Below are 144,179 nucleotides of genomic sequence, written 5' to 3'. Positions count from 1 at the left end.
AGCAAAGCATTTTAGAGTTCGAGGAGGACAGTAGTCCTCTTGGCCTGGACTTTAACACCCATCTGTTGGAAATAATCCTTGCTGGCAACAAATTAAAATAGTCAAAAGAAGAAGATAAAATTAAGAATTGTACACTATGTTTTACTTAATAGACTGAGAGCCAATGAAATGCAACAGCTTCTCTATCTTGACAGGTTATCAACGCTGCTCTCACTTTGGCTGCCAGACCTCAGAGTAAAGTAGCCCAGGACAATATGGATGTTTTCAAGGACCAGTGGGAGAAGCAAGTCCGCATCTTGACTGAAGCGGTGGATGATATCACTTCTGTGGATGACTTCCTGTCTGTGTCAGGTATAAACCTGTTTAGTGTGGTCACACAAGAGTCATTCGGTTCCACTGAGTGTTATCTCCTCCTCGCCCAAGAAAACCACATCCTTGAGGACGTAAACAAATGCGTCATAGCACTTCAAGAGGGCGATGTGGACACTCTGGACCGGACTGCGGGAGCTATCAGGGGCCGAGCTGCTCGAGTTGTGCACATTATAAATGCAGAGATGGAGAACTATGAACCAGGCGTCTACACTGAGCGTGTGCTGGAGTCCATCAAGCTCCTGTCTGAAACTGGTTAGTACATTACAAATGCACTCGTGTATAATATAAAGTTGTGTTTTTATCTTGGGGAAAAACTGTTTTGGCACAGGTGGTCTTACTTTTTATTATTGTTTTTTTATTATTCATCATCTCGTCTTTTTTGTTTCGATTTTAACAGGGACATTATAAATTCCATAGCAACAACATAAAATACTTTGCACATGTTGCCAAGCAGTGTTCATGGAGGTCAATCATATAGGCTTTATGTGGATTTTTTTTAAATGGCACTGCCAAACACGCCCATTAAGCTGTTTGAAAAAAAAAGAACATGTTCAAAAAACCACAGAAGCACTAAAATTCCAGATATAAAAAATGGTACAGTTTGGAGTTCAACTAAAAATTTCTGAAAAAATATGGCCACTAGTACAAATGCCAATCAAATAGGTGTAATTGCACTTCAGAATGTTTTGTCATTTTGTTTAATTATGCAATGATTAGCTTTAGTTTACTCAGGAATATGATAATGTTGCATTTAAAAATTGTCTGAACAGGTAAACCTTTATTAAAGTTTGAGCCATGAACAAATTAATTCACTTAACATCATCAGTAAAATGAAAATCATAATATTAAAAACAACACCATCACTAAACTGATTATGTTCAAGGTTATGTTGAAAGTTCAGTAAAAATGTCTGAAAAAATATGGCCACTCGTACAAATGCCAATCAAATAGGTGTAATTGCACTTCAGAATGTTTTGTCATTTAGTTTAATTATGCAATGATTAGCTTTAGTTTACTCAGGAATATGATAATGTTATATTTAAAAATTGTCTGAACAGGTAAACCTTTATTAAAGTTTGAGCCATGAACAAATTAATTCACTTAACATCATCAGTAAAATGAAAATCACAATATTAAAAACAACACCATCACTAAACAGATTATGTTCAAGGTTATGTTGAAAGTACTACAGTGCTTTAAAAAAATGACAAGTTCTTGTTACACACTGCTCCGAAGCAGAGCTGCCACTGCTCATATTAGAAATGTTGATGCAAAGACTTTGGCAAATTGTGCATTTGTCAGTCTCCCCGTAACATCAGTAAACACAAAACACTCCTGCATATATATATACATATATATATGTTCAAGTCACATCACAATCTCTGTTTTATTTTTTTAAATGAGCCCTCAGCCCTCTATTTATTTATATTCTTGATTGACAGCCACTTCTTCCTGATCCACTTTCATCTCTCTCATTATTGCCCATTTATTTGCTATATCTATTGTTTCCCTTGTTGCATCCATATGCCCTGATAATTGGTAAGACAATAATTTATTCTTGCAGCTATCTGAGACATTGCAAACAGCATCAGGTGAATCACGTGCTCACACAGATATCTGGCGCTGACAACCCCCCACAATAGACCTCCCGCAGCACTAGTTATATGCTGTCATAGGCACATTCTCTTCTATTATTGCACGATTCTCTTCATTTGATTGAGGTATTTAATTGATAAAGTATAGTGGACACTTAAGGTTAATTTCATCTGACTATAACCTTGTCTCACATTAGGACTATAAAATTCTGCTGCTGTTCCATTAATCCTCCATGAAGTACCAAGCTTGAGTTAGCAGCAACCCACACTCTATATTGTGTTCTGTGAGAATTTTCTTCTTGGTGAGTTGATCATCAATGCACCATGCACTGTATTCCTCGGAGCTTTGACTGAAAAATGTGCTTCGATCCCCATGATATTGATTCTTGAAGTTGTTCAACACACTGTCGTTTAGTACATGGCGTTATGGCCGAGTGACAGTAAAAGTCACAATAAAAGATTCTTGATTTTTTTTTTCTGTTGTTTTCATAGCTGCACTCCACGACGATAAAATACCGCATACCTACTCCAAGTCTTGTTTGCATTATCATCCTGCAAATCTTTGGTTCGAGGAATTTAGGTCCATGAGTCTTATTAATTGCTTGGCAGGGAAACTGTAAACACGATTGTAACATGTTGGTTTTGGGATTTAAAAAAAATACTTTTTGTTTCCCAGTTTGGTGGTTCTTTAAGGGTGACAATGCACAATTGATCTGGACCATGAAGCACTCATTGATCCTTCTGAACTTTTGCTTCCCTCGCTCCCTCAAAGACCTGAAGTCTATGGATTTGATCACAGTCAAGGGGAAATCTATAGCTGAGGGAAAGATGATTCAATGTAGCTGAACAAAGGCAAAGGATGCAGGACCACACACTTTTAGAGGGTACCAAGTCCAATTAACTCGACTCTTCCAGAAAATCAATAGCTGTCACCAATGATTTCACTAAGTGTTTCGAGCTTTTTGTGGAATTCATTGATGTGATGTCCTCCCCAACCCCCCTTTCTTTGTGATGTGCATGCTTCAAACATCTACTCCAGACCATCTCGTGTGTGCGCTGTGGACAAAAGCATAAAAACGTATTTCTTGATTTATTAGACAATCGTCATTAAGACATTCTGGATAATTATATGCCTTCAACTTTGAGGAAACGGGAACAACAAGCCCTGATCCCAATCCCATCCAGCTCGACCTTTGGTTAGGTCCAATGTCATTGACCTCTGACCTCACAAGTTCCCCTCTAAATGAATCAACAAACATTCCCACAGACAGACTACCTAGAATAGCTCTCAGGAGACGTTTGCCAAGGCCTAGCAGTCCTGTCCATGTCCTTCAATAACCTATAACATTAAAATCTAGACTATTCCATGACCTGCAATGGCTGGTCACTGCCCTATTAGGCCCCGATGCAAGTGGACCATGTTGTGAAAAAGTTCTAATGAACTCTTGTATGTTCAGTTTTATCCTGCTTACACGTCCCACCGCTCCAGATGGGAATTGTTTGTGGATGTTATGCTTAATAAATAACCTTTTTTGCTATTTAACGGACTTCCCTTTCTCAGCCTACGTGTATTTAGCTGCATGTTTGTGGCTGCTTGTCATTTGATTTTGTTTGCTCACATCCATGACTACTTCTCCATCTTTGTGGCAAGGGCCACATCAACACTAGGACACTTATCACAACTGCCTGACCTCTGAACCTGTCTCAATTTGCCCATCCTTCCCTCTCGTATATTGAGTGTGATCAGATTAATGGGCCGGCCAAATACTGGCAGCCAAGGCACACAATTCTTGTGTGTAAAGCTGAGCCATAGATTCCTGACAGACAATCTACACATCGGCCCCAGGATTGAATCGTGTCCTTGAGAGGAGGAGAAATCAATAGCGTAATGGGAAAGTGGTTATGGTCAAACTCTTCCTCCCCTAGCCTCTTCCTCCTTTCTTCTTACAAGACACTTTTCTGCCAACTACTGTAACTCCCCATGTTTAAACTAATCTCCTCTGCAAAAAGAGGGTGGTACATTTTAAAGTCAATCATTAATGTGGTGCCTGGAGAGGGTAGATTAAAAAACTGATATATGACCTAACTTAGTGTGCCATTTCAAGAGGTGGGGTAGCATTACTCCTAGTTATTACATTGGGCCATGTTAAATGGGATTTAGTCAGGATTTTATCGTGAGTAATAACATCTCACAGTGGCACACACGTCATGCATGTACGTTTTGGGATTTTCGCAACAGAAGGAAAATCATTACACCAGGTCTGTTAGCTGAAAATGTGCAAAATAGTCCTTCTCTTTTCAAGATAAAAACAAAAAACAAGGCTTTGCAGGATATATTTTTAGGTGATGTTTTTGGAATATACTTTATAAATGATTGAATGCAGTGGTAAGTTGTTTGTCAAGCCATGTGTTATGAGAATTGGTTGTCCTCAATCGACCCATGCACCTTTTTATGATCATATTACTGAGCTGGATGAGTCTCTCTTCAAATTCATGTTTGTTTGTTTTTATTTCTAGGGAAAGTTGTTTTTGTCGAAATGGAAAATAATCACACAACTTGATTGTATCTGAGAGGCCTCTTAAGCAGCACCAGGTTTATAGTGAGTGCTTTAATGGGGCAAATGTGTTTCTTAATGTGACATGTTCTTGTTCAAATATCTGAATGTCATATTTATTTTTACTGCAGGAAGTTTCATAAGTAGGGAAATGTGAAATAATAATACAAAATTAGCCATTGAATACATTATGCCAGCACAGTGAGTTAGTGGTTAACACGTCTGCCTCAGTCAGGAGTTTCGAGTTTGAAAGTCTATTAATTATTCTGTGTGTGAGGGTTTTCAGCTTCACCCTGAACTTGAAGTTGCTCCAGCTTCCTCTCATGTTCCAAAAACATACATGTTAGGTTAATTGAATGCAAGTGCGATGGGTTGTTTGAGCTGTTGACCAGTCCAGAGTTTTAACTCACCTCCCAATCAGTTAAGATAAGCTCCAGTTGCCTAAGTGGACTGAAGACAACAATATTGAATATGGATGCATTAAAATTGTTGTTGGCCAGATTTTAAAAATGTCATTTGTTCTGTACTGTATTTTGTTTCAATTGGGTTTATTTTGCTTCCTTGTTGTGGTGGTCTTCATAGTGTTCTCTTCATAAACCTGTTAGTGAGTAATAAAGCATTGTTCAGATTTAACAATATAAATGCAAGAGACTCCATATGCACCAAGTTATATAGGAAAGAAATTGCTTTGCACTCAGGACTTACGTGTATATGATTAGTTTTGCAGTTCACTAGCAAAACTGTGTTCGTGTAGAATTCAGGATTAGAAAAGAAAAAAAAAGTGCTATTTAGAGCTTGTTAATCACCTCACAGAGGCACGCTATCCCTGCACTTGGGGTTCTTCATTGTTCTTGCATAACTTCCTACTTTAAACTATGCCTAAGCCTGGGGGGGGTGAAAAAAACCATTCCTACATGGTCACATTTAATTCCCTTCATCATTTCTCAACCGGAATGAGTGAAATTGCTCCTCACCATCAGCAACCTCTCTCATTAAGAGCTTGCAGAACATTTAAATATTTCTATTTGAAATGCCTTCCCAGCAATTCTCAAAAGCCTATTTTACGCTGCTCCACTAAGTGGATTAAACTAAATTAAAAATGGAGAAAGTGAGAGATTTTTTGTTGTGCCTTTTACATTTGTTGGAACATAGCTTCTCACCAAAAGAGGCATGCCTCAGATATGTACACCTGTAATGCCTGCTGACTGATTCAGTTTATTCATCCTCGGCCGAGAAGAAGTAAGTAAGTATGAATACAATTGCAGGCTCACTGTTTGAGCCAGCAGTCTTTTTTGTTGTTAACTCTTTTATAACAGTATTAAAACTGCTATTGTTCCGCACATATTTTACGAAACCCTCTTCTGTTATCTCTTAATAGAAAAAAATGTGTACGAAAACACCACTTTACAAAGTGCCTGATTCAAGAAAACAATGAACTCAGACCTGGAAAATCATTAATGAATGGGTTAGAGAAAAGAAGGCAACATTTTTATCATCTATTGATATATTATCACTGAGAAACTATGACATTACTTTGTGCAGTTGGGTTTATACCCAGTGCTGTTTGTCGTAATCAGTCGATGTGATGAGTGGAGTGACATATAATACAATTGCCCAGGTGGATACAAATTATGGGAAACGTGTACTTTTCTTTTGTATGACAGCAACCAGTGCTCTCTGGCTTTATAATTTGTAATTTTAGCACAATTCAACTGTAATTTCAGTACAATCCAACTGAACACATAAGCCTCAATCACCAGTTTTCGATAGGAAAATTGGACTCTTTTTTTGCACTGCTGGGCTTATGTTCCATTCACAATTTTTTCCTCCTCAAGCCTTGTGGTTTGACAGGCTAAGTGGGCTTGTTATCTTCCTTTCACTAAATAACACACAAGCCATGTGAGTGTGCAACACAAACAGGAAACTCAAAACATACCTGCAACTTACAATAATTCAGTGGTAAAACAAGTGATATGTTCCAATGGCAACAATTTCTACCCAAGATTTAATTTTGCACAGTGTGATACTGTCATATTGTTAAGAAAATGGAAAAACAAATTGTCGTTTGTTTTGTTTTTTCTCAGCGGGGGTGCACGATTCTGATGAAAATAGAGAGACTGCTGAATAAAAAATGATCAAAAGCCTTTTAAATATGAGTTTATTTGAATTGGTTATTTTGATTGCATTCTTAGATCTCACCAAGCTTTCAAACAAATTGTGCGTAGAAGACATAGAGTCTTGAGTCCAAATGTTAAGAAGGCAGGTCAGTGGTCTTTGCTCTGGTTTCTGACCGCCAGGATGCTATTTCAAATTTCTCATTGGAAGTTGCATAATGCCAGTTTTCTCTTGTTTGTTATGGCTATTTTTAATGCAGTTGTACAGCGCCTCCATATTTCAGTGTCTATAAATATTCACCTGAAGAAAATTCATGATACCATTACTTAAATCTATGGGTCTTATAGAATGCAAAACAACGTTTTACACATGGTAAATGAAGTATCAAGTTACCCCTTTCTGCAAAGATTCTAAATCTTTTCTTTTTCCACTTCTCTCCTAAAGTCATGCCTCGTTTTGCTGAACAAGTGGAGGTAGCGATCGAGGCGCTGAGTACAAACCCGCCACAGGCCTTTGAGGAGAATGAATTCATCGATGCATCGCGTTTAGTCTACGATGGTGTCCGAGACATCAGGAAAGCTGTCCTCATGATAAGGGTATGTCACTTTTCCTTTCTAGAACATTTTGTAATATCATATTACTTTATTAATCCTCAGCATGGTCATTATACTCCCATACTGTTTAAAACTCACTGGTAGCTTTGTTGTTGTCTTTTTTCAGACATGTAATTTTTATATATTTGAACAACACATACTAAGAGTGTGGAAAAAAAAAAACATTTGATGATAGAAAATAGAAATTGAATGAAAGCCTTCCTCCAGTATCGTATTGTCCTTTAGTTATCCCGTACTTTATGAACCAGTATGTAGTCTAGTCAGAATGGAGAACAATTTTTAACAGTTTAGACTTGACAGTGTTCTGTGATCCACTGCATTCCTTAATTATAGTTACGCCAAGGGACAATTACTAATGCTAATATTCTTATATCATGACTTATTAATGTACCAAATTGGTAGGGTTTAAGTAATTGTTTCTACTTGTGTGGACTACAGAAAATCCAATATAGGTTCAAATTTGTGCTCCCATTTGTTTTTATAATAACTTATTAAAATCCCCAAAGGCTATGCTAATCTTGTCCATGATCAATACAAACTTCTGAAAATAACACTTTTGTTATTTTAGGATTGCAAAAACAATGGGCAGGTGATTGCACAGGACTGTATTTGGTATAAATCTACTGTTTTCAACCTGCACTATTTACGAGACAGTAATATGTCTCTTTCATGCTAATAGATGATTTTGTAATGATTAATAATGAGCTTTTTTTTCCAAAACAGATTTCCGTTCCATCTAAAGCAATACAGTATGACATGCTGTTCACAACTCTTATGAACTCATTTAGTGGAAACGGCATATATTTATGAAAACAGTTGTATTTCTTGGCATCATATTGTCTCCTGGGTCGGGATGAATAGCATTTCAGCCCTGACAAATATTGCATTAATAGATCTCATCTCGGAGACGTCACATCCGCGCAATAAATGTTGCAGGTCATTTAACTGTGCGTCACAATAAGAAGGATGAATAACAACATGATCTTAGCAGCTCTACTAGCTGGCACTCTGAAATGAAACTATCTGCATTCTGTACCCGAGCTGGCCCTTCTCTAGTCACCGTGTAATTCATTTATTCAACTTTATGCAGGCTGGAAGCTTTCCCGGTGCAGCTCATGAAAAAAAATCTAATTATGGAAAATAATTTGATGCTGGTAAATAATGTAAAACAGGCGGCTTTGAACTTCCGTGGACCAGCTGGATTCATAATCCCGTCCATGTTTAAATTCCTCCTACAAGGAAACAACTGACTATCATATCGGTAAAAATGCATATGACAACTGTAATGCTTTATGAACGCATATTGTTATAGGCCTTATTTTGCTCCCACTTAAGCTGAGAAAAAGCTGCTTGGGATTTTTTTTTTTTACTGCAGAGATCTTATGAGCTGCCATTAGATTAAGAAACCAATTTGCCACAGTATTTAGAACTCTGAGGTAGGCATTGAGAAGAGAATGAAAAGTATAATGAAAGTTCCAAAAAACATAAGTCTGCCTTTCATTTTGTCGGTGCACATGCATATAACTGAAAAGCAGAAAAATATGAATATATTAAATGTAAAGCTGTATGGAGTGTTTACACTGTTTCCCGTGGTTATTACCATTTGTCTTGTCTGTCCAATCAATGAGATAAATCACTCAATTAAATATCCATTAAGGCATGCCGTCAAGAAACAGTGAGACCGCCTGCCCCGCTGCAAAAAGTAAAGAATGGCTGACTATTTACAGTTCACTTAACCCACCACCCAAACCATGTTTAGTGCAACATTATCATAATTGCTTTCAAAATTGTCCATAAATCAACTGTTTTACCTTAACAAAAAAAAAAAAAAAAAGGAGGAGCGGTATTGTAACTTATATTGAATGCATAGAAAATGCCAATGTTATTTAATCACAGTTCGGAACAGGAACCAGCTCAAATTTAGGTGTTAAAGGGCAACTTCAATTTAACATGCCTCATTTGTTTTCATTATAGTAAATGAAAAGCTCACTGAAACTGTGAGTCTGCAAGGAGACATCATGATGTTGGCCGTTTTCCTCTTGTTTTTATGATGGTTTTGTGACTGTACCTTCATATCTTGTGTGTTTTTTTGTTTTTTTTTTTGTAAATCTTTGAAATCCATTACAATAAATGTCTTCCAATTTTACAGTCCCGCATTTAACAGTAGAATTACCTCATGTGCCCTGCAAGACAGGGATCAGCAGGTGATGATGTGTGATTATACAACACAGTGCAATGTCACATTACATTGCATTGCACATTGTGGCCCATTTAAATTAATGATGGGGCTGTGGTTTTTCACGCAGTTCTAATGTCCTTCCAGACAGTATTAGTCATCTATTGAGGAGTTTTTGCTGCTGCATAACCCCTGCTGAAACCATTTTTGTATGTATGAGAGCACTAATACTACCAGTTATTGGCATCAGATTCTGTAATTGAATTTAATGGACAGACTGTCAATAAAATAACAGCAGATAGTGAAATGCATGTCCAGAGTTAATCATTTGAAGCTCTTTTAACTTATCTATTGTGAAGTTCGTTGAGGTCCGGAGAAATATTGAAACATTCAAGCACAAATATTGTGAAACTTGGGAAGCATTTTTTTTTTTCTTTCCTCTGCATTTGTTTTCTATTGTGACTTGCACCAACTCAGGAATATATACTTTGAGAATTTCCACTGTATAAAGACAATTTACACAAATAACAGCACTTTACATAACTGTATGTTTTCTGTATGGTTTGATCGTTTTCTGTCTTTCTCTGGTGATTGTCACAGACACCAGAGGAGCTGGAAGATGACTCCGACTTTGAACAAGAGGACTATGACACTCGTAGTAGGACTAGTGTCCAGACTGAAGATGATCAGCTTATCGCTGGACAGAGTGCTCGGGTAAGTAAACGTTCCTTTCTCAATTATTGTGCCACTCAATAGAGTAAATATGCCCTTGCTTGGCCTGGAAAAATTTGTTTAAATAACGCCTGGGCGAAAGTGACTGAGAATAATTCAAATGACAGCAACTGTTTCCTGTCTATTCGATTCATTCAGCTAGATTCAATTGCTTCGTATGAAAGCCAAAATGAATATATCGTTACAAATATGATTATTTCTTGTACACACTTTTGAAAATGTCAGGTGTAAAATAGCATTCATCCACAAAGAAGTCCTAAATTCCTCTCAGATGGTTGACAATGCAGTAGATTACCATGCCGAAGTTGATGCAGGGATCACTGCGATCCGGCTTTTGTGAGCACAACGATTATGTTTCACTCGGGTCCATCTTAACAGCTATTTGGAGGATATCAACACTTGTTCCCCCAAACAGGACAAAAAAACTCTATTGGTGTGTTACATGCTGAATGAATTATAAATGGCCGAGCGTGTGATTTGGCCCTGTGCCTTTTTCTGTGGTGCAGGCCTGCATTATACTGCCTTGGCCTTCATGCTCTGTGCATCAGGTCTATGCACAAAGAACAGACTAATAAATAAAAGGATGGGGCAAACATATTGTAGCTGAGTGGTTTTATACCATATCGTCAGTAAGCATTGTCTCTTATACAACATAATATATTACCAAGGTGGTGACAGGTATGTGATTCTTCCTACTTTAAGTCAATATCCTCTTATCTGAACTAACTAAAGATATACATAAATAATACAACTGGGCTTGTACAATCTGTTTAACTAACTTCTATATTGTTTTAAAATATTGGTTACGATAGCTAACTTCATTGCTGACAAAACAATAAAATATTACTGCAACAGCCCCAGCTAGTCTAACCCCACTCCCGTATCAACGATTAACTTTGATAGTGCCCCATAGACCGTCCACACCTTGTTATTGATCAACTATTGTTGAACGTCACCCCTACCCCCTTTATTGTCGACAATAACATATGGCATGTGAAGACGTTGTCCACACCCCCAATGCACCCAAATTTTGATACCAGTACGTCCCTGATTAGTACCAAATAAATGATGTACTCTTTGCCTGTGATTTAGGGCTATGTAAATAAACTTGACTTTTGACAATTTAAATTCACACTTATTTTAAGTGCATTTGCAGCTTAAATGAAATCACAAAAGAGAGCATATCTTGCTGTCTGGGGCCTGTCAGAGCAACAGACACTTTTTGCAGTTGATTGAAAATGCATCTGCTGTGTTTGGAGTTGTTAATTTAGGTTAAAGATAACATTATCATTTATCCTTTTTTATCATTAGTTGTCTAAATGTTATGTATCTGTGCATGATCAGTTGAGCTGCTGCACCATTGTTGGCTACTGGTGGGTTTTTTTTGCTACTTTTTTGCTACTCACATACACATACTGTGCAGAAACCTCTATACCTTTTGTCATTTAAATAATTTAGTTCAACCAAGGAATCCAAAAACAAAAAGTTTTAAGTTCACCAAGTTAGCAATCCAGCCATGAACCAAGAGAACAGAGGCTGGCATTTGGATCATAAAAGTCGCTCCGGGGAGTCTGCGGGGGTCCGGGGTGTGAAGTGTTTTGAGTCGTTTGTATGTACTGTACACTCCCACTAAGGCCCCTGCAGTGTAACATTGTCGAGCCATCTGAGCTTAAATGCACCAACTCTGCCACGCAAACTTGTTTCACAGCACCGAACTAGTTTTCCTGGCATGCAGCTTTGTTATGAGTGGGCAGCTCATTTTGGGAACAGTCTAAAGTCACAGCATGTCTCTTTGTCATAGCGTGTTGGAGTGAAGGCTGTGATATAAATTGGATGTCCAGTAAGGGTGACGTGGCTCAATACAAAAGCTCTAGACATTGAGGTCTTGACGACATGCCAGCAAGCATTATCAAAAGTAATTTGTGCAATTTAGGATTTAAATGACATTATGCAATGTTTAAAATACTTGCGGCCTTTTACCCCGCATGATACTACCCACCATTAGACACTCTCATGCCCTCAGAGACAAAACATTTACACATGCAGAAGACTTGCACATCCATAAAAGATGTGTTTGCTGCAAACCACCGGTGATGTGCCCAGTTGGCCTCAGCCTGTCATATCAGGACAACACTCCCTGCCCTCTCATGGCAACACTAAGTGGATACCGGTGAAAAGTGTTTGAATTGAAACAGACAAGAGTACACATAATCCCATCCCACCATAGGAACCGACATGCGCCTACTGAGGTTTACAGTCATGATCCTGCTACATCCTGCCAGACATGATATCTTTCTGACGATTTCGCTTGCTGTAGAAATATACTTCCGGGACAGTTCTCAGAGCCTTTATCTGTGGTAATTTAATGTGATTGTCCCCTTGACACTGCTGTTCTACTTATGCGTAATGTGTCCTACAAGTGAAGCTCCATGTATGATGAGATGGAAACACTAATTTATGATAGATGGTTCGGCCTTGTCGGCAGATGCAGTTATACAGTTAACACTGGTATAACTCGGCATGGATAATGCAGAGTGAATCACTTCACCCACCCCGAAAGCACGCTCGCAGCATCACTTAGCACGCTGATTGGATGACAGTGTTGATAGGTCATCCATAAAATTGAACTCACCAGTGTCTGGACAATTTATTTCAAATAAGGCAAAATTAAAGTCATTCTAGGTTACCGCGTTGGGTGAAGAAACCCGGAAAACGCTCTAATCCCTGCAGACATTGACTCGCACTGGCTGGATTTGCAACTATGTTAAGCTCTCGAGGCCCGCTCCTTGTTGTTATCAGTGAAGTCGCGGAAAGGTTTTGAGGATAAGGGAATTCTAGACAGTACAGAAGGAGGGAGCAAGGGGGAGGGTTCCACTGAGGCCGCTCCCTTATGACGTCCCATTTGGTTCATGTTTACCTCACCACTCTTGATTTTTTTTTTCCCAAGCTCATTGCTCATGTCCTCTAGATCCCTAAATTCAAAGAAAGGCTTTTTGCTTCAAATTTCACACTTTCTCCCCTTCCGAATAAGTGCTACTCATGTCATTTGGGATTCTTTTCTTTTTATAGTTATAACTTCACATCTGTGATTCTCAACAGACCACTGCCATTTTGACACCAACATCTCTCTGTTCCGTGTAGAATCATCTGTAAAGTAAATAATTAATGCCAGGAGTTGGTTTCAGCAAAGACTTGAACAGCAAAAGGACGAACCATTGTTCTTCGAATTTGAGGCCACGGTCGATGATGGGAACATACATTTTTGACTGAACTGAACATTACATTACAGTTCATTAAATGATTTGTATTACTGTAGTATTGCTTTAAATGCTATACATGTGCTGTCTTGTCACCAAGGTAAGGATTAGAATCACTTGGGGTTGAATCATTCACAGACTGATACATGTTCATTCATAGTGAACAAATCACGAGACGAGTTCCTTTCTCATCTATTCACTGGCTGCATCATTTACTGAAGACTCACAAATGAGTAACAGAGCGTGGCAGTTCCGGTATGGCATGCTTGAGCTGAGAAAGGAACAAACTAATTCAGGACTATTTCTTTCAATAAATTCACTTAAAACATATCATTTGTGAATCATTCACAAGCGACACACAAGTTACTTACATGCAACACACACCTGATGTTGCAATTATAGCACAAGGGAAAACATAAAAACAGAAAGATGCCAAGTTACTTACATATTTCATGTTTCACGAATGGAACTCATGAAATATGTACTTAAGTAAAAACTCAGGGGCCTGGACATGTATATATAGAGCCACTGGATGGTAGCTCTGAGGTGACAAATGAAATTACCAACACGGACAAAACTGAAAAAAATACAGGACTAGAGCGTCACTGAGTGGGAAATTGATGAGGAATCAATCCCACATCATAAGCCCAAATGTCATCTAATGGAATCGCTACGCTACCGTTGGGCCTCTCTCCAAATATTGTATTGACGTATCATTGGTTACTAATAAAATAAATTCTATATACAAGACTTTTAATTCATTAGCCTGAATGTATATAGACTTCAGGCTCAAGGAATGATTTATCTGAAAAAAATGTATCAAATCAAAAATATTCTGTGATTGATCAGCACACATGCAGGAGAAACAAAGGTGTGCTTTACAGAAAACTGAATGCATGGCATTTGGGCACTTGTGAATAAAAATGATTTCACCTGAACAATAATTGAGACGTGTCGCATCTAATGAAAGGATGGGAGTGTGCATCTGTAGAGCGCTAGATTCTACAAACATGCCATGCAATGTACTTAATGCATGTCAAGATGTAGATTTGAGCAGTTTTCTCACCCAGCATGCTGTTTATAAGGATCACACACTGATGTGTGTTTTGGCATCAGTAATAGCGGAACTCTAAACAGGCCTTGAGGGCCCAATTTTGTTTGTTTGCATTATGCTGTTCTGTCTTTTCCCAGCTAAGCAGTGCGCACACATACTCATCACAGGGCCAGCGCTCAAGGACGCTGCATCTGTTTTACGTATCTTTGTCTGTTCTCTTTTCTTTCTAGCAGCAATTCAAAAAAAAATAATTAAATAAATAAGGCATTTGCTTTTTCCTTGTTTAGTTTTTCTTCCTGACACTTTTGGCAGGCGACATGAACCAAGTGATGCACTTTCTCACTGAGCTCACCCGCCACCCCCACACACCAGCTTTGCTGTGAGGAAATGAAATTGAACGTAGGGTGACTATTTCAGTAAGAGAATACAAAATTTTGCTGGACAGTTAATAATGTATAAGGTTTCAAAAACAAGGCTACCTTTTTTTTCTGTACGATACTCATTTATTTCTGCTTCCTGAGTCAATATAATCGACCTAATGGTAACGAGGGTACTCTCACCTCCCTGGCATACTGTTAAAAAAAAAATGAATTATTCATCCTCTGGTTTAATACGTGAGATAATTATACATTTACCATCCAAATAATACAAGATTCTGTCTGCATCTATGACCTTGCCATGGAATTTATGCCATTTTGGACCTGCCCCTAAAGGCTGCTTGGACAAAAAAAAAAAAAGGCAGGGAAAAAAAGTGTAAGAAAAGACGGATTCGGTCTTTATGACTATAAGATGTCAAGGGTTTTGAAAAGGTCCAATCATTAAATGTAAAGTTTAGAACTTTATTTTATTGTAAAAAGCAGACTTTGGTAAGGTGTATTAACATAAAACATTTGAACAAAAGCTGCTACAGCTGACTTTCCCTCTGTATTATTTTATTTTCACTAATCCCTCTTTTTCACCCTTTTCCTCAATTCTGCTCCCTATTCTTATCGCCCCTCTTCACCTAAATTGTGCTCCTCTGGCATTTTTCTCATTCTAAGCCCGTGTATAAGACTCATTCATTATTGCAGAGGAACCTGTTTTCTGCTTGTCAAGTACTGTTTTTTTTTTCCCTGCAGGCCATCATGGCGCAGCTTCCCCAGGAGGAGAAGGCCAAGATTGCCGAGCAGGTGGAGAGCTTCAGACAGGAAAAATGCAAGCTTGACGCAGAGGTGGCCAAATGGGATGACAACGGCAACGACATTATTGTGCTCGCCAAGCAGATGTGTATGATCATGATGGAAATGACAGACTTCACAAGGTAGCAAGTTACAAGTGAAAGCAATACAATTGAACAGCCCTTCACAGCTCCACACTTTTACTTATTGTTACCTTCACTTGGATTTTTCATTTCACCACGCATGACGTATGTGTCAAGTATTCTACCTGAAGGCTCTAACAAGTCCACTTACTCTTCACTCGCCTTTTGAAGTCAAGGAAATGTGACTATGCTCCCCAGCCCTGCGCGGAAAATGGAGTTTCAATGAAGTCTTTAGACATGCAGACTCAGTTCGGTCTACATTACAAAAGTGGAGATTAAATCCGGCAGATGTTTTTGTTGTAAGGGTAATTACTGAAACCCATACATTGCATTATTATTTTTTTAAAGGGAAATTTTTGTTAAAATCCTATGACATTATTTCAAATAGCATGAAACCTCCAAGGTCGAATGAGGCGCTTGTTAACATCAGATTTCTTCACGGATAGATGTGCTGATTACAAAAATGAAAAATATGTAACAAAAACTAGGCCGATTCACCACTTCAACATGTCTATTGGTGTGATTGTGAGCGTGAATGATTGTCCCTCTACCCTGTGATTGGCTGGTGACCGGTTCAGGGTGTACCATGCCTAGGATAGGCTCCAGCACACCTGCTAGGATAAGCAGTTTGGATGATGATGAATGATTGAATAACATTTTAAGTGGATATTTTTTTTAATTACACGATGGAAATGACTGTTTATCCCACATTGAGATATGCTATATAATTACTTTGCCTAACAGACTTGTATTGGATCAGTGTTTACATAGTAACTCTTGTTGCCTATGTTTGCTGAAAGCTTACAGTTTTTGTTCCCAGGAGCCTCCTATACAGTATATGACGGAACATCAGCAATATAAAACTTCATGAGATTTTCTCTGGATGTTCTCTGAAGCTGCATTTTTTTTTTTTTACTCTATCCAGGGGCAAAGGCCCTCTCAAGAACTCCTCGGATGTGATCAACGCCGCCAAAAAGATTGCAGAGGCGGGATCCAGGATGGACAAACTTGCCCGTGCTGTTGCTGATCAGGTAGCCCTGCAACTCTATTTTTTTATCATTTCCATCAGTCTAAAAGTCCCACTTGACTTATCATCATGGCTGACGGTGATTCAAATATTGCGTTGGAGTAAATGAGCATAGCAATTGGAAATCTTAGATGTGGGAATTGGCATGCCAGACTGTCATGGTGGGCTGTTTTGCTCCATGACTTTGTGTCCCAAAGGGGCCAACATTGAGAGCAAGACAGCAGAACCAAGTTATGTCTCTAATATAATTAGCTCGCAGCTGAGGTGTTGCATCCATTATCAGATGAGTACCTCTCTAAAACGCGCTGACAAACCACTTTCAATATCTAATCAATCAGTGTTGTGCCTTGGGAAGGTGGGAGAGAAATTAAATAGGCGTGTTCACTGTGTATATGTGTGTACAAATGAAGTGGGAAGGCTGTTAGAATGCTGGCACCACTAGAGGTAATGCATAATGTTATTCATTTCATCTACCTCTAATAAGCAGTGAGGAAAAACTTAGGCGCAAGACTAACTGATTTATTAAGGTGAGCTTGTTAGAATTGTAGTAATGGCCTTTAGCAAATAAAGTCTTAGAATACATAATTATTGTTGGTTTCGTGTCACTCTCCTTGCCTGTTTGATTTGTGTCAAAACAAATGATCACGCTAGCGTTAACATTTAAAATGGAAAAAGCAAGATGGATGTTTTGTCAACAAATCTAATGGAATTAAGTAATGGAAAATGTAATATGCAGTATTGCATATGTACATGCGTACATGCGTTCATACATACCAACATGTAGTATATTCACCAACAATTCAAGATGAGTCTGTTGTGGTAAATTAACATTAAAATACAAACAGTAACTCTATTAAAACAATGGGAACAGGAAACATTCTATTACTCAGTTTGAATGAAATTAAATGAATGTTTAGTCAATTCTGCAGGTTCGGGTTCTGCTTATGAGTGCCTCCTCTTTGCACTTTCTGGCCTTTTTCCAAAACAAACCTTCTCCTGTCAGCTCAGAGCAAAATGAATGACCCTTCAAATGGCCTTCGAGTGTGCCGAGCAACTCGACTGGCCTGAGGCAATGCGCGTCAAAAGCGCTGCCGTTCCCCTCATGTCACAATGTCCTGTTTTTCAGAGCATATTACGCTGCAGAAAATAAGCTATCAGGCTTGGAAGCTGATAGTTGTAATGCTCTCTGTAGGTACACATAGAGGCTTACATGTGTAAGGATATTTGTTTCCAATTGCAGGTGTCATTCCCGTCTGTGTTATGTTTACACAGGGTATGCTGTAAATTATAACACCAGGTAGACCTCCCTGTGCTGTTCTGATCAATTGTACGGGTGCTCCTACATGCGTGTGCAAAATAAGACTAGCCTTGGAAAATAGTACAATGGAAGGTTATTCGCGACGTAACAAAGTTAAGCGTAAATGCTGTAAACAGAATAGACCAAAGTGGAACCCAGCAGCTTGTAGTTGTGTTAGTGTGAAGAAGGTGACGTCAGCAGCTTGTAGTTGTGTTAGTGTGAAGAAGGTGACGTCTGATAATGGGTATCATTTGTCCAAATATAGATTTGACATTAAGTGAAAAGAGAAATTGATACAGGAGTTGACTGGATGCTCCACAGGACTGAGGTCCATCCAGACTAGGCAGGTGGGGATTCATCCTCTGTCAGCATCTCTTCCCCCATTAATGATTGGTTTCCAATGCATTAAAATCTGTCTTCAATGGAATGTTCACATCAATCATCGACACACCTTTGCACGCCACTAAGAGGACATGCAATGTCAGGGTGACGGAACACAGACAGCATTTTAAATTTGCTGCCGGTGAATCATTTGAGTTTCATGTATACGAGAAAGACTCAAATAGACATGAACTATCTTACTTGAAATTAAACTTTTATCTGGATTCATGTTTCTTTTTGTTACAAGGTCCAGCTAAATTCACTTCTCAATAGGGACTTCTCATGGAACTGTGCAAAATGTCTCACTTGTCTCACGTTTGAAGGGTCCTTTCTCCAGACTGCATGTTCCATCTCTTTCAACAGATGTTCAATAGAATTTAGATCAGGGCTCACATAAGGCCACTTCTGAACAGCCCAAATGTCCTCAGTGAGAATAAACAGGCCTAACTCAAATGTAATTTCATTCAGATTCACAGGGGTGGTACATTTCTTATGCCATCCCCATCAGAAGCCATGCATACAGTTCATTTAGATTAGCCAGGCTGCGTCTTGTCTGTGCAGACTGTGTCTTCACATAAATGCTCAGCAATGTTGACATTTACACACTTGTAAATGGCGGCTTCCAATCAGACGTGATAGACAACGGGAGAGCTCCTTTTCAGCAACTTGTAACTTGTTTTTATTATTCTATTGCTCTCATGAAAGTGTAAAAATAACCACAATTACTGTTTTAAATAGACAACTGACGTCTTTCTCAGTAAATCATGTGATGCTTAACTGTTCTATGATGTTTATGACTTTGCGTGTCACATCTGTAAAATGGCTATTGGGATTGAACGTAGTGGCGGCACATGTATACACCAGATCAGAAATAGTTCATCAGCTATCTTCAGTTAAAACGACAAATAATGTTTTGACATCTCTTCTCAAAATGCTATCCACAATAATGTTGTGTGGTCCGTCATTATGATATTGCATTAGCAGACTCTCAGTTGCATTCCAAAACAACATGTGGAGCCATTACCCCAAACTATAGGGCAATTTTAGCCAATCAGCCTCAATTGGTTGAATCTGGCAAAAGGAAAAGTGGATTTATGCGAGTGACTTACTGTGAAGTAGATTCCCCCTTGCAGTGAAGAGTGCAAAAAGCAATTTACACAAAGAAAAAAAAATGTCAACAACAGTTCGATTTTATCTAGCATGTTCATGCGTAACTCACAACATGACTTTGATTACTTGTCTTTATTCTATATGTAGACTACATGCATTTTGCATTCACACATTATTGAGGGCAACCTGTGCTTGTTAGTAGCACTGGGCCTTGACAGTTAAAATTCAGCTCCAATGCTTTCAGACAGGTCCCTTAAGTAGCAAACCTTGTCACAATGACTCCACATCAGGCCTATTGATGAGCGTGTCTGAAGCAGTAGGCAATGTTCCAAAGCAAAGGGGGTCTTCCAGAGTCATTTAAGCAGTGCACTTGACATAGAAAAACCTCAAGGGGCAACTCAACCCATTTTACCTTCGCAATGTTGCATTTTCCACTGATTTTCACACTGTTATGCATATTATGTTCCCTTCAGTTAAAGCAACCTTTTCAGACAGAATCTACTAAATGATCAAGTTTACCCTTTTAGAGAGATTAATGGAAAAGAATAGCAATTGGACATAATCATGTAAAAGCCATTTTTAAAAGTACCTTCCAGCACTTGTGGTTAGGATGTGTCTCATTGTTTGTGTGATTGCCCTATGATTGACAAGAAAACAGTCCAGGGTGTAGCACATCTTTCACTCAGTGTAAACTCCAGTTTACTCGTGATCCTTAAGAGAATAAGTGATAAAAAAATATGGATGGACACGTACATCATCCAGGTTCAAATGTACCTGTGTTGTTTCCTGTCAATAGATCAGAGATCAGTCTTTTCCAAAGGATAAAAATGCAGTTGTTGTTTAAACCTAATTTGCAACACTAAGAGTTGTTAATTGTGTCTTTATTGCTATTTTTGGGCTGTTTATGTGGGCCCCAAATTAGACAGTAGGACAGCACGTTTTATAAGAATAATCTGCCAAATATTCATGACGATTAGGAAAAAGCAGTTGATCTTATGTCTAATTGAAGAAGAGAAGACAAAGTTGAGTATCTTGCCTTTTTGAATGAATCAATGCCACTCATCTGTAAAACAAACATATTTTGCAAATAACCTTGCAAGACAAGAATTAAAATATGAATAATGTTGATTAGGAATCATTTTGTACATCGGTGCTTTATTATTTCTCAACTAGGAAGCGAGCCTAATTAATTGCTCATAATTTCAAGTAAAAGTCATGGAGGAATCCAGATGACAATTTAGGAATAATTTCAGTGCACTTGCTTTGAATACTAACATTTAATGTGCATATAGCAATCTGTGAAATGGATCAGTCGATTGGCCGAGCAAATTTCTCATTCAGCACGTCAACAGTTACATGTATACATGGCAAATAAAAACATACAGTGTACAGTAATGCTATGAACATAAATAAACATGTTAGCTTGGTCACTGAAAGTAAAGTTTTGTGCGGACTGCCACTAGACCCATTGTTGTATTATTCATGAGAATTCAGCAGCTTTATTTCTTTAGTGTCAAACATTGAATGGCCGAATCCAAATTCGACCAGCTTTGTTGAATAAAGAAGGTGACATCTCAACGTCACTGCTGTGGTCCAGTCAGCTGGAAGGCATATTTTGTAACTGCGTGTAACATGCACGACTGGGATCTGTCACTATTCTTTCATTTCAAAGACGGCCAACTTTTCTTTAACAACTCTGTAGTTCTTGTGTGCTTTTTTCTTAAGCTTAAATCGGAAGAGAATCATGCAAGACATACAAGCAAATACTATAATAACAGGTGCACAGGAAAGATTCAAACTCATTCAAATTATTCTTTTTTGCAGCCTCCATGTGAGGTGTGGATTTTATTTGACAAGCCGCTGTACTGTGATAGCATGCAGTTGACGTTTGGACACCAAGGTTCACACCATCCTGCTGAATTAAACACCAGGAACACATTTTGTTTGTTTCAGGGGCATTATATAATAAAACAACACATTTACAAAAGGAACATAACTGACGCCTCTCGACTGAAACGAAATAATTCTAGGACATTCAGAGAGGCAGAGTAGTATGAGAAAGCAGCTTACCACACTGCCAACGAGTGCCTGGTTAGTCAATGAGCCATAGTGTTTATTTCAACAGGCAGCCTGTGGTAGAAACGGACTATAAGTCAACAGCACAAACGGGAACAATTGTGTCATGTGTGCATCCGATAGGCCCGAGGCAGTAATGTGTACGTGTGGATGTGTATATGTGCCAGCAGTGTGAAGTGCATTTAGCAGTGATCACGCCCAAGGAGATACTTCCTTTTGCCTCACTGACTGCTCTATGCGATTTAGCTGCACTGCAGGCTACATTCAGACACTTACAAGAAGCTCCGGGCAGCCCCTTGCTTGACTGCTCTCATAGTGGCCGTTGCCACAAACACTGTCAACCGCTCCTTCAAACGACACTTTAAGGTTCAAAAGGAATACACTATGATCTGAATTAAGTTTGTGTTATTCCCCTCAAAGTGAACAGGCAGGAAACTGTTCAGGGAAGGCTATATTCATATCAAAGCAAGGTATTTTGCATCCCCCACTGCCCGAGCGCACAAGTGAAGAACAAAAAGAGCTGAGCCTTTCCCCACCCAGTGGTTCTGAATGCTCTAGTTAGGAACGTTTAATATTAATGTCTAAAAGAAGGCTCTTGTTTCCCAGTTATGCTCAGTGTTGGAGTAGCTGATGCAGTTCTTAACCCACCAGGGGCTTAGTTGGCCGAGATACTGCATACTGTGTGAGACTGAAGTGGTTATTTTCATATTCCTTCTTGTTCAAAGGCCGGCAGGAAAGATCCAAATTATAACCTTCACCAAACAATGTCAGAAGGCATTACTTTAATTGCATTAGTTAGTTTCCACAGAACTTTATGGAGGATAAGTTCTTGAAATTTTGACATCTCAATTGAAATCAAGCTGCATGTAGAAAAAAAATGAAGCAGTCATTGTTACACTCCACTTGCATGGAGGACATGCAGTGCAGTGACCAAGATGGAGCCAGATTTCACGTTATGCTATTCACTTGATTGCTGAATAGAAATCTATTGTATTTGTTAACCTAAAATGTGCTGAAACATCATAAGGGATAAAATGGACGCAAATGTCTGCCGCTTAGCTGCTAATTAAGAGTGCCAAACGATGTTTACTTTAGAAAGCCGTACGCACATTGTTGCTACGGAAACAGGGGACCAGCTGTTGCCCAGTTGTTTGCTAATCTTTATTCATAGTCACAGGACAAATATAGCGGGACATACCACAGGTAATATTGCTCCCGAGCCTTTAGGTGTAAACTGTTGTTCATCAGAATCAGCAGAGATCTGTATTTTACGGTTGTCTTTGTCTCGCTGCAGCAGAACTCCAATTTCCTTTTAAGCTGTCCTTCATCACGTCGCCACCGAAATAAACTGCCTGGCATCAATATCATCTTGACTTCCCTCAGTGTGGTGGACTGCCGAGTTATCATTGACAAAATGATGGACCCGTGTTGTTTTGCTGTCAGCATTGTTTTGTAACTTTCAATTGGACACAACATGGAAACAATTAAACTATACTTCAGAAATTAAAAACAACATGCTGTGTAAAACTGTAAAATAAATAGGTTATGTAACATGTACATGCCTAAATATCGCGCAAAAACATTTAATATGAGATTATTTAGCCTTTTACTGAAGAAAGCATCAAGGACATGATCAGGTTCACAGCAAGATCAACGTTCCCACGAACAAAGTCAACATTTAATTCAATATAACTTAGCCTCCATTTGTTGTGCAGTAGGGAAACCTCTGCATTCCAGCAGCTGAGTGAACAGTCACAGCACACAAGAATAAAACTAAATGATAATCAAATACTGGTTTATGCACCAACAAGACATGAATAATAAATACTATATCTGCATCTCCGAATGGGAAACAGTCCACAAATGCATACACATAACACAGACTAAATCTGAGGAATATTGGACTTTCGGATGCAATTTCACGTTAAACCTAAAGTGAACAGTAACCTTCACAGGGGAATTTAAATTCACCTTCTATAAACTTTGGAATGCACATGTCTGACTGATGAATGCTGCATTGCTTGTGTCACAGCTCTCTCTTCTCAAACAAAGGTGCTAAACAGTAAACCTCACAACAGTTGTTGATTTTTTATTTTATTTTATTTTTTCCTCAAGGGAGTCTATTTCCTCCATGTGCCATTCTATGACTTTTACAGTCTCTCTTTAAACTGTTGGTGATCTACGACCAGTGGTCATTTCCCGTTAAAAAAAGAATGCGGAAAACCCCACGATGTTGAGGTGCTATTGATTGGCTAATGAACCAGGTTCAGTTATTAATGATACACATGTACGTTTTTCAATTTGCAACAAACCACATCATGCTATACGTCATAATAACATCATTGATGTGTGCTTTCAAGATTGATATTCTTTTGGTCATCATGTCATATATGATGACACAGTGACGGGTGACACCACCAGTTATTTTAATTTTTTGACTCTGTTAAATTTAATAGTTATTAGCACAGGGACTGAATATTGGCATAATATCAACAGATGGACTTTAGCCTGCTCAGTTCCAAGCTGCCAGTGTAATACTTTAAGTTCAATATATGTATATTTTTTTTATCATGAGCACTAGTTATTAGACACAATATCACTGACCAGGTTTGTTCAAAAAGTAGGAAAAAAAAGCATGTGAAGCATTGTATGTCATTGTATCATACATAATTATTATTTGATAGCTTTAGCTTTAACGTTAGATTCACCGTTCAACTACACAGGATTTTTTTCTTTTCAGGCAGAGAAAAGGAAGGGCTGGACTGACAGTCAAAACAAGTTTGAACATCGCCAGTCAATCTGGTGATTGGTGGTTGTGTTATTACTTTGGCTGCGAAATGCTATCTTGGTTGACAGTTTAACAGCTGTAATGTCACTCCACTCACCAGATATGCCAACTTCCTCACCATTGTCCAAGCCTGCTCCTTTTTTTGTTTCCATTCCCGACTGCTATTGGAAGCCGGTTGTGTCGTTTACTTCTCAGTCCCACATACGTCGATTATATTGTCCCACATTGTAACGTCAGAAACATGCGGCCAGAAACTCGGCTTGCTGGCCGCCTCATTACATTTCCCATGATTCTTAGACATGAAGGCAGGAAGTTGTTCTAGTTCCAGTACGACAAAAACATGTATGCTTGCTAGTGATTAGTGAAAGTAAACAGGAAGGAATTTCAATTAAAGACGAGGAGCTGAAAAGCCGACATCATATGTAAGGCGCAGCGGATTAAGAAAATTAAAGGATTTTATGTGTGCTTTATGGTCCGAAAAATACAGTAACCTCAATCTCCACCATTTTCTTTGCGCTACCTACACACATCAACACTATCGTGCACAGAACAAGTCAGATGCCATCTCATCCCGCACGCCCCTGCTGTGTAAGAAGCCAGCGGCAACTCATGGCTATTATTAACTCTTTTTTTTCTTTTTACTATCCAGTGTCCCGACTCGGCCTGCAAACAGGATCTCTTGGCCTACCTGCAGAGAATCGCACTGTACTGTCATCAGCTCAATATTTGCAGCAAAGTGAAGGCTGAAGTGCAGAACCTGGGTGGGGAGCTCATTGTGTCTGGGGTAAGTAGGTCCAGATTGTCCACTACTCACTGTCACCTTTGGGCCATCACTACACTTAAGCAGTGTTTTATACTCTATGCTGCAGCCCTCCCACTGCATTCGGTTCAAGGTCAGAGTGAAGGTTAGAGGACCGAGTGATGGGTCTTCCAAATGAAATACTGATGCGGCTCTTTCTGAGCCAATTCCGTCTAATAATACTCACTAAAATGCATGGTAGGCTTTTTATGTCTCATGGACCCTATTATCATTGTTCAACTTAAGTGTCCAATTAGCCTGCATTGCTGTAGCGTGTCTACTATTTATCACGAAAGAACCATTTTAAAGCACATCCGCAAGTATCAGCAAATTCTGCATTTTAGTGGCTACTAAAATCTCAAATATAGCAGGTGCAAAATGGTGTGTTCTCGACAACAGATTGCAAGCGCTGTTGTTGCTGGACTTGTTGTGTGTTGTCATATTTTACTAAGATCAAAAATAGTCATCGATAAATTACATATTCACTCACTTTAAAAGATTGCACGCACTGTTGACAAGTGTTGACAATAATTATTATTTTTTCTTTTTTTTATAAAGTGAAGACAATTTGAAATTGTTTTTCGGGGGGATTGGTTCAGATGTGACCGCTAGGCCTTGAGTTTGACACTTTTCTCTTGGATCAATCAGAAGCTTCAAAATTGCATTGATGATTTGACGCTATGTCACAATAACTTTGTTTTTTGGCATAGCAAAAATGCCTACACAACAGAAAAGATCCGTTCTTCCCGTTGCATCTCATTTTACCAGTGCCTCCTCGTTAAGATTTTGCAGAGCGGTGCAATTTGCACCGCCTTTCAGATGCAGTATTAAAAATCAGCTATCACAATTTGTCTCATGTTTGATAAATCACACCGCACGTGCTCAATTAATTTATTTGCATATGCAGTACTCCTTCCATAATGTACTAAATGACCTGTGTGGCAAGTTTACTGATTTGATAGGTGCAATCCTATGTGTGCCTGGCACTTTCCACATCTGTTTAAAGGAGGAATTAAGTTTGGATGTGATTTTGTTCACATAAAATTCTCATAAATCGGGGCCATAGTCCCGAACTCGCTTCAAACTGTCCTCTGTGAATATGTAATTAAGGAACACATGTATGAAAGTATAAAAGTGTTAAATCTTTTACAATCAGGGTTAAGCAATTATTAAAATTACATGCTGTAAATACAGACAATCTTATATCAGGGGTTTATCAACGTTAAAAAGAAAAAAACGTGGATTCACTCAATTTCTATATTTTTAAAATTTGCTCACATTTGTCCATCAATCGATACCATCTTCCCTCTGACATACAGGAAAGAAAAATGTTGCTGACAAGAAGATCAATTGTTTGTTTTTTAAATAGGTACTAAACGGCTGGAAGGTTTCTAAATATAGCAACAATGTCACAAAGTTGGCCACACCACTGAAGACGCACGTCGTTCCTCTTTCTCGCTTGTTGCATTGTATTCTAAAATAAAAACACTGCTTGGTTTAGCTTTTATTTTGAGTCAGTAAGACTGGACCGGTCAGATGTGGCCTGCAGATATTACAGTGCCCAGGTCTTTAACGACATCTAGTGTAATGTCACTTGTGAATTCTATACGCTACACAGCTCTGAACCTTCTGTCCATTTTGAAAAAGAGACTCATTTATTGCTCTTTGGGGTTCCCATCACCCTCATCATTTTCTCTTTGAACTATTGTATACATGTTTATCCCATGTTGGATGCGTGCAACCCGCTGATATTTGAACCTTTTCATGGTGGTCGACTGGAATCCACACTCATTAAAACCACGCAGTTGACTTGACTCCACATGTGGTCTGAGGAGGCCCACTGGCCGACGACCCTTAAATGTCAGCCAAACAAAACAGACGGAAACAGAGCATACCTGACCCTGCCTCTGCTCATTAGCAGCCGCCAAAGGAAGACGTCACAGAGCGAGCGCTCAGTTTTATCCTGCTTAATTGACAGTTGCGGTGAAGATCTCCTACTTAGCTGCGCTAATGCTTCCTCATGCGCGAAACAAGCCAACGCGCCAAAGACCTGACTCATTTGACGTGACCTTAAGTGTTTCTCTCTCGCAGCTGGATAGCGCCACCTCGCTCATCCAGGCCGCCAAGAACCTGATGAACGCCGTGGTTCTGACGGTCAAAGCCTCGTACGTGGCCTCCACCAAGTACCAGAAGGTGTACGGGACCGCCGCCGTCAACTCACCCGTCGTGTCCTGGCGCATGAAAGCTCCCGAGAAGAAACCACTGGTGAAAAGAGAGAAGCCGGAGGAGTGCCAGACTCGTGTGCGACGAGGCTCTCAGAAGAAACATATCTCCCCTGTCCAGGCCCTCAGCGAATTCAAGGCCATGGACTCGTTCTAAAAAGAGGGAAAATACCCAAGAAAAAGTTCACATTGTGTTAGCCCACCTGTTTTCCCTGCGTGTGTGCACTTCTGCACCTCAGGAGAATGACAGTACATTTTCAACTGCCACACTCGGGCTCCTGTGAAGACTGTGGGTCTCTAACAGCCAACACACACAAGTAACATTATTTATCACTCTTATTGTAGCTTAACGTGAGAGCCAAACTGTGACAAAAATATGCTAAAAATACATATCAGGATGAGGTTTTAAAACAAGAATGTTAGTTGATATTGTAGTCCTATTACACTGGTCAATAGATAATTTTAATCAGAGATTGCTCTTTGTCCAAAAAGTATTTTGTAATGCTGATTTCAAATGTCTTTACTTTTTTCTGTTACATCAGGTTTTTGAGATTTTTTATTTTTTTATTTTCAAGTTTGACCTAAAAAAATCTTGGGCATTTCAGATTTTACTAGGAGTAGTAATTTTAGCTAAAACCTTTAAAAATAAATCCACCTTATGTTCACCCTGTAAAAGTGCATTATTATTATTATTATTATTATTATTATTATTATTATTATTATTATTATTATTATTGATAATAAAATCTGATGTGTTAGAGAAAAAAACAAGGGCAGATTTGGAATCAGCGCCCCAAAAAAATCATCTTGAAAAGTTTACTTGTATCTGATAAAAAAATGTAACATTTATTACCACGGTGCCGACTGGCTGCTTGTATACACATTTAAAATGTCTGAATGGAAATCCTGGATTGTGCTGTAGAGGACAAAATCTTGGGGTTGGTATACCTTTTTCTTTTTTTTCTTCTTTATTGAACATAAAATGTAACAAGTAGTAGTAGGAATAATAACTTCTGTGGAAGATACCCTGAAGTGTCAGCATCTAAGTAGTTTTCCTTGTTCAGATACAGTGTTTTATCCAAAGCATCCAAATTGTGTTGCCTCTTTTTTTTTAAAGATATTTAATGATGACATCACTAACTATGATAACCTTGACTGAAAATTGTGTAGCGTGCAAATATAAACCGAGTGGTTTGACTAGTTGTGGTTTGCTCTGAAAATCCGTGCATACGCTCCCTTTATCTCTAATAAATCCCTCCACTTGGCCCTCAAAGGTTCATGTTTATTTATTAGTGTTGCAGTTGCAGGACACAACACTTCCAATTTGCATCACCAGGCATGCTGTTTGTTGTTGTGTTGCACACTTCACTGGAAATGGGTAGTTTCCTGTCACAAAATAAATCACTTTCTGTGGCTATTTTGAATTTTTGTATTTTGCAAGGTAGGCTACCAGCTGCTATTAAATCCAGCGACAAGAGTGTTTAAACAGGAGTTGGCCTCAACGGTATAGACTAATGCTGAGGTTAAAGGGTGTTATCTGAGCTGCTGACCAACACTGGCTGCTTTATAAACTCACTTAAGAGTGTCGAGAGTGGGTTTTCTCTGTTATCCGCTTCAAATTGGCTTTTTTGTCTCTAACCAAAGGAAAAATAATTAACATTTAAGATAGGGTGAAGAAATACTGAAAGTTGCTGAATCCAATCCTAACTTTTCACTCACTGAAATGTTATCTTAGACTTACTTTAGAATTCTTGTTTGAGAACCAAATTGGAGAAATTGTTCAAATGGATGTGTTGTTCAACATAAATGTCACAGCAGTTTGCAGTAAAACACAAACTTGCACACATTTTGCCACAACATCCCTAACATTTATTCGTGGTTTTTATATCCATCCATTAGGCATCCATCCATTTTCTATACTGCTCGTCCACATTAGAGCAGTGAAATGTGGATAGGAATGTGGCGTACAATTTTTTGACTGGCTAAGTTTAAATCTATATGCAAATACGTTCAAACTTATTTACAAATACATTTGAACGTACTTGAAAATACGTTTAAACTTATCAGCCAGTACATTTTGGCAATACATTTGCAATTATATTTAAACATATTTTTAAATGCGTTCAAACGTCTGATGCTAAAACATTTTTGCCACCGGGTATTGACTTGCCTGTGCATACATTAAGGAATTATGGTAAAAAGTGCTTGGATTTTTGTATTCTGCACACAAGTACATTTGAATGTATTTACAAGTACATTGAAATGTATTTGCCAGTCAAAACTCTTTGCCTCACAGTGGCAGTTCCACGCTTGTGAGAGCAGAGTGTGTCACTTATTTACCATGTTACATTGTCTTTGTTTTATCTAGTTATTTATATCAAGTACTACGCATACTCATTCAAGTACAATAATAGACTGTATAGTACATAATGTTACGGAAGAGAATTCTCACTTTAAAGTCAGAATTCGGAGGAAAAAGTCAGAATCCTGTCACCCCCCGCCTTTTTTTTTCTTCTCTGGCCCTAATCCTCTTCCGTATAATGCTGATGGCTACAACAAAAAAAATAATTCCACATTTGTGCAATATTCAACAGAGCCAAGCATATAAAGCAGTGACGTTAATTGAGTCTGTTGCATCCTGACTGTTGAATGAAGGATTAAAGGATCAAGTGTCATTTTTAAGGATAATTAAAGCTTTAATTGTGGAAAATGTCATTTTAAGACTTTTTTAAGATCCGCAGACTCCCTTTTAATGCATCGAACACTCTCATGCTATCTTACTGCCATCATGTCACACAATTTACGTAGGTCAGTCTGACCAGGATTTAATCAACTACATGGTGATGAAATTAATTGAATAGTATTGGTTGGTGGTGACATTTCTTCGAGGCGATGATCTCAAAAACTAAAACTCAAAAGCTATTCTGCCGGTATTACTACTCATCAACTTTTGTATCTTATGGCCCTTAAATCTACAAAACCTTTCAAAAATCAAGTCATATGTATAAACACTTAGTTTGTTTTAACCACTTCCTGCATAGAATGCCCCTGAGTAACCTCGCAGTCCGCTATGGCGTCTTACTTTCATTGCACGACTGTCTCTTCTACCACAATCTGTATGATGAACAGCATGAGCTACGGCTCATTGGTGTCACGGTCTCAAAGTCAACTGCTGACTATGTCAAGGCCCATAATCTCATTTTGACCAATGAAGTCCTTGTCAATCCCTCTTAAGTCTGTTGGGTTGTTAAGGGCTGGAAGCTAAGAACAGGATGGTTGAAAGGCCGAAAACACCTCCAGTCAGCAAAGGAAGTAATCCAAGGATGTTCATAGCCAGCAGCTCTCCAATACAAGGAAGAACTCTAAGTGCCTGCCTCAAATGAGCTTGTCTGAAACCTGACTGCAACTCCACGCTGCTGTCAATTAGTTCCGTTTGAGAGAGTGTGACACATTCATTTTCCCGTGCGACACCTTGAGGTCTTTGCTGATCTGAAATCAAAAGTATCGATAAGGATGATGTATCATGCGTTTAGCGGAATTCATTGTTCAGTCCCTGGGAATGAATACAGCTGTTTTTGTGTCCTCGTTGTGCTGCTAATGGCTATTAAACACTACATGCATCGGGCATCCGTGCATCACCAAAGTACTCCGTATTTAGGAAACAGGGCCACAAGGGACACATTGTTACACAGTCCAGTTAATGGAGGGATTAATTCCTCTCTGTGACACTGTTGAACAACAATAATCCCTGTGTGCGCACATCTGTGTAGTCTAAATGAAACATGACAGATTGTACTGGGGAAAAAAAGAACCCACCTTTTGTTTCCCGAATTTCCTAGTAGTGAGACAAATAACAACAAACTAGAAAAAAAAAAAAGCTTTATTTGTCCCCTTGGGTACAATTAAGTATATTAATGACATCGGGTTGGAATAATTTAGGGATACTGCTGCTGAGCTGGGGTTTGACACTCTACCCTGGCCTCACCTGTTGGCGGATGATGGAGCCCAGAATTGTCGAGGGGACCCTGTCCATCGACCTTGGGCTTTCACACCATTTCACATCAACCAGAGGTACTTCTAGGTGCCAAATGTGTTTGATGGCTGAATAAGTGTGCGTGTTGCTACCCTGAAGGCAAAATAAGGGCCCCAAAAAGAGGAATTTAATTCTAACGACTCACTTGGGAAGAACAGCCCAACTGAATCTTCGAATCCCAAACTCTTGAGTGTGACTTACATTACATTTTAGATAGCTGATTGTATTCACACAATGCATAGCTATAAAACAATAGAGAAAATTCTAGCATGTTGAGCTATATGGTTTCAGATTTAAGAAGGATCAATGAAAACACATCAATAATTAATTGTCATCAGGGAATCTCTGATGTTTTAGTCCTGATGGAGGTAGTTTTTTAGGGGACTGGTGCTGCTTCTTCTGTTCCTCCATTCCCAAAGGAGAAGATACTGTAGCCCTTCCAAGCGCCCCATTCACCTCATCTTCCTTCCTTTCTTCATTCCTTCCTTCCTTTATTTTCTCTCCTGGTTTCACCTCCATTCTCACAAGATACATGAATGTGCCACCCTGGGGGAGCTGCACTACCTGAGTTACTGAGCATCAGTGGTTAGTGGTGAGAGCGTTCAAAAAAAATAGATAATAAAACAGTAGGAAAGGATCAAATGAGGGAAACAGTTTGCAGCCACAAGCCTCATAATACTTGAATGTGGTTATCTTGGTCATTCCTCCTGTTGATCAAACAACTAAAACATTTTTGTTGTTACACTACTGCTCCTTACTCTTCTTCACTATGAAGTTCTGAAGTTTTTGTGCTGCACTATTAATTTTTAGTCATCACTCAGGATGGGAGCATTGAGTTTTATGAGGCAAACCATGTCCTCTCTGTGAAAGTGGCCTTGTGTGTAACCTGCAGAACAGAAGCACCCCCAAATTTAATGACTTATGCCTTGGCCTTTGTTACACCCGTCAAGGAAGTTGCTTAAAAGCGAGATTTTTGTACTTCACTCGAAGGAAGCCCAAGCCCAGCTGTCCGTCAAGGCCATCCTAAATAGCTTTTTCATTTCGTGTAAAATCGGTAGGTTCACCTTATAATGGTACTTCTCTGCTCACTCACTTATAAAAATAATATCCTGTCATTTTAGCCTTACTTATGACTATTATGCATATAAAACCTGAACTACAAAAGCAACATTTATCAGCGCTCATCAGCCAGACCATTGTAAGGCCAATATTAGGCCTTTTAAATTTTGTACAAATAATACTATTCGGCCAGAGTTCTACCAATTAAAAGTTGACATAATTTTACTTTTTTATGAAACACTAATTGGTCATCATATATTTCAAACTCTCAAACATTATATTTTTCCCCATGATAAATAAATACATAAATAAATATAATAAATAGAATTAACATTTTGTGTCATTCATTTATATCATTCTCTACAGACATTTGGACAAGCACAGATGAGTTGTATCATATAGCAAATATCGGACTAATTGCACATTCGCCTCACAGTTCAGAGGTTACTCGTTCAATTCCACCTCCGCCCCTCACTGTGTGCATGTTCTCTCAGTGCCTACGTGGGTATTCCCCGGGAACTCCGGTTTCCTCCCATAAACATGCTGCTACTCTCTATGCTTTGCTTCTATGCCGGGGGCATATTTTGGGTGCATTCAAATATGATCACCATTCTGCTGTGAGTGGTCCAAAAAAGTAAATTCCTGACTTCTACAGGGCTGAAAATATGTATGATCTGAAACTGTGGCCTTTGCAGTGCTCCATGCTTATAGAAAAAAAATGAAAAGCCCATTGCGTCATTAGCCTTCTCTTATGTAACAGCTTCCAGTCGATCACATCCATTGCCGATTGTGAACGGGAGATAATTAGACCCGGTTGGACGTGCACGCTCCGCTTTCTTTGCTCATTTTGCTTTCCACCAGATGGCACCTTAATGAGCCAACACTGTCTCTGTTTAATTCAGACGGGGCAAGGAATAGAGAGGCAACAGTGGAAAAGTACCCTCTGCAAATATGAACAAGGTCATAATAAAGCGGTCAGCAGATGCCCAAACTGTCTGGAATAACAGCTTGATTTATGTCTGTCTGTAATTGAATGAGGAAGGAGAGCGCGACCTCCTTGTTATGTCCGAGCTTGTGGACGTTCCAAACGGCAATTCTATCATATATAAGGGCCCAAGCTACGTGGTTAGAAGAGTTATTTCTTCCATCATCAACGCTATTATCATCTGAGCAACTATTTCATTAATGTCAGCGTTTAAATGGAGTCTCTTCAATGGAGGAATTTGGCAGAGGAGAACGTGTGGCAAAGGCACACTGACATATCAAGCAGGGAAACTATAAAACTTATATCTCGCAAAACGTATTTTTATATTATATCAACAAGTCTGGAGTGGAATTACTGTTCTGAAGCGTGAATGATTGCTGCATTCTTTGCCACATTTTATTCGGTATTTTATAACAAAACATTTCATTATCAATTTTAAAAATTCATTTTGAGAATGTAAATATGCTTGGATTTGGCTCTGCTTTGCTACATATAGCAAAAGGGTGTCTTGATTCTGTGGATTATGGTATGAATGAAATACCATAGCACTCTGGACTGATTTCACCATTAAATCAATCTTTCAAGTAATTACTGACAAAGCAACACGTTAGATATGAATTTGTACTTGTCAAAATATACTGAGACATTTCATTGTGTAAAATGCAAATTATTTCTGTCTCCATAAGGCTCACAGGAGGAGAGCAAAAACAAATTTATGCTTGGTGTATAATTACAGAGAGTCATCAGTGTGTGTTTCAACACAGACATATTGTATGTATGCTAATTTGTTTATCTAGTTGTGAAAAATGGCCATATCAGCTCTACACCATTTCATTTTTTATTCTCTCCCTTTCTTGCTTAAAGGTAAACAATTTCGCTTGTATAGTGGTTTTCTACCTTCAAGGTACTGTGAGCACGTTCATTCAGTGACCTTATTCCTCTACTGATGATGCAGCATCAAGAGCGACTATGGGTTCAGTATCAAGGAAAATGAGATTGAGAATTTTAAATGAGATAACATAGGTTTATAATTTGTCTATACGGCAAAGAGCCATAATAGGATGACCCACTGGCATCCGCCACAAACATTGTGCCTCTGAGAGTGCCATGCAGAATATGCCCTTGCCTTGCTCCTCATTAAACGAACAACTTATGTGAGTAGCGTGTATGCTTCTGTAGCAACATCCTTAGGCTTTTTGTATCATCACATTAAACTGACCTGTTGAGACTGGTTATGTTGCCCGAAATATTATTTGTATTCACTTTTCCCAGCATGCTGCCATCATGTTACAGAGTGCCTAATTCTATCTAATTGAGTAATGACAACAACTGTGCATGGTGGGACCTCCATGACAAGGTCAAGTCTAAAGCATCAGCAGATTCCCGCAGAGAAACTGAGTCAAGTCTGCATGTACCACAGAGCACACAGTGGGTGATGTTTCCATATTCAATCAATCTTAACTCCAGGTATCACTAGAATACGCGCATGCACAAGTCTTACACACATTTACTGGGTTACCCGTTCACCTATTTTGACTTTGCCATATCTGATCATGGAGCTGTGTTTTTTTATTTTTTTTTATTTAAAGCATTTCAATAAACGGAACAATGTAGTACAACAGTATGACAGATCAGGTTGGATAGAACTCTTGTACTACTCTAACAATGGAGTTGGAACTACAGAATAACGCATTTAACTCGGGCATTGACGTTACAGCAGAATATCTACTGATGGAAAATATCACATTGGCTACACAAAAGACGCATTAGTTGAATGAGAAAGATTCTAACTTACCACTTCTGGGTTGCAAAATTCTGCTAGAAGGGTCTGTTGGATCAGCAGTCAATTGCAAGACTGACAAATGGAGCGTAGTAAACGCCCACGGTCAGCAGAACCTTCTTGCTGTGAGGTGACGATATTGACCACTTTACACCGTGTCAGCCTGAGCTGAACCACTTCAAGTTACAGAAAGAAAAGTGTATGATAAGACGAGAAAACAGAAACAGACACCAGTGTGTGTTCCCTGTAAAATGCAATAGAGGTACAACGATTAATCGACAACCAATTGATCCAATTTTTAAAAATTAATTTATTGTTTAGTGACCTACAAATCCTCAGAATTGATGACAATCGATATCCTGGGAGTTTTTCTATTTTTCCACAAAGAAAGTGTGTTAATTATCGTTGTGTTGTATTAAAATAAGACGGTGACAAATGTCTGCTTTAACTTTGGAAAAGCAATGATCCATATTTAGGTCAATTTTATGACATGTTACAGACCATATCAGTAAATGAATAAAATATTGTTTTGCACTGTCCAAAATTGTCCTGTTTTGAAAAAAGATTTGGAACTGAAAACATATTTTATAACTTGATTAATTAATTGATTAATTGACATATTGACTGATTATTAAAATATTCATTAGTGGCAGCCCTAAAACTCAATAATTACTCGATTGCAATGATGCGATTTGCCTTCAAATGACCAGCGATAGAATGACAAACACATAATGCAATGTGTGTGTGTGTGTGTGTGTGTGTGTGTGTGTGTGTGCGTGCGTGCGTGCGTGCGTGCGTGCGTGCGTGTGTGTGTGTATATATATATATATATATATATATATATATATATATATATATATATATATATATATATATATATATATATATATATATAGAGTCACACTTTGACAGCAGGTTTGACAAACATTTATTGTGACAGTTGTCGATTGGTACCTTGCCGTGTTTTCTGAAGTCTAGTTAAGAACGGGGGTGTCACACAGTGTCACATGGGCTAGGCAGACTGTTGCCCTCGCTGATGGCCTAGAGGTTGGGACTCACTTTCATGTTTTCCTCCTCTTCTGGGTTAAGTACGCTAGGTTGGAATGTTGGAAATAACATATATACTGCATATATACATGAAAAGGTTGTAAAACTGTGACATTCAGAGACCAAAATACAGTAAACTTTTTAAATTAGTCTTTCTGGAACTTCATTTTTTTTCGTGTGTCCTGCAATCATGGAGCCCTAATGTGTCGAGATCATACACAGGGAGCAAAAAGGACAATGGTATCATCTTTCTTTGCCCACTGATGGATTTAGAGTGCTATTTGTTTGCACACCATCCCTTTATGATTCCATTTCAGACGCATTTAATTGCACAGAGAGCTTAGGGTAAGACACTTAGGTGTTCCTTTGATTATAAAAATGTTGGACTACCCATTAAATGCATCTGTAGCATTTTGTAAGTGGTGCTATCAATCAGTATTATGGTTGGTGCCTAGTCCCGCAGAGGCGGGTAATGCTGGATCTATGCTGAACACAGAAATATGGCCCACTTCAAGGCTTCTATGAGCAATGAAAAAGAAAAGTAACTGCAACAAATGAGACTCCAATGAGAAATATTAATCTGGGGGCGAAAAATAAATCCTTGACACATTTCATTAAACCAAACAACATTCTTAACAATTTCAAAATGACATCCTTAAATCCGAACAGATATCTGCACCAAGGTGTCAAAGAAAAAAAAACGAGACGTTTACCTCAAACTGGTTTCCAAGCGATTATGGCATCATATTTGTTTTTCTAAATATGTAGTCAATTTGGTTTACCTACCCAACTACCATAATGACAACCCCTGGGTTATAAATGACGTTGGGCGTAACTCTATCTAGTCTGTTAGGAACAGGCATGGGCCAATTATTCATCATCCATGTCAATATAAGACTCAAATTAAATTACATGTTAATCGATGAATCAGTTTATATCTTCATATAAAAATCCCACTTCAAAATCACATCTCGATCATCTCTGCCTCAGTCCATGGATAGTTTCTCTTTGTTTCTCGATTGAGAATACAATAATTGCCTCCCAGAGCTGCTGTTTGGAGGTATACTGCACTCCACAAACATAGATCTTCCTTTTAAAGGTGTTCTCCAGGTCCACATTATGGTTGAGGTCAAGGGATGATGGTCCCCCACCAGGAACCCCCCACCTTGTATTTTACGGACACAATAATTATTTTTGCCACAGTCGGTATGTTTCTTTTTATATCATGGCAGAAGAATGCCGGTTAATAAGTCCACATATTTTGTTCAGGCCATTTTTACACCGTCAGGCACCCTGAAGGGGCCAAGCATCTCACTGCCTGCTCTATAATCACCACCTCAACTAGCGCTGGGATCTTGCTGGTTGAAGTGGTGATTTTGTCAGAATCCAAAGTCTGGAGCATTTTTGAATTACACACTGAAACTGGACAACTCAATAAAAGCCCTGCCGCTTGTAGGTTATGCTGAGCAGTTCTGAAGTACACCGGTTTGACAATAAATCTGAAATTTCATGCCACAAGTATGGTGGCACAAGTATGGTAAAACTAACAACTATGTAAATACGGAACTGCGATGTAACAGTGAAATGATAATCTTCTCTAATTCAACCCCTGGAATCCAAACACTGAACTGGAATGGTGATTATTTATTTATTTATTTAGAGGCGGCACCGTGGAGCACTGGTTAACACGTCCGCCTCACAGTTAGGAGGGTGCAGGTTGGATTCCACCTCCGGCCGTCCTAATGTGGAGTTTGCATGTTCTCCCCATGCCCACAGGGGTTTTTCTCCGGGCACTCCGGTTTCTTCCCACATCCCAAAAACATGCTTGGTAGGCCGATTGGGCATTCCAAATTTGCCCTTAGATGTGAGTGCGAATGTGGATGGTTGTTCGTCTCTGTGTTCCCTGCGATTGGCTGGCAACCGGTTCAAGGTGTCCCCCGCCTACTGCCCGATGACTGCTGGAATAGGCTCCAGCTCGCCCGCGACCCCCGTGGGGACAAGCGGTATAGAATATGGATGGATGTTTTTATTTATTTACTGGTTAGATACATTTTATTTTCCAGTCACATGCACCGTTTTTTTTGTTACAGCCACAAGCGACTTCAACAACATTTAGGATGTAATATATAAGTACAGAGTCTCATCATTGCTTCCATTAAGCAATACCGATAGATGATATCTGATCTTTTGTTTGTTTGAAATGACTGTTTGAATAGTAATTAACGTCTTCATGAACAGATACTCATATAATCAATTAGTGCATTGTATCACTCGCAAGCCAAGTCGCACATATCTGCGCCTCTCCTAAAGATATTGTCTCTGAATCTATTCTGCATATCGAGATATCTATTGAATTGTCCACATGCCAGTGTCCCAACCTTAGTTTAAGTGTTTCAATGTATTAGCCACTATACATACAGTAAGATGACAGGACTATGAATCCCAAATACCCGCCAAAACACCCTTTAACTCAGAATCTACATTATCAGCCTCAATGGCGTGCAGCTAATGTGTGGTGCGGTAGCGAACGGATTTGTAGGTTTCATCACTGGTTACATTCAGTGCACTAATTGCCAACAGCATCTCATTAGCATGCAAGGCAAAATCAGTGCATTTGCCCGTTTACTGGCAAACCTCCTGTGACTCAAAGGAAAAAATCCGCAATGGGATGCTCTGATGGATGATAATGTACTTGGACATGTCCTGTGGTCAGACAGAAACAGAGGTTTCCACACATTCCTGGCCAAATGTCTCTGATTGACAGAGGAATAGAAGGCAGCCGGTCAAGCACACCAGCGCTAAGCACTTCAGAATGGAGCCTTTCATCTCACCACTGCTAAGAAACGCCATCAATGTCCAAACTGTGAAGCAGACCAAAAAAGACTGAAAGCCCACACCTCCCACAAATGACCTTAATCACGACTCATCTAGATACCTTTATTCTATTGTAGTCTAGAAACATCTGTCCAGGTTGAAAGAATACAAGACTACCAGAGATTTGTTGTATTTATTGCAATGTCACGATTTAAATGGTGCATAAACGGTGTCGACACATTTTGCGCCATCCGTCACATTTTCATGCTGCAGGTGCTCAAAAGAGCAAAAATTATTTTAGTCAGTGCTATTGCTCATTCTTTTTGATGACATTTTCACTTCTTATATAGAAGCATTATTGTATAAACATGAGCATCTATTGAATGGATATCAAGAATATACAGCAGCCTATATGTGTTCACTCTATTCAAGGAAATGTGAAACGCTCATGTCCCCTGTGAGACGAAGCGCAGGAATTCTGCCTTTGATAACAACAGGCTTAACATAGCCACCGGGGTCTTCTTAAATTCCAATTTGGAGTCAAATTGGAAAACAGAGATTGCCTTTTTTGTTCTTGATGTTTTTTGTCATTTACGTGTGATTGTTAGGTCCCAACAGGAAGCTAATGCCTACATTTGCATTGTGTGTGTTTTAGCATTGGATCACTGTGGGCAGCAGTTAGTTGTGCAGTTTCTCTTAAATGCTAGTCTCATCCTCAGAGAGTGCATGCAAAGTAAAGTAAAATAGTCTGTAATTTATCAAACAGGTATCTACTAAGTTGTCTTTATGGTAAATAGTAGTATTTCTTTTCTATGGCTGTATACTGGAGCATGTGCAGTTACAGTGGTAGCACTCATATCCAGGGTGCATTCATTCTATATTTTTCAACTAAAGTCATTCAAACGCTAATGTGATCCAATTCGTGTATTTCTGACTCTATGCTGATACTGCCAGGGATATATTTTGGTATAATAATATGTACAGCTGAACCTCAATTTTACGCATTTCAATTCTATGCGACTTTCTGTTTAACGCGGTTTGGTCATGGACCCCAATGTCTTTTGTCGTATTTTGAATGAACAATATTGTAGAAATTGTAGTGCAAAAAGATAAGAGGAAGTTTCTTGTCAACCAGGAGCATGACTTAGTTGATATTGGTTCACCATTAGTTTTGTTTAGTTTTACCAAGGTACTATAACCAAAGCAACTCCCTGAAGATATAATGTTAATCATAGTTTTTTATTTGCTGTACTTTTCAGGGTGTAAAAATTGTATTATTTTGTCTCAACAACAATATCTTGTCTCTGTAGTAATTCCCAGGAATTAGTCAAAATTGTATATAAAAAAAAATCCAGTAAAAAACATTTAAAATGCTGCTCCTTTAATCGAATGAGTGCAGCAATACTGAAGCACTCCCATCTGGTTTTTCATCTGATGGGGTGTGAGTGTCTTCAGGAGCCGCCTCTTCAGAACAAAAATGACATTCATGAGCACTCTTTAGTCTACACAAATGCTTTCAAGAAAAAAAAGGCTATAGCACAATGCCTCTCTGCATAATTTCTTTTTCCTTTATGTTTTTAAATTACTATAAAACAAGTCCCGAGACACAAATTTATGACAGTGATAGGAGCATTTAGTTCTTTATGCCTGATTTAAAATAAAATTCTTCAGTTACTAATTTCTGACAGTGATAGCAACATTTAGACCGCATTCTCCCTCTGGACGTTGGTAAATAAGGAGGATAGAGAGAAGGCTTCTTCTCTTTTGGCTGTCAGTTGAAGAGGATGGCAGCACTTGAATGAGCTTGGGGGCCCGCACTCTGGATTCTCTTTCGAGCGCTGCCATTCCATGCAAAAAGGAATTTTGAATCTTGCTCCTACATATTTAATACACAACTTGTTTCACAGATGTTCCTCTAGACATTTTATGCCTCATGAAACAGCTTCTATTATTTTTTAATAAGGCAACATCTCCTGTTGTTATGAGGATAGGTTGTGAGACCCATCAGGGCCGCTTTGATGTGAAGGTTGACAGATAGATGCCTAAGTTGGGATGACAGCGTAAAAGGGACGGCAACACAATCCTTACATGCAACTTTGGATGCAGTAATGCATCAGTGTACAACATAAATTTGCTTCTCTGCTTTTCAATATACTTTCTCCATACAGCTGCACAAGAGCTTATATGGGTGGGATAATGCATTCATTTATTCTGTAGCAAAGAGTCCGCAGGTGTTGGAACTCAAAGTGTCCCTGGTGTGTTTCTGTAGGTCTTTACTGGTGTTACTAGTTTCATTTGATGGCCTCCATTCCTGATCTAGTGCAGGGGTTACCAATGTGGCACCAGGTAGCCCTCAAGGACCTGTTCTAAAGATATCTTACCAGTGATGGGAGATTGGGCTTTTCAAGGATTGTTGTAGAACATTGAACATGAACACCTGCTGAGAATTATCAAACAATAATAATAATTTTGTGCGTAATACTAATATTGATCTGTTTTCTAATTATTTTTGGCTTCACATAAATTAATATCATTCCTGTGATAACATGAGCAACTTATTATTATTATTAGTAGTAGTAGTAGTAGTAGTAGTAGTAGTCGTAGTCGTAGTAGTAGTAGTAGTAGTAGTAGTAGTAGTAGTAGTAGTAGTAGTAGTAGTAGTAGTAGTAGTTTGAACCAGACAGAGATCTCCAGTCCGATTAACCAAAATATAAGTAATTGTACATTGTACTATATTAACATGATGAGTGGGGGCAGAGCTGTTCTGAGCCACAAATTAGTATTTTACTTTGAAAGAGAACACTGAATGTGTACCACTCAATCAATCAATCATAAAGACACTAAAAGCCTTTTTTTCACCACCTCATTTAATCATTAAATTGCCAAATTACACTTGTCAATTCATGTTCAGATATGGTGTTCACTGGATTTATTTTCATGGTTTTAGTGGGGCAGCTGGTGTGGTTCAAGTCTAGATGGGGGCAAAAGATTTTAGAATGGCAAACTATCAGGGGTTGAGAGCATTAGAGCATAACCTTATTCGCTATGAAATATGAATACAATTAAGTTCAACATGAGATGATGAAAGTATTTTCCGGGTCAAGTGACTCATTGTGAAACACTGACAGGTTCATTTTGTTTGCACACTGTTAGCCCAAATAATGCACTTTTAATTACTGAGCAACTCATTTCTAACGAATAACCACGAACCCCACAGAGTGCGAATGGAAAGTACTAACCATGTCTAACGAATGTTAACATGCATAATAAGAAGACAATTAGAGGAAACAACATTGCAGTGAAATGTAGCAACATCCAATCCATCCACAACACCTTGTAAATTACACTTTTGTGTGCTTTAGATTTGTAAATATGGAACCTCGTTTCTCTTATAGAGATTATAATTATTATATATATTATATATTACATTCCTCATGGATAAAAACAGATTGTACTAGTTCAGTGAACAACACGATGACTAAGTGGTATACGTGACATAAGCAGGTACTATAGGTCGGGGTCTGTCAGTGTGTCCATGGGCCTGGCAGAGGGCAGCCCAACCAGAGTAAAGGCAAGGTTTAAAAAAAAAAAAGCAAAAGTAATATGTAGTGACCTGACATTTAGTCACTGCTTACAATGATTCAACAAGGCAGGGCAAAAACATCCAACAAATTTCCTCAGGGATCACAAAAATATTAATATTTGTTAAATCACAGGTCTTTTATGAAACGGGAAAGTCCAGCCTGTGCAAATGATAGTGATTGTATCTTCAGAGGAATTCCGATGATGTGAGCACAAAACATTCATTCTAAAATTCATAGATCCTGTGGTGTTTTTATTTGTATAGACAATGATACATGATTAATATTAAGCTATCTTCTGTTATCTATTTTAATATTGTATATCTATCTATCTATCTATCTATCTATCTATCTATCTATCTATCTATCTATCTATCTATCTATCTATCTATCTATCTATCTATCTATCTATCTATCTATCTATCTATCTATCTATCTATCTATCTACTATTCTCTTTCAGTTTCAAGCAAGAAGAAAGAACTTATTATTATTATTATTATTATTATTATTATTATTATTATTATTATTATTATTATAGTAGTAGTAGTAGTAGTATTTGAATGGAGTTTTAAATCCATTATTATGAGAGCCTCCAGTACCCGCTTTTAAGAAAGTGGAATTGTGTTAGATGTGGCAGAGTGAATTGAAACAGAGCTGTGAAAGTGCTGAGACCATAATAGCACAAGCAAGTGTGAATGTTAAGAAACGTACCAGCAGTACCTGCAGCTAAGCGGTAAGTTTGAGTGTGTAGATTCCTTCCTTTCTGTGAATTTCAATGAAAGAACACTCCGGGATTGAGATCAGACAGCCCCTTGGTAGGCTCAGAGAATATCAGCATCTCTCCTTAAAGCAATTAGACTTGTATGAGAATGAAGGAATACAGAAGGCCTCGCTTCGTTACACAGTGGGTTCTGCACCCAGGTCATTAATCCATAATAATCATAAATCAGTTCCACTCGTCTACCCTGTCTCTGAATATTGATATTTGTCAAAGACCTCTTTGCATAAAACAATTCTCACACAGTGCAGTTTAAAAATCCATCTCAGTGCCTTCTATTCCCTTCCTCGAGTGACATTATCCAGAGAATCTGTTGCAGTCAAGTCCCTCAACTTCTGTGATAGATCCAGTCAATCTTTTCAGAACTGGTGTCTCTAAAAATTCTATACACGAAACAACCATGGATTTAGAACTGTGCAATATGGAGACTTTTCAATGGTGAGTAATAGAGTTGCAATTCAAAGAGAAATATCAATGGGACTCAAGATTTCAGTTATCATATTCCGCATGAGACTATAGTAGAGTTGAGTATTTTCACAGTGAAACTGTTTGGCTACAAAAACCCACATAGCTTTCTCTAGGTGCCAACAAGGTTGAAAGAGAAGAATTCTCTCACTTCAATTATTTTTACAGTAGATAAATGGTGCTTTGATGAAATATTGATCTTACGTAATATAGTCTGTGGTATCTTGTACACTGCTCGGAAACAATGTCCAGGGTGCTAAGAAGAACGGTCTTCAGATCTGCTTCCCTGGGGAGCACCTGTGGCTAAAGTGCTTGTTATTGATCTAAGTTGGTAAGAAATGAGAAACAGAGGCCAAACATGGTTGCACCTTTGCCCTTTCCTGGCCTCTGGGGTCTCATTTGACATTTCTCCGTGTCTGTTATCTGCTTTACGCTCTGTCAAAATGAGCAACAAAATAAAAACTTTGGCTCTTAATAGCTACGAGTCTGTCAATAACTTTATAACCTATTTCACTCCAGGGAATTATTTGTTTCAGTCACAACATGTCATTTGTGTTGATTACTGTAAGACATTCTGCGAAAGAAATTCCATTTATTTGTGCAGACCTGGCCTGGCACTTAAAAAAGTAGTTTGTAACCAACATGCCGGATTACTGCATCATTACTTTTCAGTATAGAAGGGAAATTACGTTTAGTTGTTGAATGAAAGTTAACTTGAAAACTCTGACAAAGTACAACATTTCTATGATTAGAGGACGCTGATTAAACAGAAGTAAATATAAAGTTGATTCTGCAGTGTCTCAACCAATATTAACAGCAGGCTGTCAGAAGTCTCCTGGGTAAAGCAAGCATGGTGCATCAAAGATAACATGGCAGCAGGCTCACACTGGGCTCTGGGGATTGTTTTGCCTTTCTACACAAAACACATCAGAAAGTAAGATGATGTAGGCGTCAGTGAAGCGTTCATTTCCTCCATTTACAATGCTTGATTTTCAAGAATTATGAATGTAATACCTGGAGCCGCCCTACAAAGACTGCTGTGGTGACCAAAGTGACAGTTCAGCCAGAAAGAGGTTCTACAAGAAATGGATCACTAACTTTGTTGGCTTACGAGTGGTTCTTTGTGATCCAGACTAAGAGCGCACGAGGAAGAGAATCTGCCAAAGAGGCTGCTACTGACCTTTGGTGACATTATTTAAATAGGAAAGCAGTTCCAATACTTCCAATAACTCCTGAAGTGGGTTACTTCTCAAGTCTGCTTTGCAATTTTATATTGGTGCCGTTATTGCCGAAAATCCCACTTTTTTGCAAAGTTGTTTTGAAAGCTTCATTGATTTGCAAGCATGTCACCTCTTGTTAAAGGGAAACTGCTGTTTTTGCAATTGTTTTCATACATAACTTATTTTTTATGTACAACTAACGCATTTAAAAAGACATTTTGCCTCTTGCTCAGGGCTTTGGTAAAAACCAATCACGGCTCATGTGATGTTTGTAAAATGAGACATGATCGGTCATTTCCCGAGTGCGTCATTTTCAATCGACAGCAACATGTGTTAATTGTACATAAAAAAACAATTAATTAATCAAATGCACTAGAGAAAAATGTATAAGCTTTTTACAGCTGGAAATGGCTAATTTAGTCAAGTATACGTTTAGCACTCTATGCGTGACAGTCACCTGTAAAGACAATCCTGCATTCTCAGTGGGACATCTGATATTGTGTCCTAATGCATGTTTCTTTTTTTTCTTGGGAGTTTTAAGATCATGTGGTTATGGTCTTTCATTTTTTTCATATAAGATCTCCAAAGATGTTTTTTTTTACTTATTTTCTTTAGCTTGATACCACTGCAGTAGTGCACAGTGAATATGCAACAACTGTCTTCTGGTTCCCATTGTGTAGAAGATAATACTTTAATGTTGTGTAGTTTCATTTTGAGTGGATTATGAGAGATAATGAAACCATATAGTCGCCAAATGGGGCCAGATTCCCACCGCATGACTCATGGTTTTATTCTGGAGGGTCAATTAAGGGTCTAAATGCCACATTGGATGGCTGGCTGTGTGACAGGAATCATGCTTCTGACGGAGGGGAAAGGCTGAGAGCCGTCAGCAAAGCCTATTAGCACTCCAGCATGCTTTCGGCTCAGATGTGCTTGTTTGCCAATGTGTTTCTGCATGTGTGGCTTTCCGGTTGAGTGGACATTTTGCTGTTATCTTCATTATGGAGTCCATATTGAAAAACCAGCAATAACCTTTCAATTCACCTTTTTTTACTCAGTTCTTGAATGAGATTAATTCTATCACTTGATCATTGGTGCGGCATTTGTGTGCTTGCATTTCAGGAGACTGCACTGATAAATCTGCATATTTGGATCAAGCCACCCAGTATCTTGGCTGGCTTTAGATGGGATGTTTTAAACATTTAAACATTCACTGCTGTTTGAAGGATAAGACGTCTTGGCCTCGTCATCTTTTGGCATAAAAGAACACAGGGCATTTAGCCAGCTGTTCACTAGATTTATAAAAAAAACAAGTTAAGGTGTAAGTGCTTCTTCTCATTTCAAACTGGCTGAAGTGAAAATAAAATGAAGTCCCTTGGTAGAGAATGCACAGAGCATGTTTGCGAATCTTGACGGTTTTTCTCTAAACCTCAGGCATGTTAAAAACAGCTCCAAGTTATATATGTGTCAAGGCTTCATATATAGCTGTTTTTACCATGGCCTGATATGTAGCCCCTGGCTGAAAAGTCATATTTTCACTTAACAGTTTCTTGCTCATCTTTACATTTGTGCCCCAGTGGGATGAAATGGTATGCTCGGCATCCCAGAATTCATAGTTATTGATTACATATTTTTGAAACTTGTTAGATATGTCATAAATATTCAGTGTGAATAAGAGGAATTATGTTATTAGTCGAGAGATGGGTGGATGGATGGATGGATGGATGGATGGATGGATGGATGGATGGATGGATGGATGGATGGATGGATGGACGGACGGACGGACGGACGGATGGACGAGCGGACGGACGGTAATCAATAGGTCATGCCAGTGTAATCCAATTTAATCCACCAATGAATCAGACAAACAACAATGTTCAGTTAACCAATCAATTTACTCCCTATACCCAAATAATAGAATGTGCTGATTGATCAGCACTTCCACCTGAGTGATGGAAGTTCAATTTTTCCATTTTTTTTGTTAATCCACATCAACAGCAAAGGCTATCACACTTATATGTAAAATTGGAGACAGAGCACATGCCGGTCGCCCATTGTATAGCTATCAGCCCCTAACCCGTAATGTTCACTGCACACTATTTCTGCTCACAGTATTTCAACCTGAACTATAAAATGAGAAAGCAGTGAAAATCCAATAGACATTTACTGTTACCATCGCACAAATAGAATTCTTTTGTGATAAATGAGAATGGATTGTAAACTACACTCTGCAGGCAACAATATCTCCTGACTGCATCAGAAGCTACAGCTGCATTTCTCTGACTGTAGACGAGCAATGCAATTTACACCGCTTTATTCATTTTCTATTGACAGAAATTGTGAAGAGCACAAGGACATTTCATCAACACCAAAAGGATTGTGCTAAGATTACACGTGATTTACATCCAATGTTATCTTTATCTCGTAAATCAACGTACAGTGTTAATTTTAAATTAAACTAGTTAATTAATTTAATAAATAAATTAAATACATTTAAAGTGCAATTAATAAGACTGGTTCGCTACTCTAAAGGTATAAAATATTTTATGATGAAGTCGGACACGTCATGATACACATCTTAATATTTGATATAGTGAACTGTGAAAAAAAAAATAAATTCTTGTGTATGGTACTTCCCAATAAGAAAAATATTTCATTTTTGACAAACATTGGGTTGCTTCCCATGTGCTTTTTCACACGCAAAGGCCACCATATCAGTTGCATACAGACCCCCAAGGATTCATCATATAAGTTATGCACTAACAAACCAGCCACTTCATTTGGAGAACAGATATGCATGGTTTTGTGTTTTAGAACTCAATTACAAACTACGGTGACAAGTACTGCACTGCATTATCGGACTTTTTGTGTCTGCTGTTGAAACGAGAGTGCATTACACTTGTCTGCCTCTCCAGGTTAGAAGATAATGGTGGAGAACACCAGTAAGATACATTGTAATTTGCGCTATTAGTAGCGATATTTCTAGGGATGCTTGAGCCTCCTTAAGCGTTGGCTACATGTGCCCACTTGTTTTTCATGGAAAATGGACAAGTAAATACAGTTTCATTTCATCAAAGAATACAGTCATAATATATATGTCATTTTTATGTGATTTTGTTTGTAGCCAAGCCTTGTAGACACGATAAGAAGAAGAATTATTATTTCATTTCATTTTTATTTTATTTTAAATTTCATGCCTGAGTGATTCTCATAGTCAAGCATTATACTCACCCGTTTTAGGTGAAAGCAGAGGGAGGCCTGAGGATTATGTAAAATTCATGAAGATGTCTGTCAGCAGTATGTATGAGGTAATTGGTTCAATAATAAAAGAAGAACATGTGACACCTCCTTGTGTGGTATTGTGTGGGTTGTTTCTGTTTGTGTGAACAATAATGAAAGTGTTTGATGTTACGACATCCTTGTCAACCTCAGTGTTCTCCCCAGACATTTAGCCATGAAACCTTCCCCTTTTCATTTATCTTTTAACGTGTCTTCCGTGGTTGCCGCTGATGTGCAGTGAAAGTTGCTAAATTATTTGACAAATAACCAACAATTCATAAGGGATGTGAGCAGTGAAATCTCCCAGAGAAACATGAATTCATTTGTTTTATCACGGTCGGGTAATTTAAATTGCATATTCCTGTGTGGCAGTAAGCCAAGGTATTTGTTTCAACATATCGGCTGGCCATACAACAGAGGTGTCATGCAAGGCATTGACAGGCCGGAAATATTGCATTTTATATTCTACAACAAAATGAGTAAAATGGGTATTTTCAAATGGTATCCTGGGAGACATTAGGTTGGATTCAATCCAAGCTTCTTTGGCTAAAGCAGGAAAAAAATGAAGAAAGTAAAAATAATGGGAATAGTAGTTATACAAACCAAGTGACATTTTCAATAGCACATCGATATAAAGACTGCACATATGTTTTAATCCCTTATACAAAAATACTGACTTTAAAGGTGCGATACATGTAATGGGTTAACTAAAGTAATGATGTCCATGTTCTGTCCTATTTAATATCATCTTTGAATGTACAGTGGATTAATTAAAATCTCCATTAAACCTTTGGAAGATGGTGAAAACGTTCATGATTATTTTAAACAGTCCAAGGTGATATGCAAATTGGGTAGGAAGCCCAAAGAGCATCATGACAGCCAATGGAATGTAGCTTCATTATAATATGCCTCTATACTACTTTACATATAGGGATGTCTGTCAAGTTTAAAAATGCTTTTGGCTTTTTTCCCATTGTGACATTTCATTTGTACCTGCCGTATGCATAGTATACACACACTGGGTCAATGGAAATGTGCCAGATATGCACTTTGCCTTCCTGCACACGCCCCCTCCACTTGATTTGGGTGGTTGTTTCATGGATGCAGTACATCTGATGGTTGGTCAGTGTACAATGGGTCACAACAGGCTGCTTTCAGGTGCAGCGCTCTGTACTTTGTCCTGATATGTTTACTAAAGATTAAGTAAGTAAAAGTGTCTTATCTCATTAAGCAAAACAAATATGAGAATATCATGTGAACTGAACATGTTATGCTTGCTCACTTGTGACCCACATTAAATAAGAAGGTGCAGAGGCATCCTTATTGCTTATTTGTGTGTTGGGATTAGGCAATGGCAACCACATTACAATTTTGATGTCTTTAAATTGTGACCTCTATACCACCAGTAAACTGTATATAGAAACAGCAGTGGAAGCAGTATAGAAGCTGTCTTGTGCATTTTTAATTCTTGGCCCACTTTGTGTTTTTTGGCCTCGATGACTCCACAGTAATGCTCTTTTTAGCAAACACTTAACATTGCAGTGTAATAAAAGCTATTAAAACGCCCCTTATATGCATGCATGTATTTTTTTATGTACACTTTTATTAATATAATAACACAAATAAAATGGGTACTGACATTGTAAATATATGCATCTCTAATATTTCAGTTATGTAGCGCTAATTTATACCAAGTCCTTATTATTTTGAAGAGCTTATGTAACTAAATGAGATAATCAAAAAGGTAGACATACAACCAAAAATATAAACAAACGTGTCATTAGAATACCATCTCTCAAAAGTAAGCATTACTTTGTAAAGACAGAAATATAGCTCAATCCCCACTTCAATAAAATTTATCCCTTAGCTAAACTTTTCAGCATTTCATTTTTTCTTGAAAAAGAACAAGTTGTTCAAAATTATCACTTCACATGTACAACATTGACGATAGGCAATAAATTCCTTTTCAGGTACAATGTGTTTTTTGGGAACCCGATAAATCTAAACAAGTGTCAAACATTTAAAAATCCTCAACATATTTAGATAGAAAAGAAGCTACCCTGTGCAGAAAAAAGTAAATGCAGGTTTTTGTCATTGTACCCTCGACTCTTTTTGTACACATGTGCTGTGTGTGCTGCTGCATGATGCGACTGTAAGTCACACGGCTGACAGCACAACACAAGTAGTGTAGCGGGGGGCAAATTGTGCCTGTTGGGGGTTGAAACAGAAGCAGAAAGTAAAACAACCTGGCTGTCTCCTGTTTGAAGAAACTGCAGCCGTGTATACAGATGTGAAATTGAAACTTCGGTCTCCATTCTCATTGCGATTGAATTGACTGACTTGGTATCAATATGTATATAGACCTAAAATAGACGTCTAAATTAGGTTATTTTATAGAAGTCTATATTAGGTTATTTTAGGATATTTTATAGACATCTAAATCATGTCTACATATAGACCTAAAATAAACATCTATATTAGGTTGTTTTATAGATGTCTATATTAGGTTATTTTAGGTAATTTTATAGATGTCACCATGTCTGTGCAAAAAAAAAAACATTAAAAAGGCATAACACAGTCAAGTGTTCCTGGTAATGGCACCAAAGCATGCTGGGAAAGCTTCCCTTGATTCTCTATTGCTGAAACTTCAGGGCTGAAAATGAGTCCCACTGCAGCCTTTAAAACATTTGAATTCGATATCTAAAGAGAGACCGTATGAGACCAGAGACTAACATTTCCACTTTTATGTCCAAGTACAGTATTTACACTTAGATGTTGATACACTATAAAATGCATTTGGAACAATAAAGAGAAAAAGTATAGAAGCAGATGGTTTCATGACACTAGTATTCTCGTGTTGCTTTTGCTCAGACTTTCATCGAAGCCTTTTTCACTTTTTTGTGCGGATTACTGCAAACAGTTTGAAAACAAAATACTTGCTGTGTGTAGGGTTTAAGACTTTGGTGTACTGGTTTTAGCCCATGTTTGGCTGGTAAACAAAACACACCTGGCAGTCGTACGTATGTTCAAAAGGTTTTGCTCACATGAAAAAAGTGTGGCGATAGAAAGCTGAAATGTTGATCATTCATCTTATATTTGTTTTTTTATGTAAAACTGAAACTATTTTATTTTACGGTTAGAGAGAAAAAAAAGAAGAGAAACAAAAAGAAAGTGGCCTACAACTTACAGCTACCAAATAAATAGTTCATCTCAAGGTTTGAACTGTGCAAGATTATCAAATCAAGCATGCTTTGCAATCGTGCATCTGTGCATGCATTTGTCAAAAGTATGGATTGCAAATGTCTAGTCATTTGTAACATAGTTAATAAATTCTCGGAATCTGTCAACAGTGCAGTCACTGATGCTCTAATGGTTGACTCGCCTGAATAGTTATCTTGGGAATGGATGAATGTTAACAGTGCACCTAAAGCATTTACATACATACAAATGTACCTACTGTATAATTAAACATAGTACCGCGTTGTCATCTAACACTGCACTTGCTAATTCTGCCTAACTTGATCAGATGTTTGCACACTAGCATTTCCTCCAGCTTGCACATGCAATTCTTTCAAATCTAGGATAAAGCATTTGTGTGCCAGCACATAACTTAGATGCTCCCAAAAAGGAGGGCATCATTACACAACCCACTCAGGCACTCGTGCTGCTGTTTACCGCCTCTCTGGTCCTCACAGCTCTGTACTGATGACCTGAATGTCACAGAGGCAGCAGGAGACCTCATCTTAAATGACCTTAACGACTTCTGAATCCGACCTCGCTTCCCCCGGCTTCCTCATAGCACCTCTCCCTCGCACTCTCACACTCCACGTCTACCTCAATCTTCCTCCTGTCTCACACACGGCCTATTAGCATAGCGCTATCTTTAACCTACCTCTTTGATTCATTAATGAAGCAAGGGAGTAGCTGAAGCGCATTTAATGAATTTAATGAAATCAGAGCATGACCAGCCCTCCTAAATCATTGGTGCAGGTTAAAGAGCAAAGGAGTCTTTCCACTTTATAATGCAAAGCAAGTTTCCACACAGCCTTTAAATAAGCTGCCAGAATCAAACGTAACATTGTTGTCTGGTGAAAAGCCTGTATGTCTGCTTAGTGACTTTTTCATATAAGGTTAAAATTACAGCTAGGACTTCTCAAAATAATTATTTAGACAAAATAGATTATATTTATAATTGCACATATAGTATAACAATAGTTCTTGGGGCTTGTCCCATTGGTCGTTGCCACCACTGGATGCTCTTGCTGTTGCAAATTTTTTCAATTTTTTTCCCATCTGGTGAAGCTGGTTGAGAATTGATCATGCACCGAAGAAAGCATTATTTAACGTTATGCGAAAAGTGCATTTTTATGTCTAGGGTATTGTGTTTTATTCAACTTACTATATTTATGTTATTTCTTGTACATTGTAAAGATTTTAAACAATGACTGGATTTTATGTTTCTATTCTTTAACTTTTTGGGAACTAACTCATCAAAAAATATTGATGTTTGAATTAGCTCCTACAGTTTCCACGTATTAATTGTGATTTTCTAAGAATGTGTGCCCTAGTTTGGGAAATTTTGGGGTATTTGCCCAGGGCGGGCTTTTTGATGAACATGTCAAAGTTGTAACCTGATCCTGCTGTTTACACCACATAAAGTTATTGGAACTGAGTTCATAATAAAAATCTAAAGTTAAAAAAAAAAAGGTCAACTTGGTGGTTAAGTGCTGTCATCACCGAGGAGGCCGTCAACCTGCCAGTGCTTAGTTTCTCTCTGTAAGTCATTTTTCCCCATTTGCTGAAGCATCTTTCCACAGTATAAAAATATGCAGTATAAGTTAATTGATGACTTTTAATTGCCAGTAAGTGCGGATGTGAGTGCGAATGGTTGTCCCCTACTGTTAGCCTTGTGTGAAACTTGTGATCTTTCCAGGGGTTATAAGGTCTGCTTTGCTGGCTTGGCTTCATCCCCAGCACTATCCTCTGCAGGATGGGCATTATTGCCACACTAATGAATCAATGAATGTTTTGGTGGGGTGAGAGACAGTAAATGAAGGATGAGTCACTTGAGGGAGGATCTTAAAAGAGTCGACTGAGTGGTTGACGTTGCCTCGTGGGAAGGGAGGACTGATGGATGGATGGACGGATGGATGGATGGATGGATGGATGGATGGATGGATGGATGGATGGATGGATGGATGGATGGATGGATGGATGGATGGATGGATGGATGGATGGATGGATGGATGGACGGACGGATGGACGGATGGACGGATGGACGGACGAATGGATGGACGAATGGATGGACGGACGAATGGATGGACGGATGGATGGGTATTTTATTAGTAAATTCATCTAAGATTATAGAGATGATTTCAAAAAACTATTCAAGGACATACAACAAAAACAGCAAATACACGTCCTTGGACACACTAGCTGAAGTCCAAGGAAATCAAACCTTTCTTACATTTCAAGAAAATCCCAATGCAGTTTAGTCCTTAATTCAGTTGTGTCCCATTTTATGTTTTTCTCTGGTATGTCCGTCATACCAAGCCAGCTACTATTTTTTCCTCGAAGTATGCTAATGTCATGAAAAAGACAGCTGCCTCTGCTGGGTCTAGACCCAATGCTAATGGACCACACAAACACACACACAGAGTAAACTCCTATATCATCACACATCATTTTTTGGGGATTAGGGGACCAAACATTTACGGGTATAATCCTATGAACAAGTAAAACCAATTACAAAATAATTTGAAAACCTTTTATTGAATATCAAAGACATAGCTGCATAGATTGCATTAAAACATGAATTTATGTGCTGAACAACGTTTTTTTAATGCTATGTGTATGCGCCAAGAAAGCCACAGGCAGGTTTAATGAGCTGAACTTATAGTGGATAGTTAAATGCACTGTTAACCTTATACAATTACCATAACAAGCGACACATTCTCCCCTAAACTTGGGTCTGATTTGGACCACCTAGAGCTCATCTGTGTACTGCCCATAAAGCACATTGCTGCATCCGAGTGCTAAGTGTGTTTAGGGAAGAGGCACATGATGCTGGAGTGGTTATTTGCAGTCAGTCATCGTTGTGACATAAAAATCCATGGAGAAGAAGAGTTGCCTCTCTCTCCCAGGCTGGAATTGACCACCAATCGATGCGCTGGGAAATTGCTCGCTGGTGCAGAGCTATGAGGTGTGAAGCAGATGGGAGGGGTTGAAACTCTTTGGTGACGCATTAGCTAAAAATTATTTATGACCAAACATATATTTTCTGCTGACACATTGGCAGTTAAGCCTCAGATTACAGGCTCTTCATTACATGCCAAATGTCTCCATTTTCTTATTCCAAATGGCACACTTGTAATTGTATCTCTTGTCACATGGTTATTCTGTGATTACATGCCGGAGTCCAAATGAGGATCATTTACTCATCTTCATTGTCTCGCTCAGGTCCTCAAGCCTGAATGTCTTGTGCTAGCTTTGTTGTTTTCTCATTTTATCTCTCTATCCTGTCTTATTCCGCACCCCGCAGCCCCTCACCGCACCCCCTCAGCCCACCAGCCAACCTCGCTCGCCGCCTTCCATCATTTTTCTGGCTCCACTGCACTCATTTCCTTCTTTCGTTCATTTTCTCATTTTCATTTTCTCTCCTTTTTTCCCTAGCACCACATACACTTGGAGATGAGCTTATCACTTTCTGCATCGCGGAGCCAAGCTGTCATGTTGGCTCTGAGTAAGCGTGTACGTGTGTGTGAGTGCGTATGTGTGTGTATTAGTGGTGAACAGCTTGTGAGTGTAGGTAGGCTCAAGAACAATGACTGATTTTGCTTAAAACTTGTCACTGACTCAATCTACTAATGTCATGATACAAACCCAAATTCCAATGAAGTTTAGACATTATGTATAACATAAATATACATTGAATTCAGTGATTCGAAAGCCAAGGGTGGATTTAAGTTCACCACATTGTAAATAACTGTGTGAGCAAGAGGCCAAGCAGTTTAAAAATGTTTCTCGGCGTACAATTGCAAGGAGTTTAGGGATTTCATCGTCTATATAGTCCATAATAACGTCCAAGGATTCGGTGAATGTGGAGAAAGAACCGACATTGAATGCTTGAGATCGTTAATCCTTCAGGCAACACTGCATTGAAACCAACATCATTGTGTAAAAGATATTGCCATGTGGGCTCAGGACCACTTCAGAAAACCATTGTCCGTTTATAGCTTGTGACTACATCTACAAATGCAACTTGAGACTCTACCAAGCAAAGTGAAAGCCATAAATCAACATCATCTAGAGTCGTCACCAACTTTTCTGACTCAGGGCTCATTGAGATGGAAACTGTGCTGTGGTCTGACGAGTCCACATTTCTGGAAATCAGTTTATGGAAATCATGAATGTTTTGTTCTCAGGGCCAAAGAGAAAAAGGGACTGGATTGCTTTCAGTACTAAATTCAAACAGCTGCATCTCTGATGGAATGGGGTGGTGTCTTCTGTGTTTATTTTCATTTGCCAAAAAAGTCTCTGGTGTTTGTATGTTTCATGTATGTTCACATTTGCTGCTTTGTTTCCATACATACCATGACTTTTTTCCCCTTCAGCTCCATTTTTCCTTGTTCTATACCACTTGCCTCAATATGGGTATTGGAAGACCCCGAGCCAATCACAGCTGACTTTAGGATTGAGACAGGGAACATCCTCCACATATACGTAGACAAGTATTCAGACAAAAAAATTCACACTAGTGGAAAGTTTAACAATCTCTATTAATCTTAAGGCATCGCATTGGAATGTTGGACCAAGAGCCACTTAATTGTGGAGTAGACACAGCTAACCTCCATGTCACTATGAATTAATCTTCAATGTGCAAATCACTGGCCTGTGCTCGTGCAAAAAAATGAATCAATAAATTGTGTGTTCTATCATTGTCCAGCTGACTGCTGTTAATCTAGAATTTTCCCATTACTGCAATAGTAAAGATGTATTGCATTTTACTCTTCCAGTCAAATAATTTCCTCAAGTGTCAAGTGTATCAAGTGTCTGAAGATCTGATCATGCGTGTTTCCTTGTATGGGTGGCTTTGCACAAAGAGAAATATAAAAGATATTAACTGAAATTCTGACTGTACATCTTTTATGACACCATAATATCTCATTGACGGAATCACTGGTTTGAGATGACCCCACTTGTGGATAGTGTCAATATTTTCATTTGTATTTTTTCCCTCATGTCCAATTGTGGCTACACAACTTATTTAGTGCCTTCTTGACTGTGCCCCATACTGTGATATTCTAATTAGTTTGTCTATTCAACTACTGGCCAGCGGGCAAGTCTTCAATAATATAAGAGACATTACAAAGGATGAATAATTCATTGAGTTACATGGAGGAACGAGGTTTTGTCATTAGGGCAAGGTGTTATGAGCTATGTTGGATGAAGACGTTGCATTAGATTTGCAGAAAAATAACTTTCTCAGAGATCTGGTCCTTTCAGTTATGCGAGACGATTTGTGATCGACCCTCTTTGCTACCACTAATAATGATGCGAACCGTGTCTTCTGTTGTTAATTTTGGCAGCAGTGCCCTGCATCTCATGGGACTCTTAAGTCATAAGTTTGCCACTTTTAAGGAAGCCTGTTTTTAGAAACAGTCATATGTGTTTGAATAAAGAGTAAATAGATGCACAAACAACTATTTTTCACACGGTGCTGTCAGAGGTGACTCTGAGCAATCAGAAAAAAGTAATTAAAAAAAAGCAACTGCTGACAAAATAACATTGATATGGCCTTTGACTCTAGCAGCCTTTTGGATCTGTTGTCATCATTTGCTTTCCTTTCATGAGTAGAAAAATAATCCACAGACGTTTGACAGAGGTTAAATAAAGACAGAACAGGCACAATTTTCCAGCTCAGGTATCTTTTAAAATTTCTCTAATTATTTTGGAAATAAACCAGTCAGTTGTGAGTTTACAAAATGCAGTGCATGTAAAACTGTACTGATGTGATCATAAACACACACCTACACGATCCCCATCTGGAGTTAGATGTTATTTAAATTGAAGTCATTGCTCCGTATCCGTACCACAGTCAGTATGAACTCAGCATTACTGTAGCCTAACAAGCGGAGTACTTGAGTATTATGACCCAGAAGTTCAATTAGTTTGCTGCAAAATACGGTGTTAACGTCTTTGTTTTTTTTCTACAACAACAACAAGCGTGACGTTCTTTTTATTAAATACTATTTTTCCCTAGTCAACCAAGGTAATTTAGTAAACCACCCATCTCAAACAGCAACATCTGGATGATGTTCTGCTTGACATTAAAGGGATGTTGATATCCCTTGAACCACACTGTAAATAGCACGGTCATTTACATGTGAGCCCAACATGCTCTGGGGTAATCTATGAGTGGATAAATACGTCTGACAATTAAATGATGAATGGCTGTTAATGAGGATCCAGTGAAGCACAGCAGAAACAAGCCGACATGCCCTAAAAGATGACAACCGATATCAGATGTCAACATCCTGTGATTCACCCTCGGCCTTGCGCTTCTATATACAATTAATAATCACCATATTGGCACATCAAGAGTTCCTACTTTCAGCATAGTCCGATGTGACAAACATGGGTTGCAGCCACAGTGATTCACACTCATGTTAACACCTAAGGACAACTTAGTCTACAATAACCCTAACATGAGGCCAAAGCCAGAATACCCAGAGAACATCTATATAAGCACGAGTTGAGCATGCAAGCAAGAAGACCGGAATCTGGATTTGAACCCCCAACTTCAAAATTGTGGTTGCCACACTGTGACCTGAAGTGGTCTCTAGTGAGAGAGGGCTACTTTGTTCTGTCCTGTCATTTTGTTTCGCTCTTCACTGTTTGTTCTTGCCAGTGGATTAATTCTCTTACATCTTCTTAAAGCTGACAGGCACGCCGGACAAATGACGATGTTTTCTCTTTGATCCAATTCTTGGTGGACCTAGCCTGGGGGCCTGGTGAATAACCGCATACCTGAACTTGCTGACAAGAGACCTTGTCCATGCTTTGATTAATTTATCAAGCAAGACCCCAACAACGGTTCACAAAAAAAGGGTGAGTAAATTATACCAAGAATGAAAAATTACTATGAATTCATGCTTTATTTCATAATTTGGTTTTCATGTATTAACAACTGATTCAACCAAAATAAGACTACAGATAGTCTCAATCAACATAACAGTCTCAATCAGCATAATCAACAAGTTTTTTATGTGTATGAATATGTGGACATGCCCTGAGAACAAACCTTTAAATAAGAAAAATAAAATAACAAAAGGTAGTTTATGTATGCCAAACCGCAAATATCTGAGGCTTTATTGTAGTTCTGAAAAAAGTAAATGTTGGCCAACATTACTAAATGGAAGAACATGCAAGGCACAAACCACAAATGACAACAAAAACCTTTCAACTAGGATTTGATTCTTAAAATTAGTCTGTATTCAGTGCTATGCCTCATGCTTTCTTGTCGGTTCCTTCTACAAAATCAGTAATCGTAAACCATGTAAACGATTTGCCCAGGTAACAATGTGAGGCTATTTTGGAAAAAATCAATAATCGCACCATACAATCTGTCTGTCACCGCAGCACAAAAGCAACACACAATCTCACAAGAATGGCCATATTCACATCTCAGCAGTTCACAGAAAGAACACCATTAAATCATCCTTTTATGGAATAAAGTAAAATAGGTTTCCTTATATGTGTGGTACTTCCAAGCAACCATGCAACACTTTGCTGTCTTTGTACTTCAGAAGTGCTTGACTTGAAATCATAAATTCTGTAAACCCCAATTATAAAATCACCCAAGTTTTTGGTATAACAGCATGTGTGGTGATTCGCAGCAAATAGCTGTGACTGGAAGGAAAAGCCTCGATCGCGAAGGACCCAATCGACCCAGGTGAAAAGTCTAGGCAGGCAGAAAAGGTTATGTGAAGCAGTTGTGGAAGGAATAAAGAAAGGTAGCGGGAGGTAGGGAAGATAAAGAAAGCTGGAGTTCAGCTAAGAAAGAAAAGCCGGACTTAGTAGAATTGACAGGAATTAAATTTAATGAAGGGGAAGGAGGCACAGTTCAAGGTGAGGAGACAGTTGACCTAACAAAAATACAAATAATTATGAGACAAAGCATTCCGAGGCAGGGTTACAATAGTTTGGGATTTTTTTTTTAGAACCTTATAATCAGTGTGGAGATATTTGAATCAACAGTCATGAGGCAATGCAAGGATTTGTGTGCATGTCACGTCTTGCAGCTAGGGCGAGTGGGACATTATTGGCTTTCCCTTCTTAATGAGTTGCTTGAAAAATGAAATCAAACTTTGTCCAAGTTCTTTTATGTGGATTACTTTGCAAGAGTCACCCCAGTTAGCGGCCCTCGGGTAAGAGATTATTTCTGTACGGTTCCAAAAGCACTTGAGTGTTAGAGATAGGTGTGATTGCGATAGTCACTCACAAATTTATTTGCTATCAATTTTCTTAAACAATGAATTTAACAATTAAACATTGTAGTTTGCTTTGATTACTTTTAACTTTAACCCTATGTAAGGGGTATGTATTGATTTGGTCCATGTTACGAGGAGTCACATCAAGCATGAATGTGCAATGCATATTCAGAAAGCACTTTTACCTTTGCGTGTGTTGAGATAAAGACAATGCTTGTGTTGCTCTGTTACTTAATCCAGATTCTGATAACAATGGAATTTTAACATGACTCACCAGGTGAGATTAAAATCACATCCATTTGTTCATTGCCTAACTCAGACAATGGGTTTAGTACTGTTTACTTAACATTTTGCTGAAGTAATTATGTAAAATTGCTATGGGTGAATATGCATAAATTTTCAGAAGTCCGAACAACTTGATTAGTAAGCCTCTTACATTGTTATTGTTGTTGCAACTTTTCCTTTTCCCATTCAGGGTCACGATTTACTTCCTACTTACTCTGTTTTGGGATAATGACTGAGAAGTAAAAGATAGAAGGGATTAAAGTGGGATTTTTTTTTTCTGTTTTCACCCCCAATAGATGAATTTAAATTGAAATTCTGCGGCTCAAAGTACTTTAAATAGATAAGAAAACGATGTATACATAGTTTGCCTTTGCTTGACAGTTTTGTTCATATTTGCTTTAGTTTTGTTATATATTCTAATGTAGTTAATTGCATGCAGTTCATTGGGTATAAACGACCAAATTTGAGTTGAGTTGTTATGACCACGATCAAGGTACAAATTAAACCCGGATCTCATGTCACTGCTGTATTTGTAATTTGCCGATAAGCATAGTCATATTTTAACACTACCGATGAAATTGAATGAATTGTAGAAAATCCCCAAACTGTTTTATCACCATCCCTGGCTAGTTATTTCACATCAGCCTGCACATGAGCACGTTAATTACTTACTTAGCTAGTACTAGTCATTGCACATCCACAACAGTAGATGGCAGTGTAGCTCTCACTGTCAGAGAGTGAGGTGGGAGTATTTGTGCTCAAGTGTAAGGGGGATACTTTTGCACCAAGCATGTGCACACGCATTACTGATTAGCAGAGAGACAAAAAACAGTGTTAATGCAATGTTAATTTAAAAATTTAATGTAGGGTGATTTTAAACATCTTGCTCATTATCAGCAGAATCAATAGTAGAAAAGCACAGATAAATTTGAAAATCTACGATAGTACAATATCTTAAATTGCAGTTTGTTTGAAGTAAAACACATTAGATGTTTCCTTTATATATTCTCAGTGAGTATTTGCATTGATTACTTTGAGACAAATGGTGGGTGATGCCTATTAAAACCATTAAAGATGCTGTGATGAACATCGCTTTTGGCTGCATGAGAAGCCTCTTGCAAGGCCGGATGCTTTTTCACGCTCCTTTTAATCCTCAAGAATGTGATGATTAATTATGTATGGACTAACATCACCATGAAAGCGCAGCAGTCTTTGTTTATTTTGCCTCTGGTCACATTGCCCTGTGACTTGCTGTGCTCGATGTCTTCTCATAGCCTCTTTATTTTGTCGCTGCTTTTCCCTCAAGGAGGCTCACAGCAGAATGAGAGGAGAAGGCATGAACAACATCATGGGTCATCTGTTGGAATCAGGATGACAGGTCACCAGAAAAAGCCCCATAGAGGCAATGACAATGACAAATTAACTGTTCAAAAATTGCTTTTTTGTTTTTACCACACTTTCATTTATTTGTTTTTTATTTCCTAATTTGCTTATTTATCTTTACTTTAACATTTAAAATACATCTACTGTACATCAAACCAAACCTTCTGGATCTATGGTGTTCAGTGTTTCCATTTGAAACGCATAAAAACTAATTTATTGAATTCCCATTTCTTTACTGGATTGAATCCTACATCGTGTGGTCTAGATTTAACACTCAGTAATTCTTTTTGCTTTGATGTTTAAGTTGCATGTTATATTCTAGTTTTCCTTAAGAGAGATTTAATGCTTTACTCCACTCCAATGCAGAAATTGAATTTAGATTTTTAAGAAGTGAAAATACACTCTGGAAGACATTTTTTAATTCAATTACTGGACACCCGTTTTGCCGGCTTGGGAATGACTGTACTATCAGCAATACAGACACATAACTGAATGCAGAAAACTAGATTTTCAGTACTGAGATTAATCTATTCATTCTCCAGCCAGAAATCTTTCCAGCAACTTCTGATTGAATTTAGCCACCATATATTAAACAAAGCTATAACCACAGAATTACATTCACTCTTGAACCCCTTTAATCATCCTCAGACATTTTTTTTTCTTCTTCACATTGATTTGCATTTTGACCTTTTTTAAATGTGACTTTTATTGGTCAAATTACAGGCAAATCTATGTCTGGCAAAACAGGCATTGAAAAAGGAAATATGTGCAATTACACAACCAGCAGGTACAGTTTGGATTTACATAGCAATCTTTGTTGCATTGATCTGTTGACAGCCGGTGACGTTTTATGCCAGTTCAGTGAACCTCACTGAACAGTTACACTTTGCCGGTGTGCTGCACTGAAAATGTTAGAACGAGTGTTTTTTTTTTTTTTTTTATGAGCACCACGATCTAATGTCTGTAAAACAATATAGAATGCAAAGAATAGCAGCAGGCTAAAACAATTTCACATTTTACTGTAGAATTTTTTTTATTTGAATTCATTTTAAAATCCTAACACTAGTTTTAAACCCTAGTTTGAATCCGTAACCTTAGTTTGAAACCCTAACCCTAGTTTGAATCCCTAGTTTGAAACCCTAACCCTAGTTTGAAACCCTAGTTTGAAACCCTAACCTTAGTTTAAACCCTTATCCCTAGTTTTAAGCCCTCGTTTGAATCCCTAACCCTAGTTTGAAACCGTAACCTTAGTTTGAAACCCGTTTGAATCCCTGATCCTAGTTTGAAACCCTAAACCCAGTTTGAACCCTTAGTTTGAAACCCTAACCCTAGTTTAAAACCCTAGTTTGAAACCCTAACATGAGTTTTAAACCCTAGTTTGAAACCTTTCCCTAGTTTTAAACCAGAGTTTGAAACCCTAACCCTCGTTTAAAACCCAAGTTTGAAACCCTAACCCAAATTTGAAACCCTAACCCAATTATGAAACCCTTACCTGAGTTTGAAGCCCTCATATGAAACCCTAGTTTGAAACCCTGACCCTAATTTTAAACAGTGACACGAAATGTAGCCATTTAGCTGAGTAAAATCTCATCAATTCCTAAACATACAAAAGCTGTAAATTTGATATGGCAAAATTCAGTAACAGCAGTTGTACGTCCAACACATATGGTGTAATATTATCCTTTTATCACAGCATTTGATCTCTACATACTGCTCAGGGAACTCGCCAGCATATTTGCTGCTATATGCAAGATGCCAGCTTTGTCTGGCTCATGTGAACTGCTGAGTAGGTTAGCAGGTTAATTTAGCTGAAAACAGCAGGCTACTCTCATGGCTGTGGTTTAGACTTAGAATGAACCCAAACTGTATACATAGTTTGTGATCATAAAAGCAAAACAGTGAGGCAAATAATGCTGAAATGTTTGGGTGGGGGGGGGTTAGATTTAATTTAAAAATAATAATTATTTAATCCAAGCAGGATGAGAAAAGGATGAAAATATTTTAAATTCTTGAAAAAATAATTAACAAGCAAGGCTTTTTAGGTGGGTGGTGGGGTTAATTTTTAATTAATTAAATAGAAATTGAACAGACAATCATTTGTCAGCTCATCCTATAAGAAGAATATAAACAAATATATGGTAATTAAATTATTCAATTTCCAATCATGAACGATTTATGATGTGTATTACATTTGGTCAATTTATCAAAAGTGAAGGACTTCTTAGATTTTTTTTTTTCCCTCTTCAGCACCTTTGTATTCTTTGGTACAGCAAATTCCCAAAGGGCATTTTTATTCATGAAGTGTTCTCCTATATGGTTCACTTGATAGTATGATAAATGAGAAGGAGATGTACCAAGGGACGTTAGACTTGAATCCTTTGAGACAGAAGAATTCCAAACCACCTTCCTTACCTTAACTTTGATCCCTGAAGAAATAAGTGACTAATGCAGTCACAAAGTTTAGACACGTAACCGGTCCGTGGAGCAAAAAAGGTTCGGGACCACTGATCTATTTGCTTGTGAGCTGCTCTATAAAACCATATATATTCCATGCAATGTGAGTGAGGATTCCATAGTGTAGTGGTTAGTACTCTGTACTCTCACCCCAGAGACCCAGGTTCGAATCCCAATGGTACCTAAATTATTTTATCATAGAAAAATTTGCAACACAGTTGCTCGTGTGCTACCCTTTATAACCATTTGCTTGTGAGCTGCTCCATAAAACCATATAGATTCCATATAACATAAGCGAGGGTTCCATAGTGTAGTGGTTAGTGCTCTGCACTTTCACCCCAATGACCTGGGTTCAAAATCCAGTGAGACCTATAACATTTTATCATGGAAAAATTTGCAACACAGTTTCTCGTTTGCTCCCCTTTATAACCATTTGCTTGTGAGCTGCTCCATAAAACCATATAGATTCCATGTTACGTAAGCAAGGGTTCCATAGTGTAGTGGTTAGTGCTCTGGACTCTCACCCCAGCGACCTGGGTTCAAATTCTAGTGAGACCTAAAATATTTTATCATAGGAACATTTGCAACATAGTTGCTTGTGTGCTGCCCCATACAACCATTATATATGGTTGTATGGGGCATTTGCTTGTGAGCTGCTCCATAAAACCATATAGATTCCATGGTACATAAGTGATGGTTCCAGAGTGTAGTGGTTAGTGATCTGGACTCTCACCCCAGCGACCTGGGTTCAAGTTCCAGTGAGTCCTGCAATATTTTATCATAGAAACATTTGCAACATAGTTGCTTGTGTGCTGCCCCATATAACCATTATAACTATTTGCTTGTGAGCTGCTCCACAAAACCATATATATTCCATGCAATGTGAGTGAGGGTTCCATAGTGTAGTGGTTAGTGCTCTGGACTCTCACCCCAGCGATTTGGGTTCAAATCCCAGTGAGGCCTAAAATATTTTGTCATAGAACAATTTGCAACACAGTTCCTCGTGTGCTGCCCCATATAACCATTATAACTATTTGCTTGTGAGTTGCTCCATGAAACCATATATATTCCATATAATGTAAGCGAGGTTTCCATAGGGTAGAGAGTCCGTGTGATTCCCTCGTTAAGTGCACCTGCGTGAAAAGTTTTAGCTCCTGCAGAACGTGAAAATGACCAAAAACTTTTCACGCAGGTGGACTTAACGAGGGAATCTTGGAAAACATGTTGGAATGCAGCCCCGAGGACTAGAGCTTGACACCTGGGACCTTTGACCATGATATTTCCCTAATAAAGTGGCCTGTTATTAGGTACACTTGAAAATGGCGGTGTACCTAATGGAGTGTCCGTGTGATTCCCTCGTTAAGTGCAGGTGCGTGAAAACTTTTAGCTCCTTTTGAACGTGAAAGAAGCTAAAACTTTTCACGCACCTGCGCTTAACGAGGGTCACGGAAAACATGTTGGAATGCGGCCCCGAGGACTAGAGCTTGACACCTGTGACCTTTGACCATGATATTTCCCTAATAAAGTGGCCTGTTACTAGGTACACTTGAAAATGGCGGTGTACCTAATGGAGTGTCCGTGTGATTCCCTCGTTAAGTGCAGGTGCGTGAAAACTTTTAGCTCCTTTTGAATGTGAAAGAAGCTAAAACTTTTCACGCACCTGCGCTTAACGAGGGTCACGGAAAACATGCTGGAATGCGGCCCCGAGGACTAAAGCTTGACACCTGTGACCTTTGACCAGGATATTTCCCTAATAAAGTGGCCTGTTATTAGGTACACTTGAAAATGGCGGTGTACCTAATGGAGTGTCCGTGTGATTCCCTCGTTAAGTGCAGGTGCGTGAAAACTTTTAGCTCCTTTTGAATGTGAAAGAAGCTAAAACTTTTCACGCACCTGCGCTTAACGAGGGTCACGGAAAACATGTTGGAATGCGGCCCCGAGGACTAAAGCTTGACACCTGTGACCTTTGACCAGGATATTTCCCTAATAAAGTGGCCTGTTATTAGGTACACTTGAAAATGGCGGTGTACCTAATGGAGTGTCTGTGTGATTCCCTCGTTAAGTGCACCTGCGTGAAAAGTTTTAGCTCCTGCAGAACGTGAAAATGACCAAAAACTTTTCACGCAGGTGTGTTTAACGAGGGTAACTTGGAAAACATATTGGAACGCGGCCCCGAGGACTAGAGCTTGACACCTGTGACCTATGACCATGATATTTCCCTAATAAAGTGGCTTGTTATTAGGTACACTTGAAAATGGCGGTGTACCTAATGGAGTGTCCGTGTGATTCCCTCGTTAAGTGCACCTGCGTGAAAAGTTTTAGCTCTTGTAAAACGTGAAAATGACCAAAAACTTTTCACGCAGGTGCGCTTAACGAGGGACTCTTGGAAAACATGTTGGAATGCGGCCCCGAGGACTAAAGCTTGACACCTGTGACCTTTGACCAGGATATTTTCCTAATAAAGTGGCCTGTTATTAGGTACACTTGAAAATGGCGGTGTACCTAATGGAGTGTCCGTGTGATGCCCTCGTTAAGTGCACCTGCGTGAAAAGTTTTAGCTCCTGCAGAACGTGAAATGAGCTAAAACTTTTCACGCAGGTGCTCTTAACGAGGGTAACTTGGAAAACATATTGGAACGCGGCCCCTCGAGGACTGGAGGTCGACACCCCTGGTTTAAGTGAAAAGTGCCACACCCGCCCTCACCCACCCGCCCTCACCCACACTTTCTGATTGGCTGTTTGATCTGTGACGTCACTTGGACACTCCATCAGGTACACCGCCATTTTCAAGTGTACCTAATAACAGGCCAGTTCATTATCATTTGAACAAAAATTTTGAGTGAACCGATTCTAAAGATTCAATTCACTTGAGAACTGGAATGCACATCACTAGTACAAAACAGTGCAGACGACCATGGGTTACCAGGTCGAATAGCTGACTGGTTAGTGAACCGGGCTCTTACTCAGTAAGAGCTTGGTTCGATCCCAGTTTGAGAATGTACTATAATGTGCTTTTATCGTGCAAGTAACCCCTTATTTATTTATTCTTGTTTTTTTTACCTCGCGTAGTGTACCTATTGAAGTGTCCATTAAGTGTACCTACACATATTGTCATATAAAGCAGTTAACCAAATGTCAGATTTTTATGTTTTAATTGGCGAATATAAAAACAAGGAATAAAACACCAGACAGGTTTTATCATAAATGTTTATTAAAAATAATAACATTATTAAAAGTAAATTATAAACCAGCAATCCAATGTGGAAATGCAGTAGATGTATTGGATAGCAATATTTAGGCGTATATATGCATACACGTTATTTAAAAACTACTATAAGTGTTATAAAATCAAGATGACCCAAAGAGAAGCATAATCTCCCCGTTGTTGCATAACGGGGCATCCCTTCATGCAATAAAGTTAGCCGTTAGCTCGGAGAAAAAGTGGTGTTTCAGTGAGTGGTTCTTTCTTTCCTTGGCAAATTGTAAATCTACATTCTGGCTTACATAGTTCACGCCAGGAGGGAGACGCAACACGTTCACTGACTGATCCGTTGATGCACGGGAAGGAAGGCAGTTGACCCATTGACTCGTTCGCGAACGGGAAATTCAGGATTCGTTCCCTCACTGATCTGCTCTCGCGATGAACTGGAAATGCGCATCACTCACTCACTGATTCGTTCACTCACAAGATTCGTTTGTTGGTAAACGGGAAATGCACTTCACGACTCGTTTGTAAACAGGAAGTTACGTCATTTTCTTCTTCGTTTTGTTTTACGGTGAGGTGGCACCAGCTTCAATGGGCGTTACTGACACCTACTGGTTGAAGTCATATGACCTGAATAAAGAACGAATCACTTTAGGAAGTATATTGTATTGTATTGATGTGTATGGGTTGTAACAGAAAAAATAACAGATCAGTGTGTGTGTGTGTGGGGGGGGGGGGGATTCGTTGTTGAACGATTAGTTTGAACGAATCTATTGAGTGAACTGCTTCAAAAGATGCGATCACCTAAAAAAACTGGAATGCACATCACTATCTCTCATGCTATATTTTCTCTTATGTATTCTCCCAGAGGTTGGCCATTTCACGTTAATCTCAGACACAATTCAAGTAATGGTTGAAATTTGCTTCACTGGCTGACTGGTGAACATGCATATGTGAAAATACTGGTGAGCCAAGCTGGTACCACACCTAATTAGACGGCCAACACTAAAAGAGTCCCTCGAGGGCCACTGCATATGCCAGTCCTTTTCAGATTTGGACCTGAATACAATTGCCTAGAAATGGGCTCCAATTTTAGAATCACTGGGGAATGGAGACAGCTTTGGAGAAAAGTAGAATGTCTGATGGATTCAGAATATTTGAAGGCCTTTTAGCATTTGACAGAAATAACTCAAGCTTGAATGCAAAATGTTCTTTCAACAGTATTTGTGGCATTTACTGGTACATATACATAGAATTAAAAATGGTTAAAATGAGTATACAATTTCAACCTCCACTTAGAGCTCAACATCCTGTAATATCAAAAATAACTAATTTGACTATTTTTTGTGGTATCCATGCTTTTGGTGAGAATACTATATGCTTATTTCATTCCGCCCTTTGAGACTTCACGCTTCATACCATTTTTCGTTTTTACTTTGTTACTTTTCTACACGTGGGTGTACAAAAAGCCCAATATTTATTTTTTAGTTTTTGCTCGGAATCTTTTGTGTTGATGGCGCAAGATTCATTCCACCTTGACCTTTTTAGTTTCACACTAGATCGGTTACATATTAAAAGTACTTTTAAACTACTTTATAGCATGGATTTTAAAACCATCCCGTTACTGTAACATGAATAACAAATAACTATGGTTGTACTTTCACACATGCACATGATTGAAGTGATGTGTGTGTATTCATGCATCCCATCATGTCACAAGGTTGCTCAAGCATCACATGCAGAAAAGATCATTTGATTAACCTTTAAACTGCAGAAACATGCACCATCCAACAGAAAGGCGCACACGGTAGCTTTGCTGAATATGTAACTGTTAATTAAGCATTTGCAAGATGATCAGTTGCACCAAGCGATGAAGTGAAACAAAGATTGAGTGAGCACGGGCATACCGCTCAGTTGGGACAAGGAAGGTTTACGTAAGGGCTTGTAGAAATCAAATACAGTTTGATTATAATATTAAGAAAGAAAGAGGAGTCACTTACTCTGTTTGTATTTTTCCCTCATTGTTTAAATATATTGATTGGCCTTTGATACTATATTTGATGGAATACTATGGAAAATTTCAGAATCATCAATAGTTGGTCGAGTGCAAAACAGAGACTGATGTCCTTACAAAGAATAAAACTTTGTTTTTAAGGTATTATATACCAGCATTTCTTAAACATGCAGTCCTGCCTGAGTGATGCTCATATTATAGTTTTAATGAATGAAAGGATTTAATTGTGTTAGTGTACTTATTTCCATGCAACAAAACCAATTTTGACAGCACAAGCCACATCGTCATGCAGCACATTAGATGTATGCATTATTCCACATCAAATGTTATCAACATGTACACATGAACCCTGAATCACTATTCAAAATTTGATTTATCTCTTTAACAAAATTATATCAGTCAGAGGAAGGCAGCATGCATCGTGTGTGCGCGTGGGTGTGCTTGTGTGGGTGCATCAACTCTTGTCATAGGGCATTTTGTGCTCCCCTTTGATGGGAAAACTGTTTTACATTAAAGCTAAAGCATTGCAGCGTGCTCAAAAATATTTCTCATCAAGACAAACATAACTTTAGATGTGGACAGAAAACAAGACCCACAATAATTTTGTACTGCAGCATTTTTACACATATAGTGTCCTAAAAAGTGAGTATAGTTGTCTAAAACAGTAAGTCCAAAGTGTTAATTAATCAGTGTGCCAATTCTGATCTTCATTGAAACATTAAATCAACCAATTGCTACTTTAACATGTGTCATTTTTAGTGTTCCTATACGGATTCTGACTTATTTAATGAACCATTTGTGATGCATCTTTAATTTGGTGAAAGTGTTAATCAGGCAAACCTTTATGATATAAAAATGGGGACCAACTGCTTGATTATCTTTGTATATTGGTGCAAAGGCTAGTTTGAAAGATGTTCAAGATCATTCATTGCCAGTCAGGGACTGAGCACAGCTAAAGAGCTGCGTGAACAAAAAAATGTTTACTTATGTTTGTTTTAACCTCCTCTGTGCTTATCTTAAATAGGTCAAAGTCATCTATATTGCACATGTATCCTGTTCAACACAAAACATCAGAGAGATAAAAGATAACTTGGAATCAAAAGCAGATTTGAACAGTTTAAATTAATAATGACATTTTTAACATACATGAATTTTAATTCACACCAAGTGGAAATTTATGCACATTCTAATTAATACATTCTTTTTCATCTTTGTTCATTTCAAGGTGTTAAGCACTTAGCATTTTATTTAATAGTAAGGAAAAATGTGACACGCCATTTTATTTTTCAAATTACATTGACCTTTATCAAGTGTTAGAACATAGTGTAAAAATGAGCATTTGTTTTCCAGATTTCCTTTGAAGACTGCAAAAGAGGCTTTTACTATTGTCATGTGAAAATTGTGGAGCTAATTATAATTATGAACGCTTAAATGGAAATTTTCCAATTTTCCTAGATTTATTCAAGTCATTCTCACTTGATAGAAATGTTTTGACAGGCCTTCATTACAGCCACAAGGCAGAGTAGTGCTGATGGGGATTACAAGGGCATCTAGTTAGAACGTGGAAGTCTCCTTTGGGACGTGTTCCGAGGGTGTTCCACATAAAGCTACCTCTGAGGAAAATATGCTGCTGGACCGTCGTTAGTGGTGTTTTCTGACTTTGTAGCCCTTTTCAAATGAATCTCTTTGTTTTCAATTATATATTTTATTCAGCCTGGTGATTATCCTTAATAGCTGCAGTCATATTTACTAGATGTCTTGATTATGCACCGGTGCAAGACGCTGGTCACAAAAGGCCATACTAAGCAAATTGTAAAAAAGAACCAGTGAAGGAGTATCAACTAGACTTCAGACTCTCTAAGGATGATCACATTTCTATTAATGAAAGATGTCTATGGGGCATTGAGGGGGTTGGATTCTGACATCTGTTTCTGAAAAGAAGACATAATTTTGCTCAAGTATTGGCTGTTCTTCTGCATCATGGAGACATTTCTGAACATTCCATAGAAACTATCCATGTCTAACCTGGGAAAGCTGTTATTGGTATCTTTGTGTAATCTTCTGGTCTTATGTGATACAGTGTGGATGACGTGTGGGAGACACACCATTTTTGTCAGAGCGTGGCATTAAGGCATTTTTTAGCATTCCTCCAGAGATTTGTAACTTCACACTATAAAATATGACTTTGCTATGAGTTCCTGCTCAATGCCAGAGCGACTGTGTCTGTCTAATCTCCTCATCGTTCCCCTGAGGGCATTACCCACACTCTTTTTCATCAACATTTCTTGGTGAAATGAACACCAGTTCTTCTTCAAGTCCTATTTACTAAACTCCCTTGGGTACCCCGTCTCTACCTTGGGAGTGCATATAGGCCTATTGAATCAAATGTGAATTTTAATGTGATGTGCACTCATGCTTAAAGCGTACAAAGTGACATTTTCTGGAACAAATGATGGCTTGGAAAAATGAGTATAAAAGCATCATCTCAGCAGTATAACAACATACTGAAATGTGAGAACAAGAATAAAAGGATGAATACATTACAGGACCCTAAAATTCAAGTCAGTGCAATTAATTTTTTAATGTAGTTGTGTATGTGAAACCAGTGAATAACTATTATTATTAGTAGTAGTCGTAGTAGTGATTTTCTAGTACTGACAAGCTCCTACATTTCAGCCCATTTGTCAGTAGTATTGTAAAAATGAGTGGAAGTGTGAACATTTACATAAGTTGAATTACAGTGTGCACCCCTGAAATGTAAGGTTGGGGCCCCTGTGCTCATAAAAAAAAGTTAGTCTGTAATGCCTGCATATAAAACTTGTATAGAAGTTCATCTTTGTTTTATATGTCATTGTAAAGCGCAATGTGCGCTTCTCGAAGAATCCTGCTGAAAGCTAAACATTTAATTAGATTAAAAATTGTCAGACTCATACCAAATCGCCATCTTATCATCTCAATTGAAATTCATTTTTCAGAGCCTTTTCTACATATGAATGTCTTATTATGTCACTGCAGTCTATATTTAGGTATGCAAAGATGGATAAGAGGCCATTTTGCTGACGACAGAGGTAGACACAGAGCCGGACATCATTAAAAAGAAGTGGCACTCCGTGAAAGCACTTGTGTCTCGAGACTTTGCTCTTCTTATATTTGGAACAATGACTAACTATTCAGTTATGAAGCAGTTATGGCGTCTTGATTTGGAACAGGACTTGTGAGTTTTCTTGAATATCTCAGTCTTCTGGATTGCAACTGTATTTTGTTTGTCATAAGAAGCTATACAGAAAGCATTTAATGCATTTCACTGATTCCACTAAATGACCCTTGTACCAAAATTGATTTAATTATGTCCCTCCCCTCAGAATCCTGCACTAAACATCCCATAATCCCAATATATTTCTTTATAGTTCATAAAAAATAAACTAAAAAAATCACATCCTTCGCCATGAAGGTCTATTCTTTTTTCACTGATCACTCTTGAAATGTTTCTACTACGTACTTAATTTAAGTACATCGCCGGGAAATTAAGATGATTAAACTTTAAAGAACTTTATAGAATTTCCTGTAGTTTTACAGTGCATTTCTGAGCACAAAACAAACATAAAGTTAAAGGGATTGTGTGTAGACATCAGAAGCAGGACTGTCTCTAGGCATAGATCTGGGGATGGTAACAGAAAAAAAGAGAGCTGATTTTAAGTCCCACTGAGCACAGTAGCCTCTATCATCCATAAAAGGATGTTTGTGACCACCAGGACACTTCCTGGAGCTTGCTGCCTGTCTAAACTAAATGACAGAGGGAGAAAGACTTTAGTGCAGGAGGTGACTGATGGTGACTCTGTCAGAGTTCCAACATGCCTCAGGGGAAAGAGGAGAACAGTATGGGGGAGTGGCCCCATGAGAACACTTTGCTCAGCAATGGGCACATAGCAACCCACCTGGCAGTTACCCAAAGGTACCTGAAGAACTCTCAAAACACAAGCGACAAAATTCTTAGTGATGATGAGACAAAGATTGAACTCTTTGGCTGGAGTGCCAGAAGTCAATTTGGGAGGAAACCAGGCGCCACTCATCACATGGCCATTGCTATCCCTACTGAGAAGCATATGGCAGCATCATGGTGTGAGGATGTTTTTTTTTTTTTTTTCACTGGTGGGATGTGAGATTAGCTTGTGCAGCAATCTATAGAATCATGCTTGATGAGAACCTGCTCCTGAGTATGCATGACTTCAAATTAGGGTGACACTCCGTATTTCTGCAGGATGACGATGATCCTAAGCACACAGACGTGACATCAAACAAGCAGCTTCATAGCAACTCTGTGAATGTCCTTGAGTGACTCAGCCATAGAACATCTCTGAAGGGCTCTAAGAATGGATGTGCCAAAACATGCACCCTCTAAAAAGATTACGCTTAAGGGACTGCAAAGAAAAATAATTGAAGGACAGATTTGGCATTCTATTTAGAAAAAAATGTATTTTCTTCGAAAATATTGAGCAAAGTCTGTTTATACAGATGATTTCTGTCTTTCTTTTTTAATGTGAATTCATTTATTCAATTTGGAAATATAAGCTGAATGGGATAAAGAGTAGAAAATGAATAGATGGATGGTCAGATATTTTTGGGAATGATAATGCAAGTGTGACAATTAAGCCAGGGCTCCAAAGCGTTGTCGTCATGTGCTGATACAACTAACAAAGCAGACGATTTATGTCCTGGAAAGTTGGAAAAGTCACTAAATGACTTGGTCTTGCCCTTCCTGTCCTGTTTGCTCCCACTCAGGTCTGATTTGGTAGATAAGAATCTGTACTTGAGAGGAGCCAAGCCATGGCACATTAGACAGATGTAAGCCCAAAGTAAGGTCACGATCAAACTTAAGTGGCCGAGACTGTGAACCTGCACCCTGCTCATTGTAGAGGTTAATAGGCTTTAACAAAGAATGGCTCCCCTGAGGAGAGGATGTGGAGTTGCTTGTTTTCAAAACTGAGCGTAGTCTTGTCATGTAGGAAAAAGATGTGCCAGGGGTCATTCCTGCCACGCGCATTCTCGTAAATGTATGACTGTGCACATTTGCACAAGCAATATGGTGGAAATAAGTGCATCAAGCTTACAGTATGTGAGCAAGGAAAGATTAATAATGGTAAGATAATAGACTTGTAGCACTTTGGGCTGGGTCAGCATTCTCCACCTCAGGATAATGAAGAGACTGATCTGCTTTCCAAGGCATGATTAAAGACAATTCATCAACCCTTAAACTTGATTAACAATACACCTTATCTAATAGCTGGGTGGACAAAGTCCAATACATAAAACTTGCTCGTTAACTCATTGATGTGTTTGCAGAGCTGTTCTGATTTTGATAGTTGCTCAAAATTATCGGGAAACACTTCTGGGGTTGCCAATTTCAATTGTGCAAACGCAATCTCCGTACGAGCATGCAGTTTGGATTTTTTCCAAAATATTTGCAAAGGGATTTCAGGGGGAGCGCACTACAATTTGAGAGATTACGAACTAGGTTGATTTGAAAAGTTGCCGACTCGACATTATGTAACTGTCACGTTACAATTCTACAAGATCTATACCATGTGTATATTTGAATGGGATAATGAAAAATGCAGTCTCTGTTGGAAAGTGATGTACAACAAATGCTGAGCACAGAGTGAAAATCGCTCTTAAAAAAAGCCCCAATATATATTTTCTTCCGCTTCCCCTCTTTACGGCAACCAGTTTCTTCCTTGACAATAAAACTACATTTTTGTGGTTAAATAAAAGTAATAAAGTACAATATACTGTATGTGAAGCTTCAAAACCTGGTACAGGGGACAGTTTCTTGTGGCAGCAAATCATTTGGCTGTGAGTCCCCAACTTTTATCAAGCTGGTCAATTCCAGTCTAGCACAATGTGCAGAAAGCAAATCAGAGAACACAGATTGATTGGTTTAGGTATGTTGTTAAAAATATGTGTCTGTTTTCAACAGTGTTTCATTGTGTGCAAGTAATAACAGTAAGATAATAGTTACATAAGTGTAATCTTTACTTGAAGTAGGATCACTGCAAGATGAGGTTGCCTTGAGGTTCTTGTTTTCTCTGGAATTGGATATAATACAAAACAATTTGACTTTAATTGAAAAACATTTGTTTTAATAGTGTTTAATTATTGCATCAATCAATTTTACAATGTTAAGAAAATGTGATAGAATAAAAACACCATCTATTAGAGACACAATTAAACATCAGCAATGCAGTACATGAGGGATAAAACCCGTATATTGGGGATTTAAAGACTGTGTGATAGGGCTTCCGCCAACTGCCTACGTCGACAATTAATGTGTGCGTATTCGCTGGAGGCGCTGAAAGTGCAATTTCTCTCTTCCCATCTCGGCAATGTTTTTGAACAGAAAATACGCAAATTCAGCTCCTTCATTCATTTTAATGATGAAATCATTGACTTTGTTGAAAAATCAATGTAAAGCACAAACCAGTAACTAAAATGGAAAAAAAGTATTATTATTATTATTATTATTATTATTATTATTATTAGAGTCTTCAATTTGCATGTTTTTAGAACATGGGAGAAAACAGGAGTACCTGGAAAAAACACAGGAAGGCTGGAGCCTGGAATTGAACCAATGACCTTTGCACTGTGGTGGATGTGCTAATCCGTCGATCATTATGCCACTCACTATTTTCATATCTTTGTATAATTATACCACTCACTATTTTCATATCTTCGTATAATTAATTATTGTATCAGTTTCACATGCAAGGGGTAGCCGTAACCTCTGCCTGATCATACATCTCTGTTGCTCTCCTTCCCTGCAGGTGTATGCTGTGGTTCACTGTGTACTGTAATGTTTGTGATTCAAACAACACAGTGAGGAATAATTGGCATAGAACAGAAGAATACACATCCAATGAATAATTGAAATAATATGCTTGTGTGCTTCTTGCAGTTAAGAGTTTTTCTGTATCGTATGCCTGAAAAGAAAGAAATCAATGGTTTTAGAAAATAAAATGAAACCAGAGGCATGCCAGAAAATGGCCTGATCTGATTTAATATTCCGCCATTAGAATTTATTGGGCACTGCAAGGTTACTCTCAAAATCACATACAAAATGATGCTTTTGGTTAATCAAGATCATTCAAGTGCGTGACTGCAGCTACAAATGCTCAGGCAGTGAATGTTGTTTCCTATGACGACTGGAAAGAGAGATTAACGGACCAGAAGAAGAAGGTAGCAGGTGGACAACAATGACCACCTGGTCCATCGATTCACAATCCAAGACTCACCCCAACTATTGGAACCATTTGGTGGATATTAATGAGGGTGAACAAGATTAAACGCAGAAATATAGCTGACACATTATATAAACTGTACAATTTTGTTTGTTTACATTGACGATTCACAAAAAAAATGAAATCAGGTTTAAAAACTAACTTCCTGTTGAAATTATAAGGCCAGATGGTGCTGGAGTGGACCATGACATGCTTGTCAAGCTCCTCACTCCCAGCTGCCAGCGGCACAGTCCACTTCCCAGAGCTTTCCACAGGAATCTCGTCACCATGGCCACATCATGACCAGAGAAGTTGTCTAGAGGCCAGCTGGCTCTCCCAGAAACCATGAAGGGCGCACATAGGGACAGGAGAACAACGTTTTGATGCTTGATTAAACAATTATTGGAGATCCTTGTTTAGAAAAGTGCACATCTTTAAGAATTATGGGTTTCATTTGCCTTCTATAAATGTAGATGTTATGGTTGTTGCATTAGTGGTTTTAGTTGGAAATTAATGGTCTATTAGAACCATTTACTTTTAAGACAAGAGACCTTTTATTGTGCATCGCATTTCTTTAATTGTGGTCCCAAAGGACAACACAGCTCTTTCATCAATTATAAAAAAAAAAACCACATTTGTTATTTAATCCTGCTAATGCACTTTTTAAGGTGATGGTCCAACGTGCACTTATCAAGTCAACACTTAACGGCATGATCATCTAAAGTTTAACGTCCAAACTTGAACACATTATTCTGAATTCTGTGAAGCTGGACAAATTAAAGGGAATGGAAAAAAAGTTTTTATTTACAGTTTTTATATACAGTTTCTATTTATTCATTTTGTTTATTTATTTATTGACGCTTTGAATTTTTTATCAGAGCATAAATTCAAATAGGTCATTGCGGTTTTAAATGCATTAGTGTGAAATAAAATAAAATTAGGTATCAATTATTCTCATAGTTCACATGCAATTAACGAATGAATGGAATGATTTAACTTTTTTTTTGCACTGGAACTGTAGTTAAGGTTGTCAGACCAAAGCTAAAAGCAAGTCTAAATGATGAACCAAGAGAGTATTATTTTGAGGGAACACTAGCTTGTAAATACTGATAATGATTCGATGAAACACAGCTTTAAAAGTTGTGTAGAACGTGCCTTTTCTCTAAATAACCGCTACTGGTCACTCATCAATTAAGATTTGTCGTTAACCGGTTTCAATTTCAGCCTTTTTGTTTGGGTAACCTTTTTTTGTCTTGATTATCATTAATGACTAAACATCCCCTTCTTTTTCCTCTACCTCTTTCCTTTCCATCATTTACTTTTACTTACCTATTGCCTATTGCGCTACCCTCCCCCCTTACTTCACCACTCCATCTTCATGCCGGTGCAGGCAGAGAAATGCGACTTGGCTGTGACTAATCTGCTGGCAAAGCCTCCGAGAGCCCCTTGCGGTGGTGCCTCTTTGCGGAGGATACGTGATTGATTGGACCGAGGGAAAACTTTGTCAGGTCGGCCTTCATGACTGGATCTCTTGCCTGATAATAAATTCCCTCCTCCTCCTCCCAAGTACTGTGTGGAGACACATTATGAGACACATTTCCATGAGACATGTTGCCCTGGACTATTACAATCCAACTCGTTGCCATATTTTCTACTTTCTCTTGGACAAACAGGCTTGACTCTCCATAGCCACCATGTTCAGCGTGCAGTATGCTGATTAGTTCTGAAAGATGAGCTTGAAGCATGTGGGAGTGTGTCCCAAAATGGATGCGCAGGGCTTGTATTTGGTGCGCATATCAGATAAAAGCTGAGGGGAGAGAAGGGGGGGATTACTTCTATCGGCAAAGTGTCATGACAAATTGATTTTCTTGCTCAAATCCCAGACAATGGACAAGACAGAACAGGTTGATAGTTTCTCTCCCTAAATGGCACATTTTCTGTTTCCTTCACACATCAATGCCATGATTCATTAAAAATAGGGAGGTAGACCCGTGAGCCCAAAGAAGAGGAGCTAAAGCTTAGATATTTCCTCTCTCTCTGTTCAATTCCCTCATCACAGCGCCCCACATATTCATTTATCAAGTTTGTGAGTGATGACTCTGCAGCACTAGTCCATGTCCTCCATCACAGGCTCAGTCACCCATTGGAAAGACGAGAACGGTGTCTTCGTGAGCTCTCCGCCTCTCTCGCTCACTCACCCGTTCGCTCAAAGATACAGCACATCTTAGCTGAGAGGTAGATAAAAGATGGTGCAAAAGTTCAAAAAAGGATTGTGGGTCAGGAATAACTAGAACATGTTCAAGTGCCTGCAAGATATCCGTATTCTTATGAATTTATTTTCAGTCAACTTTTTAGTGGAATAACATAATGACAGAATGAGCTGACAGAATGGAGTCATGCCAGAGAGCAGTAAGTAAAGCTTTGAGTCAAGACAGAGATAGCAAGCGTTGAGTGTGACTGATATCTGGATGGGCAGTTAGCAGAGGCATCCAAATGGGGCGGGAGATTGATCCAATCAGAGCTGTAAATAAGAAAGTGATTGTGAAATATCAGCAGTGATAAACACATCCATTATTGGAGGATCACAGCGCAATACAGAGGAAGTGGTTAGCCAATTCTGTCAAAAGAAAATGGTTTTGTGTCATAACAGTGTCCACATGCTCAATTATATGCGCACGATAAACATTAAAAAGCAATGAAGAGCCACATGCAGAGAAGCAGAGAGGTGAAGAGCACTAAAAAACAATTGCATTTACAAAGAACAAAAAGCAAACAAGATACAATATCAAGATTCAATGGCAAGCTACACACAAGAAGGTCCAAATCCGAATTTGAAAGCAAAAAAATGTGCTACGCTTCCAAAATGAGATTTGTCGTGTGATTCAGTTGTATGTACAATTATTCTTATTATATCATTTTGATTACACTGCATACGAAGGGGAAAATGGCAACTTTTTCTCAATCTGAGTCTTTTCCTGACCAGTTAAATATGGACATCTGGGAAGTATGCTCCAACGCTAAACTGTGCCTATAAAACCTGATTTCAGATCTCAGTCCACTCTAAATATGCTTTGACTGAGTGAAAATTGGTCAAATTAAGACAGAATGAGCAAAAAAAAAAAACTTTTTCTAATGTGAGATCATCCAATCCCTTGAGAACACCAAGATGGAAAAAATGTAAAGAATAATGTCAAAGGCATTTACAGATTTGACCTATCTGTAGTCTATTGATGTCCAATATTGATAAAAATGAATATTGCTCTTCTTTAACTGTACGGCAATAATCCCTGACCGTCTAAAACCAATTGTTTCAGAAATGTAACTTGTAGACTGCTAACAAAGAACCCCCTGCAGACATTTCAGAGTAATTCTGTACTTAATGGCCCATAGTCTCATAAAGCTAAATGTTAACACAAACGGCTGCCCCCTCCCCCCGCTGCCCCCTTTTAGCATTACATACAGTCCATAGTGTAGGGTAAAAAGCATTTTATTTTGTTGTCTTTCTTTCTTTGGTGTTTATCCATTTGTTTTGCAAAGCTGTGACCACATTGTGCTGGTGATATACAAAATGTACCACGATGACCAACCAAAACATATTTGCATAAAAATCACATTGAATGCACCCTAAACCAATATGACGAATAATACATCAATCAGTACCACACAAGCGCAAATTGAAATATTTTCCACACTTCTATGAATCAGCAAACACATTCATGCTCCTTGAAAAGCCACTCATCAAAGCTTATTTGTAAAAACATGAAGCAAAAACCAGAGATAGGAAAAATAAATGTGATTGGCTTGTCATCTCAGTTTCAATCGCTGCACTTCCTGCTTTTCAGACATAACATGGATATGATTTCGTTCAGTGCTATTGAATCGTCATGATGTAAGAAGAAAACCGTAAATCAATGTCAATGGGTGTTTGAAAATTGTTCCTTTGTGCATCGTCAACTCACACTTCACTCAGTATTTGCAAGTTTTGACTGTTTTGGGAATTTTGCATTGGTTTACTATCGCTACTACTACCAGGAAGCACCTGTGCCGTGACGACATGGAATCCTGGTTTTACATCTGTATATTACTCGCCTGAAAAACAATGTTATTTTTCCTGTCATGTAGGGGGAAAAGCCACAAACATGTTTCAGTATCTTATTAATCTGTACTGCTTCATGATTAATTCATAAAACAACAGAGGTGCAGGTTAATGTTTATTCTGGAGGATGAAATCTGGCAGGATAATCTGAGATAAACATGCAACAATGAATGAAGAGGCATGCCGGCATGACAGAAGACTACATTGAGAATACAGATGTTGCATTTTTGCTTAAGATTTGGAGGAAGATGTGCTTGATCAGTATCTGTTATTAGACTGTGGTTAAAAAAATTCTTCAAGCTAGCACTTGTTCTAATAACATTGTTTTAAACCAATGTACGTTTTGGTACTGAAGCAGTCCGGTTTCAAAAAGTATGTCACTCTGCTGTTCATCTACAGTTTTTTTCCCCATCTCACAATCTGAGCTATCAATAATTGGCATTAGTATTATAGTAGTATTTGTTATAGTATATTTCTTTTTTCTTTTTTGATTCCTGATTCCTGCTTACTCGGAGCAAAATCAACAACTCATAGTTTACAATGTTCTAAAACTATTTGTACTTATCAAAACAGTAAGGGAATTAGTGTCACTTTCTGATCCGTGAAAATGTGGTTGGGGTCAGCTGAGGTTGTCTCGTTTATTGCTTCTCCCTTGAAAACATTTCAAGCTGTGCCTCTGTCCAACTTAGAGCTGATATGGCTAAACAATTTGCTAGACACTGAAGGCAACATGGAATAAAAAACAAGTGTTTCACAGCCCGTTTTCATTCCATTATTACTGACAACTGTATGGAGATAGAGATAGCTTCACACATCTGTACTTGCCCACTGTGAAAGTGGTGGTTGAGGGATGTTCTTCGCCACAGCCTGTCATGGCTTTGACTTAGCTTGTCAACATGATCTCACAGATGTTCTCTTGGGGTTCTGTCCGTGATGGCCATCCTGTAAACAAGTCACCCCATGTAAAGCTGAGAAGCTGCCTCCATTTATCAAACACACCATGTTTTGCTGTGTTCTGCCCTGTCCTCCCTGGTGACCAAGGTATAGCGTGTGTCAGAGGGGCATGTTCGTGGAGAGAGGTGTAATGAGCAGAGAGCAGGGTTAGGATCCCTTGTATCAAAGTCCGTGATTGTTTGGTGTGAGAAGGACATTCTGCACCAGTGAGCAGCTCCTTTAAGAGAACTTTTCTTCCTAGGTCACAAGCATTAATCTCGTTCTTAAGGATATATAGATGTATATAAAATTTATAATAATGTACCAACACAAAATGCTGGAGTCTGACCTGTTCTTTTATTTTTGTGAAATCAATGTACTGGAGGTTACACGGCTAGACAATCAGGGTTTACTGGTCATAACTGTGTTGGGGAAAACCAAAGCAAACAGCTTTACTTAATGGAAATGTACCTGAACAGAGGAGTAGCTGAAATCAATAAATCACAGCTGACTCTCAGTGGCACTTACTGTACATTTCAGTGTGCTTCAGATAGCATGTACTGTATAAATAAATTAGATTCAGTTGACCATGAGATAAGTGCACTCCGATACTGTGAAATATTCAAACTGCAACTGCAGACAAATGTGCAGCTAGTTTCAACGGCAAGATGTTGACAGCAACATTAGTGGCCAAAGAAAGTCACCATATATATATATATATATATATATATATATATATATATATATATATATATATATATATATATATATATATATATAAATTTCCCCCCCTATGTCCCATGGAGAATGTTTGACCCATATTGAGTATTTTTACATGATTTCTTTTGGGGGTACATTGAATTAGATACATTTTTTTTTTTTTTTACAAATTTGTAGTTAGTTACTGAGGGTTCGCCATTAAATTATTTTAAAAGCACAACGAATTGGGCGGTAAAAACTATAATGAAACTGATCTATAAAAGCTGTTTATTAAAGAAATTCGATTAAAATGTTCTAGTCTGTTTGTGTGAGGGTGTTGGTTTGTATTTTCCCAGAGTAATGTAGCAACACAATGTACGCCTATGTCCCTTGAGGGGTCATCATAATCACCTCCTGCTCGTTTGACTGGCCTTGAAGATGTTAAAATGAGTGCTCTCGGCAATGGATGTGTCAGGAAACTAGGAAAAAAATGATGGGGAAACTTTGATAAGTCCTCAACAGGGACATGAACTGTCAGCAAGACAGATAACTGGTGTGAAGTGGGGACCTTTCATTAATGTACCAGAATCCCTCGACCATCTGTTTAAGCTGACATGGCTTTTCAAACACTTGCAAAACTCATGTATGAATCACCTTGTGGCATTGTTTGTCATTGACAGTCCTTGGACTCTGCAGGTGATTGAATGTCTGTTTTTGGCAACAATACCCTTGGAGGTGTGAACGGTACTTATTTAATTGTGATTTTGGTAAGTGGTTTAGTAAATATGAAAAACGCCAATGATATGGCTTTTGATGTTTGACTTCTTATGTAAAAACTGGAAAAACAATAACTTTCATGTGCAACAGTATTTAAATTTATAATTTTCATTTTGGTGATCGCAGTTTTTTACCATTATATGCAACGTAAGTTAAGAATTTTAGAATGTACTAATTATCTCAAGAAAATGGTTTGAAGGGCATATTGATTTTGCAGATAAAAAGGGGCCTTGTGTTCATTGGATCTGTTTTAATTTGACCCCACATGTCACCTGGGGAAAAAGAAACAGACTCACAGAGGCAGGTCAAAAAAATCAAAACAATACCAGACAAATGCATCGCTGCACCGTGTGAGTTGAATTTATTACTGTGACATGGGAATTAACTGCGTCACAGCTCCAGCACTCTGACTGATTCCAAGCAATGCATACTGTTTTATTGTTTCATTTAGAATATCACAGGGTAAACAATTGGAATGTTTTTTGCTTTGCACAGTGAGTCACTCTCACCCACGGTGTCAACAATGACTGACCGGATTCAAATAATAATCATTAACACAGGAATTTACATTTAGCCACACTTGAGGTATTCTAATCACAGTATTATTAGATAGATTTTGTGCAGTATTCCATTTTCTGTCAACAATACACAATCAGTACTGAGGGTTATGTGGTACTAAATGATGTGATGAAAGGTTGTCTTTCCAGTCAAGCCAACAGAACTCACAGTTAGTTGATAATGTTTCCACACTGTTTCGAGTCAGTCAGAAAATTGAACAGTGAGTCATAGTTTAATAACAGCTCAAAATGGGGAAATGATTTTGCTGCACTGAGACCCAACTCCTCCCCACTAATTGATGCATTTTTTTTTTGGCAGGAGAATTTAAAAATAAAAAACACAGTCCCTTGAGTGTCTAGCAACATCCCCTGCTCACCCATAGAGAAGAAATAATATATATTTATTTTCATAAACTAAATAAATATAAAATAAAAATATGAACATCAAAAAGAGGAGCTCAGACACAAAAAAAAAGTCAAAGCCCAACTCTAAGTCAAGCCAACACTGAAAAAAGTGTTTTGTTTCTTTTACTTATCAGCAGGTAAACAGCGAATATGAGATACTGTCTTCCCAATGCACAGCAGTATAAATTGCAAGTCACAGGTGAATATATCGGACAAAAGCATTATTATTCCAGCATGTCCACACTATCGCTATGTCCTCCATTTACTATAAGCATTGCCCTCAACAATTATTTTTTGTCCTAAGTCAAACAAAACAGCACAGGCTGGTAGGTGCACCCTTGCTCAGGATTGGACAGCACTGTAATATCCTCAATATTAGTATTCAAAGCATAGGCTAAAGTCCCATTTTCAAAACAAAGCAAATACAGCAGATTGAAGCTCCACTGAAGGCAGATGAGCAAGCTCACTGGAGTGGGCCATGCAGAGGGAGAGCTAATTTTTCATAATCAGTGACAGTTGCACTGATGTCAGGGCAAAGCAATCACTGAGCAGCATGAGTACAACTATCTTCGGAGGTGTCTGACGGCGTGCCAAGGGACCGAGGGCGAGACGGCTGCAGTGAGACAGAGAAAGTACTCAAAGCATGTGACAGGCAGAAAAGGAAAAACAACATTAGGAAACCCGAATGAAGGTAGAGAGAGTAATTAAATTCCAACAGCAAACTAAACATGCAACGATACTGCAAACATGTCTTGTAAAACCGGACTCTCCTTGAATATGTTGCCACTTTATTCTTCATTGTGTGGTGGTCAATGATGACAAAGGTGATGTATACCTGGGGAATGTTGTGAGGAACCTATTTTGATTAGGATCCACGTCTTGCTTCACTTGAAGTTCTTGGATTAATCTTAATTTAGTGAGGCGTCAAACATCCAAAGCAATACATTGGATTTATTGTGCTATTATGTTCTCATCCCAAATTCTTGTCTAAGCATAATGAAGTATCACCCCACCCACAACTCATCTCTCCTTCCTTTAAAAACTTGCACACACAATTGTTTTAAAAGAACAATCATGTTTTATATCACAACAATCAAACATTGCTGGGTTCATATAATTAAGAATTTTGCAGAAAAATATACATTTGAAGCCTGGACCACCTTCCAGCATGCAAGATGCCAGTGAACCTCAAGAGATTTCAATCCAGTGTTCATTGAAGTACTTAGCATTGATAATGCTCTAATAGTAGTAGAGTTTAAATTTGTTTACTACATTCACTCAAAGAGTTCTCAAGGCCCTTCTACCTTTCTGCTTCCTCCACAAAAAAAAATACCTTGGTACACAATTGAGAAGTGACACACTATTGGGCTTTTAATATGCTCAACGCACATCTCCGCACCAATTTTGTGCCCATGTTCATAACATAGTATTTCACTAGAATATATACCTGAATACACGACTGGATAACAAACACACACACACACGCACACACAGATACACTCACACGCAAATGCCCTCACACACAAACAAAAGAAATAAAAGAAGAGCCTGCAAAATAAATGGAGCAAGGCCTATAATCTATCATCTAAACTTTCACTTGGAGCCAAGGATATGAACAGGGGTGAAACTTTATTTTCTTTGCCCTTCTGTTATGAGTCAACTCTTTGAGTAAATGGAGCGGCGAGAAAGGTGTTCAGCTTCTTGCACAGCGGTCGGCAAAGGATGAGTTTGTGTTTCAGACAAGGTTCCATACCACACGGTCATTATGCATCTCTAGATATAGAATGAGATTTGAAAATGAGAACATAAACTGCGACTTCATATGAAAAGTATGCCTGCAGGTATTGCAGAGCTTCTACATGTGCTCTCCAAACAAGTGTCTTATCAATAAGGGCCCCCAAGGGCACCCAACGATGATAGCACTCATCTTGTCGTCTTGCCAGTGATGCATTGCCTTTCGGGAGGTAAACACAGTCATTTTAATCTTTATACCTTATAAAATCTAGGCAAGTGTCCATCAAGCGGTCTGGGATAAAACATAAAGATGACAATCCATCACTTTTTTCCTCGTATAGCTTTTTTTTCAGCATTTAAAGTTCCTGTACAGCTTTTGGCTGCGATGTATGAGGATGTCCATTTGTTTCCTAACTAGGGTGCAAATAGCCAATAGAATCCGTCAATTGATTTTCTCCGCATTCACTGCCTATGCATCTTCATTGTGTGCACTCGGTGTGTAGACACTGATCATCATAAGATTTCACAGATGTAAACAATCTGACACATTTACCGATCTTTTGCTTCACTATCAAAATTACCCATTAAAAATATCCAACAATTTTCCTCACTGCTTTGACGATGTTCAAGTTGCCCTGTAATAAACCTGAGTATCCAATGACCACTCGTTTCTGCTAGTTTTTCCTTTCTGCACATATGTAGATACTGCAATGTATTGCAGATGTGTTTTGTTGCATAATCACAGTGTATCATGTTATTATTATTAACATTAGGATAATAACACAAACTCAGCTACTATGCAAATGACACTTTTGAGACAAACCACACTGTCAAAAAAACTCTCACCAGAGTTTGTTTTAACTGAACCAATCTGATCAAGGCGTGAATGTGTTGAAGGGTAAGTAAGCAGCATGAATAATAGAATGAAAAAATGTCACATGAATAAACAATAGGAGTAAGATACACAGATGTTCAAAACTGTATTTTAAGTCATGTTTAGAACCAATGAGAAAGGGCATTTGGGGAGATGGAATGAGGGAATCAGAGTGACACACCAAAAGCGTTTGAGGGTGAATGAATGGAGCCGAGGGTGTGTCTCTGTTGCTAAACACTGCCTATAATAGAGGCCAAAGATTTGATGGCAAACTTTATACCCCTGCACCCACACACACAGTGCATTCCATCAGCACTTTATCTGGCCTTTTATTTGCTTTTATCGAGCATGGCGGAGGCAGCCCGCTCAGCGTTAACAATGTCGGGCTAAAGTCATTTCACACAACACTACTTGGTCATGTAAGCTGACAACTTTTATATTCCCTTATGTCCTTGGCTTGCTCTGCCGTATGGCTTCTCGGTAGCGGGCAGTGCTGAAACTAGTTGGTTTGCAGCACCGAGATTGCAGAGTGGCGTAAATTGGGCTAATTTCAAGCCTGGAGAAACCATTACAAGGAGGCAAGCATAACTCTTAGTGGCAGACAAAACTGAAAGCAGAAGCGTACATTGCTCATGGATCTAGTACATGCCGCACTGCATTTAACTGTTCAATACAGGTCACTGATGTGCACCAAAGCGTTTCACATGCAATTTATCCCCGTTTGACGACGAGTGCGTTTTTACGCTGTCGGTAGGGGTTCTGCTCAGGCTGCAAAGGGTTCATTCGGCTTAGTCTTTAATTAACCTCATGCCCTGTTTCTATACACACTGCCAAACCTTGGCTGACCTTACAACAATTTATGCTTGCAATAAAAATGACAAGGTTATGGAAATACAGGCTGACGCAAGATGTGACAGAAAGGTTGCTGGGCCAACTGTTAATGGGCTGACAGGCCATTATCCCTGATGCCACGTGAACAGCTCAGTTACCAGCAAAACAAAGGTACTGGTGTTGGATTGAAGAAGATTAAGGACATAGAAGTAGACAGATACTTTAGGGTGGCCTTGGGAATATACTGTACATGGTGGGATGAAAACAAGCTAACAAGAAATCAACACAAACTCTTGTGGAGGCTCTAGACAAGAGGTTCCACATCTGAGATAATTTTAATTGGTGGTCATCACTTTGCTGTGGGCTGGATACTTGACTGATAAAACGAACAAACTCAACAAATTTAGAGGGTTCAGTGTGCTTGACAATTTATCCTTGACACAGTAATTTAATTATTTCTTGAATTCGACAAGTGGTCCTTCATTCAATTTCATACGCCACAGAAAATCACCTTTTTAAGCTACATTTAAGTCGTTTTTTCCTACTTTACAATCTAAATGAAAACTAGTCTTTCCATTTCTGATAAAACACAAGTCAAATTAACACAATGACCTCTTTCAAATTAGAAGAATATTTAAAAGAAAAAGATGTCAAACATGTTTTACATTACGTATACTTAATTAGAAAGGACGTGGACACGCTACCAATAGTGGCACATTTCATAGACTATAATTACCTGTAGAGTACCACGTTTGAAATCAAGGGCAAGGGAAATAATTAAATCCAAGTTTGAATGGCTTCTCGCGAAGCCGATACAGCTGAGCGATGATGTCTGTATTGCTAAATCAATTAAAAAGTCGAATATGGGTCCATTCAGCAGCACAAAATTATCTTGTCATTCCGGGTAATTAGCATGCCATAAGAATTCACACCCACAAAGACACTGCCCATCAAACTGCAGGACAGTTGACGACATAATAGCCTGTTAATGTCATGAAGAAGACTCCCTTACTTCATCACCTGGCTGGCTTTACATTGAAGCAAGTAATGCTAAATCATGACAAAATTTCGTCCCAGATTGAGTTTAGGTGGCATCTCCATTAAGAAACGCATTGTAAAACACAGTTGCAGGGACAGCTCATGTACTGTAACTTTGCCCCCTCAGGGATTTATCAAGACATTGGATGGGCTGCCCAGCCCAACACACACACACACACCATCGATGAACTTTTGCTCTTGTATATATTGCAGCAGACGATATATGTATGTGTGTTATGAATATTTAGTATTAATAACATTTAGTTATTGTTGATAGTTCACTTGCATTTGATGCATCCCCACAATTAGAGAGGATCATATTTTGATTTTTCACAAGTTGTCGTTGACTTTCTTTTCTGTTGTTAAGCAAATAAAGCAATTCAAAAGCAACACAAAAGGACGCTTTGATTTCTCCCACGTCTTTATATCCTCCGCCGAAACACCTAAACTTTTCTATTATCCTAGTTGTTCAGTAAATTTGCATTCAAAAGGATGAATTCACCCAGTGGGACATAACTTTTTTTCATGAATAATTTATTTGCTAGGATTACTTTAAGAATTTCTAACTTGGGCCAGCCCTCCAGCTCTTTAGACTAATTGTTATATCAAAAGGCTTGAAGACATTTTCATTAACTTTATAGAAAATGTGACACAGACAAGAACATACATTATATTCAATATTGCACTAAGCTGGTAGGTGTTTACTTACCATCTACATTGTGAATACTGCAGTAAACATAAGAAACCAGAGCAGTGGTTTGTTTTTCAACTACCCATTAAATTAATTGCTGCATTAGCTAATTAGATATTTAGATTTCACCACTTAAAACCACATGCTATCCGTCTATAAGCCATGATGCTGTACTGGGAAAATCAACACTCGACATTAAGAACCTTTTCATGACAAGATTTGTTGTGATACATGGTGACAGAGAGGCAAGGTCTAAAAAGAAAATCAATTTTAAGTGACAGCGGGAGGTGAGAGGGAACTTCCTTGACATGTTTTAATTGCCACCTCTGCCTGTTGTGTCTCGCCTATGCAGTCACCACAAAGGCTTCTCGGGTAAAGGAGAGGAAGAGCGGGGAGGGGGAACTCAGATCTGCTCAATGCATCAACCGCACTTATCCTCTTTAGTCTCTGACTCTCTATTGCCTTATGGCTCCAGTACACATGACAAACCCACACTACTGCTATGACCTCTCTCTCACAGTACTTGTTACTATACAGTATCTCTTAATTGCCATCTTCAGTCATCGGGGGAAACAGCAGACCTGCGACCAAAGGCCATCACTGCTTTCAGCGTTGAGCAACTAACTCCCTGATAAAGCCAACTTTCTCTTTTCTCTGTGCAGTTCAGTTATGAAAGAGAGACTGAGTATTAATAAAGTCTTGGAAGTCTTGCAGGTGAGCTGATGGATTTGGACCTGTCATGGTCTCTTTCAAATGAAACACAATAGAAGGACAAGCCTAAAGGTTGAGTTTTCAAAAGGTTTGTATCACACAAAGACTCCTGAAATAGCCAACCTGAAAGCTTTGTCATAACCACACTGTTAGGGCGTTGAGCATATGTGTCAATAAACTACTAATGAGAGGAAAGATGATTCAAGCATGTTTATTTTTTTTTTAATCATCGTTTTGTTGCTCTGTCTAACTTTAAGCATGTATTGATCAAATCTCCGACAAAAACAATCAAATGCAAATTGTAAAGCCAGTGGAAAGCAAGTGAACAAACATTTTTTCAATTTCTTTTTTTAAATAGAGTCACACCCTGTAACCATGTTGCAACAACTCAGTACCCAACATCACAGCCACAGATTCACATTTTGCAACCATAATAGATCACTTGTCAACTTCAGCCATCTTATCCAGCGAAGGGGAAAGTTTACATATATTTTCCACAACACATACCTTGCAGGCGGCAGTAAAACTGCATTCTAATGCCTCTCTATATGCTATCTAAAATGGGTACAGATACCAGGCCTTTGTTTACCGCAGGAGAGAAGCTTCATTGACATTCAGAAAGAGACATTTAGACTTTGCAGGTGTCTTTGTTAATACATCATTGTCTATTAAAGGAGCAGCTCTTGGAACTTGCTTGAGGCTAAATGGCAGTCAGGACAGTGACTTACTATTTTAGACATTCAGAAATATTCTGTTACTTAGCTAGCATTGCAAGAGTCATCCTGATTCAAGTTATACATTCCTTTAAATGGAAAACCTGCATAGACATGTTAGTGCAGAGCATTCTGCACAGCAGTCAGTCATTTAAGTTTGAAAATATGCTCTCATCAGTTGCAGGGCTGGATTCATCAATACTGAATGATAAGGGAAGAAACTCATTTCTAAAAGACAATTACATCTTCAATCTCAAGGCAATCAAGAAATCTGTTCATCACTTAAACATATTACATTCTATGTTGTGGACAGAAAATAAACATCCTCAGAAAAGCAATCAAAAAAGTAATGCTTCAGGGAAATATTCCACTCATATTAAAACAGACTTGAAGCCTAATTGAATAACTGAAAAACAGATAACTTTCACAGAACAAAATAAATATATAAACATATCCTTGACAAGAATAGTCATAGCGTTTATAAAAGTTTGCCGACACATAGCTGCAATGTATTCCATGTTCATGTGTGTTTGTGGTTAGTCCAGGACACTTGATATTTCCTTAAACTAAATGTCATGAAGTCATTCAAGTATGAAATGTCAGACTAATTCAGAGCACACGCACAAAATATGAGCTCTCAAAGGACTTTCTCAAACTATGCAGGGTAATTCATCAAAGCATAAAGGTGGCCCGGTGCAGTTGGACCAATGAATGACAAAATGCGGGTTCATTTGAATGGAATGTTCTCTAAAAGGAGCCGCGCATTTCTTCCTTCTTTTAAATCTCTCCGTACAGCCTATGCTGTTGTATTATATCATCATATACTAGGTAGCTGACATGAAATTAGTTAACTAATTATTATGTTTTAATTCGAAGATATATTAAATTAATTAAATAATATGCATGGGGGCCGATTATTGTTTGCTATTGTGATGGATGTGGTATCGAGGGAAGTGAGGGGTGGACTACCATGGGATCTGCTCTACGCGGATGACCTGGTATTGATGGCTCACAGTCGAGAAGACCTAGCTAGGAAGCTAGCAGCCTGGAAGACCTGCCTGGAAGTGAAAGGAATGAAGGTGAATGCGACAAAATCAAAGGTCATGGTCGGTGGTGCTGGCCTGGGAGTGGTACCGCAGTCAGGAGCATGGCCATGTGGAGTTTGCGGGAAGGGAGTGCAAGCTAACTCTATCCGGTGCAAGGGTTGTCAGAGATGGGTACACCGGAGATGCAGCGGAGTAAAAGGCAGCCTACTAGCTGCAAGTGAGACCTTCAAATGCAAGCGGTGCAGGGGAGAAGTCGCCCAAGCAGACCCAGCTGAGCAAGAGGGGCTCATAGTAGATGGGGAGATGTACGAGGTGGTGGACAGCTTTTGCTACCTTGGAGACATGCTTAACGCTGATGGGGGGGTGGACCTAGCAGTGACCACAAGGGTGAGAAGCGGGTGGAATAAATTCAGGGAACTCATGCCCTTCTTAACATCTAAGGCCCCATCCCTGAAGATCAGAGGCCAAGTGTACTCCGCCTGCGTCAGAAGTAGTATGACGTTCGGAAGTGAGGCATGGGCCCTGAAAACAGAACACGAAGACAAACTAAACAGAGCAGAAATGAGGACGATCAGATGGATGTGTGGTGTGTCAATGAGGGAGGAAAAGACCAGTGCAGAGCTGAGAAAGAAGATGGGAGTGGAGGCCATAGTGGATGTGGTGAGGAGAGGCAGACTGCGATGGTACGGACATGTAGTGAGGAAGGACGAGAACGACTGGGTGAAGAAAGTTATGTCGTATAACGTAGAGGGAATAAGACCCAGTGACCGACCTAAAAAGACCTGGCAGACGACCGTGTCAGCCGACATGAAGGCACTCGGCATCAACCACGAGATGGCCATGGACCGTTCCCGGTGGAAGAAAGCCATATCAAGAACCCAGTCCAACCCAGCGGCACCTGGAAAACGGACTTTAAACCGATGATGATGATGATGATGGGGCGTGATTGTCTGCGCCTGAGTCTATGGGTCCGTGCGTGTGTTGTATAATTTTTTGGAGCCACAGGGTAGATTTGACATTAAAAATGGGAACTGTTGAAATTCTCACTGGTTACAAAACCAACGTTTTTCGTTCAGCTTTTATCCAAAACATGTTCACTGAACAACACATTCATTTACACCTGCCATAACATTCATCCTGAAGTGACTCTGACTCAAAGGTCACATCAACAGGTATATTTTTTTATATCATGTTTTTTATATTTTATATCAACAGGTGTATTTTTAATCTTGTAAACCTGTGGGGACACGTTTTTTTTTTCAGTATATCCCATATCTAAATATTCAAAAGGATGCAGGTAATTAAAACATAGTTTAGAATGGCACGTCATCATTAGAAATTATTCTTGTAATTTATGATAATTTACCACATTTATGTATAATTATATATAACTGATATTGGCAAGTCAGATGATGTACACCTTTTTTTTATCTAAAATATGAAATCACTTGTCATTGTGACTTTACAGGCACTAGACGCAAATGACAAACAATACAGTGACTGCCAAATTCATTTAATACTCCAAAAGCAATTTCAACAGGTCTGTGCTTCCGATGCACTTGTGAGACATCCTTTTGGTATTAAGAGTTTTAATAATCATCTAAAATTAAGATCCATCTGCCGAAACCACACCCTGCCTCGGGATTTGTGGAATCAAATATTAATCTCTTTGTAATGAATGTAGCAGATTATAGAAGGGAGTCAAGATCAGATATCACGTCACTACAAACTGGGCAAATACAGGTTCTATTATTTACGCATGATGTTTAATACCTGATCCACAAAGTTGGATTTGTGTAAACCCTGCGAAAATATAAAAAGAGCAGAAACGACTGACAAAAAAAGCAATGCAATGTCGTTTGAGGATCTATAATCTTTAAAAAGAAAAAAGAAAAAGGGGATGGAAAGTTGTTTGCTTTGGCCCGTATCAAGCTGCATTGCTCATTTATAGCAAAAATAATAAATACCAACACAAGCTCTCATGTGATAGAGTTGACGATTACAGCACTTTGAATGACCTCTGTTACCGCTGCAACAGTCAAATTCATACTGCTATTAATATATAATGTGACATTCAAGTACATATGTGTACTATTCAACCAGGAAAAGTGCTGACACAAGAACTGTTCCAGAAAGTGCCAAACATGTTTATATGTTTGTTTTTTCACGAAAGGTTCTGGTGTCTCAATCTGAACACCAGGAGCACCATCTGAGAAGAGTACTGAGGTACATGAGAAAGAAATGTAGATGAGGAAAAAGACTAAATTTTGAATTGTGGGGATATACAAGTAGATTTCTGAATGCCATGCAGCTTTGTGTGCTGGAGTGTAAATGAAGTGAAGAAGACTAACACACCGATCGAACCTCACCGTCTGGAACAGGTGGCCAAACCAGCAACAGATGGCTCGACCCACCCAACCTCTGACAACTCTTAGCAAACTCAGCTATGCGCCGATCAATAACACAGCTAACAGTGAGAACAAAAGGTGAATTAAACATTGCAGAAAATATTGATCATCATCACTCTGAACGCAGCTTGCGGCGCCGGCTACGCTCCACATGGTACAGCCCACCGCGTTACCACAGTAAGCAAATTACAAAACGGAGGAAAAGAACCTGAACAAGATTCCATCAGTGGCAGAAAGTGAAGGACATCTAAATTAATAATATGAATATATAAATAGAGGCTTACATCTTATGGTGGTTGTTTCTATGGCACAGATGGATTCTTAAATTAATACGTCTGACAGTGTCAGTCATCATTGTATTATTACTTTTATAAAGCATTTTTTTTCCCCCACACAGTGCTTGTCTAGCATCTTTTTGAAAATTGTTGAACCGTGGGTGTTTAAAATTCACTCTAAAACATAAATCAGACTTTTTTAATAGACTTGGAGTTCATAAAATATGGATCATAGTATAGTAGGTGTGGAGCTTGCTCTCAGTTGCGTGGTCCAACCTTTTCTTGAATAATGAAAGCATAAGGTCTGATTTCACAGCCCTAACAGCCCCGTATTGGATGTGTCCTAACACAAATCCATTAGGTTATAGAAGACACCTAAAATAAAAAAAAATCATAAAAAAAGCAGAAAGTTACTATTTCTAAAATGACATTTTCTCCAAACACTACAGCCTTTCCCTACTGCCCATCACAGGACTGCACTATTATCATTGTGGCAAACACTGATATTTCTCAGTGACAGCAGCAGTCTGGCATCTTTATAGATCACTGATATTTATGGCATAGCATTGCTGAATCAGGCTTATATTACTGCTACAAATGTCAGCAAAATATCAATACTTCCAGAGAGATGGCGACAGACTGAAATGAGTGAAATGATCAAGAGAAGACGAAGCTTGCTTTCATTAGCAAGTGGATGATAACATCACTTGATTAATCACCATCTCTCTTTCCTGCTGTATGAGCCAGTGGGGGTTGTGTTGCTACCACAATAAAATATTCTCTGTTGTGTAAATCAGTCTCGTGGGCTACAAATCTCAGAAAAATACACTTAAAATGTTTGTTTTCCCCGTGACTGATGTACATTTTTGTTTTTGATGACAATCGTTATGAATGCGTACATTGTTGAAAATGTGGACCATTTAGAAGAGCGCTGTTGTTGCTGTTTGCACAAAATGAAAGCGGGGTGATGCCCCTTTGAAATTTGCTGTTATCCTTGAAACAAAATGCTTCCAGAAAACAACAGTTATACATAATGCATGAAGTTTTGTTCCTGCTCACACATGATTCAAGGATTTTCTAGTCTTTATTTCTGCTGAGGTTACTTGAAAAAGACCTTGCACCAAATAAAAGCATAGTTTTGCTGTGTTTAAAGTGGACTCAGGCATGCAGCTCCCACAACTGCCGTATAGTTGTTAGTTGTTAATCCTCTGACAGTTACAGACTAGCTTGTGGGGGAAATGGCAGTTGAGGCAAAAAACCTGCTTCCTACTCATGGAGAATGTTTGTCTGTTTCTTGTGATTGGCTGGTGACTAGTATGGCGTGCACCCCGCCTTTTGCTTTAACATCAACTGGAATAGGCTCCAGCGCACACGCAACCCTAACAAGGACAAATGTTGGAGATAATGGATGGATGGAGGGAATTCAACACAAGGTGTGAATATTAGTACACCGTGTATACTATAGTATGTAGCCAGAAATGTTACATGGAAGTGTTTGTGTATTCTGTGACTAACCATGACATTTCGGTATGATAAATTGTTGCATTATGCAATACACTCCTTGTAACCTAATCACAGAGTCACTGAATGCAACTGATGGCCAACAAATCTCAGAGCTACGATCAGTGGGACTCGACCTATCTCCAGTTTTCTCTGCCTCTGGTATCTTGATATTCAGATTGACTTCAATATGCTACTATTCAACCAGTAAAATTCCTGACACATGAACTGACGCATGTACTGTACACAACAGCAAAATCAATATTTAGACTACCAATAAATGATACACCCAAAATGTTGAATCGTACATAGAAGTTACAAAACAATAAGGTCGAAATCAAAAAGACAAATGACAAATCTCTTACTTCCTAAAACCTCTCCAAGACCCATGCTTGCAAATTCAGGCATAATCTCTCTCGGTGGAAAATGCCAGCTGAGGCTAACAATGCAACAAAATAAATGTTTCAGCACATTTGCTGACCTTACTGTTGACAGGCACTACCTATATGGCAGTCCAAGTAATTCATATTTGTGTCAAAAAGAGAATTTCTCCAACCAGGAAGCTGCTTATTAAAACTCCTCTGCAAATGTAGAGTGCACTGAGTTTCTAAGCTTGCCACCTGGCTTTTTGGAATAAAGCTCTCAATTTGTTCCGTGCATATTTATAGTATGCAGTGTATCTCTCTAGCTTACTGATTTGTTAATGAGGTTACAAATTGTTGGTTGTAGTACATAATGAAAAAGAACAGGTAAATGAATGACTAATAGAGAGGTTCTTCATCTTTGATAAGCTTGTTTCAAATTATTAAAGCACATGCAGTCAGCCATAAGATCAGATGGGACGTATAAGACAAAGGAGAGGAGCAGGAAAGACTAAACACACATCAGAAACACCAGGAGGCACCACTGAGAAATACGAAAGCACTTGACCTTGGTTACAAAGATGAGCAAGCACTGAAAGGGAAACTAATTACACAAATAAAATAAGGATAATGAGTAACAAGTGAAACCAAATGGGGCAAGTAGGAGACACCCAAATAAGATAAGAATTTGAATTTGCATTGAGTTGCCAGATGACTGCTGGGATAGGCGACCCCGTGGGGACAAGCGGTATAGAAGATGGATGGATGGATGGATGGATGGATGGATGGATGGATGGATGGATGGATGGATGGATGGATGGATGGATGGATGGATGGATGGATGGATGGATGGATGGATGGATGGATGGATGGATGGATGAAACTACATGCACAGCAGAAGCCTGGCTAAGCCGCATCCAAAATGGCCATCATATTTACATGATATCCAATGTTTTTTTTTTTTTACTACTATAGAATTGTGGTACCACAAGCACTATGGTATTGGTTTTGTGTTAAAATATTCTGCTCAGCTAGTTTTTGTGTATCCAGGCAAATGAATTACGAGAGCAGATTCTATTACATCTTTTGTAAATCCCTTTGGATTTAGTCTCATAAAGAAGACATTATGAGGCATTTCTGCCAAGAAAAGAAGATAGAGGAAAGAAAGAAATGCCAACAAATGTCCCAGACTGTCAGCACTGCCGTGCTACAATATTACCGTTTAAAATTTGCACATGAAAATGTGTCTATCATGTGCAAATGAGATATTTCTGTCCAGTCTGTCCGTCGTTGCAATTAGCAGGCTCGCTTGTGTCTACCTAGAAAATGTGTTTTCATTTCAGCTGTCCTGTCACTCAAATTGGCTTTGTGGCTTGGACAAAATATTATTAAAGGATGTTGTATTTTCTACAGGTTGTAAATACAAATGAGGGAATGTCAAACAGATGATTAACGGATGACTGAAAAAAATAGTTTAAAGGCATATCATTACCAATATTTCCATTTTCAGGGGAAAAAAAACTTGGTCCAAGCAAAAACAGTTTCCTCACAGCAACAAAACATTAATGCTACATGTGCGTTTTCTTTTTGATATAAATAAATGAGTTGATTCTGTAGAGTCTGTGCACGCAAGAGTGAGAACACAAACACCCAAAAACAATAAAAATATTATTTTCGCTTTGAACTGTTATAGTTGGACACCATGTTTCAAATTCTGGGTTTCAAATAGACCCAGGCCGGTGCCTGGGTTTTCTGGTGTTCCGGCTCTCACCCATATTCCAAAAATATCAAAGCAGACTATGCGGCAGATGCCTAACATGGCTGTTAGGTTATACAATATTTAACTAAGTGAGCCATTATCTTCAAGGGGACAGGTGGACGTGAAAATGGAGAGATGGATGATTATAGTCTAATTGACGATATGCGACAACAGGCTGGTGTCACATGAATTACAAAACGAGTTTCCTCAACATGTTTAGGATGACTTGGCCTTGGAGGAGGTCCGTGTTGTGGCGCAAGCCAGATTTCTGATATTGGATCTAGTGTCATTGTGCAGGTATACCCATTGTTGTGACCAGTGAGTGCATACATAATCTAGTCAGTGGTTGGAATATAAACTCAATTTTGTGATGCCAGCGGCTCATTTCTTGGAGGTTGGTGCTCTCGCATAGGACAAGGTCAAGGTCTATCCCGCCCACCGTCTGCATCCATGATAAGATCAGCTTTCAGTATCTGTTCCAGTGATAGCTCCAAATTCAGTCTCCTGGCTAAGACACCATTTTCTGGTTGGGTAAGCCCCTTCGATGGGCGAGTTCTTCAACAACTTCTCATGCATGTCTCGCTGTGTTTTTGTCTATTTTCTCCAGGTCACTTCTTCTGTTTTCTAACAGTTGCAGAATTGTGTTTGTAGTGTTTGGAAGTTATGCAGTATGTTTGTTGTTCCTTGACCTTGGTGCCTTGTGGTCTGTTCTTCATTTTTTTATTTTAGGGCAAAAGTGGAATTCTTTTTCAAGATTTTGTTTCCAAGACAACAGTATGTGATCCAAGACAATAGTCTGGACTTAGCCTATCTTATATATTTATTTGTGCAGGAACCAATTCATCTAATTAATTTTAGCTCAAACCCCAGATGGGTGGTGTAATAGATTTTACTTTTTTTAAGTCTTACAGTAGTGTGTTTTATTCGTATCAACTTGTAGTCAAGACTGAAGTCTTTCTCATACTTAGCCAAAAATTATCGTACATATGGTTCAATATATTTCGACTACTTTTTCAAAACTAGTCTGTCTAGGGATAAAACCATTGACATGCAGTGCCTCTCAGAGTGACTTTATTAATTTAGGCAAGTTATAATCGAGCAGAGAGTTAGCAAGAATGTGAAATAAGTATGACTTCCATCTAAAACTTTTTTGCAATAAGTAATGTCTTGTCTTCTCCCTGTTGCATTAGATTTTCTTTTAGTGCCTTAAAAGGCGTGTCAGGGCTTCAGACAGAATGATTGGAGTTAGGGCAGGTCTTTTTTTTAATGATCTGATACAGTAAGTTGTCGAATACAAAATTAAACTGAAACAGGATCCAATTCTATCTCATTAATTTCACCCACCTATACAAAAACAAAAAGCTATTTTTGAGTATGGAGACCCATTGCTCCACATAGCGCTAAAGTTCCAAAATCAAATGCCAAATTTCACTAATAAACCTTCTATTTGTAATGAAAATGACATCCTTTCGTAAAAAGGCTCTGGGCTGGTCATTCTCTACCAGCATTTATTGCTCCTACAATATAAAGATTCCAGCAATTATTGCAAGGGGTAGGAGTTAATAGGGTTTATGAAATATATGAGGGTCACTTTGGTGTGAGAATGCCTTCCATAGCAAGTGCTAATTAACATAGCGGTATGAGTGAGCACTCTCCGAAGCCAAATTCATGTCTGACTCACACATTAAGCCACTATTATATACATATATATTTTTAGTAACGTTCTAAATACACCATATTCGGTATGTTTAGAATTACTCGCTCGAGAGCAGACGTCCATCAAGAACAAATTGTCATCAACAGTGAAACTAAACAGAGTTTCTTTTTAGCGGGACACTTCCTGCCGTAGTGTGTAAAAGTCATTTTTTTTATGTTAATTCACTCTGTTTTAATAAAAAAAACAGACACAGGAGGCATGTCTTCAGCATTAATCACATAAAAAAAAAGAAAAAACATTTACACATTGTTACATTGCATGCAAACAAACGGTGAGGCTACTGTGGTGTCATGAAGTAACTCAAGTGCATCATTTTAAAAAAAAAGAATAGAAAAGTTTCCCCTTGGGGTTTTAATAATGTAATGACTAATGAATATTGAATTTAAAGCTGCAATGGCCAACGATTTGTTGCTGAGTGAACGCGTCAAAGAATGCTGTCTGTTTTTATGCGTGCCAAATTGGATTATAAAGGTGTCGTGACTCTTTTTTTTTTTAGAGATTATATAGGCAGCTACATTCACTCGATTGTGTAATTTTATACTTGAAGGGTTGACCGACTATAACTCTTTGTGTACAAACTTTTAAAATATCCAGAGAAACTTTTCAGAATATGCCCCGTTTGAACTTTTAATAGATAATGCAGAGGATGTGCTCATTGCTTTTAATTTTCTGAGATAAAGACTTCACTAAGTCTCATAGTTAGATGAGCAACAAGCCTAATTTAGTCTATTCTAAACATAATTATAAATTGATCAAATGTATTCACATTCATAGATAGGAAAGAAAATGGAAAAATGTTATTCAAACTATTATCGAACAATGATAACTGTGACAAATAAAATGTTTTTTGTCACAGACAGCCCGGTAAATTAACAAATGAAAAACATTTTGACGATTGAGCTCGCAGTAAATGAACTGTCACAATAAATGCACAACATCACAGTGATGTTACAGAGAACTGTTTATGTGATATGTATTGATTGATAATATTAAAGTTAGCAAAGTAATTCATACTGCACACAGGAGAAGGCCCCAGTGATTTCCATTTCATTCACCAGTTTTTCTCATTCACAGAGTTCAATAATTCATCTGAAATTAATATGTACTATCGTCACTGCACAGTTGTGAATGTTTATAGTGTGAAAAATCTTTTGTTGGAATCATTATGTGCACATAGACAGAATATCTAACAGTGTTTATTGTTTAGATGTTTATGCTGATGTAGCTAAAGGCTACCCACCCTCATTGTGTCCCCTGTGTGCCAAGATCAATGACTCAGTGCTGACTTGCAGTAAAAATGATCAGTCTACTGCTTTGATAAATAATCCCTGTAATCCAAGAGAGCTCTTTTGGAGAGGGAAGGGGGAGGGTGGGTTAACACCAATTTTGACAACAATCTCAACATCACACAATTTGTGGTTCTCAGCAACAATGTTTTGAGGGTGATTGGGTGGATGGGAGGAGTGGGGGCGGTGAATCCTTGCTGGGAACAGCAGATTTGGATCAGGTACTACATCATATGAAGCAAAAAATAAACATGGATGGGATGGAAATAAAACCCTCAATCTCTAACTGAGAAACTTCCTTTCCTTCTTTATACAGGGCAGTATTGGCTTTATTTATTTTGTATTTTTGGGTGTGTTTTTCAATGAAGGTCAAACCGAATATGTGATCGCGAAGCTGTCACTTTTTTATGGCAATCCAAAAGATGTGCAGTAAGTTTTGCCACCAGGTTCGACATTTAACAGTTAAAATAAAAAACAGTTGAGTAGACTCACACATTCATTCACTGGATTTTTCCGACTAGTTAAGACATTAAAAAAGACAAGATAGTGCAGTCCCTGTAAAGAGGTGCCATTTTAGAACAACCTCAAGCTGTTTAAATAGATTCCATAGCTACCTCCACAGTGGCTGGGTTTGAAGATAAATTGCTACCAGTGGACGGCAGAAGGTGATTCATTGTGTCTCTTAATAGTGAGAATGTTATTGTCAGAGTAGTTCATTAAGTCATTACAACTGAGATGAAGAAACGGATCACTAGTACTATGACTCTTGTCAGACTATACAGTCTGTGCTCAGGGCAGAATTCAAAACCTAAATTAAAGAAGAAAAATAATCGTCCATTCTCGCATCACAGGTATCCCCTCTAGATGCTTTAAATCGTTTGAGGCCAAGTGAGAGTTGCTTTTCTTTCAAGTTGCTGTGATTGTATTCCATTCATTAACTCTTATACCTGTGAACTAAATTCTTTTGTCTAGTTTTCGTTCAACAGTGTCATTTTCTTTTCCTCCACTTTGAATTTACAGTAGATCTAGGAGAGTCCACAGACATGTTTGAATTATTATAAATGAAGGATAGTTACTCATATATATCCCATGCCATCACTCTCCTATACTGAAAACATATAGATTGTTTTGTAAATTTTAAAGATTTTATATAATATATGTATATTAATATATATATATATATATATTATATATAACCAGCTCAGTGGCCTAGTAGTAGAGTGTCTGCCCTGAGACTGGAAGGTTGTGGGTTCAAACCCCGGCCGGGTCATACCAAAGACTATAAAAATGGGACCCTTTGCCTCCCTGCTTGGCACTCAGCATTAAGGGTTGGAATTGGGGGGTTAGATCACCAAATGATTCCCGAGCGCGGCACCGCTGCTGCTCACTGCTCCCCTCTCCCCCAGGGGATGGATCAAAATCACATGGGGATGGGTTAAATGCAGAGGACAAATTTCACCACACCCAGATGTGTGTGTGACGATGATCATGGGGACTTTAACTTTTAACTTTATAGGGCTTATACAGAAAACTCAGTCTGGGGCTGTAACATCAGGAAAATCCTAATACAGGAGGAGAATTACTTAACTAGAACTTTAAATGTTTACCGCTGTTTTCATCAGTGTTTTAAAATTTTAGTAGGCCTTTTTTTTTTTTTTTAGGACGCCTTACAGATGATCATGGGTGATGGCAAAGAGGCAGAATGAAAACATGTTTTCTAAAGGTTTAGTTCTAATTTTGATGATCATAAATCAATGTATCAATGGTGGATCAATGTCCCCAAAGACCACAATGCTACTATGGTAGTCCGCCTACCCCAGAGAGAATTGTTATACATATTACGGCTTTAGTGACATTTATGATAGAATTTCATTGGACAGGCTTGTTGTTTCAGTATCACTCACCGCATGCTCATTAAACTGTGACATTAAACTGAGCATTTGGAGTCAAATGGGTATTTCTTCATGGCTTGTTTGATTTTGACTTTGGGTGCATCTTTGGGTGTTATATGACTCAAAACACAATTTTGTTGTTGGAAAAGGGTTCATTAGACAATTAAGATGTTTAGAGGGCATTCGTCAGCATTCTCACCAACAAAGTCTCTTCTCTGGGGTGCCAGAATACTCGGAATGAGTAATTTTTTCCATTTGACTGCCAGCCTGCAACAAAGTCACTTTTAATTGACCAAATGTATTCTGAGAAGCGAATTCAATGGAAGGCACTGTGTGCAGTGCAGCTGAATAGATCTTGAAACCAGATAGATGGCTTGTGGTGTCGTTTTGCTTTTGGTCTCAGTGTGACTTGGTGTTTGGTTTTTCAGATGGGTCACTGCCATTCAGTTTTCCCTCTCTAGCTGCCTTACACAGGCTTGATGTTTGCAGGTTTTGTCTGACAGCCCGCTTATACCTTTATTCCAGCACAATCTGGTTTAGAAAAAGAAAAAAAAAATCTTGTGAAAGCACAGCCTGTAAAGTTTATGAGGTCAGCATAAATTGGACAAAGGGGAATGTGGGGGTTATTTTTTATTTGAATTGGTGTTTATTCAATTATGTATGATCAATTAGCCATACGGTAGTTACCTTTGGATTTGGACGTAACTCACTTCTATAGTTACTTACCAAGACCACACTCTACGGTTGTTTGTATAGTGATGCAAATAATTAGACAAAGCAAACATTATTCACATGTGTCTGCCTGTGATACTGATTTTTGTATCTATCTGTCATTATATGATCTATCAATTTCTGTGTTGAGTAATACAGTAATCGTCAAAATTCATTTGACTACATTAGAATATTAGCATTTGTTTTAAACTACTAAAATGTAGTTGTTTTTGAAACTGTTCCTTTGAGTTAAAGATGTCCTTATGTAATTGTTACTTGGTATCATGTCAACTTGGTTTTTGTTCACTAAGAATTATGACTGCATGAATAAACAGACTTGTGTTTTTGACATTGAATCAACAAGCTTGAGCCTTGCAACTTTACTCATGCATCCATTTCAAACAGCATAGTTCTTTGAATTTCCAAGATCAAGGGGACTTTGTATGCACTCATAACTGACAAGGCTACACACCATACCTGCTTGGCTTAGCTATGCTCGCCTTGGTAACCATTTCAAAAACTCGTACAAACAACGCGTGTTCAATGCAGCGGTCTGAATGAGACACACAATAGTGGAGAGGCATGAAGGCCTTTTTTTGTAAGGAGAATCACGCATGTCAGTGTAGGCAAGGTAACAGGAAAACCTGGCTTTAGAATGTGTGTTACTTGTATAATTTTGTGCCATGTATCCCCAAATGTGAAAAAGATGTAGTGATGACAACTATGCACGATTGATAAGTAACCGGCAGTGGTTTATGTCACTTACTTTGATCAAACCCAAGTGGTTCAGTGAGTGAATCGCGGAGTTTTCAGAGGAGGCCAGGACACACACACTGTTTACCCCAGTCAGTCAGTGATTCGTGATATAATGCAGTGTTTGACCATCACTGGCTACAGGTGATAATGCCACATTGCCAGACCATAATATTTTATTTATTTATTTATTTATCTATCTATCTATTTATCAATTGAGAACATTCCCATTTGTAATGTTGACCTGGCAGGCTAAAAGTAAAGCTCTAATAATGAAAAGAAAATTGGTGTAGTAAACACAACCTAATCCTTTCAAAGTGTGGCAAGTTAAAAACGGAAAACAGGCTATAGGCAAAAACTATTCAGGATTATGGACAATTTAAAAACTTTGTTGAATCTAACATTTTAGATTGTGGCAGCAAGTAGGCAGACAAACTGCATTCAAACTCACAACCTTCTTGCTGTGAGGCGACAGTCCCAACGGATGCACAACTGTGCGGCTAAGATACAGTATGCGTTGCTCATAATCATTCATATTGTGTGAAAGGAGCCCAGAGCTACAGTATTTCAATCCTGCCTATGGTTGGCAGACATATTATCTTAAGAGAGTCGACACTACCACATGGGGCTGAAGTAACTATACTGTATTTCTATTGGACTGCACTTTATTTGGGACCCGACAGAGCTTTTTGATGGTGGATTAATATCGATGGACGTGGTTTGTGTTGGCAGGGGAGACAGTGTTGAATGCTAATTGTTTTGAAGGGCACGGGTTGTTATGGTAACGGGAGACTGCAGATGTGCTGTAGAGAAACGATAAATGAAACAGAAGGGAACGTAAAGATAAGGTGGACAGGCATACTAACAAATATACTGCACAAAGGCACATGAAACACATTCCGTTATACACTATGAATATTCAAACTTAATGCTGGGGAAGTTTGAAGGACATTTATTTTGACAGGTGAATTCACTCTTGACAGTGCCATAACCAGCAATGAACTGAACATATATCATAAACAACCATCAATCGAAGTCCTAATTTTTAAACTGCCAAAACAAGTCAAGTGCATATCATATTCATATCTTGTTTCTTCACCAATTGGACCCTAGAGGAGCTCGAGCCACTGATTTCATTTGTTAAAGTCAAAAACACAAATGCACAAACCAAGATTGAATGATTCATCCTTTAAGGATTGGACTTTTGAAAGAAAATTATATAAGGTTCAAGTAACCAAAGTGAATCGTGAAAGAGTTTTAATCAAACAGCATCTATGAATGTGATCTTTAGATTTTGATGTAGACGCTTTATTGCCATGAGAACAGGATGTTCATTTAACCATGCTGCTGTTTTCAACTTAACAAGACACATCATTATAGTCGTATGTGAATAATTAGTTAATCGTGATTCAACTCACTTACCGGTGCGGGACTCTGTCACTCACCTTCCTGACATTGTCGCTTTCAGCGAGGCGATGCGGGCCCACTTCAGCGTTTACCTCTGTGCACTTCTGACGAGCTGAGCAAAGATTCTGTTGCACCTGCGTTAACATATGGAGAAAAGGTCTCAGAGGAGATGACCACGTTTCTGCCTGGGTTCTCATTTGCAGCCATGTCTGCGGCACAAAACATGAAGTGCATACAAAGGAATAGTAAGGATAGGCACAACCTGTACACACAACTAAAAAGCACTTCCACTTAAAATTGGTCCACAAAATGCATGTTAATAGAAATGTTTTTGTTGAGTTGATACAGTGAGTAAAGAATTTAATTTTGGAACATTTCATCAGTTATCTTTTGCAGCAATGTCAACACTACACAAATACTTGCTGAGTTGCTTGGTAGCCACAAACATTTTTCTGTACTACAAAACCTGTTCAGGGTTGCAAGGCGTTGGGGTCTATCTTAGTTATTAACTTTGTGCAAAAGGAAGCCTGGACTGGTCACAAGCCAATCACAAGGCACTTACAGTAAGAACACAGAGAACCATTTAAACTTAGATAACTGGCAAGTGAACCCACTTACAAAAGTCAGGCATGCAACCCAACACATCGTCAGCGACCACAATTTTTGAATTTGTTCCTCCACATTCACAGTGTATTAAGATATGAGGGGAATTTAATGTGACTATCGGAAATAAAAAAATAATAAAGTGAATAATTTCATTCTACCAATCTGAGAGGGTAAAAAAAAAGTTTGAATAATACAACAATTACAGGACTCTTGATCATGTAAATGTTTGGGAGGGCGGGCAAATTTAGGGAGAGATTTGCATGGGATATTGTTCCCATCTCATTTTGAACAACCCACGTCACGCAAGGACAACAGTTGTTTTGATTGTTCCAAAATTACATTCCTCCCCCCGCAAGCATTCTGCTCTACCATATCCAGAACATTTCTTAAAATTCTTATCAGACTGGACAAAAGCTTCACAGTCATAATGACATTTCAGATGAAATCTACAGTCAGTAAGTTCTTCATTTTCCCACTAACATCCTGATGATATTCAGCACTGATGAGCTAGCACTGCAGTCTATATTCTTGCCAGCTGGAGTCTCTGGCTCTGTTATGCATGAATGATAACAATAATTCCCAATTTTCTCAGTCTTGCACGAAGCTATTGTCGCAGACTACACATTACCTCCAAAATTTAATCACTTTGTGACTTTGAAATATAACAGTCGGCTATATGTTGCAGTTTGGTATTGGCGTTGTCACTGTTTGTTTCATTCAGTTTAATTTCAGAAGGATTCCAGTGAAACCTACCACAGATGTGCACCAGGAACGTGACAATATTTTTAAAAATATGACTGCATGGTGAACATTAGACATAGTTTCACTAACAAGCAGAATATTTCAGGTTGCTAATGATATGTTTTCACTATGGTCCTGGCGGGCATGGCATCCTTGTTTGCACAAAACGCCATGGGGTTATAGCTCCATCTTTCCATTGTCATTTGGGACACTGACAATACACTGTAGCTGTGCGTCATCTGCATCGCCATTACAGCCAACATTGGCGTTCTGAACCATTTGAACCATTGCTAACATACTGACAGAACAAAAGTTTTCCAAGGACTGACCCTTGAAGGATTCCATATGTCATGGTCATTCGATCGGATTCAAAATGTTTCTTGGACTGCTGTGACTATTTTTCAGAGTTTAAAAATCTCCACAGGCAATATTGGCCTGTCACATTTGCTCATCGAGTCCCCCTACGTTTTCACACATCCAGCTGTTTTGTCCACAGTACCCAGAACCTGACTGCTGTAGCCACTGGGCAAATAGTGTTAATGTAGCTATAGGCACCATATGTTTCATATACTATGCAAAAAAATTAAATACCTCATCATTTTTATGATAATTCACATAGAAATCATTTATGGTTAATTGCCAACGCAGATGCCAAATCATGATGTGCATATTCTGTTATTGCTTATCTTCTCAAAACATTATGTTCAAAATGCTGTATTTGATTGAGCAGATGGAGATATTCTTTAAAAGCATAATGTTACAAAATATGTTTCATTGGTTGTTTTGCTGAACATTTTCACAATGCATACGTACGAACATAGAATCCAATAATAAAAAGTTTCAGTTTTGTATTAAGGGAAGAAAGGAGGTTAATGACAACATTTGGCCCTTTATGATAAACACTTTCTTTAAAAAAAACATGCATAGGCCCTTTTGACTTTTACATGATAAATTTTTAATCAGCAGAGTAGTAATTTCCACAATAGGAACATGAGCTGATAAAATCTAGCCAGACATACACCCTCCATAAAGTTTGAAGCATATCCTACAATAGGCCATGCAGAAAATAACCAAGTGTATAAGGTAACAGCCTTGATATGATCATAAATGCACTCCCTTAATATAGCCGTTACAGGCAATACATTTCTCAAATGATCCATGCAGGGTAAATGAATTAGGAGACATAAAATAATCTTGTTTGAAGCCAGTGCTCTCCTCACAAATTCTATCAACATTTCAAGCTGTTGGAGTGTGTTAGTGAATCAGCTAGCAGAACTGGTCAGTTAGGTGCCTTTCCAAACATGTGGCATCCATTTTAACTTCAATTTACAGTTAGGAATAAGGGAACACTTTGACTTTAAAGGTTGAATGGAGGGTGGGAAGAAGGAAAAAATGGTCCCCACCAGTAAACGGTGTATATGAGGAAGCACCGGTGCAAATGCAGTGGAATGATAAAGAGGAAAGCATTGGGAAACCATTTTAAGAGGAAGAGGGAAGGGTTTCTTCTTTAATCCCTGTGAGGCAAAGCGACTTAATGGAAACTCTCTCTTATCGGGCATAGTGCAGAGACCTTACCATTGCCTGTGCTTCACTTTGATGTGTCTGAGAAAGAGACCACTAAACTCGGCTTCGCCACATTTGCGCACACAGAGAAGCTCGCAACCTCTTTCGTAGGTTACACTGTGCAATAGATCTTTGCCTCTCAGATAAGCTGTTTTAGAAGAATTGGCTTTATTTTAGTATCCACCTCCCTTTTAATGTTCATAATATGCTCAAACCAACAGGTACTCCAGAGTTATGTGGATCGGTCCTGTATTATAATCGGTTGTTGCTTCACGGTACGGGATTGAAATGCGGTCTCTATCACATTACAGAAATGATATAGTTGATTTATTACTCTTTAATGGGTTTGGATATATTCTGTTAAATGTCCAATAGTCGACATATTTTAATATTGTAGAATAAATCGATTGAGTGTTTTTTATTCTGGTTTTTGGGCACCCCTACAATTGAGAAATGTAATTTACTTTTATGCTAATAAAATAAAAACAAATAGACTCATACATATGTATATTTGTACCGTAATTCCCTGACTATGAACCGCTACTTTTTGCACAAGCTTTGACCTCTGCATTTTATAGTCTAGTACGCCTTATCAATGTTTTTTTCATTGTTTTTATGATATTATCCAAAGGATTTGTTTTGGTAATAGAAATAACAGGTAATAGAAATGAAGACATTTAATTTAAAACATCTGTGTTTTATAGTCTGGTGAATCTTATATAAGAACAAAAGAGGGTTTTCCTGGTGTGATTTATAGTCCAGATATTACGGTAGTCCAATTATAATCCATTACAGTGGGATGTCTACTTATGGACGCCTATACTTACAAACTTTTTGAGATACAAACCACAGCCTCGTGATTATTTTGCATCTACATCTACTAGGTTTGAAAAAGGAAAAATAAAACGGTTTTGTTTTTCTGTGTGTTTTACAGAGAAATAGGGCAAAAAGCGAGACATTTGTCCGGTGCGCATTATTTGCTTTTACATTGGTCCCTACGGGAAACGTTGCTTCTACTTACAAACCCGATTGTGGACCAATTAAGTTTGTAAGTAGAAGCACCACTGTATAGAGGTTCATAGAATATTAAACCCAAAAAAAGTATTTGCAGAATTGCCAAGGTTACCTGCATTCAAACTTTTCATGTTCTTGTCTCGCCCTTTTCATTCTACACTCAGTCGCGTGGCAACAAGATGATGACGACAATGTCCCAGTTGCCAGCATGCTCGTAACAAGTAAAAAAAGGAGATTTTGCCACTGGAAAGAAGATACATAAACAAGATGTATCAGATAAACAAATGTCAGCTTTAACAATTTCTTTTCTCCTCAGCCACTATGTGTACAGTCGTAGTAGAAAAAGTTACTGCTTGTCATGGCCAACACCATGTCTGCAGTCTCCTTCAAACTTTTATTCACACCCCCAGATCATATCGTCACATCTGTTTACACACATTATGTACTCATCAGCCTTAACAGATAGCACTTGTCAAAAGAGCAATTATTCCTAAAATAAGAGATAAGCTCGACAGCTCGAATGTAAGAATCAAGCAGGCATAATAGCCAAGCATGTAATTTAAGGGGGAAGGACAAGGAAAGACAATGATAAAGCGAGAGTGACTGAGACGTGAGGGCTCATTTGTCATTCAGATGTTACTTTACATATCACGTTTCAGACTTCACGTTGACTCTGATAAGGAACCTGGTTTGTTAGACAAACATTATAAAAAGAAATGAACCTAACTAACAAAACCAATAGACTTATGATCAACATTAGGGTTGATATTATTTTCACACAGACACACAGGCAAATGAACCACTGTGGAAATTATTGTTATATTACAAACAGTAAATGTACTTCTACGTCCTAATGCAATACAATCTAGGAAACCTCACATATGTGAAATTCTAACATCTCAAAGGAAAGAAAGCACTGGCTGGACTGAGGAGTCAGTTGTCATACATATTGCCCACCCTGGCCTATTCCAAGTATTTGCTTCTGCTCTGACTAAACTTAAAATAAGAAATCGGAATGCTTAAACTCACTGGACCTCTTGTTATTCATCACACTGTGGAGAGGGAGAAGACCAAAGAGCGGCTTGAGTGGATTTTCATGAGCCTTATTGCAGCATCGACATGCAAGAGGATACTTGGTGAATTATTCAACCCAAAATAACACATGTTCTCATTTTCGGTTTATGGTGCTGCGATGCTTCAGTGACTAGTGAGCTATGTGAATGGAATTGAAGCTTTTATTGTGTAAAAACAGTCAGCATCATTGAAATAAATAAATGAATAAATAAATAAATTTAAAAATTCAAGATTATTACCTTTATTAATATGTTTCTTTCAAATTCAAACACCCAAACCCTGGACACCCTTAAGTTGAGTCGTTTCCTGGAAAAGACAGCACAAAGCAAAGAGAAGCAATACCCAGTTAAAACACAATGTTGCAATCACATCTTTGGCACAGATGCTTTTCATATATCGTTCAAGATGGATTTCATTTCAGAGGGAAAAAGTCAGGCAGACGGGATTAACTCATAGGTCAAATTTTGTCATTTCATTTGAAATGTAACATGTGACTGTGAAAATGGAATGAGAACTTGAATGTAGACCACATATGTAGTAGTATAATGAAGCAAATTCAGTGATCTTCTGGTGTCTCATTATATGATATCCAATACCCTACTTGCACATAAAATGTAGTTAACTTTTACTGAATTTTTATGTAGTACCATTTAAGGCTAAACTCTAAGTTTTCATCATTAAGACAAGATCAGAACAGGTCATTTTATTCTTGCACGCCTAATTTCTTTTTTTTTTTTTATCTCTGGTATTCTGAACAATCAAACCACGACCTTTATTCTATTCAGATGTCATTGCTATTTCGGAATCAAATCTACGTTACATCCAACCGTGGTTTCCCGGCCGTTACCTTCTCAGACTAATCGATATGCTGAGACTGAGCGTGTTTAATTAGAGTGAGGCCAGAAAATCTGCTCCCATTCTTGTTCAGCAATGTCGGATTTTTGCTGATGCCTCAATCCTCACCTTCTCACCCTGATTTAGCACAGGCTCAGCAGAGGAAACATGCTGTGCCTTCTGTGCTTGCTCCTGAGCATGAGGGACAATCCTCCATTGGGAATCCACACATTAGTGCAATGGCCGGCGGAGGCCAAAGAACACGCTTACTTTCTGCATGGCCAGCTACTGCTTTTCCCTCGCTTTTTAGGTTTCTTCGAGAACATTTGAACAGCTGAAGGTTCTTTGCCTACGGCAGCTTCTGGTGTGAGAACTTACAATGGCAGAGGGAGCATTATCTCTTAAAACCCAGATTACAACTCCGACTTTACGTTATCTACGGTGGTATACTTTATCTAGTGTGGTACATCTTTGCTTGAAACCAATCCTAGAAGTTGGATTCCAGCAAACTATCCAGGTACAGTATCAATCGTGCAAGATATCTTAATGCAACCTTTTTTGATCTAGAGCACTGCTTCCAGGTTCGTCTACAAAAAAACAATTGTTAATCGACATCTGTAGTTTACTGGTAGCTAATTGTCTACCTATCTACAGTCGTAGTACAAGAGCAACTATAGACAGAAAAAAATATAGATAAAATAAAGCAAGTGTGGACATGTTTATTTATTTCTATTATTCATGGGCTGGCACATAATTTGCCCATATTTAGAATGGCATTATTTGCTATACATCCGGTTAGGTGCGCTCACATAGTATTTATTGGGAGTTTTTTAATTAAATGTGACTTGATGATAGAATAGTACAATTAAATCTATTCCAGATAAAAATGGGAAAAAAAAATCTTATCTGTATGAGAGTGACGAGATACACGAGTTTGACTGACACCATTAATCGCACTTTGTATACTTTTGGATAAATTTGTCATTTGCATGGGATTGGTTTCAGTTAAAATGCCCATTTTTCCATCCATCCATGCATTCATTTAGGTGAGCCTGACAGTATATCGGGTGGACTTTTCAATCAGTGCTTGCTTTTCCTAAAGGCAGGCACAGAACCTTGTAATTTACATCTAATTACACATGTTCTCATGCACGAGGTGGTATTCAAATTTCCTTTGTATTCTGTGAATCCATGACACGCAGGTGTATGATCCACGGGTCATTTTATTATTATTTATTTATAGTATTCAGCTTTAGTTGTACTGTGATGTTTTTGCACCCACTTAGGTATACATAAATAAATCATTTCTGCTCTAATTAGGATTGAATACAGTTAATAATTACATTGCCTTCACAGTAGAAGTTTTTTTTTTGTTTTGGGAATGTAAAGCACTATAACGATTGGATTTTAAAAAAAAACTCAAATTTGAGCATCACACCCTCCAGTGTGAACGTAGCCTCATAAAGTAGGGATTATACGTAGCCCAGAATTCAAGAGTGACTGTAGGAAAAAAATCTATTTGATTCTATAAAAACATGGTGGAGGCTTGTGGATAGACTTTATGCCTAAAAGGACACAATTGTATAGCAACGGCCACAATTTATTTAAAGTGTGCATATGTGGTGCAAGGTCAAGCAATCCGATTTCTAATAGGCTCAATGACACAAGTTGGAGAAAATTTTAATTAAATTGCCAAAGTGCACGCTGTATTTTCTATAAACATTGCATATTTCTGATAATGAGTTTACACTACAAAAGGTCACAAGTTATAACAGTGAGGAGGCTTTAACAAGTTTGTTTAAGCGCTTCTTTAATTATTTGGGATTGTGAGGTGGAATGTTAACGAAACACGAGTGAGAAGAAAGAAAGAAAGATTATCGTTGAGAACAGTTATGATTTCATCAAGTTGCAGGGATGGAGTTGAAGGGGTCATGACATGAGGGAGGGAGCGAGAAAAGGGGGGGTCAAGAAAGGAATTAATTACAGGAGGGGGGAATCATTACTGGGCTCTGAGCTCAGGGGAAAGGGATGAAAGCGAACTGGTAAAAAAGCTCCGTGTGGAGGAGGAAGATCACAGTGAGAGAGACACATGACTAATACAGAGCGGCCTTGTGCGCACAAATAAGGCTTCTTTTTTTTTTAAAGTCACAGTAATTATATAATTAGACAGTTCTCTGGTCTCAGTGGGTTGCAAACTCTCTTGAACCCCCGATGACATCCGTTCACATGAGATCTTTATCCTAATGGATTATATGGCTGATGGAATCAATCCTCCTATCAATGAACATTGCACTTATCTTGTGTCTGGTGTGTGATTGTAGCTTTAAGTGGAAAATGGCTGTCAGTGATGGGCATCGTTTGCAATTTTTTTGCAAGCTGTGTCCTGATGCTTGAAAATTGACATTGACTTTCCACACGACTTGCTATATGTCAATTAATATATAAAGTGTAGCGATATCGTATTGAAACTGAGAATCGTGATACCAACTCAACAACTTTCTTCATACAGCAATAACAACCAAAGCTGTAACAATGTGCTGTACATAAGACAGAACATAAAACATAATGAATAAAATGATGATACTGTGGTTACAGTGTCGCTGCGTAGTATGCGCTTATATCATCCTGGAACATAAATTGCTTTTTTGACTACAGTTTTGTTTGTTGGTTTGTTTGTTTGTTCTTTCCCAGACTAAGTGATATTTGAAGTTCAATCCTATGCAGCAAAATTTAGCGAGGGTTAATTTTTTTTTCATTAGGGTTCGTTCAAGGTCGCAAATGGTTGTAAAGACGTTCCACCAACATTCCCCAACCATTTTAACACTCTTCAACAGTTTTTCTTATTGTAGCAGTTCGCAATTGTTTACATTTTGAGAACAAAAACACAACATTCACTAAGTGTGCAAACACTCAGTGAGATAGGAGCTTTAGGTTTTGGAGGAACTCAAGGTTATGCATTGATAGAATGTACATTAATGACATTGCACATAAGTGCTTAGAGCTAGTTTTCAATGTCAGTCAATGAAAAGGAAAAAGTCTTAGAGACTCTACAGCACTTGGATTCTGAAGGAGACATTCTATTACACAAATACACGTTGTCATTTGGCCTTCTTTTTAAGTATCGTCGTCTAGTTTCATGGGAGAAGCGCAAACATTTCACCTCTGCTGATTGATACCGCCTAGTTGAGTGACTTGAATTGCTGTTCTCACCTCAGTTATAAAAACAGTCACCTCAGCAGATAGTAATGGCTCAGCGCTGGAAGGTTCATCGAAGCATTAAGTTATTGGCTTGATTAAAGTTATTAGACATATTAAAGGAGAAACGAAGGTGGGAGAAAGGTCCATTTTAAGAAATACATACTACGTGACAAGAAAACGGAGAAAATAGCTGATCTTTGACCGCATGGCTTTCACAAGAGTCTAGAACAAATCTGTTCAAAACAAAGAAGTATTTGTGTTGCACTGTTACTATGGTGTAGATATGAGGAAAATGTTATAAGGTGGTTAAACTCTAGTAGTTATGAATTACAACAGTTCTGCAGTTGCAAATAAAAACAAGTTATTTTTAAATAGAATAGTAATATTGTAAAATCTTGGAAGTAGAGTTCAAGGTAGAAAGCTTTGTGACCTAACAACAGAATATTATTTTAGAAATATTTTTCTTTTTAAATGGTGAAGCAATTCAGGAAAGAGAAATTTGAAGACAAGGGCTGACCTGCACCAGCCTGAAAGAAAATGTTTTTGTGTTCAATTTTATGAGTTACACGTACCCATCTTTGATGGAGAAGAGCAGAAAACTGAATTCTTCTTGCTGCCCTGAGCACTGATGCTTTATGTGCCCTGAAGGTAGCAGCCTTCAGCAATGCTCTCACTTCGGAATTCAGTCAGAGCTTCAGGTTTGGGTAAAATGTGATGGTTTTGGTGGTAAAGACATCATCAGCACATTTTGAGATGGACCTCAGAATGTCTGGTGTGTCTCTCCCAATCCACTTCTACTCATACTAGATGCTTCCATGAACATTTACCAGTTTGTACACTGAAAACTGACTCTTAACTATGGGTTCATTCACATCATTTGTGTTGAGAAGGCACTAAAAACAGCTTTAAAGGGAATTTGTGAAGCTGCTGCACCACCACTATCTTGATAATCTATGTAATATATAGTAGACTGAAATTTCAATTAAAAGCTCATTCATATAAGACCTGTTGTAAGTTTGTGTTTTCATGCATAGTTGTGGTGTGTGTGAGCAGGAACAGAGGCGACTGGCTAGGGGTCATCACAGCATGAAACACTTTTGGTTTGGGTTCACTGCTTTCAAAACAATCACTGTGACAAGTTCAGTGAAGCTTGACCTGAACGCTCCCCTCTCCTCAATCGAATAAGAGTGGATGTTTGTCCCGTCTGCATCTTTTCCTCTGTGCGGTAAATACAGCAGCTCTATTTTATTTATGGGCAATCAAAACATGTTGATGTGTTTCATCCAGATTAATGTATTTTCCATTTGGAGGTCTGATTGTGATGAAGGAATAACATGCACCTGCTGATACTTCAAATGTCAAACAACAATTTCATATGGACAGCTTAATTCATACAAGGACTGGCTGAAAGCAAATCACTGTTCAGATATTAATAAAAGTAGGGCAACATCAGAGAAAAAGAGTTTGTATAACTGAAATAACTTGAGCCATTCCTGTTTTCCTTTGGTGTTTAATAACAGGATAATTCAAAGACAAGATGACAGTTTTTTAGGGATCTATTTTCATGCCCAGTGCATGTCTACTGCGAGGAGTGGTCTAAATGTGAGCAGGGGTGGGCTAAATGGAGTTTTTGGTATTTTTACAACCGCACACAGCTTGACAAAATTAAAAGTAGGCATTGTGCACCATTGTGGGCCTAAATACGGCCGACTTGATTCGCCGTCAATCGAAGCCATTACTCATATTGAAAGCCTGCCAATAGTACAAAAGGCTACAGCAAGACTCCTGACAAGGGCAAGAAAGTTTGATCTTATTACCCCAATACTGGCCAAGATTGCGTTGCCTCCCAAACCACTTCAGATGCAATTTGAATGGTTTTCTACTTACAAAATATTACACAACCTTCCTATCTTGCTGACTTGGTGGTACCATATGTTCTAGCCCAACACGCTGGTCTTTTAGCGATTCCGAGACTCAAAACAAAGTCTGCACGTTCTAGAACACTCTATTCCGGCTCCTGCAATCTGGAATGCCAAGTCTGCAGGAATTAAAGCCACTACCTCAGTAGAAATGTTGATATCTAGATTTAAGCCTTTTTTTACTCTAGGTTTGGTGGCAACAAATGAATCTGATGCAGTTGCCATACAAATTCTTTACCGACTGACCAGAACAAGATCTGAGCTGTAATTGTTGCTTTTCCGAATTCTGCATCGAATGACTGGGCCTGAGGAGGAATTACTTCCCCAGAGGCGTCTTCATGCAGCCCATCTTATTGAATGGATTTATACGCTGTCCTGTTTAACATTATATAGGGCCACATTATGTGTGCAATGTTGCCGCAGCCTGCTCAACCTCGAAGGGGGAAATCCATCTGTGGTCACTTCTCAGGTTATCTTCTTTTTATTCCCCAGTGGTGGTTTGATTTTTTTTTTCTTTTCCCTGTTGGGAGGTTTAGAGAAGGGGAAATGGATATTTTCTGGGAACTGTGGGCTTGTGGACTGAAGCCCTTTCTTTTGTGATGATGCAAACCAACACACCTCTGAAATAAAATCAGTGATCACACTACATATTCATCATCATGTCTATTAGGGCTTTTACACTGGCAATGGTATGACGCTAGAGTAGATAAATTCAATTTCCTATTGGAAAATGTTTTTAGGAATTAGAACAAAGTTCCATCACGGAACACTATTGTAGTTTTCATTGTATGGAGCCTACCATTTTGTCATATAAAAAAAACTACCGTGTGTTTACCTAATATAAAATGACATTAATCTTCCCTATAGGTGTGTTACATTAGACGTTAAAGATATTCATTGGAGTGACATTTTAGCACTGCCAGACCAGATGGTACCATTGTGTTTGTGTGCTCAATCTTAATGGGAAACAATTAAGTGTCATTTCACATCTTGTGACTTTAAGATATGAGTGTGGATGAACACTTTGTGGATCAATTACACACAACCAATAACATAAAATAGCCTATATATTTGATTTACTATTGTTCGCTCTAACTTTCCCCTCCCTCTCTTTTCTAACTGATAGCAAAACAGTAACAGACAAACAATTAAATTAAATTAATAAAGTTATTTGCTCCTGCAATCAAATTTTGTGGGAACAAATAACCTTGTGTTCTGAAGAGAAGAATCCTAAGACTTTATTCCCATATTCATGCTTGTCAACACTCAAACTCACCTTTGTTAATTTGGCATGATGAGTTAGACAACACTCTGGATGATGGCTCATGATGTGCATCCTTCAAGGCAATTATTCCTTTCTAGCACATGTAATTAAGTAGGAAAATAAAACGTGGTGACTTAATTAGGATTAATGGAACTAATTTGAATGGAAAGATTAAGTGTGATGTTTTAATAGGCTCGTATTTTAACATGGTTTTGTGCCTTTTTTCAATGTCTTGCTCTCCTTCTACATTCATCCGAGTGTCAGTGCGAATGTCCTCACGTCATTCCTTCGAGACCTGAAGGTGAAGACGAGAGGCACACTGACAGCCCTGTTAGCAGCTTCATTTAATTTGATCGTTTCTGGCTCCTCTGTTAGCCCCATCATAAAAAAGGTTTATCCCAACAGGAGGACACTCATTAAGAATTGAGAAGAACAACAGAACCTATCAACACACACACAGAGACGACAAAAAAAGAAAATGTGTCTGAAAACATTCTCCTTACTTGAATCTAATATGTCACAGTGGAATACAATCTGTTGCCTGACACTGGTTGACTTCCAAGTGGCTCTAATTTCAGTGCATTTGTGTCTATAGGAAATCATGAAAAGTGAATGAATTTATTTCAACACCAAATTGTCGGCGACATGAATACTTTATCCCAATCTATGTGTGTGTCTTTGCAGCAACCCGCCCGACACTCTTCTTGTTAGTTTGCAAATACCACGTCCTAAGAATGACAGGCAGACACATGGGAGTGTGAATTAGAATTCACCTCTAATCACTCTAATTCACCTCCTGTCACTCTGCCGGCTCGATCTCAGCCTCGTTTCTGCAACATAAGCTCACAGAATGCTGATGTTAAGACTCTGGGAACTATACGTGCACAGACACACACGCACGCGTGTACTCGTGCACGCACTCACAAAACACACATCATAGGTTAATCAACTGTCTCCAAAAATGTTCTAAAAGTCCTTTATCATTACACCACTTTTTAAAGTTGTGCGTCTCTTTTGCAATAAACAATTTCTCAGTCCGAACGACAAAATCCATTCCTCCAAATTAAGCATTCATCTATGCAGTGTCTTTTTGTTGTCCAAACAAACTCAATAAGTGATAAGTCAGCTTATGTTATGTATATATGCACACTGCAAACAAACTCTGAAAGAAACACAGCATCCCTTCGCCTAGCTTAAGGGTTCTTTTACACCAGCCTATCTTCATCACTTGCACAAAGATCTCCTCCTCTGGTAAGGTTTCAAACAAACCAAAAAAAGACCCCATGGCTGTTTGGTCTTTCCTTGTAATCCTAAACATTGAGATTCTTAGTCGGAGTATACACATAATGTCAGTCGGGCTGTTTTATCCATATTTTGCCCATTCCAGATCAAGGATGTCAAGCGACTGACTATCTTATGTGTAATAAGGTTATTCAATAAGCTTGTTCTTTGGTTTGAGCTCTATTAAGAGTGGTTTTGTCCCAATAGGGCGGTGGGGGGAAAAAAGCATGACTTGGCATTTCAGATGAAAAAGGTCATGCAACAAGAACAGAAGGAGCTCATAAGAGCTAGAAGTGTCTAATGCGGATGGATACTTGAGAGATTCATTGGGTCTTCTGATAGGATCATTCCTCCTTTGTAGCAAGCAGATCGGTGGAGGCAGTTCAAGGTAGTTAACTCCACGTTATTAGTCACCCAAGATTGCAGCTCAACTCGAAATCATTTGTCAAACTGAGATGCTATGTCAAGTGCGGTAAACACAAAGCTTCTATGTCTTTGTCTCTGCATTATCACTGAGATTACTACCATTATTAGCACAAATGCAAAATGGATGTTATGTTTTATGAACGTTTTGAAAAAGGTACGCAGATGGATTGCGGATACTGTACTCTAAGGTTAATGTCAAGTGTTCACTGCATTATTCAAATGAGCATTAAAATGCAGCTCGATGCTTTTCATTATTTCTCAGTCCATTTTACACTCGCTGGATCGTTTATTAGGAACACGTGTACAATGTAATAACATGTATTACAGCACATAATATAACATCCACTAGACTATTAAAAAATGCTCAATGGCTGAACAGCAAATGCCATACTGGAGGCAAAACAAACAGTGCAGGAATTATGATCAGATTGGATTAGATCATCTATCAATCTCTCCAATGTTCAGGAATTAATTTGACTTTGAAACACTTGTTGGTTGTGTTTCCCAGGGTCTATTTTAAGTGAATAATGGCATGAAATAAATGCACAATAATTCTACATTCAACTTTGAAAAACAAGAAAGTCTCTTATGAATGGTGACATACAGTATGGGATGATAAAACTACTGGCAGTTTTTTCTTTTTTCAGTTTGAAACAAACAAAGAACACAAAGTAAGTGCAAACAGCAGGTTGTGTCAACAGGGCATGCCTACTGCTGGCTTGAGGCTTGGGAACTGCTTGCATGAAGAAACACTCGAGGTAAAGTGCAGAAAAATCTCTGCATGTGGGTTTGGTTCCAAAGAAAACACCTCACTATCGCCTTTATAAGTATTTCTTCCAGCTACGCTGAGAAAGAATTTCTGACGTTTCGTAATGGTCGTCTGAAGTATTCAAAAGTGAGTCAAACAGTGGAGTCTGATTCCTGCTGGAACTGTAAGGCACAAAGAGATACCTTAGAAAAGTAAAAGCTCCCCTCCCAGCTTCCATTTGCTCGGGAGAGAACATACCTCACTACATTGTGCTAGTTGCTAAACTTAAATTGGGTAGAAAGTTCTTGTGCTCATGAACTGAGACATCAGTGTTCAGGCGTCATGCACATGATGCACTCCAGCCATCTGTCACATTTGATAAATTTACGCAGAATCACAATGCAGCCGCTGGGAACACTTGTATCTGATTGGCTGTCAGAAGTGTAACTGATAACTGCAGCCACACGAACTGTTGTCTTATGGCCTTTAACGGTCTTGATGACATGCATTCCTGGTAACAAGCTTTTTTTTTGTTGTTCTCCGGTGTGCTTGCCCGCAATTTATGATATCCACTACATATACTTTTGACGACGGCCACATATAGATGATACAAAACAATCAAGGTTTCAATTGACTTTTTTCCCCTACTTTTTACTAAACATGCCAAAAACCAATACGAGCAAAGACACGCTAAGCAATTATACACCAAGTAGTCACTTTACTTGCTGCCTGGATGATAAAATGACACTGGCGGTTTTTGCATTTTTTTGTTAGCACAGAAAAACAACCGTTGAGTGAGCCGGCTAGCAGTCTAGTCTATTCACACAAATCTATCGTGTCAGCAGTATAATCTTTGATTGCATGAATAAATGCCTTGTACATTAAATGTTGACACCCTTTCCTTGGCTTTCGTGATGATCTTTTTCCCAGCGTTCCGGCAACATTTTCCTACTTCAGGCTTAGGCAAAGTACAAACTTCTGGCCCACAGTCTGACCGTGCCTTCCAAAGTCAGTAAAATGACAAAATGAAAATGTTAAACATTCAATGCTTTTATTTTAAAATCATTGCTTTTATTTTGATGCGTATCTAGGAATGACTGATGAGTTAGCAGTCCTCTACAGTACAGGAAACATGATGTATGTTGTGTGGTATGAATTATTTGGTCCCTTGGAAGAGGGAGCTGTAAAAGCTGGAAAAGAGGAATGCTAATTGGCTGTCTCCTGGGCCAACTGGGATCCCAATTCACTTTAACAAGAACTACTAATTATAGGACACAAAGAATTGCTATCTGCTGCCTCGCCGCATACTTTGCAGGCCAGAAACTCAGATGCTCTATGTAAAATCAAAACCAAACGCATCGGGGAAGAGGCCTTAATTAGCCTTCCCTCACCAAAGCCTGGATGTAGAAAAATGTGCTGAGCTGGTATGTTACATGAAAAGACGGCAACTCGGTCTCCAGAAAAAGTTTTATGCATTATCTCGCATTGGCATGTACCCTCACAGAAACTAAAAATATCAAAGACAGCCAGAGTGAATACAACAATTGACAAGTTCCTTTACCCCGCATATGACAGATTCAACGAGGAGAGATGCCGAGGTGCACGACTGCACTTAACTGTTGTCGCATCATATTATGTATTTCAGTTATTGAAGTTGTTATTCCACTGCTTTGTTTTTGTTGGACTTGAAGCCAGCTGTCAATTCCAATTGATAATGTCCAGAATTAATTTAATTGTCATTGTCAGTGAAAGGTAAATTCTCAACAAGGATTTTTTTTTTTTTTACTTCTTACTATGCACGCTTTGATCTTCTGCATGGACTCTAGAGAGTTTATTTCTGCTTTCGTCATAAGAAAATATGGAGAGTCCCTCATTTTGCTCCACTTCAGAATACTTCAGAAATGAGTGGTTTTCGATTAAAAAAAAAAAAAAGATGTATTATTTTGCCTGCTCTTGAAAGGAAAACAAAACACTGTGAGGGTTTTTTCCCCCCCATTCTTTCCCATTTGGTAAGAGACAATGATTTATTTTTATTCCAGCCTGTGAGAATCTTGCCTCTGGCTGACATAACCATGTCCAGAAATTAATCTACTGTAAAATATGGGGAAAGAATCCTAACAGACGGTGAGAACTGCTGTTCACTGGACAGTTCCTCTTTTTTGGCTCATTTTCTATAAAGCCAAAAGATGGCTGCGTGTGAAAGTCCCAGAAGATCAGCAGGTTTTTAATTACTCAAACTAGCCCATCTGGCACCAACAACTGAGCTGCAATGAAAGTCACTTAAATACCCTTTTTTCCCAATTCACTTGTTTGATTAGAAAAATGTATAGCCCAAATACAGTTGGTTATTTGATATTATTCAACAGTTCAAGTGGTGCACATTTACAGGGTTTGGATGAACAGATCAAGAGCAATTATACAAATGTTTTATGTTGTAAAGGAAGGCAACTGGAATATAATAGCTTTTACCTTTGAAACGAATAAATTCATCATCATCATCATCATCATCATCACCTCAGTAAGATAGATGCATGTTCTTATTCTTTGTTGTGGCTTTTGTTTCTGTTTCCGAAAGAACTTAATTTGTGAAAGTAGGCACCGGGTAAAAATATATTAGGAAAAGTGAAAATGGGCAAAAATGTTTTGTTCATTGCATGTGCATCATACCACAATGATTATTATGTCAAGAGTTATTATAAGTTAGGTAAGTGTATCTGTTTTAATTATTGCTATTTCACACATGATATTCTCGAGATTAATAGAAAACAAACAGAACGTTCCAGGTTCACGCATATCCAGTATGTCCGAACAACTGACCTTTCTTGAACACACGGATGGAGCTGACTGAGATGGAGGAACTGCTGTAGCCACATTAAGCAGCCTGTTGTTGTTCAGCCACACTGTATTGTGTTTTCACGCTATATCATGTTTCACTCCACTTTAGTATTTCTGCTGCTTTGCGTTAAATAACCTGTCAGGCATACACAGGTTGTCTTTATGTTACATATTCATGCCACATTTACAGGGTTGTTGCTATCTAAGAATGCTACTGTCTCAAGCAAAACTGAAACGGTATCGTGTTTTTTTTTTTGGTTTAATCATAATATTTTTTCGGTAAATATATTTTGGGGGGATTTTTCCAGGACTGACTGTATTAAACATCATATTTATGAACACAGACTATTTGTATGTGAACTGAATATGTCAAACAATACTGTTTTAATAAATGCAGTATGCAGCATCGATGATGACTCCTTTTCATAATCTACCAAAGAGAGACTGCTGCCTATCTACATTTCTAAAACTCCATGGGGTCATGTTTTCACTCTCATGTTGTGATGCCTGGTAATGCTGCTTTAAAGATTGTGGCTAATCCTTGCTTTTGGCAGAAATTGATGAAGATCCAAGTAAAGTCTGCAGGCAACCATTCCAGGTGTGCCCCACTTCTCACCAATTTTCAAGTGGTAGATGATCTAGCTAGAGCACACCTGCAACCCTAACATGGACAAGCTCTATAGAAAATGCATGGATGGATGTTTACAAAGTCACACTGGAAGCAACAAAATGGGCGGTGAGTCGTTACTGTTAGTCCTCTAATGCAGTAGTTGCACCCATTTTGAATATGTGTCTAAAACTAAAAAAATCTCTAGAGTTTAAACTCCCTGCAAAAGGCTTTGAAATCCTAACACAGTTTCCACTAAGGTAAGATCAGAAGCCTTTATTGTCGTTGTATGGTGAGATACAACGAAATTGGGGAGCAACTCCAAACAATAAAATAAGTGAAACATCGAGCGTATAGCAGTATACAGTGCAATAACTCAAAGTGCAGAACAGATGAATAATTTATGTGCAATTTGTGTGCACTAAGCTAAACATTTAGAAATACAAACTGATGCTAAACGCTCAATATCACAAATGCTTGCCATTCTACAACGGTGTAGAATAGCTTAGCAGAGTGTAATCACAGAGGTGGGCTTGGTCATTTCCCTGTGGAAGGAACAGCTCAAGTGATAATAACCTCGCCACATGGCAAGGTTACTCTTCTGAATCCCACAGGAATGAGTAGGACATGCAGGGTTTGCATAATCGTGACTCATTTATCGAGATAGTGAGACTTTAATTCCTTAGGTCGGTCCGGTAATTGCATTTGGACTCTATCTGGGATCAACCCACCCTTTTACCTCTACATCACAAGACCTGTGGCAAGTCGGGCAGAACTTATTGCCACAGGTTCGAGCCCTTGATGGAGGCTGAAGGTCTGAGTGAAATTACACTATCCAGACACCTGAGCCTGCTTTGAATGTCAGCGATTGACTGGCTCATGAAAAGTGCACGGGCAATGTGGAGTTAAATGTCAAATATTGCTTTTTACAATAATTGCCTTCAGCGTCCTTGGAGGAGATGCTGTATGTCGAGGCTGATTAGGAATGGCAGCTTCTTGAATCTGAGCAGCTGATGAGCAGATGGGTGTTGAAATCCAATGAGTACTCAAACAAAACTGTTGCCAGGAAGGTCAAACCAAGCTGGAAGGTCATTTTACGATGAAGCGCATTCTTTTTAAAAATTCTGTGCCCACCACAGTTTGATTCCAAACTGTCAGTATGTGCACATGAAGGCTTTCATTTATAGGAAATCTGAAGAGGAAAGTTCTCTATGCTTGTATTGTATGAATAATGAATGAAGGTTAATGTAACTATCAACGATAGGGTGTTGCATCTTCTGAAAATTAGCATTTACGGCACTGCGTGAACCAAGAGCATCGATGTAAACAACACTGCACATTGCACTGTATTACGACATACACAAAAACATGGTACATTACTTGATAGTTTTACTGCTAGATATTTTGAGTGGCAGTTTTTCTCTGAATAGTTGTTTTGTTGTAGCTCACTTTTAACCTACTGTATTTTTCGCTCCATAAGGCGCACTGGATTATAAGGCGCACCCTCATTGATTTTTTTTATTTTAGAAATTATTTCATATATAGGGCGCACCGCCTAATAGTGCGGAAAATACGGTATTCAATAAATGTTCTTATTTTAATTTAGAAAAAAACATAAATATATATTCATACATAATGACATAAAAGGCATTCTATTCTATTCTATTCTATTCTATTCTCCGGGAGATCTGACATGAATATCAGGCTGTCTGTCAGGCAAGTCAAAACTGCATTAACATGCAAGCAATTGCGTCTTCACCTGGTTGTCTTTATCGCAACAGAGAAACTTGTTTATATTTGTGCAAATGAATGAATACACTAGAAGCTTAATCAACTTGTGATCCTCTCCAGAGCTTCAGTAGAAGCTCATTTTCGTGGCGTTATAATTCCCCTCCCACAAACATACACACACATACGGAAACGCATGCGCACACACAGACACACACACATTTATACTCTTGATATTGCTCGCTCTTTTATAAGCACATCTTTCTTTCAGTGAATACGCAATATAGGTTTATGAACAGGGGTTCAAAATCAAATTGTTTGCACTCACAAGCACTAAACAACATAAACATCTTTTATATGCACTAAACTACTGATTGACTGAAATGACGTCCACCTCCCAATGTATTGTATATAGGCTCCAATAGTTTTTACCAGATACTTTTTAGTGTGCTCAACAGAATAGGATTACAAAAAGAGGGCTTTAAACTTGATAAAAAGGTTTAGGCATTTAGGCCTTAATAACTTTTTTATAATACTTAATTTGAGTGAAGAAAATCATAAAAAACTAAAAAAGAGCTTCTCAGGACAGTGCAGACCTCAACCAAGGCCAAGTGACAAAGAATCGTGAGTCAGCATCATAACCAAAACACCTAGAACTCATGAATCCAATAAGGTCAAGTTGGTCTCAATGACCCCTGGCTGCCGACAATGCTTAATGGCTCTCCTCGCTCGGTGCTACTGGGGTGAGCAGTCATTGAAGCACACATGCGGCTTCACCATCTGGAAAGCATCTTAACATAGGCAAACACCATCTCGCGGAAGATAGACCCCAATCCCTGCTGCTGCAGACCTTGAACCACTTCCAAGATTTTTTTTCTTGAGGGGATATATTTCTCTAGGCTAGACTAAAGGCAGTTACCACCTGCACAACTGCATGAACTGCAGCACGCCATGAGAAGTCAGGAAGGAGGTCCATCATGTTTGTTGGCCATACCCGGAGGGTACAGATATAAAAAGCTGCAAGAAACATGAGGAAAGTAAGACCTTCAACTTTTACCATTTACTCTCTGGAGAGGTGCCAAAACAGCAGAAAGTGCTCTTAAGCCAGCCACAAGTCATCTCTTCACTTACTCCAATGCAATCTGGATCACTCAACTACAGCATCTTTTACACCTATAAATGTGTATCTGTATGTAATAGAATTGTATCTATAGTAGGCATGAGTACGAAAGAAATACCAAGCTCTAATGAAATTACACAATTGCATTCTCAAGATCATAATCACTTTTGGATTTTACGTTTTTACGCAGAAAGACAGCTTCCTGGAACAGAATTTACTTGCACATAATAGGCATTGGCAGCAACATTGTTTAAAAGACTTGATAGAAAATTGAAGGTTAAATATGTAATGGCACATGTAAGGGTTAAACTATTCTTATTTTTTTACAGGCATTTTCACTCTGACACTACCTCCTGAAGCAGAACAATGGTGCATGAAATGAAATTTGAACGGGATGTGTAAAAATTGCTATTACTTGACACATTGGCACCCAACCTTTTTTGCGCCACAGACCGGTTTCACATAAAGAGAGATTTTTGGCAAAAAAACAGTAGCATGCTGTACTTTTCAATTTTACGGACATTTCATATGTTTTTTTCATAGACATCAAATCCTTACAAATCTCACGCAACACCTTCTGATCCGGAATGGACTGTACATCTGTATATGACAATATAAGAGGAAAAAGTACTTTCAGTGGCCTCCTCCTCTAAACCATGCAAATGTGGTGGTATCAAAAAAATGTATTTGCATACACCCTGAAAAATATTGGGTTAAAAACAACACAATTTGGGTTAACACTTTGACCATCCCAAAACAAGACCACCCAACATTATTTTTTTCCCAAAACAACACAACTTGGGTCAAATTGACTCAACTTCTTGGGTCAGTCCACTGTTCAACGCAGCAGTTTTACGGCTGAACCGTCGGAAGAAAAAGAAATGGAATAAGAAGAAGCAGAACTACAAGATGAAGAACAGTAGTCATGGCAACTGTGCGATGTAACTCAGCTACTGCCACAAATATGCGGTTCTCCGTCACAACAAGAATTTACTATTTACAGCAACAAAAGGCGGAATTACCAACCATGATTCTACCTTTGGTCACAATGTGAGGCAGGGTTCTAGTAGAGGTAAATACTGAAATAATTTGTGAAGTTTTGAAAGAAACTGGAACTTGTTGACTGCTGTCGACACAGTATGCATTCAGAAACTCACTCTGATGCCCGAAGTGTGTGTGTGTGTGTGTGTATGTTTGGAGAGGCAGAGCGTGCTCCCCTGCCATTCATTTCCAAACACCCTGTTATAAAGCAATCACGTCAACTTGTGCTTAAACAGTTTCCTTTCCTTGTACTTCCTGACAGACTGGACTCTGGCACTCTTATTTTGGCCCACTTTGAATATCATAACAACACATTTGAACAATGTGCCAAAATTGTGAACGGTCCGACTGAAGCAGTGCAAACACCGAGCATATTTTCAAACGTAGCCATGGGGAATTTAGGAGCAAGTCCAAGCTCTACTTTTCTCCATCTCTGTTTTTGTCAAATAAATATACCCCCGCAAAAATACGGCTTATACTGCAGTGTGACTTTTCTTCTTCATGAATCATTTTTTGGGGGGTAAGTCTCCAGGGTGACATATAGACTGAAAAATATGTTAAAACTAATGACATTTACAGGATTGCCTTTCAATAAATAAATAAAAAGCTTCATTAAAAGATCTTAACACAATAACTGGTGTCAGCGAGTACTCAAATTTAGTCAAATTTAAGTACCAGTACTTGATCTGAAAAAGTCATCCCTAACATGTTATGTGTATCTTGTATTAAAAAAAAAAACAATAATCTCCCTCGAGTAGCCTTCAAAGTGAAGGTTTGTCCTTTAAAGACAACCTTTAAAGATGTCAACAAAGACGCTTTCCCACAACCTGCAAATCCTCACTGTGAGGACCTGGATAGCTGAAAGACCACAGCACAATATCAAGACATGTTCAGAGAGCTAAGAACCATGTGATATCCTGCTCACAGGACATCTTCAAGCAGCTTAACAGTGCCCCAGTCAGCAAATATCACGTGTAACCGGGAAGACTTGAAGCTACAGGTTTGACATGTTGAGTGGCAGCAAAATGAAAGAACGGATAAATCACAACTGAGCCGCCCATGTCGAGTCACTGATGGAATAATTGTACACTGGACACCTATTTGCTACAACTAAACAAAATTTCTTGTTTGTGTTCTTGCCAGTGCATTTGCAAAGTTTTGAAGACATTTGTTGTGATAGTAATAATTCTGACATGCTGCCGATACATCAGTGACACACATCAATGGCATGACATCTTCATCAGATGTCTCCATTAAATGATGACATCGAGGAGCCACTGTTTCATTACCCCAATACATTTCTACCTATTCCCTCTTCATTTAAATTTCTGGTGGGAGGTAAACAGAGAAGCAAGCAGCGAGGGTCTGTGAATGTGCAATTAGAGGACTGAGATGAACCCACAGTCAACACAGTCCGCTCAAAGCAACCCCAGTGAATATTCACCCACACGAAAAAACACGCAAGACACGTGGCTTGTGTTTTTGTCAGTCGTTAGTGAAAGTTTCCTTTCATTTGCCAGCAAAACAGGCGTCAGTGACAGATTGATGGACCTTCCAGAAATACTGATGGAAAGTCCAACCTCTGTTGGTCAATTTACGCTGAATGCCCAAGAAAACATGCCCCCAAACATTCAGGAAGAGTGCAATGTTGGAAAACAGTATAACACTGTTTCTCCACAACTACACAAGTCATTTGTTTTCCATAATTATTTTCAATCTTATACTTGTATCATATATTAAGAAACAAATTCCTCAAATCACTTAACAGGGTCATGAAAAGCAGTTGCATTTCAATGGGCAAGGTTTTTAGATAGACACCTCAGGATGTAATTTACCCTGTGAAGCTTTTAGGGCTGTTTGATTTCCAAAGCGCTGTCAACAGTGATGAATGACATTAAAAATATGCACGTTGTCTCTACCCAGGGACACCAAGCCGCTCATCAAATGTGTACAGCTGGGTTGACTGTTAGGTAGTAGATTAATTAAGTGTGTGGCCTAATTACTATGGCAGGTAGATGCTGAAACGGCGGTGTCCCTGATTATGTGGCGTTTGAGTTGTGGAAGGGGCCATTTGTCACTATCACCATGGAAGCTGGAGAACTTCCCAAAATACTTAGTGGTTGCATGCGTATGGTAGTTTGTGAAAGGCACAAATACGAGAGAAGGGAAGGCACTCTGGAACGTTGTAATGAGCTAGTTGATGAGATAGTTGTAATTTAAAGAGATGCAATGGAATAACAATGACGCACAGAGTATTGCTTAACTTGGGGTTATACTTATATTTTCATATACAAAGCACTTTTCTCCTCCTGAATTCTTCATCAACTCCCTGTCATCGCCATATTTCATTTGTATTGCTGCAGCCCAAAGCCCTGCTTCAGCTTTTGTTGGCACTCTGCCCTCGACAAACTTGGCATGGTCCTGTCCAATTAGGCGCTTTGCTAAGATAGATACACTGTGTTGGCTTTTCTGGCTGCTGACAGGCCCCATCACCCAGAAATAAACATGGAAAACTGCTGAACCTTTCTCTATCCCTCAGGTGAGTTGAGAACTTTCAGAGGATTTTTTTTATCCAAGATGGTCATCATCAAGAGTGTTGCGTTTTATTACAGCCTTTTCGAAAGTCAGATTTCTGCAGCTCAAACTCAAAGGACCCATTTCTCCAAAGGACTACGGTTGGGTTCGCATTTGTACAGAACGTGTTTTTCGAATGTTTTCCAATCTGCTCAGTGGCTTATTCATAGGAAGCCTTAAGTAGAATGCGGAAAGAATATTTCAGAACTTGATCTCACCATGAGCAATGTCAAAACATGCAGGGTCGGAAGGCATGGTACTCGCATTTGTGGTAAAGTGCAGTGAGTGTAGTGAGCATTGAGCCTACGGGACTTGCCAGCAAGCTGATTTTTACTGTAGGTCTTGTGTCCTTATTGTTCCTCTGAGTATATTTTCATTTGTTGTTTGGATACTTACTTTGAACATTAGCATAAAGTTCAGATTATAAAACACAAACGTTAAATGATGTGACTAAATCTTGGGGCTTGAATTTTTCAGTGAGCTGAATCTAAAATATCAAATTTGCATCTTGAAGCATTTGTTTACTGCATGCTGTAATTTTGTTGTAAATGTTCAGTGAAGGTACTTTCAACAAGACCACTGCCAATAACATCAGCCTAACATAAGTCAGCTACCTTACTGCTAACATTCATTATGAAATGCCACAGAAAACTAACAAAAATTTACTAATTTACTAATCGCTATTGCAGTCATTTTAAACCATGAAAATTTGTTAATTTACGATAGACACAGCAGTTACACATACAAATATACTATTAAGCGCTGCTCGTCATAGTTTAGTTTTGCTGACTGGGTAACTAATTAAATAATATTACAAAGTTATGGTTTTGTTATGTATACCTTTAGGGCGCAAGCGCTTCCTACAACATACACGAGAAGGGTTACGTGGAATTACTGTCATTGTAAAAGTTTTAGGACCACTAATAGAAAGTACTAAGCATTTAGTGTTCAGACTTTTTTTTTTGTTGTTGTTGAAAACGGGGAGTGGATGAACCTCTTAGTGTCTAATGAATCGGACCGTTTGCATCTGATTAATTACTGTGTAATTCGGCCAATTTTACTTGCCAAATTAACATCACTGAACTCACTGGAAATCATTAATCCAGCAATCATTTCCCTGCCAGTTATGCTTGTCCGTGTTTGCAGAAGCAGCAGGCTAAGCAAGATGGCCTAGGAACCCAGCTCCCTAACTGGATCCATCAGCTCTTCCACAGGGATCACATACACATTCTCATAACATATGCTGTAGGCATGCAAATGATACTATTACAGCTGTCAAGAGGAAATGCAGTTTTTATGAGCTCTGACAGAAAGCATTGGTAAGCAAACACTGCTTGAAAACCCAAGGACGTGTGAACAGTGAGACGTTACATGAGTTAAAGCTGCTTTCAAAGCACGAGGCCAAGTTTAGTTCATTATGCAAGGAATGAATTCAGAGCCTTTTTTTTTGCCGCCCGTTTTGTAAACATTGCCACAAGTTAAGTTTTCACATGAGGGTTTGAGATGTAGTGTATATATTAAAAACAAGTTTTATAATAACTTTTTTGTCACCGTATAATGAAAACGTGTTTTGCTATTGGTGCTTTTTACATCCTAAACCTGGTTCACACGGCAGGAAAATTGGCCCGAATTTAGCCCCGAATCTCCCCTTTGGACAATAGTAGATTATCCTTTATTCTGGTAATGGCTCCAAAGATAATCTTAGAAGATAATCATACCGTGCGTAGTGTCTTCAAGCTGCTGTTGGCCACTCGGAAGGATGTCCGACCTCAATCGCTGACATGTCGGATTCATAGTTTGGAAGTCGGCTGACAATTTTAAAAGCTTGCTGTATGCCCCTGGCTTTAGGCAGCATTTTCTAAAGGAAGAAAAAGACAGACTAGAAGTCCTTCCTCGTTCTGTGTTTCCAGGAGAGCCCACACCCAGTCATTGATCACCCTCCCCTCAGCCCAGATCCATCAGCCAGGGGAAAACATTGGAGGACAATCTGCTTGTTGGTGTTCGACAGTGTGCTAAAAAACAATGGGAGCCCATTGTCTAGACCATTTTAAACATGAGATACCAAAGATGGGGCTTTCACAGCAAGTGGGCATATATTGAAGAGTGTATGGATGAGAAAGCTAAACTCACGTGATAGCCTTGGAAGAGGGAACTTGCAGAAATTGAAGCCATCAAGCACGACACTGTGTTTGGTATGCTGTTACCTCGGAGTGCCTGAGAAAGAAGATTATAAGTGAGGATCATGCAACGTCTGAAGATCTGTGATGCGAGAAGACATGAGAAGAAAGATGCCAGGTGGCTGTCGTCCCCGAGGAGGGAGGACTGGGGCCTCACGTTGCCATATGTCAGACTCTCTCGCCTCACAGGGCACATTGCGGCAGTACGAGTAAGATGACAGAGGTGTCAACACTACATTTGCATGAGACAATTATTTAGTGCATAAAAAAAAAAAAAAGAGAGAGATTTTGACTACATAGAAATGCATTCACCAAACACCATTTGCAGTAAATTCGGTAAAGGTCAGAATAATCAAACATTCTCTGTGCATTTGTGTTGATCTTGTTGCTGTTGTTTTACAGAACAACTATTTATTCTACATGTAAGTGCAGATGAGACTTCAATCACAATGGAAGGAACCAGTAAGTCACTTATCAATTTTTCTCCCTTTCTGCTCATTTTCATTATCCCTGTAGTATTCATTTGTAGTTGAGTAAAATTATGTTGCATAATAATCAGAGGTGGGCAGGAAGTTTTGACATGGATATTATTTTGGAAGTCAAGTAATTTAATTGTCGTGGCTGGTAAATAAGCAGCATATTGTGTGTTACTGATGATTGGTTTGGCACGAGTGACACATTTTGTTTCGCCTAGGAATACACTAACCATTTTTTTCTAAGTGTAGTTGATTTTGTCACACTTTGTTGCTATTTTCATCCTTATCACCTGTTAACAAGTCTGCCACGTGCGTGTACAAAATTTGGCACATTATGTATTGCATTAGCACAAGTGCAGAAGCACATTCTGCTGGATTAAAGGTCACGATAACAAAATGTTCTGTTTCAAACACACTCAACATTCCCATTGTCAGGCTGAAATAAAAAATGCTAAAAGACATTCACTACATGTTCCCTACGAGAGACAGGACAAAATGAAGGGGAAAAATTCTTGAAAAAAAACACCCAAAAGTCATATTTCAGGGGGGCAGTGCCCCCAAGGCCCCTGCTTTAGCGCGGCCTTTAACTGTGAGGTTTAACTGTGCCAAACACTTAATCATCATGTCACTTGAAATTGAATGGACGCAGACTATTTGGAACCAAGAATACTTTAAATGTGTTGTACAAACAAACACTACAAATGTATGCCATTGTGGCTACAATAATTCTGTGTTTCAATGGCTGGCACATTCAGCTACAGCAAAGAGAGCATTTGGTCGGATTGGGCTGATAACAAAACTGCAAGAGAGGCCAAAGACAGCCTGAAACCATGAAGAAAAAGGGAGGGGGAAGGAATGGAGAGTGTCACAGCTCCACCCAGTGGTTAATGAATTTCTTTTTGTACTTAATTGGAAGAGCTTTGAGTAAGACATTTTAACAGGACTGTGCAATGACAGAAACAAGGTCGTTATGGACCCCTTACAGTTATGGCTGCTATATCTGTGATATAATTGGCAGCTAAAAGCCCATTAACAATGGTATCAGATAACTAGCAGCTATGATGAGATGTCTTTACATTGTGTCAACACTAAAAAAAACACAACTACTATTTTGGGGGGGGGGCGACAACAGTTGAAACAACTTTAAAATACGTATAAATTGTTGACATTTCTGGCATTTGGCTCAACTCGGCAAGCAAGTTGTTTGCTCCTCTCAGTTATATCTTTAAGTTGGGGGGGAAATACAAGAGACAATAACTTGTATAAACTCATTTCTTTGTTTTGAAATGCAGTCAAGCCACGTTTCACAATAGAAAAACTTATTTTGGCAATTGAAATATTGAGCTCGCTCAACGCGCACCTGCACCCCTGAAAAGTATAACCGGTTTTAAAATCAAACGAATGGAAGCGTTTTCATTGTAAAAAAAAAAAAAACATTTGGCTGATCCTAGAATAAAAACCTTCACCACAAATCAGAATAGCTGCATTTAGGGCCATGCTTTTTAGCACCTAGAATATATGTAGATTTCCCAAAATCAATGTTCTTGTGCTTACAAGTGAAAAACAAAATACAGAGACATGCCGTGTGGCGGCCGTGGCTCAGCGGTAGAGCGGGTTGTTCAGTAACCGGAGGGTAGGGGCTTCGTATCCCGCTGTGTCAATACACACCTTGCTTCCAGTCCCACTTACACTGGTGTAGGCCTGGGTGCAAATGTTTGGTGATTGGAGCGGCCGTAGGCACACAGTGGCAGCCACGCTTCTGTCAGTCTGCCCCGGGGCAGCTGTGGCTACTTAAGTAGTTTACCACCAGTGGGAATGGGTGGAGCATCTGAAAAATGCATCTTGTGTGAGCGCTTTGAGTATAGGCTTCCACAGAGAAGCATGATAAAAATTCTAATGTGTGTACGTGTATTTATGTACAGTATATGTATGTGTATGCGTGTGTGTGTGCATGTATGTATATCATGTGCGTGCATGTATTGTGTATATGTGCATGTACACACACACACACACACACACACATATATATACACACACACACACACACACAGATAAACAATACACACACACAAATGTTTGACCACTGAAAGTTAGAGAGCAGAGAGTGCCACTCAATAGTTATTGAATGTTTGGATGCACTCACTCACACACACGTACACACAGTCTATGCACAGTATAAACACAAACATTTCTTGGAATTATCTCAAAAGCAGGATATGCAGAAGATTGTGATTTGAAGAAGCACTACCAGGAAATCTGGAATAGGGGCTGATGATGTTCCATTATTTCAGTACAATGACATGATTCGGAAGATAGAGATTTGTCCATATTGATGCCATCAGAAAAAACAAGCAACATTTTTGCAAATGATAAAAGAAGCCACCGTTACAGCAAAAAGACCCCCATTTATGGTCAATCTGTGCAATCTGATTCAGAAATAATGTACGTTTAACCAAAGGCTCATGTATGACAGAATGTATGTAATGTATGACAAAGACAAAATGTAATGACAGTTTTGCTATCATTTTAGTTAGTTGTAATTTTTAAACAAAGAGGGTAATTTAATTTTTGTTCTTTTATTTTAATTTAGTAACAATTTATTTGTCTTGTCTAAGTTTTACTTACTTTGTCTAAGTTTTATTACAATAACTGTTTTGTCATGTTCTCTGTTTCCAAAATCAGTCCAACGCAGTCCGCGTAGACCTGCAAATTGGGTCTGGTAATTTCACAGAGAAATTCACTAGGTTGAAAGAGTGACATGTTTCATACATATGCATGAATGGGTTATTCTCTTTTTCATACCACTGGGATCCTTCTTTTTTTTTTTTTTGACAGATATTACAACGGGTGACAGACTGCTGCCTGAAAAGTGAAACCAAGGACTCACAGACGCTCTGTGATTATGGACTGCAAGGGACAAGCTGCTAAAGATATTGCAGTGACCAAAGTGGATCTGGCATATTTGACATTGCTGTGATAAGATGTATGCCTACCAGACGGGAGCAGCAAATCCAATCTGTCTTTTCCTACATTTTGGGTTTTTTGGCCTTCTGGGACAAATATTTCATTTCAGAGGGACTCTAGCAGGTCTAATTGAAGGACTATCATGAGTTTGTTGAGCAAGCAGCTCATTATCATAGCAACAATATCAAGTTTGTCAATGACACCTAGAGTTTGCAGTGTATCGTCCCTGTGAGTTTACAAACAGTAAAGAAATACTGTTGAAGAGTCGAGTGCATCCAAACATTCAATACCTATTGAGTGGCGACTCTCTGCTCTCTAACTTTCAGTGGCCAGATGTTTGTGTGTATGTGTGTGCGTGTGTGTGTATATGTGTAAAACATTGAAATGCAAACATGAAAATTAGATGAAAACGCCAGCACATATACTTCAGCCTAAAATGAACGAGCCATTCCTTTTTGTAAGAAATTTTACCATTTGACTTTGTCATCTTGAAATGCATCATATTGGACTAATGGGTAATTATAATGACTAGCCTTCAGCCTAATCAGTTGTATCCATCAGACAGAAGTCTTACTAAATGAAAAAAAAATAGAATCTCAACATTTACGGGCTTTTACACAAACAAGCCACATTTTTAAAATGTCCTGAATTAGGTAGTCTCAATTCCCATAGCACCCACCAGTGATCATTAGCCCAGCAGAGCATCTGACAGCTCATCCCCAACCGCTGCAAATTCTCTGGTACATCATTGCTGCTGTTTGCTGCCTGTATGTTTGCTTACTCAAGCACGGACCTAACATTCTGATCAACGTTGAGACAAACCCATGGGGAGGTGAAAAAATAAGCCCAGATATTTAGAATTTATCAGCAATGTTTAAGATTGTAGATGGAGGTGGAGGAGGACAATGGCCAAGGTAAAGTAGAATGTGGAAGACAAGAGGACAAAGAAATGTGAGTTATTTTCAGTGTCTTTGTAGAGTGACTAATGGTGAGGGAAAGGAATTTTGGCATGTCAGCGGAGCCATGGGGATGTGGTTGAAAAGACGCGACGCCCTCTGCAAAGTCAGGCCAATAGAGAATCAGGCCAGTAGAAAATCATACCACTTAGACCTTTTCACTCACGTGCTCAAAAAATTAGCCATACATTTATAATAATGTTTGATCACATTGATTTAATTTTTGATTCAATACTGAGCTACATTCAAGATGGAATTGTCCACACTGATCATTCCGATACTTTGTGCAGATGCACCAATGGCTTGAACGGTTTGCTAATGCAACTACGAACAGAAACTTGACTGTGCACACAAAGCAACTCTAAGAATCTGCAAATTGCCACACACTTTCTTTAGTCTGTTCTGGTGATTTGACAATTAAAGAATTAAATCAAATGGGCCACTCAGAGTGTGGTCAAATGCGTCACGTTGGCCGCCACTTCCCCATCGCCGTGATTCATTTACGGAAATTCTTGTATGGGCCTATTTGATGCCCTTTAAAACCTTTCCTTGAAAACAAGATTTTTTCCGTGAAGGAGGCATTTAATACTTGTGTAGAATTCTTGTACTGAGTGGGCTGTGGAGATATTTCATTTAGTTGGACACTTGTCAGGGTGTATAAGCCAACGTTGGATGAATGCCACACTCAGCCAAAATGAATACATACTTGATGTGCCACAAGACCTGTGCATCTTTGCATTTTGTTGTTGCGTCCTGTTTGCTTGTGACAGGAAAAATAAACATGATTTGTTTCAAACACCTGAATCCCATGTCTTAAATCCTACAACTAAGAGGTTAAAGTCTGAATTGGCATTCCAGAGTGAAGAGTGCAAGCGTACTTATAAGATATAGTTTATTAAAGGGGACGAGAATGGCAGTTTGGGGAGTGACAGTGCAATCTGAACGGGGCCTTGGTTAAAGAAGATTTGTGATCGCTCGTGAGTAAGTGTTCCGCGAAGGTGCTTGCCAATAGCGCAAGAAGATAACACTGCCAAAATCGAATTCATAGAGCTATGGAAGGACTAGCTGCAGGGTTTGAATGGAAAATTAAAATGGCTCTACATCAACGCTACAAAGAAATGGTGTGTGGTTGTTATTTGGTCGTTTACATGATGGGGATATGACATTTAGACAACAGATCACCTTGAGAAAACAGGAAATGTCATTTTACAAATCCGTCATGCCACACCTCAAGATGGTAATTCAGATGCCATGCAAGCATACAGTTCTGTACGCACGTAAAATAATTTGGTCTCTAAAATGTACAACTATTATAAAATGATGACTTTATTCTTGGAGTATTTGGACTTCATCTTCTTAAATAATACTTTCCAAAGTGGCTCTGAGATAGATGATCAAAACCAGAGTCATTGAAGACCACAGATGGAGGCGATGTGGAGAGGAAAGGAAAGAGAGGAGGTGGTAAAGAGGCAAGAGGGGGCTGGTGTGCAGATGAAAATTGATTTATTGTGGCTCTGATGAGGAGCGGCAAGCCAGGAGACAGTGGGTGCTCTCCAGGCCCTTATTGCGGCAGCATAAATGAAAAGCAATCCCCTACCCCTCTCCTGTTGTAATTGATACCGAGACCTCCGCAAATAACTTGAGGTCTCGATGTAGATATGTATGCGGCCTTGTTTTCTATTGCCACATAGTACATTAGCGAATGCTTTTATAATATTAACTACCTCTCATTAATATTCCAAATGATTCTAATAAACCTCTCAAGAATCTCTGGACACCAATATAAAGATTTCACAAAACAGGTCTGCATTCTGAGCCCATTCTTCAGGTGCAAGATCTTTGGCGAAGGAAAGAAGAAAGTACTACATGACCTTTTCAGAGAGTGTTTAGCACCCCCGCTATGTGGCATTTCATCAGACACACGAAGGTAACCACTAACAATTTAAGCCTCATTGGAAGTGTTGTGGCACATTTGAAGGAGACACAATATAAATGGAGCTAAAGCAGTTTTGATGGGTGTCAGGTGAATGTTGGTTCTATACGCACAAACAACACAAAATGGCTTTAGTAGATATCGTTAGTAGGCTAACTGTTCCCACTGTAGAAGCTTAAGCACCATATTAAACAAATCCACTTTTGCAATTACACTTTTATGGGGGCCTTAAGCTTTGACAAGACAGGAATTTACTCAGGGTGCCAAAAAGGGCTGTGGGCCATGCTGTGATGGCTTAAGGCAGAAACAATTGTAGCACAGGCTGAGCATGCACAGCATTTTGCAGACATGACTTTTAAAAGCCACCTGTGACGGCAAAGAGTTCTGCAAAGCCTCGGAAACCTACAGCCATACGTAAACAAAGACAAGAATATAAAATGAGAAGAAGTGCTACCTCAATAAGCAGATTCAAGATGAAAAAAAATGAAAAAAATAACGGGAGGGATTTGACAATTTAAGAGTGGGTGAACATTATATTATGGCAGGTTTAAAATCCTATTCAACCTTACAGACAAAAGATGAGCATTTCACACAGCTTGGATTCATTTTGCCCGAAATGGGGAAAGTCTGACTTTCTGAAGGTCGGCAAGTAATTAACCTTAAATTCTGCTGGCTTTTGTCTGCTTGTCTGTGGTCAGTAAATAAAATGCCCTGGGTAAAGAGCTTTATTGAAATACTCTCAGAGTTTGGCCTGCCGCATAGCAAGGCATTAATATGTGCTCCAGCAAGAGCCTGTCAGGATTTATTAGTTGCTGTCAATGGTATTCCACTGTAGGTGTCAGCTCTTGCAGAGCAGAAAAAAAAGACGAGAGAACAGACCGACTGTCAGGAGTCAACAAAAGGCTTTTAATGGAGAATGTGCTCCAGACATCCCACAATGAGAGTCACCGTGTTCTGCAGATGACTTTTTCACTTATCTTTTCAGACTCGATATGAAAACTGACACAATTAGCCCTTGAAATCAACACACAAGAATGTTGTGGAGCTAATGTTGAACTGCTACTATTGACTTTAAGATGGCATACTATACTGAAAAGATGTGTTTTTTTTCTACAGGGTTATCATTATTCCAGGAAGAGCTGATGAATCACATGTCTTCAGATACAATTACTGGTTGTCTGTATATATCTGTATATGCTGTGGCAGCAGTGAAAATTGTGAGATGGCCGTCGGCCTTTCATTTCAAGTTGGTAAATGATTTAACTAGCATGGACAAGCAAAGAGTAGTACAAACATATATTTTATGTACGGCAGCAAACTATCAGTTTCTTTTCTAACGTCTACCCAGTACATCCTAGTCCAACATTGAAGCGAGATGTGCTGCACAGTTGTTACTGCCCTAAAGTCTCCAAAAAAATGTAATTGAGCGATTGAGGAATTTAGCTATCAACTGACATTTTTTTCTTTTCACAGCTATAAATTATATGCTGACTCATTCATCACAGAGTACAGTAATTAATGTTAAAAAAAAAATTCAAGTTGTCTAAAGTGGACTTTTGGGCTTGCCATCAGACAGCTATGACATTTAAGATAAATATAGAAAAATTAAAACACATTAACTTCAGTGCACTAAGTGTACCTGCATATGCCATACAAAAAAAAGGAGATGTTGTTCATTTCCAGTGAGAAATTAACTCTGGTAACACGGTTTATAAACAGAGCAATGCCCAAAAAGCATGAATTTCTACTGTGACAGATGAAAAGAAAGTCATTCCAAAGCAAAGCCTCTGGGCTATCAAAACAGTATACTTAAGCCTTAAAGGCTTTTCTTGCACTCCTTTCACACAGTAAGGACATGTAAAATATTCGACTGAACAAATTGCCAGTTGGAGGTATGTGTAAGGACATTATGTAGCAAGACCAGAAAAAAATGTTAAGAAATTGAATTAAAAATTCTGTCCTTGACTATTGTTCTATTGATCTTTAACTGGGAATAATAATAATAAATTAATCTATGAATAATATGAATATCGGGCGTACTGCTTCCTGAAAAGAATCTTACTCTTTTACTGTGCAAAGTTTTACATATAGTTTTTATTCTAAACTTTGTGAATCATTTCGGCGAAGGGTGCCCTCTTTTTGTGCATGAGCACCTGCCCTGCAAAATATCGGTTTACCTCCCTGCAATTACTATTTAACAATGTGAAATAGAATTTTTTTACGCTGCTAAACCTTCTATTGCTTTTTGTAATGTGATCCTTCACAGCCTCCTTGTTTATATCTCACCGCATAATTGTGTCAAAAGCAGAGTCCCAATCAAAAAACAGAAAAATACAGTGAGTGCATGCTGTTTATTTAAGATACCATTCAATGTTTTTTTACTGACGTTCAGCTACATAACCAATTACCTGCATGTACGACCTCGTCAAATCATCTCCAGAAACTAATTCTAATTTAGTCTGAGTCACACTGGACGGCTTAATAGCTATCAATGTGGCATATGGAGTTCTAATTCACCTGAACTAAATGGGCAAAAGTCTTGGGACACACCTCAAGTACTTTCAACCTGTTTTTATTAGTATTTTTATTAGTATTAGTATTTATTGTCCTATCATAGTACAAAAAATTGAAATGGCGCTTGCCTCAGGTTCTTGCACAGACTTTGACTCAGACTCAGTAGAAAGAAATAGAAACTAAATGCTGCTATGAAAGCACGACAAAGATTTAAAGTGGAGAAAAAAAGAAAAGAAAATTGATATCCGTGACTGTGCCCAGACTGGTCGTTTGAGAAATGAGTACTGGTTTCACAATTCATGGATGGTGCATTGCCTTTGACGTGTTTTAGACTAACAAAAAGTTTACTGATTAACGATGTATAGTAAAATTGGCTTCACGAAAACTTCCCGGGCTGCTTCTCTGTCAGCTAAACGACTACCATGTGTTTTTTTCTTCACCAAAACTGTGTGCTAATGTTTTTTTTGTAGCGCTGCCAAACCTGCTGTGCTGAACGTATCATCAAGGTGGAAGAGGCAGCTATAACACCCCAACCAAAGAATAGTGCTGAAGGACAAAATAAAATGTGAAAAAACATGCTTTTCTTTGTAAGCTCTATTTGAGTCAGCAAGGACCAGCGGTGGGAGATAAATTGGGGTCATGAAAGAAAAGAGAATGTTGCAATTTGTTCTGTTACCAAGGTTACCCAAAGGATTCTGAGCGATATGACGTGACTTCTCTCTCGTGCTACCCTTTTGCCATCAGAAATGTTTGCAGCCCTTACCTTTTTTTGTGAATAATCAATTAGTAGCAAGTCTGTTTTATTGTAAATTTAATGGGTCGTTACATTTTGTTTTGTCCAATAGAAACAAGGAGAATGTCAGACAGTTTTTCAAAAATCAAAGCTGCGCTTTAATGAACCTTCAGAGGTGGGAACTTTACCAAATTTTCTGTCCTCTATCCTTCGTCTGCATTAAGTGAGTCTAAATCCACGAATATTGCAGCAGTCCAGTGGACTAGTAGTAAATTTTAAAAAAGAGAGAGAAACAAAGAGAGGTCACCAACTATGTTTTAAGCACAGCCTGCATAATGGGAAGCATGTGGCAGCGAAGCTAGGTTAAAATATGCTTTTCCATTTTTCTATCTTGTCATAAAAGCAGCAGGTTGTAAGATCGAGCACTGAGAGGCACATCCAGAGAAGTACTCTAAAGGCATAGAAAATGATAACAGATTTGAGGCACTAGCAGGTCTCACATCACGTAAAAGGGAGACACATTAACATAGATAGACGTGATTTCAAAGCAAGCGTACCACACAGGGGTAAAAAATTAACATGAACTCTACCAAGAATTGTCTCCAGTATTTCACTCAAACTATATCAGGATGTTATTCATATAATCTTGAGAGGACAAAATAAAAAGTACTGGTAAAGTAATCCGAACGGATTAGAACCAACTCTGCCATGCAATTTGTGCATCATTGCAAACCACAACCAGCCATTTGTTTTTTAGACTGCTCTTCACAATGACAAGCAGCCTATGGGTTTCATCCAAACAGTTTATAGATAAAACAAAGATGTATTCTCTGCAACTGGTCTTCATGAGAGATTGTCTCTCACCCAATGCACCAAGGTCAATTGGGTCTGTCAAGGATAGCCGCTTTTCAAAAGAATGGATTGCTTTACACGTGCTGGTTTTATACATGTTGATTTGTTATCTGCAACCACGAGACATCTGGACAAGGTGAGATCTGAAGAATATTTCGTCCTCAATCAAAAATATAGATTTAATTTCTATAATTGTACAGTGGTATTTTATAGACTGCTATTCTAGTCCTAAAAAATGATCACTGAGCATGTGTCGTATTCTGGAATACATTTCTATGAGGGGTGATAAAATAATAGAAATAATGGTACTATAATCATAAAATCCGCATTAATTGACAGTAAAGTAACAAAAGAACAATTTTACCATTATGTGAGTTAATTAGAATGACATTGGTTGTCTTGAAGCTGCAGAAACATTCTGCTCATGAACAGTGTTTTATTTTATTCAATACAGTCCAGCAGGGTCAAACTGAGTTTGTTCTTGGATACAGGAGGCCCTCAGATTTGCTCTTTTTTTTTTTCTTGGTCAAATCAGACCTTTATTCACTCATCAATGCCTTTATTAAATGTTCAAGTTATGTTTATGAAAATAATCCTAGCCAGTTAGTCTGTTTCACATTCTGTGCACTGCATTCACATAAAAGTTGTTGCTGTTGCTTAACATTTAAATAACTTTTATAAGATTTAATAGTTTAGTGCTGACTTTCCCCAAAAGTGCTATTGTAAAAGTGGTAATGAAATTGCATCAAAATATAAAGTGAGTATAGTTTATCTGGCCGGGAGCAATTGCCATGCTTTCATTATCCTCAGCACTGTGCATTGTAGTATGTCAAGGATTGAAAATGATCATTTTAAATTAAAAACAGAAAGACTTATCAAGTCATGTCATTCATGTGACTTTTTAATTCCGTCTGACAGACGCAGTGACCAATATAATTCTAATTAAGATGTCCCAGTGTATGAGAAGAAAAGTTTGTTTCCAACTTTCCAGTCTTGGTTTGTTATTCATTTTCAAAAGTAAATACCTCAGCTTGTGCTTTGGCTCAGTCAGATGACATCACAAAGCTTTTAAAGAGTAGATGAGAATGCTGTGTGATATTTGTGTCAGGTGAGTTGCAGCAAGACCACCCACTGCAGTACAATCAGCTACCGAGTCAAGAGCACAGCAGTCATTAGAAATGCTGTTTATTATTCATGTGAACTCGCAGCAT

The 144,179-nt window shown here is 38.5% G+C and overlaps 1 protein-coding gene and 1 long non-coding RNA gene across 18 annotated transcripts in view; one reads left to right on the top strand and one right to left on the bottom strand.

Moving 5' to 3' along the window:
- Positions 1-28,743, top strand: part of ctnna2 (catenin (cadherin-associated protein), alpha 2) — a 186,107-nt gene extending 157,364 nt beyond the window's left edge. For all 4 annotated transcript variants that reach the window (XM_088373553.1, XM_088373555.1, XM_088373554.1 and 1 more), the window contains 8 exons: positions 195-351; positions 424-624; positions 7,082-7,233; positions 10,028-10,141; positions 15,589-15,770; positions 16,696-16,801; positions 25,099-25,233; positions 27,340-28,743. In XM_088373553.1, the coding sequence (XP_088229679.1) occupies positions 195-351; positions 424-624; positions 7,082-7,233; positions 10,028-10,141; positions 15,589-15,770; positions 16,696-16,801; positions 25,099-25,233; positions 27,340-27,627 (1,335 nt within the window). In that variant the 3' untranslated portion in view covers positions 27,628-28,743. The remainder of the gene's footprint in view (positions 1-194; positions 352-423; positions 625-7,081; positions 7,234-10,027; positions 10,142-15,588; positions 15,771-16,695; positions 16,802-25,098; positions 25,234-27,339) is intronic.
- A 46,664-nt stretch (positions 28,744-75,407) lies between these two features.
- LOC148399322 (uncharacterized) lies at positions 75,408-134,784 on the bottom strand. 14 transcript variants are annotated; one of them, XR_015858189.1, is made up of 7 exons: positions 134,685-134,784; positions 132,494-132,577; positions 132,082-132,221; positions 111,028-111,094; positions 109,827-109,957; positions 105,829-105,924; positions 75,411-75,427 (listed from the first exon to the last, which is right to left on the bottom strand). It is a non-coding gene; the product is annotated as an uncharacterized LOC148399322 (long non-coding RNA). The 14 variants fall into 14 exon arrangements; XR_015858188.1 differs by lacking the exon at positions 75,411-75,427 and adding an exon at positions 75,875-76,318; XR_015858186.1 differs by lacking the exon at positions 75,411-75,427 and adding an exon at positions 76,339-78,843.
- Between the last annotated feature and the right edge of the window lie 9,395 nt (positions 134,785-144,179).

This window comes from Syngnathus floridae, chromosome 4, assembly GCF_059516105.1.
Source record: "Syngnathus floridae isolate MCC-2025c chromosome 4, RoL_Sflo_1.0, whole genome shotgun sequence".
NCBI lineage: Eukaryota > Metazoa > Chordata > Actinopteri > Syngnathiformes > Syngnathidae > Syngnathus > Syngnathus floridae.
The sequence above is the reverse complement of the archived record's forward strand: the minus strand, read 5'-3'. Positions and strand labels throughout refer to the sequence as shown.